The 117,564-nt window shown below is 42.1% G+C and overlaps 4 protein-coding genes and 1 pseudogene across 6 annotated transcripts; 3 read left to right on the top strand and 2 right to left on the bottom strand.

Moving 5' to 3' along the window:
• Positions 1-20,897: 20,897 nt before the first annotated feature.
• Positions 20,898-70,998, top strand: GALM (galactose mutarotase; the record flags this gene model as incomplete). Its single annotated transcript, XM_079720851.1, has 7 exons — positions 20,898-21,087; positions 28,205-28,359; positions 31,780-31,986; positions 36,858-36,939; positions 68,491-68,632; positions 70,133-70,307; positions 70,889-70,998. 7 exons carry the CDS (start codon positions 20,898-20,900, stop codon positions 70,964-70,966), a joined length of 1,029 nt encoding a protein of 342 aa, XP_079576977.1. The 3' UTR covers positions 70,967-70,998.
• Positions 47,168-47,661, bottom strand: LOC307064808 (small ribosomal subunit protein uS19-like). The gene has a single exon (XM_079721507.1). It carries the CDS (start codon positions 47,646-47,648, stop codon positions 47,211-47,213), a length of 438 nt encoding a protein of 145 aa, XP_079577633.1. The 5' UTR covers positions 47,649-47,661; the 3' UTR covers positions 47,168-47,210.
• A 12,286-nt stretch (positions 70,999-83,284) lies between the features above and the next one.
• Positions 83,285-88,696, bottom strand: SRSF7 (serine and arginine rich splicing factor 7). 2 transcript variants are annotated; one of them, XM_079721079.1, is made up of 8 exons: positions 88,586-88,696; positions 87,374-87,554; positions 86,937-87,113; positions 85,995-86,069; positions 85,793-85,903; positions 84,523-84,576; positions 83,963-83,998; positions 83,285-83,585 (listed from the first exon to the last, which is right to left on the bottom strand). In XM_079721079.1, exons 1-8 carry the CDS (start codon positions 88,611-88,613, stop codon positions 83,531-83,533), a joined length of 717 nt encoding a protein of 238 aa, XP_079577205.1. In that variant the 5' UTR covers positions 88,614-88,696; the 3' UTR covers positions 83,285-83,530. The 2 variants fall into 2 exon arrangements, with proteins under 2 accessions (XP_079577205.1, XP_079577206.1); XM_079721080.1 differs by having other exon boundaries at positions 85,802-85,903.
• Positions 88,697-102,425: 13,729 nt separating this feature from the next.
• LOC307064229 (tetratricopeptide repeat protein 39B-like) lies at positions 102,426-104,231 on the top strand (annotated as a pseudogene). Its single transcript has one exon. The product of its transcript is annotated as a tetratricopeptide repeat protein 39B-like (transcript).
• Positions 104,232-111,938: 7,707 nt separating this feature from the next.
• Positions 111,939-115,923, top strand: GEMIN6 (gem nuclear organelle associated protein 6; the record flags this gene model as incomplete). Its single annotated transcript, XM_079720848.1, has 2 exons — positions 111,939-112,063; positions 115,155-115,923. 2 exons carry the CDS (start codon positions 111,939-111,941, stop codon positions 115,528-115,530), a joined length of 501 nt encoding a protein of 166 aa, XP_079576974.1. The 3' UTR covers positions 115,531-115,923.
• Between the last annotated feature and the right edge of the window lie 1,641 nt (positions 115,924-117,564).

Raw genomic sequence — 117,564 nt, 5'->3', positions numbered from 1 at the left:
TTACATATATTTGTGTATATGTTTGTATACAGGTATATAGATTTTTAAAAGTGGAAAACATGTCTGAATTAGAAATAGATTTTTAAATAGAAGATGCTCATTTTTTTGTAATGAACAGTTTTGCATGCACAAGGTTTTTATAATTGCAACACTCACATGTTTTGTAAGGAGAAAGCTTGGGAGGAAACAGTGAGCTCTGTTTGGGATAAGATAAGTGTACGGTAGTGGCAGCACATCCAAGTTTCTACTTAGAATATTTGCTAGGCAGATGGAGAGATCTGATGCCTGGGAGATCAGACTGGAGTTGTAGATTTGGGAGTCATCATTCAAAAGGTGATCTTTTTAATTGATAAAAATGGATAAGCACTTGTAGGGAAAACATGGGGGGAAAAAAGAAGCACACTCTGACCTAGCATGTCACTACCATTTCTAGGTACAAATATTAAAGAAGCCCTCACATGACGATACGTACACAAATGCACGTAGCAAAATTGTAATTCCAAAAATTTGAAAACAAATTAAATTTCCCTCAACAGGAAAAGGGATAGAGATGAATTGTAAATACAATTCATGCTAAACTGCGCAGCACTAGTGAAAATGAATAACTTGAACTTCATGTAAAAACATGAACTAATCTCACAAATATAAAGTTAAGCAAAAAATCAGATTGAAGAAGACTATTTAAAGCATATAGTATAATATATAAAGTATAAAAAGTAATAGAGTATAAAGTATAATAGAAGGGTGGGATGAATTGGGAGATTGGGATTGACATATATACACTAATATGTATAAAATAGATAACTAATAAGAACCTGCTGTATAAAAAAATAAAATTCAAAAATTCAAAATAAAATAAAATAAAGTATAATAGAGGTGTACCAAATACACATTTTGGCATAAGGCCAGTAAGTTGAAATCAATATTTAGTTGAGGACAAAGGTAAATATCAACATCAAAGAATGACTTCTGGGAGACAGGAAAAAATCTGAATTATACTTCAGGTATTTCTCGCTATTTAATTATTTACTTTTGTAATTACATTGTAATTGCATCATAATACATTAACAATCATTTCTTTAGCGCTGTCAGATGCTATTTCGCTCCTGCAGTCACTGATCTACCTATGTGTGATACTAAATAGACACTCATTTTTAACTGAGGTCAGTAGAAAAGCAAGGTATTTGGGAATTATCTAATTTTTCTCCAATACTTTTTTCTTTTCTTCATATACTTTATATTTTTATTATGTCTGAACCAAAAATGATTTATTATAGATGTTGTACATGATTTTGCAGTTTTCCCCTCTTGGTGAAACTTTGAGTTGGCAAAATTGACATTCTTCTTTAAATTTATCTTCATAAAAAGAAGAAATTTCCCAAATGACACTGTTTCTTGAACAATTCATGATCTAAACAGAATTTTAAAACTAAACAGTAGAGTTATTAAAGATTATTTTATTTAATGTTTTGTACCAGTATACAAATAATTGCACAATTATTAAAATTATGATATAATCTTTATTATTCTGACTTGTATTATTATTTTCATAAGGATTTACATTTATTGACTCGATATAAATCTATTGTTCTTCCTACAACAATCTAGCAAATGCACTCTTAATAGTTGTATTAAATGTCCATCTATTTCCCTATTTATTTAACTATTGAAAAGTTCTTAATAATTTTCATATAAAATTAACATCTTTCGGGCTTCCCTGGTGGCACAGTGGTTGAGAGTCCGCCTGCCGATGCAGGGGACACGGGTTCGTGCCCCGGTCCGGGAGGATCCCACATGCCGCGGAGCGGCTGGGCCCGTGAGCCATGGCCGCTGAGCCTGCGCGTCCGGAGCCTGTGCTCCGCAACGGGAGAGGCCACAGGAGTGAGAGGCCCGCGTACCGCAAAAAAAAAAAAAAAAAAAAAAAATTAACATCTTTCATAATCATCATTAATTATTCTGGCATATTCCTCTTGCAATAATAAATACATATTTTTACTTCAGAGACTGATAGAATTTCAACATACAAAAGCATACAAAGAGATTTTTCACTCCAACTTATATCGAGAAAGCTAAATTATATTTGAAAAGGAATTTCCAGATATTAACAATAAATCCAAATTACACGTCTTGTTCAAGCAATTTGTTATAGCTGCACTGATTAGCTATAAAGTTAACTACAAGATCATGTGATCATTGGTCATGCCTTGATCCCTGAACTGGGTGCCAGAGATGATCTTGAAACAGGATTCAGCTATTTGGCCTTCCCAAAGCCAAAGCTGCTGCCAGAAATGTAGTGCTTCCTTCACTCCGAAAAGTTTAAAATATGCAGAAAACCTGATTTTGTTTAAGGATGTTAGAGAACAAAATTCAACTGAATAAATTTTAAAGATATTATTGGCTGTATTCAATGATTCATGAATCAGGCAGCATCCAATCTAGCAGACAGAAAGGAGCTCCAAGGAGTGGTACAAAATGAATGGCTTTTATAGGTAGAAGAGAGCAGGTACAAGGAAGTTGTACCTGGCAAAAAGGCAGATTGGTTATTGCAAGGTTATTTTCCTTTAGGAGATGACAGAGGTCTGTCAGGCAGATTAGCTAATTAGTGCTGATCAGGGGATTCCTAATTGTTTAAGATTTCATTTCTGGGAGAGCCAAACTGTAGTTAAGTCTCAGTTGAGAGACTGAGGGCTTAGCTTAAGTGACTCCATTTTGGGCCTATTGTCTTGTTTTTAACAAGGATTACATGGATATGTATCACAATTATAAAGGCATGTCTGAGAGTAAAAACCAAATTCAGGTATGAATTTTCTTCTTTTGTGGGAAAAGTGAGGAATGCATTAGGTGAAGAATACACAGAAGGGCCAATTGTATTTGCAATGTTTTATTTCTTAAGCAAGATTTGAAACTTGACTGTTTATTATATTTTTCTCTATTTTTTTGCATGCTTCAAAAATTTAAGCAGAGAAAACTGTGCTTATGAAGGAATCATACTGTTCTAGAAACCAGAAATATTACTTTCCCATTTATGAACTTTTTTTTTTTTTTTGGCTGTGCCATGTGGCATGCGGGATCTTAGTTCCCCAACCAGGGATCAAACCCATGCCCCCTGCAGTGGAAGTGCGGAGTCTTAACAACTGGACCACCAGGGAGGTCCTATGAACTTTATAAATTGGAAAAAGATTTTAAAATAGGGATTTATCTTTTCTTCAGAGGTGAAATTATTGGTTATTAAAGCATCCACACAGCTGTTGATTTATTTAAATCTCAAAAAGATAAGATAAAAATAAACAGAAAGCTAACTTAACTGTACACCATTTTTAATGGCAAACTGGTACAAAATGTCTTCCTGCTATAGTGATAGTAATTAAAGGCAAAGGAAAAATGTAGCTAAGAGGAAAAGAAACTTGATAGTTTGATTGTGTCTGAAACCAAATGAACAACATTCAAATCTGCAGTCTTCAGGGGTAAGATCTCTACCTTAAGTGGAACGTAACCCAATATCAAAATCTGTCTCATTGAAATGTTACCTCACTTCTGTTTGGGCATGGTTTTTCTTTTCTCAATATTATCTGGCACAAATTTTCTGTTTCCAAAGTTCCTCAGACCTCTGGTCAGAAAGCCTTGGTTCTAGACCTCTCTGGTGATAGTTGTTTGCTCAGTACCTGCCTCATTTCCTGTTTTCTCTCTCATCTAGATACAACAGGTATGAAGTAGAGCAGGACATGACAGAGGGAATGCTGCAAACAGTAATGAAAGCAATTACTCTGAGTCTTAGGCCCATTTGCTCATTTTCATTTCAGTAGATAAATGATATTCTCTCCTGCAAATAACACAAAGAGGTACAGGGGCTGTACCCGTACCAGGGGAGAAAGAAAGTCACCTGTCTCAGTTATCACTTTCAATCAGCAAATGTTTGGCCCCTTCAGGCCTTAGGGTTTTTTTTTTTTCTTTTCTTTTTTTTAATTAAAGTCTTCCCACTAATGAGATTTTGCATTTGAATTTTGAGTTTTGTAACTTTATATCTAATTTATGTCTTTATAAATCTCACTTACTTTTAAGAAAGGCTGAAATATGAGACAAGATTTAGAAAACAGCATGAGTCTATAGGACAAAATGAGGAAAGAGATGAGGTGCTTAAAAGTTCTGCTTTCATTGGGTGCAGTACTGCATCATCAGTTCCTTCACACACACACACACACACACACACACACACACACACACAAAACTCTACTACAGCAGATGAATTGCCTTCCATGATATATTTACATCAAATTACCTACCCCCAAATCTCATTTTTATAGTGCTTCCTACTGACTTTCCAGCAAAAAATCACTCTTTTAAAAATGTGTGCTCAAAGTAAATTAGTGGTTGCCTAGGCTTGTGGGACTAGGGGTGGGGATAAGAGTGACTGCTACTGGGTAGGGGGTTATTTTCTAGGATAATAAAAAGGTTCTGAACTTAGATTTGGATGGTGGTTGCACAACTCTGTGAATATACTAACACCATTGAATTGTACACTTTAAATGGATGAATTTTATAGTTTGCAGATTATTTCAATAAAGATTTTTTTAAAATCTGTTCTCCAGGAGGAATCTGAAAGAGAGAAGAGTGCCGTAAAGAGAAGTCTCTTGGATTTGAGTAATCTCTTTGCTAAAGCTTTAAGGCCAGGAAACAAAGGTCAGACCTGAGGTTTTTGATTCAATATATCCTAATATTCCACCATTTTCTCTCCCCACCTTCCATCAAGATCCTTCTTTATAATTTATCACATGAATAATATAACCCAGTGGAGCCCTGTGATAGACTTCAGGGATTGGCAACCCAAAAGCCATTCACAATGTCCTCTTCTCCCGCCCTTTTCCACTATAGGGGCTAGAGAGCAAAATACAGTTGGCCCTCTGTATTTATCCATGGATTTAGCATTCATGGATTCAACCAACCTCAGATTGAAAATATTCAAAGCAAAAAAAGAGTCTAGAAAGTTCCAAAAAGCAAAACTTGAATTTGCCACATGCTGGCAACTACTTACATAGCATTTACATTGTATGTACAACTATTAGCATAGCATTTGCATTTATTAGGTATTATAAGTAATCTAGAGAGGATTTAAAGTATAAGGGAGCATATGAGTAGGTTATGTGTAAATACTACACCATTTTGTATAAGGGATTTGAGCATCCACAGTTTGGTATCCAAAGGGGTCCTGGAACCAATCCCCCAACGACTATATTTCTTTTTCCATTTTTGCTGCTGGAAGCAGCTGTATGACTTCATTCTGGTCAATAGAATATAAGCAGAACTCTCTCAGATGAGATTTCCAGGGAAGTTTTATTTACAGATTAAAAGGGGTAATTACAACTGGCAGAGCCCTTTTGTTCCTTTGTCTCTTCCTCCTTCTTCCTGCCTAGAAAGCAGGCATGAGGCCTGGAGATGCAACAGCCAGTTGGTGACATGAGAGGACAAGCATGAGTATAAAAGCCCATAAGCTAAGGAAGGTGGAGCAGAAAGACTTGGTCCTTGTCAGCATTTCTCAGCAGCTGTACCAGTGCTGGACTGCTCAGCTCTGGATTTCTCATTATGTGAGAAAAAGAAAACTTTTTTGTTAACCTACTATGACTTGCTGTTGCAAACAAGTATCCTGTTACTTGCAACCACAAGCACTTTTAACAAGCCAATTATGAGACTTTTATATTTAAAAATTATCTAAATATGTCAATGTCAAAGTGGGTTTACTTTAATGTCCAGGGGCTGCTTGTTTTACACAGAAAAGACCACTTATAGTTAACCTGGGTTTAAATTGTTATATAATTCATCGAAGACACAAATTATCCGTAAGCCTTTAAGTTTAGTTTAAAATATTTTATCTTCCTTAAAGATCTAATAAGTGCCATACTAGAGATCTACGCAAAGATGAAGAAAAAGAAAACGTTGTTTCACAGAAACACATTTGAGCTAGGCCTTAAAGAATGTAGAGAAAAGAAAATTCCAGACAGAAGAATACATAAACTCAGAAGCATGAAAGGGCAGGATGTGTTAAGTGGGCACGGGAGGCCGGAGAAGGGGAGATGAGGCTGGAAAGCAAATTGAAGTCAAATTGTCCAGTCTTATATACCAGACTAAGCACACTAAAGTTTAAACTTTATCCTACAGCAAACTGGAAGCTCTTAGAAGTTTTGAAGGAAGGGAGTGACATGATTATGTGGGTGTTTCAGAAAGAAAAAGAGATTGGAGGAGGCCATAGAGGCTATGTGGAGAATATTGCAGTTGAACTAATGAGAGAGGATAAAGGTCATTAAGAAAACCCCACTGCAGAAGCTGCAGGGGACCCCCAGGGCAGGAGGCCAGTGGAGGATGAAGCAGAGGCTCACAGTCAGAGGGAACTGAGTAGAGGCCAGGTCTGCAAGGGAGGGGGGCGGTCAGCATTCCTAGGAAGCATTGCCAAAGCTGTTAAGAGCCACGTGTTAACTGCAGCAGGCTGCAGCTTTGGAAACCAGTGAGGCCCATAGCAAACAAGTGAACATGGGGGCAGAGGAGGCAAGGGAGCCCCAGCCGAGGACCCTGGCTCTTCCTGCTGTGACATGTACTCATAAGCCATACCCCTCCCTCTTCTCAACACCTGCTCAACAAGTTAGAAAAAGAAGCAGAGACAGGGGCGGTTATCTGAGAGTCTGGATTTTTTTGTCGTTGCTTTTTTAGGGGGAGGGGGGGTTTGTTTTCTGTGTTTTTAATGCAAGAGAAACTGAACATACCTGTTAAATTAATTCAACAAGGAGGCCATTAAACTGAGGTGGCTCTAATGCCATGGGGACCTATGTAAGCAAACCAAAATCTAAGCCTGTCAATGCCTCAAGTTTAGGAAATTGAAACCTAAGGACAACGAGTCACAAATAGCCAACTGGGCTTTAAGATACAGCCAATCAGGAACCCCCTGGCAGTCCAGTGGTTAGGGCTCCTCACTGTCACTGTCAAGGGCCTGGGTTTGATTCCTGGTTGGGGAACTAAGATACCACAAGCTGCACAGCACAGCCAAAAAAAAAAAAAATATATATATATATATATATCCATCCAATCAATAATTTCCTTACTTTGCTTCCACTTTCTTTCTATAAAAGTGTCTCTCCAGGCTCCTGTTAGGAGAGAGCTCCTGACCACTTCCAGTTTGGTGGTGCCCTATGCCAATCCATTTTTGCTCAAACAAACTCTTAAAAGTTTTAAATGCCTCACTTTATCTTTTAACATACTTAAAGGGCTCATTTCAATTATCAGCATTACCATGCTTTAAACCAGTTGGGACGTTTGGCTAATCATCACCGCCACAAACAACTAACCAGTAGGTGGGAGCTCAAGAGAAGACCACATCAGTTATGGACAAAATAATAGGAAAATCCATTTTCTCTGCACAACAAAGTTGAATTATGCACTCTGAATCAGAAGCACACAGAAAAAGCCAAGTCGAAAATACAAACATTGGCTGGTTATATGCCGCACCCCCCATGGGAGGCACTGAATCCGTGGGGCATCAGCAATCCAGTCAGCAGAGACAACTCCCACTTACGAGCAAGTACGTTTTGGGGGGCCTAGCCCTGGCCCAAACTCTCCAGCTTTCTTCTCCAATCCATGCTTATCAAATGGTCCTTGATTATTAACTCATCATCACTAGTTCTTCAATACTAGAGGCTGGCAGTGGAAAAGGATAACCTCCCTTTAAGGAAATAGAATGGGCTTTTATTTTATACATCAGTCTCATTAGAGTGTAGCTGGTATTAGTCGCCCTAAGCAGGACTCATCCTGGGGCTCTAACAAGACGGCGTTTCCTTAACACAGCATCATAATTCAACTGTACTTCAATAGGGAGTTCCCTGGTGGCCTACTGGTTAGGATTCCAGGCTTTCACTGCCGCGGCCTGGGTTCAATCCCTGGCTAGGGAACAGAGATCCCGCAAGCCGTGTGGCGCAGCCAAAAAACCCCCAAAACCTATACTTCATTGAAAAAGTAAATTAAAAAAAAAAGGACTGAGTTTCTTGCCTGAAAGGCTGAGGACTAGACCCTGGACTCATGGGTGAATCCAAACCCTGGTAATCACTTGGCCAGTTTCTCCTGGTGACACCACTATTTCCCTGTCCTGCCCCTTCTATCAATGTCATGTCACACTGTGGACTCCAATTGAGACGGAGAAGAACCTACATGGAAGCAGAACAGAATCTGGCCAGATCCACATATTTCTTCTAAGGTCCTGTGCCTGCCCCGTGACACACTCCAGGTGTGGTGGCCTAGCTGTCCACTCAGGGACTCATCCCCGAACCTCTTCCCATCACCTGGTCCACTTCCTTCTGACCAACTAAAAAATTCTGGCTGCTGAATTTTATATTCCTTCTCCTACTTATCTCCCCACTGCTTCCATTGGATTTGACCTTGGCTAACTCAAAAAGCCTTGGGTGACACCTTTCCTCTTTCAGCCTGTCTCCTTCTACCCCAACCATGAACTCAAGGGCTACTCTCCCACTAGGCCTGCCCTGGCCTTGCTGACAGGACTTAGATGCACATCCCCTATAACTGGCCCTATGCATCTGTAGGGGAGCAAAATTTGCCATCCCAAAATATCTCTTGACATGCAGATTATTCTGAACTGAAAACTATCAAGGCCCAAAAGACTTAGGAAGAACTTTTGACCTTCCCCCTAACTGCCTAAAGAATGTAGGTAGAGGCCGTGTTCTAGGGAGGGAGCTATCACCATACATAACTATAGTATGAACTAGGTATGATTGGCAGGGAGGAACCTAGCAAAGTCTGTTTGTTAAAATTCCTCTCTGTGTCCCATTGTCTCTGCATGGCCCAGCAAACATTTGTTTACCAGCAAACATTTGCTTTTCCACCTCATGTTAATTGCCTTCCTCCCCTTTAGAGTCCCAAACCACTACCCGCAGCATCCTCTTTTGTCTCTAACTGAAGGTGGTGTTTAAGGTGAGGGTTCTGGCCATTTTGGTGAGTTACTCAGTTTTCCTAGGTCTCTCCCATGTATACATGTTATTAAATTTTTGTTTGATTTTCTCCTGTTAATCTTTCTCATGTCAATTTAATTCTTAGACCAACCAGAAGAACCTAGAAGGGTGAGGGAAATTTTTTTCTTCTCTGACACATCTCTTCCTTTTGTTTGTTCCTGAGTTATATCCTTTATAAGGAACTGGTAGACGTAAGTAAAGTGTTTTTCCTGAGTTTTGTGAGTTATTCTAGAATATTATCAAACCTGAGGGGATGGACACCAAGGGGGGAAAGTGGCGGGGGGGGTGGTGGTGGGATGAATTGAGAGATTGGGATTGACATGTATACACTAATATGTATAAGACAGATAACTAATAAGAACCTGCTGTATAAAAAAATACATAAATAAAATTCCAAAAAAAAAAAAACCTGAGGGGAGCTCGTGGGAACTCCCAAATTTGTAGTTAGCCAGGCAGAAGAGTGGGTAGCCTGCGTACCCCATTTGCAGCTGGTCTGAAGTAGGGGCCGTCATGTGGGAGTGAGCCCCTTAACTCATGGGATCTTACCCTAATTCTAGGTAGATAGTGTCAGAATTGAATTGAATTGTTGGGCACCCAATTAGTGTCATATAATTGGTTGGTATGTGGAAAAACAACACACATTTCATTATCAGAAGTGGTGTCAGAATAAAAACACTACACAGGGGCCTGTCACATTCTGTCTCCTCTGGACTTCACCTGGCCCTTGTATAACCACACTTCTTTATAGAATGTAGTTGAGCCCAGAAGAAACAGCCAATTCCGCTGCAATTCTCTGACTTAAATTCAGTGTTGACCTTTTGAAGAGGACTAGAAGTAGGGCTAAAATTTTCCCTGTTCAAGCCTACCCAAAAGGAGGGCAGAATTTGCCTATAGGCTTCTGACTTGCTGACTGTAATCCATAGCACACCCAGAAGACAGTCTCCAACAAACCAGGGAGCAAAAGGCCTGCTTTACAGTAGGGTACGAGCTCATTTACTGGAGTCATCTATGGACTAGCTGACCGCCTTGACTCTGGCTGGACCCTGCCTGAGCTGCCCCGTAACCTTTTGAGCCTGGTCATTAGTGTTTGCCAGGCCCCTTCCCTCTAGCTAGATTCTCTGCCTCTGTTCCTCTTGGCTATTTATCAGTGCCCCAAAGTTGCTGCAATAAACTCACTTAGCAATTTCCACTGGAATGTGCCCCAGGAGTCCAGGTAAAGTCTTTTCTGATAAGCCTTCCTATCCTGGCCTCACATCTGATAGGCCTCCTTTGCCCCCAGTGTTTGCTGTTAAAATGCTATCCCCTCACTTCCTTGCCTTCTCTGCTCTCTCTCTCTTCCTAGAGAAACCACATAGTTTCATCAATCAATGCCACACATCTTGGTATATCTGCTGACATACCTGGAACCATTCTAAGGGCCTCATTCTTAGTCTTTTTTTTTTTTTTTTTTTTTGCGGTATGCGGGCCTCTCACTGTTGTGGCCTCTCCCGTTGCGGAGCACAGGCTCCGGACGCGCAGGCTCAGCGGCCATGGCTCACGGGCCATTCCCGGACCAGGGCACAAACCCATGTCCCCTGCATCGGCAGGCGGACTCTCAACCACTGCGCCACCAGGGAAGCCCTTTTTAAAAAATTTAATATGTGATAATTTTTGACAAGGATTTCTTCTGCCAGAACCCTGCTCAGGACAAAGTTAACCTGGTCAATAATTGTCTTACCCACCTGCAGGGAGAGAGACACAATCGATTTGGTAAGAGATGGTACAAAATCAAGGGATATGACTAAGGCAATGTGCTGAAGTCCAAGTAGATTGAACTGGCCAAATGCTTCTACTTTGAGCAGAGGCTCAAGTCTTCCATGAAGGAGAAGCTTCCCTGGGACTAGAAGGCCAGAGCCACCACTAACTAGTAGAGAACACCTGCCAGCTGCAAGGTCATCCCAGGGACCTCAGCTGGGGACTACTTAGGATAGTGCCCCAAGTAACTCCCAGTCAGTTGGCCTTGGGAAATTCCTTACTGTGACTATACTGGGTCAACACTGACTCTTGGAAATCCCTCCCTCCAACTGTGGTTCTGTCTCCTCTTCCATGACAGAAATAGCCCTTGTCCTGGGCTGACTGACTTGGAGTTCTCCACATCTTTTACAGGATCCACTTATGTGAGGGTTGGGGGGAAATCCTGTGTGGCTTGGGCTCTTTAAAATGGTTCCCAAGCTGCACCACCCACCTTCTGGGCATAATAAACTTCTCCAAGTAGAGCTCTTCCAGACCTTGCAACTTTGATCCTTGGAGTCTCTAGCACCATACTCACAAACACACCATTTTACAGAGAGTAAGATCTCTGTCTTTTTCCAGATCCTTGGAAGTCATATGATTCCTTTGTGTTCTCACTTTGGGCAGTGCCTGTAGAGTATCTGATACCTGTAGTCCCATCCCAAGTGTGTACTCATAGATATCTGGCTGCGACCAGTATCCACCCAAGCCATAGGCTCAGATTCTCATTATGTACAAAGAATGGGAGTAACAAAGTGGTGATTAGCAACCCTCTAAGGTCCCTGGAAAGTATTTATTTAAATACCACCAACTTTTAGTAAAGAATGTGGCAGAGTGCCACTTATTCTCCAATGTCTTCTCCTTTATACTACATTAATAGAATACCTAGAATAAAGATTATACATTTCCCAACATACCCTGAACTTTGATATGATTATGTGAATACACTCTGGCCAATGGGAGATGAAGGGAAGTGAAGTATAGAACTTCCAGGATGTGTTCTTAAAGGGAGGGGGGCTGCCCTTTCTCCAACAGTTCTTCTCCCTGTCTCCTCTCCTCCACCCTGTTCCTCTAATTGTGGACATGGTAGCATATCTCCTTGGCCAAGTGGACTTTAGGCCACACCCTACAGATGATGAAGCAGCAAGTTAGAGGGAGCCTAGGTCCCAGATGACCATATTGAGCAGAGCTGCCATCCCAACCTTGGACCACCTGTTGAAACAAGCAGTGGTGAGCCTGAGCATCCCTGAACATCCCTTTTGGGTGTGCCAGCAATGCAAGACCTTGACTGCTTTTAGCCAACCATTTCTCAGAGTTCAGTTTGCAATCAACAGGCTCAAGAGATAATGTAACGTCTTCTCCCAGACAAAGAGCAGGCTTGCTTACCAGCCACTGTAAAAGTAGTAGATTTCAGTTGAAATGCAAACCCACTATATGTAGAGTGTCCATCTTGGTCCCTCCATGCTGCCTCCATGTTTTTTTTTGGCTGCACCATGCAGCATGTGGGATCTTAGCTCTCCGACCAGGGATTGAACCCGTGCCCCCTGCACTGGGAGATTGGAGTTTTAACCACTGGACCGTCAGGGAAGTACCCCTCCGTGAGTTTTGAAAGGCATGAGGAACCAGCACCAACATGATGCCCATGATGCTTGGATGCAGTGAGTAATAAAATCTTTTGTCTCAGACCTAGGAATCTTGTATCTTTAGGCAGCATCTGTGAAACAGCAATTTATTAGCTTGCAAGTAAAGTAAAACCCCAGAACTTCAAATACCTACCACTGGACTGTTTTTAGAAAAGAAATCAACTTGTATCTCTTTTAAGCCACTATTATTTTGGATGTCTGTTACAGACAGCCAAATATAATTCTAACTAATCAAAGAGTAATTTTTTGAAGTTCTGATTTGGCAAAAAAAAAAAAATTGCTTATTACATCTTGTCAGAAATTTATCATTCAAGCTGAGCCAAATATGATCCATTCAAAAGCAGGAAATTATAAAAGTCTTGGGACCTCTTGAACAAGTGACATAGCATATAGGAATTAAGGAATTAAGATCACACTATGACTGGTTCCCATGGTTAGCAGATATGGCACGGACTGAATCAAAGCTTACTGAATCAGGCAGGCAAAATCATGAGAGTGAATTCTCCACATTTATTTGAGTAAGATATCTTAAAAAAAAATTTTTTTTTTTTGTTCGCACAGTGCAGCGTCTTAATTCCCCTATCAGGGATTGGGCCTGTGCCTCCTGCAGTGGAAGGGTGGAGTCTTAACCACTGGACCACCAGGGAAGTCCCTTAAAATGTTTTTTGAATGCTATTTTATGCCAAGAATTATATTCACCCATGATTTTTGATATGTTTCCATATTATGAGGGATGGAGTTCAGATAAACTTGGAGAGAAATTCCTTGATCCACCTTGTCTTCAGACAAGGCAAAGATTAATGTGCTTCAGACTAGACTGGATCTAATCTAACATTCTTTCTAGAATGTTGGTGGCTCTTGTCCTTTGAAAAACCGAAGGGTAATTGAAAATGTTGAGAAAGGTTCGAGCAAGTTTGCGTCAGTACCACATTAGTCAAGAGACCAAGGCAAAAGTAAAACTAGAATAGATGTGAGGATGTGGCAACACCTGCTACTGAAAGCACTGACAAAATGTTGAAAGCTCTTCATGAGACACAGGTATTCTGATGTGTCAAAATATTCTAAATGCTTGAACTCTCTACAAGAATTTCCTGTGTAGTTATTTTTTTAATTAATTTTTATTGGAGTATGGTTGCTTTACAATGTTGTGTTAGCCTCCACTGCACAGCAAAATGAATCAGCCATACACATACAGATATCCCCTCCCTTTTGGACTTCCCTCCCGTTTAGGTTACTTCAGTGCACTAGGTGAGTTCCCTGTGCTATACAGCATGTTCCCATCAGTTGTCCATTTTATACATAGTATCAATAATGTATATGTGTCAATCCCAGTCTCCCAATTCCTCCCACCCCACCCCTTTCCACCTTGGTATCCATACATTTGTTCTCTACGTCTGCGTCTCTATTTCTGCTTTGCAACTAAGGTCATCTGTACCATTTTCCTAGATTCCACATATGTGCGTTATTATACGATATTTGCTTTTCTCTTTCTGACTTACTTCACTCTGTATGACACTCTCCAAGTCAATCCACGTCTCTGCAAATGACCCAATTACATTCCTTTTATGGCTGAGTAATATTCCATCGTATATATGTACCACATCTTCTTTATCCATTCCTCTGTCAATGGGCATTTAGGTTGCTTCCATGTCCTGGCTATTGTAAATAATGCTGCTATGAACACTGGGGTGCATGTCCTTTTTTTTGAATTATGGTTTTCTCTGGGTATATGCCCAGTAGTGGGATTGCTGGGTCATATGGTAGTTCTATTTTTAGTTTTTTAAGGAACCTCCATACTGTTTTCCATAAGGGCTGTATCAATTTACATTCTTCCCTGTGTAGTTATTTTTTATTTCCAACTTCTAACACTCTAATTACATTACTCTTTTTGGTGGACACACATTGTTTTTGCCTGATCAGCATCCATTTTCTCTTTGGGAATAGCATTCAGATTTTTCCTTGGGGAATTACCTTCCCCCTCCCACCCCCGGACTTTCCTAGTCCATATTGTTGGGTCAGCCTGACTCCACCTTACCAAGCAGCAGGTAATTGGTTCAGAAGAGCACATGACCAAGTGAGATTCAGTACTGGGACTTTTATTGATATTATTGGGAATGTGAAGTTTGATTTATTTTAAGATTGCTATCATAGGATAATATAAGCCTGGGGAGGCTAGAAATCATATATAGAAAAAGCAGTCCTGAAAATAGGGCCAACGCAGTGGAAACAGAACCAAGAGGAAGAGAAATACCAAGTCCTACTGACATAGTTTTAATCCAGATCCAGCCATGCCTGAACATGCCTGAACATCTCTAGACTTTTCGCTATCTTTAGCCAATAAATTCCCTTTTTTGCCTAAGCCAGGCTTGAGGTGGTTTATACCTTCCAGAAATAAAAGAGTTTTGACTCTTGAAAGTATTGCTGTCACAAAAGATACCTAGAAGTGGCTATCTAGTCTGTATAAAAGCAAAGAATGTCCTCAGGCTAGCTGTGGTTCCAGAATTTATATAAATAGGTGCTACAATCAAGCCAGAGGTAATGGATGAGGGACTTGTTCTAAAGCTGCTTTACATAATTTTCCTTAAACATCTGTTACTCATATCAAAGAATGAGGAGAAGAAAATACCTCACCTCGCCCTCCAGGCCAGTCACTTGGCACCACAACTGACTCAAGCTAAGAAAAGATCAGTCAATAAGGTTTCCAGAGCTCTATGAAGGTCTAATCCATATCTGCCTCTCAGTGTTTACCAGAAGCATTTTGATATAATGGAAAGTGCTCTGGGTTCAGATCCTAGCTGTACAACTTACCAAGCTAAATGACCCTGGACTAATGGCTCAAATTCTGGGAGATCTAGTTTATTTTACAAATTTTTGTATTTGATATAAATGATATATCTGCATCCTTCTGCCAGTGATTTATTTCTCCCTTAACATCATAATTATGAAATTCATGCTTGAGGTCCTGTGGAGCCCTAGTGCATTCATTTTCCTGTTATGTTATATTCCATTACATAGATCTACCACAATATATATTTTTTAATATTTATTTATTTATTTGGGCTGCGTCAGGTCTTAGTTGCAGCATGCGGGCTGTCAGTTGTGGTGCGCGGGCTTCTCTCTAGTTGTGGCTCACAGGCTCCAGAGCACGTGGGCTCAGTAGTTGCGGCGAGCGAGGGCTTAGCTGCCCTGGGGCATGTGGGATCTTAGTTCCCTGACCAGGGATCGAACCAGTGTCCCCTGCATTGCAAGACCTATTCTTAACCACTGGACGACCAGGGAAGTCCCCTACCACAATATTTTTACTCATTTTTCAACTGATGGACCTTAGGTTGTTTCCAAATTTTCATTCTTTTTTTTTAACCAAATTTTCATTCTTATGCATACTACTGCCATAAATATTCTTATGCCTATATGCAAAAGATCATCTAGGGTATATTCGAAGGAATATAATTGCTTGGTTATGGACCATTGCTGAGTTATATGCACTTTGACTTTATTAAATATTGACAAGCTGTCCTCCAGAGTTTTATCACTTGAGACTTTCACCAGCTTTGTAAAAGAGATGCTTCACATCCTTTCTAGCACTCAAACATTCATTCAACAAATATTTTTTTAGTCATCTACTAATCTTTTCTAGGTACTGGGATGCAGCAGTGAAATTTCCAGCTCTCTTGGAGCTTCATTTTCTTGGCAGGAGACATAATAACAAATAAAAAATGAATATATAATATGTCCAGAGGTGACAAGTGCCTTGTTTCCAGAGTCTTTGGGTGCCAAGGACTAGTTCTTTTCCTTGGGTCCTTCTTTACCTACAGTAAGTGAATAAAATGCCCTCTTGAACCCAATGTGACCTAATTCCAGAAACTGATTTTTTAAAACTTGCAATTACCATAAAATTAGAAGATGAGTATTTTACATTAGTGTGATGTTTTAAAATTCAGTTAGTGCTTTGGAATCCATGTTCTCAGTTGACCACAATTCTAGGCAGCATATAAGGAAGTGGTTAAATGCTCCTATCTCTTCAGTCAAGCAGCCCGGGATCAAATCTTGGTTTCCTGACTTACCAACCATGTGATCTTGAACAAGTACTTAATCTCTCTAAGTCTCAACTTCTGTATAAGGTAATAGTGTCTGACTCATAGGGGTGCTTATCACAGTTCTCAGTAAATTTTTAGTACTTAATATTTACTAGTGATCAATTAACAATTGGATGGGTCAATCATGTGATATTATTCCCATTTCATAGATGAGGAAACTGAGGTCCAAAGTGGTTGAACAAATTGCCCAGACAGTAAGTTCTGTTGCCTCATGAACCTGGGTTTTCTGGCACCAGAACCAATTCTCCACTAGAAAATTGTATATATAAATGTATGATGTATTTGTTGAATAATTATTTATTGAGCATCTAAAATTGCCTGTCACTGTTCTTGGTGCTAGGGAATTCTAAAATATTCCCAATATGGCTGATCATCTTTGGGCAAGCCTGAAATTATATCTATCTTGAGGCCAGTCCCAGTACTTTGTTTCATCTAACATTGACTATGAATTGAATTTTGAAGATTTTACTGAAGTTTTTATGGCGGATAGAGATGAACATTATATCACTTTAGACTGTAAACATCTTGAAGGCAAAGATCATGTTTTACCTACCAGTGTACAACCAGCACTTAGCACAGTGCCTGGCATATACTTATTGACTATTTGATAAATGAACATGTCATACAGCAAAACTTAATCTATCTTCCTCAGCAAACTCTCACCTGTCCCCATAATACCTTCCCCAGCAGCTCCTTCAAAATTGTTGATGAAATGGAGATGAATTGAACTGTGAAGAATCCTACCTCTCATGAACTTGATTGCATTCTCCCAAGTATGCCTGGCTTCCAGATACAAGTAGTTTTCATCTGAAACCAAATATAGTGTTGTTTGGGTTATAAAAAATATATGTCAAAAAATTGAGTCAGGGAGCCAATAGTTGAATAAACAATAACAACAACAGGGCTTCCCTGGTGGTGCAATGGTTCAGAGTCCGCCTGCCGATGCAGGGGACACGGGTTCATCCCCCGGTCCGGGAAGATCCCACATGCCACGGAGCGGCTGGGCCCGTGAGCCATGGCCGCTGAGCCTGCACGTCCGGATCCTGTGCTCTGCAACGGGAGAGGCCAGAACAGTGAGAGGCCCGCGTACCGCAAAAACAAAACAAAAAAACAATAACAACAACAAAATGTATTCATGGAAAGATAAGGGATGATCTAAGACAGTGCATACTGAGCACCTGATGAAGAGAACTGACAGTAAACATTACTGGAGTTCTGGGCAAGGAGAAAGGAAACAGGAGGATGGTAATGTATCAGCCTAACTGAAGAGAATCTATTCTAGGTCTCTTTATTGACAAACTGTGAGGTATTGCGAGTTGGTTTTATTATTATAGCACAGAGTTTCCTCTGCATAGCAGCCTGTCAATAGCTTAAGGTTTTGGAGACATCTTTATGGGCTTAGAGTCTAATGGGTCCTAGGAACAGCCCACCTGCAGTTTCTATGTAGAAAGAGGAGGTGGGGCCCAGGGAGCAAGGGCCTTGATTCCTCATTCCTGACTCTCCTAGCATTCAGCTTTGGGGACTAACCTCCAGCTGAGAAGAAAAACAGACCTTATTCTTGACCTGTCCACCCTGATACCTCACTCTCTGGTTGAAAGAAAAGGTATCCACTTTAAGTAACTCCTCTTTGACGTAAATGTCACAGTTCCCACTCCCTTTGCCTCATAACCTCACCCTCAGCCCCTATCCCCCAAATAAAAGTAAATACACCCTAAAATTTGACAATGCTTCATTCTCATCATTCTCAAGATTACTACCTTGCTTTTAACCCAATCCAACATTTGGGATGGAGAATATTTCCTTAGATTTCAGCTTCTCCTCCTCCTCCTCCTCCTCCTTCCTCTTCTGCTTCTTCTTCTTCTTTTTTTTTTTTTTTTTGCGGTACGCGGGCCTCTCACTGTTGTGGCCTCTCCCGTTGCGGAGCACAGGCTCCGGACGAGCAGGCTCAGGGGCCATGGCTCACGGGCCCAGCCGCTCCACGGCATGTGGGATCTTCCCGGACCGGGGGACGAGCCCGTGTCCCCTGCATCGGCAGGCAGACTCTCAACCCAGTGGTTGAGACCAGGGAAGCCCCTTCTCCTTTTTAAGTGCACAGATATTCCTTTAAATTATCACTGTGAGGTTAAGAAAATAAGATATTTTGGTAAGAAAAATCAAGATTTGTGCCTGACATCTGACTTAGCACAAAGTAATCCTATTGGGGACAATATGTTAAACCCTTCAAAGCTAAAGGAAAATGAAACCAAGAAGTGTAGCTCTTAGAGAGACATCATGGTATGTTTCATTTTCCAACAAGCCAAGCTACAAGACACCCACTGGTGACACTTGGCTTTGGCCATCCAGATGCATTTATTTATTTCTGTGACAACATGAGCTTGGCAGAACATTGAGAGCTGGTGGCTGAGAAAAGAAAATTCGGTCTTCCTGCTCACAGAAGAGATTCTAAGACATCCTTGCTAATACGGCATTGCAGAAAGGGCTTGTGTATGAATCAGCATACACATAAATGTTAAGTGGGCTGATGAGGGTGGCAGAGTTTATGGGAATTTCTGATGAAGCAGCACCAAGAGTGCCTATCCGTTATTGTATGAGTGCAGTGCAGTCTATAATTTGACTTGTTTGGGTCTTTTTGTTATTATATGTTATGCTTCACTGAAGCCTGCTGCAAGCTCTCTTTTTCCTTTGCTATCAGAATTCCCCTGATTCATGAATGAGAATTGAGGCTTTGTGGCAAGAATGTTAAATATTCCTTCAAACTACACAGACAGGGCTGAGAGACTGTTATGTTTTATTAGCATCTGATTCCGGGAATGGGATCCCAATTCTCCTAATTTCCTAGTCATAGATGCATTTTGGCGTTCACCACAGTCTAGTTGGATCCCCTCTGAAGTATCTAGGAACCAAATCAAAAGCAGTGTCAAGCAAAGATGAGTTGAGTATACAGATGATCAAGTAAAACATGTCGTCAGGCTTCCAGAATCCTCCCCCTTCCTAGGCCCAGTACTGTCTGGACAGATTTAGCAAAGAAATAACCCAGGCCCCTGTATTTTATCTGACAATCCTATTAAGGCTTTTGGTAGCTCTGTCTTAGTCCTCTGCCATCAGAGGGAAAAAAAATCTGAGATTAACCACCAAAACCTGGAGCAATATTTCTCAAAGTCTGGTCCCAGATAAACTGCAGAAGAATAACTTGAGGAACCTGTGAAAAAAGCAGATTCCTGAGTTTCACCCTAGACTCACAGAATCCGTAATTCCAGGTATGGGCCTGGGAATATGCATTTTAAAAAATCTCTGTAGATAATTCTGAGGCACATCAAAGCATAACTATTATTTATGACCTCTGTGTCTTTTCTAGCAGTGCATACTTAAAACCTTTTTTTTTTTTTTTTTTTTGGCCACACCCCACAGCATGCAGGATCTTAGTTCCCTGACCAGGGATCAAACCCACATCCCCTGCATTGGAAGCGCAGAGTCTTAGCCACTGGACTGCCAGGGAAGTCCCACTTAAAGCCTTTTTCTGCTTATGGAAAGTAGATAATAAAAGTACAGTATATGACATTAATGAGGACCTTAATAAATATTTATCCTTAATCCCTTCTTAAAGGAACTTTGGATTTCAGGCACAAGAAGGGGTATATACCCAAGGTCCTTTCCCGGTTCCCTGAAGAAAAGAAAGTCAGAGATTGCTTCCATATAAACTAGGCCCTAATCCATCTACACGTGACCCTGTCCAGGCTGTTGGCTCCAGCAGAAACATGTTCAGAGTTGTTTGTGTGGGACAAACAGAATGGATCTTCAGTCAGTGTGCAGAGAAACCTGCAATTATTTACCCCTTCTCTAAATTACCTCTGTACTTCTTTCTGGTCTGGATCAAAGATTTAACTTAAAAACCAAAATTTCCCCCCAACATTTCCTTCCCTCACTATTCCTAATTCTGATCTCTTCATTTTTCAGCGTTTTATCTGAAAGTTAGCCACCATTAATGAACAGATCACTGCATATTGAGAACCTCGTGTCAGAGAAAGCAGTAGAACCCTGCAGATTCAGGATTTGGGTTTAGAAAGACTACAGGCCCCAACATGCAATTTCACCTTCCAAAGACTACCATTCCCAACATGCAATGCAGTCAGCGTTAGTAAAGGAAAGGAACTGGCTGGAAATTGCTAGCCTGGCTGGAAACTTTGCCTGCGTGCCACCCTCAGGCAAAGGAATGATTAGAAAGCTCCCAGAGGATATTTTTTGCAGGAGCGGTTACTCCCTAAATCCAGGCAAGAAAAGGGAGGAGTCTGAGCCATGTCCCGCCCCTTCTCCAGTAAACTTCTGCCGCTCCAGGTTTGGCGGCGGGAGTTCGAAGGACCTGGAGGAGCTGCACACCCCTGGCTTTCCCCATGGTTTCGGTGACCAGAGCCGTTTTTGGAGACCTGCCCTTGGGGGCAGGGACGGTGGAGAAGTTCCAGCTGCAGTCAGACCAGCTGAGAGTAGACATCATCTCCTGGGGCTGCACCATCACGGCCCTGGAGGTTAAAGACAGGCAGGGCAGAGCCTCAGACTTGGTGCTCGGCTTTGCTGAATTGGAAGGTGGGTTGAATTCCGCCCCGGGCTGCGGACGGGCCCCAGTTCCACCTGGCACACTGCCCCACACAGCTTGCCCGCGATGCAGGGATGCAGGTGAAGTACGGAGCTTGTGACCATCAGGAGTACTTGGATCCGGCTAACTCACTGTGTTTCCATCCAGTGTTTAGAAGAAGACAAAATGAATAGAAACTGCCGTAGGACTTGGCCTCTGGTTATACATTCAGGCTTTGTCTTAATTAAAAAGTCAGTTGAGGGTAAGATAAAACTCCAGCAACACTGGGGCGATCTTTGCCGGATCTTTGTAAGGCGGGGAGAGGAAAGTGCAGGCCAGAGGGGGTGTGGCCCCCTGCTCTTCCTCCTGCCCTTTCTGAAGAAGGAAAATGATCAAAGACGTGCGTCTTCTACTTCTTTTCTCCTTGATCAGATTCTCTTTGAGGTCTGGTTGTTTCAGAAATGCTCCATAAGGTAAGCTTAGTGGGTGCAGAAGCTTATCCGCTTTGGTCTGTGATCACCCCCTGGCTGATCAATAACTATGTGCTGAAAGAATGAGGAAGACCAACTTACTGTCGAGAAACGAGTCTCCTTATAGCTAGGGTGGACTTTGTTCTGTGGGAATCCGTAGACAATTAAGAACATGTATTAATTCCTGCATTCAAATACTGTTGATCCAACTGCCTCATTCAGTGAGACAGGTCCCTATCCTCATGCAGCTTGCAGTATAGATGTGGAGATAGACCTTAGCCAAATAATTGCATAAATAAATAACTCACAGTGCAGTTTGGGGCAAAAGAAAATGTACATAGTGCTTGCTGTCTCTTGGCACACCCGAGTAGCTAGACAGAAAATGAGGTCGAAATAAAGTTAGCAGAGGGCAACTGCTTGAGAATTAATTCTCTCTGCTCAGTGGTAGGGGCATGGACAAAATCTGTTAAGACGAGGCTTGAGATTTTCCTTTAGGTATCTGTTTCTCTGTCTGTTTGGTTCTTTAGATATGTAACATAGCTCATTGTTGGAGGTCAAGAAACCTGAGAGTATTGGTTTTCCCTTAGGAGGATAAAACTGGCTCCTCATTTCCTTAGCAAAATATATTATAAAAATATTTCTGAGGATCCTATTCCTTGCCCTCTGGTTGGTTGTCTTTAGCTCCTTTGGAGCCTCCACAGCTTGGCTCGGAGAAGGAGGTAGGTAACCTTCAGCAGAATTTCTTTGGTGATTTCAGCAAGTCTCTTATAGGAGACTCACTGGTGAGAAGGTTCAGGGGCTGGGGGAAATCAGCTCCACTTACCCTTACTCTCCACGCCCCCTTCTACTTCTGGGGGTGGTGTTCCTATCTTCTGTCTTCAGAGTCAGAAAGCAAGAGAGTTGACAAGTGACAAAAGAGGATTCTTTGGAATCACTTTTGCTGAGTCACCTCTCTCTGTTAGTAGCATAACAATTTGCTAGGCTGAACCGGAATCACAAAGAGATAACTTGACTGGTGCAAAATTGCCCAATGGAGTCCAAGGAGAATTGGATAGATGAGCTAGAATTTCGGAGCCAGTAAAGCACTGGAGTTGATAAGAAGTGATCATCTGCTTTTATCACCCCATTTCCATCTCTTCTTTATCACCATTCGGGAGGTAACTACCCTCCCCCTACCCTCCTCCCACTCACACACACACTCACTTCTTACTAATTTTAGTTCTCATATAAGAGTCACATGGACCTTAAAGCACAAGGCATCTTTGTGGAATTCATATGAAACGCGTGCCATGATGATGTGGCACCTGGGAAGCACCAGTTTCTTAGCAGGCATAGAAGTGCCTATTTTGTGAGGGCAATAATACAGTCGTCTCTCTGAGTCTATGAATCTTGTGGGAGTCTAGGTGGAAGAAAGTATTATCCCCAAATGTTCTTAAAAGGGAGAAAAAAAATAGACCCCCCTCAGATTACAATGATCTAGCTTGTATTGACTTTATTGTTCCCCATATTATTAACATCTTTTGAGAAAGTTAAATAGCATTCTCTTATCAGGATGTGTCACAGGCACCACAAGATGCCAGGTCGAATCAAAACATCTAAAGTATTCTAGGCTGGGAATTCCCTGGTGGTCCAGTGGTTAGGACTCCAAGCTTCCACTGCAGGGAGCACAGGTTCCATCCCTGGTCGTGGAACTAAGATCCGGCAAGCCGCGTAGTAGCATGACCAAAAAAAAAAAAAAAAGTAAAGTATTCTAGGTGCTAGATCAAGATAGACATTTTCAATCCTATGCTGTAATTTAGATAATTTAATTATTTATTTAAAAAGGAGAGCAGGCTATTTTCAAAAGATAAAGAAGCATTTAGAATATCAAGTAAGGCTTTCTGATATGTTTAGCCATCTTCGAGGTTGAACTTCATATATGTCATTACAGGAGGCATAACTGCCTCAATCAGAATAGTGTGAAATGGCGGTCTGCTACTATTTTGATCAATTCTAGTGTATTAAAACCCATGTTAAGAAATTGGCGACAGAGGATGTCTTTAAGAAGGGACTCTGGGTAGCTGGGGTACAGAGACAGGAAGGAGGCTAGATTTTCACTGTACAGTCTTTTAGAACGTCTGAGTATGTAAGTATTATATAAACAAACTGAGGCAAATAATTTAAAGCAATAAGATGTGACAGAGTGAGTAAGGGGTTATCTTCACATTACCGTGTTCCAAAAATGTGTTGAGCCAAGGTGAAGAGCTAAGCATGGATAATTCCATGAGACGTGGTCCTTTTGTAATTGCCAGGTTAGATGTGAACTACCTCTAATTTCCCAGATAGATTTTATAAACTACTTGGCTGATGGCCATGACTGGAGGTCAGAATAGTTCAAATTCTCCCTAGGAAAATGAGATCTTTCTTCTGTAGAATTCTAAAGAGGTAAATCATATGATCTTTTAGTTATAGGCTAGAAAAATCAGTAATGCCTCCTGTGAAGTATTTTTTCTGCCATTTTTTGTATTAAAAATATTTTTTAATGTTTTTCATCTGCAGGTCCCACCTGCAGTCATTATGACTTCTTTCAAAACCCGTGATGAGGATATTTGCTTATAAGCCAGAGGTGTAAATAACCTACCCATGCAATCAATGCGATTCCTTCCCCTTCATCTTCCGCCCAGTCGCCACCAACACCCAGCTATTACTGCCATGAGAGCCATTATGGAAAGCTTAGAAAAAAATAAACTTAGTGCTCTTAGAAAACCTGAGTTTATAAGAGGGGGTGGGAGGAAAAGAGACCAGTTTAGGAGTTGCAGTTTAATATTACAGATGCCCAAGAGTGTCCTTGTAGGAGCTTTGAGGATTCCTAGTTTAAAATCTCTGCTTTGTCCCTTAAAGCTGTGTTGACCTTGGGCAAGTTATTTAACCTCTCTAGATCTGTTTCCTCACTTTAACCAAATGGATTAAAATGCTATTGGCTGTGATCATGTCTGACTATAGTGAACAATTAATCATTTTAATCTCCTCTCCTTCCTTTGCCCCCAAATATCTTCCCTCTTACTCCTTGAACTTTTTTATTTCACTTTGTTAACTGTGCACAAAATGGCATGGAGATTCCTCTGGGACAACCAGCAGCCATCTAAAAATATATAAAATATTTGGGATGTTTAAAGTGCTTGTCAATTAAACTAGTGTTTATTTTCCTTAGAAAGCCGAAAGAAAGTCACTCAGGTGTGGAGTTTTTGACTGAGAATCCTGAGTGATTTTATTTGAGATTTGGGGCACTCGTGCTAAAGTTTGGGCTGTCTGAGGTGGGTGTCATAGCTGGGATCCTTGGGGTATTTGAGGAGTGGACAGGGCCATAACCCATGGTTAAGCATTTATTAATATATTCTGGCCAGTCCCTTGCCCAGAAAAAGGGACAAACTTTTTCTCTACCCTTTATCCTACATCAGCAACTGACTTGACTGAATCAGCCTTCATGTCTTGACCTAGAAACGTTGCCCTTTTTCATGGAAGACAGTATTTTCTGCATTTCAAAAACAAGCTTTTTAGTCCTAATCAGAATTTGGGGACTGTCACGTTTTGTAATTCTGACTTGATTTAAAAGCTTAGTAACATGTGAAAATAGTATAAAATCCATGTGTTCTGAAGATTTTCTCAGGGACAGTTGAGAGCAGTGGTTTCTGCTGTCCTTATGGTTTAATCCTTAAAAACTCTTCATCTAAACCAAGGGCTTCTTACCTCCATGGGCTTAGTAATTGTTGCCAGAAAGTGGTCCCTTCCTAGGGAATTCTTGCAAGCCCATGAGGCCGCAACCTTGCTGTTGAATTCGTCCTTGTCTCTGATGCCAAGCATGGGGCTGGCAGAGAGTAGGGGCTTGGTGTACACTTGTTGAATGGATCAATGTAGGAGTCAAAAAGAGATATAGCCAAACAATTTTTTTTTTTTTAAAGAAGATGTTGGGGGTAGGAGTTTATTAATTAATTAATTTATCTTTGCTGTGTTGGGTCTTCGTTTCTGTGCGAGGGCTTTCTCTAGTTGTGGCAAGTGGGGGCCACTCTTCATCGCAGTGCGCGGGCCTCTCACTATCGCGGCCTCTCTTGTTGCGGAGCACAGGCTCCAGACGCGCAGGCTCAGTAGTCGTGGCTCATGGGCCTAGTTGCTCCGCGGCATGTGGGATCCTCCCAGCCCAGGGCTCGAACCCGTGTCCCCTGCATTAGCAGGCAGATTCCCAACCACTGCGCCACCAGGGAAGCCCTAGCCAAACAATTTTTGAACAAAAATTCTGCTTTTCTTCACATTTTTGAGCTCCCGATTAGCAAATGAAATTATATGTCATCAGGGAAATGCAAATGAAAACAACATTGAGACTTATTATTATTATTATTATTATTATTATTTTGGCCATGCTGCGCGGCTTGTGGGATCTTAGTTCCCTGACCAGGGATGGAACACGTGCCCTCAGCGGGAAAAGCGTGGAGTCCTAGACACTGGACCACCAGGGAAGTCCTAAAGACTCCTTTTTGTTACTCAATGTAAGGGGTTTTAAAGCTACAGCTTCAGAGAAGAAGGTGAGGAGAGAGGTGGAAGCTGGTGGAAACTCAGCCTTGCCTGTGCTGAGAGATGGTGGTAAGGTCAATTAACCAGAAAGCCTTGTGCTCTCCAAGTAATGTGATGCTTAAGAACGTACTCAGGAGCCAGACTGCCTGGGTTCAAAACCTCATTCTGCCACTAACTAGCTGTGTGTTTTGAGCCAGTTACTTAACCTTCTGTCGTCAATTTCCATGCCTGTAAAATGAGAGTAATAATGCTGCCTACCTTAGAGCAGTATTCTGAGGATGAAATGATTTAAATGGAGAGCACTTAGAAAGCGGCTGAGACTTAGGAAGCGGTCAGTAACTGTTAGCTCTTGTGAGAGTCTATGGGCAGGACCCTGAGGACCTGCAGATTGGCAAGGAAGTGAACCAGGGAAGACCTGGAAGAGAGTGATTAATGTTTCACTTATGCCCAACCAGTTGAGTCATGGGAACGTGTGACCTATAACTGGCCCAGTAGGTTCAGGGCCCGTATCCTGAGAGCCCCTCCAGCCATGGTAAAAAGAGTTCATGCACTTGAATCACATAACTCTTCTGACCCACAGTAGGTGTGATGGATACAGAGTACCACATGAAGGGGGCTTGGAATTCCAAGGACAACTGAGTGAAAAATAGAGCAGAAAGTAATCTTAGCAATAATACAAAAAAATGAACTACCTCCAAACCTTAATCTCTGCCATGATGATCTAAGCTAAAAGATTATAGCATAGAGGAGCTTAAAGACAAGGAAGTTACTGTAATATGCCCACGCATACCGTTGTAAGTACAAGGACACTGTACTTACTTACTTATGTCCCCGCCCTGCACCCCTGCCCAGAAAAGCCCAACAACAGTTTATGCTCATCCGCATGCCATATAGCCATCAAAAGGGATATGGTAGATGGATATGGAGTCACATGGAATGATCTTAAGACATTTGATAAATGAAAAGTTGCAAAACAATATGTGTAGTTTGTCTCTTTATGTAGAATATGTGTGTGTTCGTGTATTTGTTTGTGCTTATATGTAGTTAATTTAAAAAACAAAAACAAGCAATTGGAAGTGTATATCCCAGACTGTTAGCAGTGATTATCAGCGGGAAGGAGAGGACTTGAGAAGTGAAAGATGGTTTTCATGTTTTACTCTTTATTAAGCTTGCCAGATTTAACAAATAAAAATGTAGGACACCCACCTAAATTTGAGTTTCAGATAAACAATAAATATGTTTTATGTGAATGTCCCATGTATTCTAATAATATGGACATACTTACACTAAAAAGTTATTCACTGTTTATCTAAATTCAGATTTAACAGGTGTCCTGTGTTTCCTCCAGCAAGGCTACTCTATATACTTGGGTATTTAATGCTCATTAAAGGAAATTTTCATGTACTAATTGTATGATTTTTTTTTTTTTTTTTTTTTTTTTTGCGGTACGTGGGCCTCTCACTGCTGTGGCCTCTCCCGTTGCGGAGCACAGGCTCCGGACGCGCCGGCTCAGCAGCTATGGCTCACAGGCCCAGCCGCTCTGTGGTATGTGGGATCTTCCCGGACCGGGGCACGAACCCGTGTCCCCTGCATTGGCAGGCGGACTCTCAACCACTGCGCCACCAGGGAAGCCCCTAATTGTATGATTTTTAAAAAAGAAAAAGAAGCATAAGATAGTTTCTTTTCAAGACTACACAAAAATATAATTTTTAGTTAAGAAAATTGGCCTAGAAGCAAATTACAGAGCAGCATGTATATGAAGACCTCAGTTTTATAAGAAGAAAAGCATATGCACACATATACTAAAAGATGGAAAGGTATACATACATAGATATACGTAAGAATACTAACAGTTCTCTCTAGTGTTGAGATCAGGATGATTTAAGTTTCTTCTTTGTGCTTTAGAAAGCTCTTTTAAAATGTTTGGAAAGAACATGAATTGCTTTTGGAAAGGGAAAAGGTCGTGTGTAAAGAACACCATCTTTCCTTGCTTCCCTGTGGACGCAGATATGCCCAAGTTGCAGCTGCCCTCAGAAGGAAGTGGTGGGCAGCGGTGTGAGCCTTGTCTTTGGTTTAAAGTTATAAAAAACTCCATCATCCCATACCCTTGCAGGGTACCTCCAAAAGCAGCCCTACTTTGGAGCAGTGGTTGGCAGGGTGGCCAACCGAATTGCCAAAGGAACATTCATGTTGGACGGGAAGGAGTATCAACTGGCCATTAACAATGGGCCCAACAGCCTGCATGGAGGAGTCAGAGGGTTTGATAAGGTGAGTTGGGGGCATCGGAGAGAGTCCTCACCTGGCACACTTCACTGAGTACCTTCAAGCATACCTTCTATTTGCCAGGCACAATCCTAGGCCCTAGAGCAAATGCATGGTAAGGTGATACAGGAAAGAGGCCGCTCCCATGGTTTGGGGGAGCAGCTGTGCCGGCTGTGTTCCAGGAGCCACCCTTCACTAGCTCATCTGACTCTAATAGGCAGGAGAGCCCTGAGTGAAAGGATGACAGCCCTTAGGAAAGACAAGGAGCACCTTTCTCACAGTTTTGGCATCAGAGTTGGTTGACTTTAGGCACAACAGAAAAGTGGATTAAAAATAATACCCATCACTTCTTGCACATGGCATTTGCATATATCATCTCCCACCCTCACTAGAACCCTATACTGTCACCAAATGAGAAATCTGAGGCCCTGAAAGGCCACACAGCTCCTAAGTTGGGCTGCCTGACCCAAAGCCCTCATTCCTATACTACAACTGCTGGTGTCCGCCACGGCTGCTGTGGGTGCCCCCAACCCAACACACCCCATGTATCTGCCTGTGAGCCCCCTCCCTATGCACTGTGGTGCCACATCCAGGCTGCCCTTCCAATGAAGTGCCTCATGCCTCAAAATGACCTCGATTCTCCCCAGTTCCCCCTTTCCACGTTAAAACTCCCATTCCCTAAGTGAATCCCTGGAAAACCAGGTTAAGAAAACAAATTGATCAAACAGCTTCTCCCTGAGGTCGGAATGCCTGCCCTCCTGTTTCCTAGCGGCGTGGGAGCCTGCAGGTGAGCCCCAGTGATTCTGTTACTAGTCTAATTTCAGAGAGGTAATTTTGGTAGTTAGCTTTCCTTTAAATTATACCACCCAGGTTACTTCCTAGAAAAAAGCCAGAGAAGACAGGAACATGTATGGCAGTTAAGAATCACAGTTTTTTCTTTTCTACCTCTTACCGCCACCCATGCTGTTGAAGGAAGTTGGTCACTCTCTGTTTCCCCTGTCCTACCAGCTTCCTGTCTGTGGTTTAGAGCCGGACTGCCCCATCACTTCCCCTTTCCTCCATGATGGAACTCCTCACGCCAGGGAGACATGAAGGCAGAGGGTATCCTCTGTCCTGGCAATATTAGGGCAGAGGGTCTCTGGAATATGCCAGGTGCATGGGCAAACCCCAACCAGAGGAAGTTAGGCCCAGCTCTGTTTGGCCAGGGATCTTTAGGGGAGCCTCAGCACCTTGTTCTAGCTTGTTCCTGCTCACTCTGTTCCACATGGAATTTTTTGTGATGTTGTGTAATGGGGCATGCCCTGTATGAACAAACGCAGAAGGGTAGTATTCGTGTCCTTCTATGCAGTGTGTCAACTGAGCCCCTTCTGTGAACCAGGGAGATGGGGATTCCTGAGACTCCAGTATAGTGAGGGACTCTTACATAACTGTTGCAGGCAACAAGCCCCATAATACCCAAGCCCCAGTGGTGTGCTACAGGAACTGGGTATGGACAAATTAATGGCAACTAGGGAGGTTGGATTTGAACTGTTCTTGAAGAAAAGATAGTATGTCATTTAATAAGTGGATATTGGAGAGTGGCTGTGCAACAGCCCACAGAGGGGTGGGGAAAGACTTGGAATGTAATCTTGGAGCCATTGAAAGTTTTAGGCCACTAGGTTTTCATGTAGCAACATGAGCAGTATCACATGGACTTTGTTTTAAGCTGCATTTGGTTTCAACAATTACTGAATAATTGTTGGTTTGCAGGTATGTGTTTTTCTACTTATACCAACACATTTTTTTAAAGATGAAATTTGAATAACCTGACAGGATTAGAAATGGTGTAAGCAGGCCTAGAGATGCAAATGCGGAAATTTTCAGGAAATTTGGAAACCACAGGGTCAGGGAAATCCTCCCGTGAATAGGAATTATACTTTCCACTTTATCTGATAATATTGCTTTACACAAAAATCTTTCCATTGTGTCCTTTCACTAAAGGAAAAAAAATAGGTAGCAAGTTAAGATGATTTTATTTCAAATATTTTATTCCTAAAATTTTCTGCTTGGGGGATTCCTTTTTCTTTTTTTAATCACACATATACCAGGCAACATTTCCGGGAGATAATTAGGATGTAAAATTAATTTTTTACTAAGGTCAGCGAATTTGTTTCAAATACCAGCTGCTTTCACTGTACGTGAAGGCAGAGACCTCCATTCCCATTGGGCTCTTCTTCCTGGTAAATGCAGTGTCAGTGAGAGAGATCCAGGCCATGCCAGGAGTAGGTGGCAGAGCCTGGGCTCATGGGCCATTCCTGTGACCCTCAGAAGTTATTATCTTCCAACTCTATTTGCAATGACAGTGTTTGGCCTCAACTCTGCTGTTGGAAACGAAGATTGGAACAAAACATTGACTGAAAGTAAGATGTGGAATGGTGTAGACTGTCAAGCTAAGTTTGAATCCTAGCTCTGTCACTAATTACATGTATGACTTTAAACAAGATATTTCTCCCCTTTAAACAATTGCATGAATTATGACAGGGTCCTACTCCATCCCCTGGAATGTGGGAGGTGGAAGTGGGCGAGTTAACTCGTTACCCTGAACTCAATTTGCTCATCTATAAAATGGGGGTAATAATATTAGTTGGAGCCATGTGCAATTGCCAGTGCTCAACTGTTTTGACCTATAAAGATGGTAATTTCGGTTGGTTCAACTAAATCCTTACCTTATAAAATGGTTTATGTAAAGCACCAGGTCAGTTGCTGGCTGGTGAGCACCCAACAAATGGAAGTCTCATGTCTGCAAAGGGCCCCTTTCTTAGTGACTCCAGAGCTCCCCAAAGGGACTGGGGGGTCTCTGGCTACCTTGTCCTCTGATGGTGTAGAATAAGGAAGCAGGCTCAGGATTAGACTACTTGATTCAAATCCACTGTCTTATTAGCAGTGTGGCCTGGGACAAGCAGTTTATCCTTTCTGAGCCTCCATTCTCTCATCTTTAAATGAGGATAATGGCACCTACTTTACGTCAGCCCTGAGATAGTGTCTGCGAAGTTTCTAGCAAAGAGCCTAGGCTCGTAATGGGCACTCAATAAGGCACATAAGATTACATATACATTTCAGGTGTACAACATAGTGATTCACAATTTTTAAAGATTATATTCCATTCAAATTTATTAAAAAATATTGGTTATATTCCCCATGCTGTACAATATATCCTTGTAGCTTATTTATTTTATACGTAGTAGTTTGTACCTTTAATCCCCTACCCCTATGGTAACCCCATTGGTAACCACTACTTTTTTCTCTGTATCTGTGAGTCTGTTTCTGTTTTGTTATATTCACTAGTCTGTTTTATTTTTTAGATTCCAAGCTGTCTTTAAATATTGAAATGTGGCATTTAGCTTGGGATTGGAGTGACTAAACGGCTTCAAAAACACTTTCTTCCAGGTCCTCTGGACCCCTCAGGTGCTGTCAAATGGAGTCGAGTTCTCACGGGTCAGTCCAGATGGTGAGGAAGGCTACCCTGGAGAGTTAAAAGTCTGGGTGACATACACACTGGATGGCGGGGAGCTCGTGATCCACTACCGAGCACAGGCCAGTCAGACCACTCCGGTCAATCTGACCAACCATTCTTACTTCAACCTGGCAGGCCAGGTAGGTGAACTTGCCTTTGATCACCTGCTGTAGTGTGAAGTGTCACTTGCCTCTTCTCTCCGGCATTGTGCTTTGTGGAATGACCTGGGGGAGTGACTGGAGAGACTAACCCAGTATGGAATTACCGTGGCGATGGGGTCACCCCTGGGATGAGGAAAAGTGCCCAGCAAAGCATCTGACTCATAGTAGGTGGTCCACAAATGGAAGTTATAGGGAAATGAGTACATTGTGCTGTCCCACACGCTCAGACAGGTAACAAGCTATTTAAAGAACTCCCTCCTGTCATCTAATTATAACAAGTGCTTACATTTGCTTCCCCAGTTTCACTCCTACCACCCCGCCCCCCCCCAACAAAATTACTTCCAATTAAGGCATTTTCCATCACTGGATCCTTGAAGATGTGCTTAGCCCAGCCCCTTTAGATAAATGCTGCCAATGTCTGTGTGCTCCCGCTGTACGGCCCACCCTAGGAGTGGTGTGGAGACACTGACAGCCCCCCTTAGGTAATTCCCTCTAAACTACCTCATTCCCTCCTAATGATAATATTTTAGCTTGCTGAGGAGGCTATTACATGAGACAGAATAAAAGGCTTAGCTAAAATCTGTAGATTCTATCTGTGACTTTCTCTTCATCTAAGAAGCTCATCATTGTATACTAGACTTGAATCGCTTTGGCATGATTTCCTACCACAAGATGATGTTCACAGCCAGCTAGTAATATCTTGCATTTTTACACTTTTTAGGAGTTTGTTGATGATATGCTGATTTTTTTTCTAGAATCTTTTCAAATAGCATGAGTTAATTGGTTCTTACATAATTCGAAAATAAGAAAGACGGTTCTTCACTTGCTTGTTCCTTATCTTCAGGAACTTCCACCATCCTTCTTGAGATCTTAAAGACAAACCAAAAAATAAACACGCACAAGCCGTAAGAGACACTGCAATCATGAGCATAAAGACCCCACTTTTTAGAATAAGTTCAGAAAGAAACTTGACAGAAATAGAACAAAATATTAATGGTTTTATGTGGGTAGTAGATCATGGTAATTTTTCACTATTTTCCACATTTTTGTAACTAAGGGGGTGATCTAAAGGAATAGATTCAGAAATAGAAAAAGAAATTAGGTGTGAAGTATTACTCTGCCAGTGTGTTCCAATGAAAGATGCAAAATGGGAACCTAAGGTTCACTAAGGCTCTTTCTGCTTACGTGAGAGGAGGACCCTCCTGACCAGAATTTTCTACCCTTCCAATCCTACAAGGACTTGGAGTGACTCCTAAAATTTTCTAAATTTTTTTCCAGAGGCTGAATAGTTTCCCAGATCACAGACCCCACACAGAAGGGTGGTCAGGGTCAACTCCCTGCTGTGTGCTGTCTTAGTAAGTACAGCTCACATCCACAGCCTCTAGCTTTAGGGGTGGGGTGGGTGAGGGCCACCAGCCTTTTGGAGCATCAGGTAAGGGTTGGTAGGCAGTTACCCAGCCTGGGGTCAAGGGGTCTCTCTGCATTTTCAGAACATCTCTTGCCCTACCCGGAAAAGCATTATTGTGTGTCTTAAACCCTCCCCAGGTAAATAGCTCGAAACTTGATATTTTCAATAGTCAGCTCATCTTACCTATTTTCTTTTGGTTTGTTTTTTAAATTTAATAAGCAGTATTTTTGTCCTACTTGGGGGTCAGACTTTGACTCATCACTTCTAAGTTTGAGGGTTGGAGGCCTAGGGGGAGGAGAGCAGTGTGTTTTTCAAAGAATGGAAAAGGTATGTAGGTTACAGGTTGGTTGATTTTTTTGTGTGTGTGTGTGGCTGTTCCTTTCTTATCTAACAAACACAAAACTAGGAGAACTTTTTTTTTTTAACTGAAACTTTATCTAAAGAGCTATGAAAGCAGGCCTGGGGCAATTTGAGATGAAAAGCAATAGTTCTGGTTTTGGTATGACTGTGTAGGTATGTCATCAAGGACCCAAATTCTTCCATCGTTCCATTCTGCTTCTTCAGTGCTATGGTTTTTGTCTTCAAGCTTATCCCTTCATGGTCACAAGATGGTTGCCACAGCTCCATGAATCACCTCTTCGTATAGTCACATCCAGAGATTAAAAAAAGGAACTATTCTTTTTTTCATATCTCTAATGTTCCATTTTTAAGAACAAGCAAAACTTTTTCTAGAAGCTCCTCAGTAGACTTTCCTCACGTTTTGTTGGCCAGAAGTGTGTCTTATGCTCTGCTTAACCCAGTCACCAGCAAGGGAATTAGACTACCATGGTTGGCTTAGACAAATCAAAGTTTGCCCTCTGGGGCCTGGGTGGGGGTCCTTTCCCTGAATATATCCTCACATAGGATAAATCAACAAGTCAGTGTTCTGCCAGGGGAAAGGGAGGGTGCTGATAATGGAGTTGAGATAGCTTTTGGGTAGTAACCAATAGTGTGTTATATCCTGCTAGAAGTAATAAGAGCTGAAGTAAGGAAGTGGTAGTGGCAATGCACAAAAAGGTCTTTAAAGCCCCATCCAAGCCGCAGTGAGCTCTATAAATGGTTAATGTTACAAATAGTAGCAGCCAAAGTTAACCAAAGCAAACACTGAACTCAGAGATGGGCCTCAGTTCTGTTTGTGAATCAGCATTCCTTGCCAAGTTTTCATCAGCCTGAAAAGGAAAAGAATCCAACAGTAATATTCCACCAGAGCAGACATTGCATTATTCCAGGTCAGAAGAGTCATAAAATGAAAAGCATGCTTCCTTTACTGAAGGAATGTTACTGCTGTTTAATGACCCAACAATTCAGAGAGTGGGTGCCTAGTCAGTGTTCCTTTCCTTCTCCTCCCAGGCTTCTCCCCAACATCTTGGACTCAATTTAGTGGTGTGTGATTTTCACACTGAATCATTTTCTTCCTGCCCTAGTGCTAAAAAACAAACAGAACAAGGAAATTCCTAAGAAGCTCTATTCATAATAATAAAAAAAACTCAAAACAACCCAAAAGCCTATCAATAGGAGAACAGATAAGTTGTGATATATTTATACAATGGAATACTACTCAACCTTGAACTGAGCATTGAACAATTAGAGCCAAAGGAAGAGTCCCAAATTCTCATTCCCTCACAGCTGCTGCCCTCAGTCCCAGGGGCCTCTTTGGTACTGGCAGTAGCCTGAGGCCTGAGGTGACAGTAGGGAGAGCCACACAGGAGAGAGACCCCTCTAGGCTGGAACAGCTCTAGGCAGGGGTGCAGGCCACTCCCATCTTGGACCTGCCTTCCCAGGTCAGATCAGGGACCAAACAAGTGGCTCAGATAGTGTGGGCAGAAGCCTCTGCCCCAGCCTTGTCTCCCACCCACTCCTACCCTTGACCGCTGGGACAGTACAAGAGAATCATAGTTCGTTAGAAACAGAGCCTCCTGGTAGTGTAAATAAACCAATTTCTGTCATGTTTAGACATCGATTCTCGCAGCCTCTGAAATCTTGGCCTTTGTCCTCTGGACGACTCCATTTGATTGTATGGCTGAGGCCTTCTGACAGTAGAATATGTTTTCAGTTAACCCAGAGCACTCTGCCTCTCTCTGCTCACTTCTCAGGAACCCCTCGGAGGCTTCAATTTAGCTGAGCTCAGGGTTTCTCAGCCTCGGCACTGTTGACATTTGGGGCCAGATGACTCCTTGTTGCCGGGGTGCGGAGGCTGTCCTGAGCATGGTAAGCTGTTTGGCAGAATCCCTGGCCTCTTCACACGACTGCTTCCCCAGTAGCATTACCACCCCCAGCCGTGACAATCAAAAATGTCTCGAGACACCTGTGGGGCAAAATCATCCCTAGCTGAAAACTACTGGTTTCGTTTATTTTTGAGCATTCACTCAGCAAAAGCCCTCACTTGGTTTCCTTTCCACATCTTTTGCTGTGAAGCTTTAAAATAGTGCTATTAAAATATAATCCTGGGCTTCCCTGGTGGCGCAGTGGTTGAGAGTCTGCCTGCCGATGCAGGGGACATGGGTTTGTGCCCCAATCCGGGAAGATCCCACATGCCGCGGAGCGGCTGGGCCCGTGAGCCATGGCCGCTGAGCCTGTGTGTCCGGAGCCTGTGCTCCGCAGCGGGAGAGGCCACAGCAGTGAGAGGCCCGCGTACCGCAAAAAAAAAAAAAAGGTAATCCTTTTTATTAGAAACATATGTGTGTATTTTCCAGTTTGTAAGCAACACAACGCATCCTTACTGAACTGTTCCCCAAGAACCCTGGTATAAATCAGCCCGATTTTATACTGAAGGAAATAAGTCCAGAACTAGACCCCGGGACTTTCTGACCACTGACCAGTGCTTCAGGGACCAGCCTTTGACTCTGCCAGGAGGTCAGGCTGCATCTTTACGGGGGAGATGGGACCCCAGTTCTGACTTCCAGGCTTCTGCCATGGAGAAAGGAGTGGGTCCTCTGAGTGGGAACTAGGCCAGAGAAGGGGTGACGTGGCCCAGGCCTAGTGAGCCGAGAGGTGATGCCTTGGCTGTCCAGCACCTGTGTGTTACAGGTCACTGACCCTTGCTCTTTTGTTTGCCTGGCATGTGAGGACAGTAGAAGAAAACCCTCTGCTAATAAGTCAAAATCCAAAAGGCTTTCAAACCACTGTTGTTTCTCTGACTTTTCCCTTTCATAATTCCATTCAGAAAAGAACGTGCATGCTGGGGTCACACTCGAAAGTTTCTTCCAAATGTATCGGCTGCTATTTTTGAGCCCCTATCTACCTAACTTAAATGAACGAATTAATCATCATCATAGGTCAAATGGGATTTCTAAAGTTTTCGTCAATACTTGAAAACATTTCTGCAAGAGAAGTTATAAAGCAAATATATAAAATAAGACTGAGCACTAAACCTTCTTTTCTTTCTCTACTTTTTCTCTCCCAGGGTTCCCCGAATATATATGACCATGAAGTCACTATAGAAGCTGATGCTTTTTTGCCTGTGGATGAAACCCTGATTCCTACAGGTTGGTGAATTTAAACCTTTTATGGGAATGCAGAGCTGGGGTGCAATGTGAGAAACATTAAAACTTCATTTCCCTAAATATATTTCCCTTGTTGGCCTGACACAATGCCCATAATTACCATGATTAGTCATTTATTTTGGTTATGGTTGGGTGACCATATACTTAAACACCCAAACCAGGACACTCTTGAGAAAGGGGGGAAAGGGGATGCTATTAATAATTTTGCCAGGTCAACGGGCATAAACTGAGATAATCCCAAAAAACTGGGTCAGATGGTCATCCTAGCTGAGCCATAGACTCCAGAAGTTCTCCATTAAAATGTAAATCTGTTACTCCTTAGCATCTTAGCAGAGATAAATTTACCTAAGCATTACCTCACAAATGCAGGACGCTGATAGAACATGTCATGGTTTTTGACAAAAAAGGAAAGGGTTGGATGGGTTGTACCCTGAGGAGGACAAATACAGATACATCACCTCCGAGACACAGTTAGGGGGATGGGGGAGGAGTTCTGCGTACCAAAAGGGAAGGCGAGGTGTTAGCAGAGTCAAATTTCATGTGTGTGTGTGTGTGTGTGTGTGTGTGTCTCCTAGGTTTACTGGATTGAGATCATTTTGGTTATTATTGGATCAAAAGTACCTTGGTTCAATAGGCAAATCCATAGAGATAGAGAGTAGATTAGTGAGTTGCCAGGTGCTGGGGACAGAGGAGAATGGGGAGTGACAATGGGTACTAGATTTCTTTTTGGGGTGAAAGATTCTGGAATTAGACAGTGGTGATGGTTGCACAACCTTGTAAATATACTAAACATTGATGAATTGTGCACTTTAAAAGGGTATGTGAATTATATCTCAATTTAAAAAAGGAAAGAAAGAACCTTGGTTCATGTGTATCTCCAGGATTGAGGGGTACAGTTTTGTACTAGATGGTACGTGTACCCCCATCTGGCTCCAGGGGACAGATAGATGACAACAAGATGAACGGCAGGGGTGCTGTTATTTGTGGCAGTTTATAGAAATTAACTTGTAATAATTATCCCCAAAGCAGTAGATACATATTCTTATTGGGATTTTGTTAAAATCAGAGATCAGCTGAATGTAGAAGGCATCGTCAAAGAAAACTAAAGTAAACAAAAGTAGAGGATGAAGGGAAGGAAGAACAGAAATCTAGAAAGACACACTTTCTGTATCAGTTCCCCTTCTGGAGGAAGGGCAACCTTCGTGCTGCCCTTGCCTGATCTAGGTCTCTTACCTGTGTCTGACAGTGACTTGACTTCTCGGATGTGTTACCTCATAGCTCCTTTATCAGATGGCTTATGTCCTGTGGTCTGCTCTCTCAGGCTTCTGTTTAGGGCGCCAGCCCTCCAGAAGCCCGTTGCTATGGTAGCTACGTGTGAAAGGTCAGGAAGACCTGTCCCTTCTGTTCCCACCCTGTGTAAGGGTACTAGTACCTTAGTTGTCACCTCTGCTCCAATAAAGAGCTTAGATGACAGAATATGAGCAATTAGAAGCCAAGGGCACCATCTTTGTTAGTTACTTGGTTTACATCACAAGTAAGAAGACTATTGACATTACATCCCCCTCATATGATGCACTGAAAAAAGCACAACACTTGTGTGGTTTTCTGTCAAAAATGCAGAACCTCAGTCCATTCAGGAGAAGACATGACATGAACCCAATTGAGGGATCGTCTATAAAATAAGTGACCAGTACTCTTCAAAGATAGCAAGATCATGAAGGACAAAAAAAGACTGAGGAGCAGGGCTTCCCTGGTGGCGCAGTGGTTGAGAGTCCGCCTGCCGATGCAGGGGACATGGGTTCGTGCCCCGGTCCGGGAGGATCCCACGTGCCGCGGAGCGGCTGGGCCTGTGAGCCATGGCCGCTGGGCTTGTGCGTCCGGAGCCTGTGCTCCGCAACGGGAGAGGCCACAGCAGTGAGAGGCCCGCGTGCCGGAAAAAAAAAAAAAAAAAAAAAGACTGAGGAGCAGTCACAGAGGAGACTAAGGAGATACAATAATTAAACACAGCATGGGATCCTAGACTGGATCATGAGGCAGAAAAAGGGCAGAGAAAGGTGGGTGAAGGGTACACATAGATGTATTATTTTTGCAACATTTTTGTAAGTCTAAAATTATTTCAAATTTTCAAAATTGGAAAAAAGAAAGACCCAAGGATCCAAGTAAGATACTAAAGTTTACTGGGCACCTGCCTTACTTTAGGTAAGGGCTTTTGTTTGGGCATCTTTATTTCGGCATCTTTAAAACAATAGGGCTGGGTTTATGGCTGCTAGTTCAGAATTCTTAAGGGGAAAAAGAATGTGAGCCTGCATACTGAACAGCAACTTCAGTTAACAGCAGGAATTAGAAACTCCCATAAACAAGGTGACTACAAAACTAATTAGAATAATAATGAGGAATCAAGATACATGGATTAAAAATTTTGGGCATCACAGTGTTGAATGTTTTTCTGGCTCTAGGGCTTTTATGTTTGTCTTGGTAATGTGTTATCTTCTGATATTGACATGGCTCAATAGATGGATTTGAATAAGCTGGCCCATCTTGTCCTAGATGCAGAATTATTGCATTAGAACTATGTGATGTGAACTGCAAGGGAAAAATGGTGGCAACTCCTGTTTTGTGACTGATAAGGAAGAAAATGAACTAAGTAGCTTATAAATGGAGGTGATGAAGTAAGGGCATATTTATTTCTGTATATTTATAAAATTTTATGCTATCCTGCTGAGTTTTGATCAGATGAAAATCACAAAAATTCATAACTCATACCAGGTAAAGATTATTTGTCATGATTGTAAGAGATAATTGTGGCAAAGCAAAGTACAGCTTAACATGCAATCTAATTGACTGCATAAAACTCATGTTCATCTCAGTTCTGCACTGTAAGTGGCTTTAGGATCAAATTCTACACTCTACTAATATTGAACACCTGTGAAGTTGAGTCGGCTGTGAGACCTCTGGACTTTCAGGGAGGCAAGAGCCCAGGTTCTAGTCTTGGCTTTGCTATTGACTAGCTAGGGGACCTTGGGTGCATGTATAATGCTTTAACATTTAACCTCTATAGACTCTTATTTCCTTTTCTGCAAATAGGAGGTTGAACTCAATCAGGGTTCATAAAGTTTCATAAATCAGCCCCATAAATTTTATTTAAAAAACAGTTTCGGAAACTTATCTGGGGTTGCCCAACTTTTCATTTTGCCAAGCTAGAAAGCTATTACAAATACAGGGCTATTAAAATTAATTGGGAATATATGCATATTATATTTCAATTAAAAAATTTAACCAATTGGGATAATAATAAGGAACAGAGATAAATAGGCTACATTAAAAAAAAAGCTGAAACTACCATTCATAATCACCATTTTTCATAAAAGAAAGAATATATTAACACCACAAAAGTGGGGAAAATTTAATCTCAGAATAGAAAATGACCCTTTAAATTGAATTTTTCTTACTTTTTTTTTTTTTAATTTATTTTTATTTTTGGCTGTGTTGGGTCTTTGTTGCTGCGCACGGGCTTTCTCTAGTTGCAGCGAGCGGGGGCTACTCTTCATTGTGGTGCGCGGACTTCTCATTGCGGTGGCTTGTCTTGTTGCGGAGCACTGGGCTCTAGGCGCGTAGGCTTCAGTAGTTATGGCACATGGGCTCAGTAGTTGTGGCTCGCAGGCTCTAGAGTGGAGGCTCAGTAGTTGTGGCACATGGGCTTAGTTGCTCCGCGGCATGTGGGATCTTCATGGACCAGGGCTCGAACCCGTGTCTCCCGCATTGGCAGGCGGATTCTTAACCACTGCGCCACCAGGGAAGCCCAGTTTTTCTTACTTTTTAAAGAAATGTGACAGCTGATTATCCAAATCTGTCTCAGTTTTCTGTGGACCAGTGAAAATTTTATTATGCACTCATGATTAAGAACCAATAATTGGTCTGCAAGGTCATTTGTAACTCTTACATTCTGTGATTCTACAAGGCTCTTAGTATAACATTTTACGGCTATCTCCAGCACCCTTCAAATTCATTAGAACTCTATTACAGAAGTAAATAAGTTGCAACAACTTCAGAGCTCATGAAAAATTTGTAATTATCTTTTACATATCCATACATTAGCTGGTCCCTCATAGATTATATCTGTTTGCCCAATGACACAAACTGAAATTATAGGGTTTTTTTTCTTCCTCCTTTCTCAGAAATGCTTAAGAAACAAATAATTATATTATTCCTTTGTAACTTCCTCAAAAAGGGCAGTAACTTCTACTGTACCCTTCAGTGATGTAAGAATTCACATGTCTGGCCCACTTTCAGCAGAGAGGAAATCTCTAGGAGCTCAGATTTCATCTGACTCTTAACATTGACCAAAAGCCCACGAGCAAGTGGCTTAACTGAGATGAGTCCAAAGTCATTTGGTCATTCAGAAATGCCTCCCCAGTGTAGCTGGGCTTGCCAGGAGTTGACAGTCTAGTGGAGGAATCAGCCAGAATATTATCCACTGACCTGGAAAATCATGTCAAAGTAGATGTAACTAAGAGACTTGGTACAGAAGGAAAGCACTGCCTGGGGGCTCCCAGGTAGAGGAGATGAGAATGAAATAAAACTTGGAAGGGCAAGTAGCGTTTTGCCAGGCAGTGAGGAGGAGAAATGTGTTTTCGACGGAGATGAACAAGAATGGACAGTGCAGGAAACAGCAGGACGGTCCCCAGGGAAGTGCTGGGCTTCTGAAGCATTCAGGGCATGCTTTTGGTGGCAGAAAATGGATGGGCCAATAAGCAGTTGGCTGGGGCCAGGTCGTATCTGCACCAGGCTCTGATATGGCTGCAATCCCTGGGGTGGCCCTGGATGACCCTAGGCTGGCCTAGAGTTCAAGGCCAATCCACACAGGGCAGACTCACAGGTGTACCAGATATTCAGCCAGAACTGGACTGGACTGAACCCCAAGCCCACTTCCGTGAGACGTGCTGCAAGAAACCTGTTAGACCGGCCACACTTGTTAAGGGTTCTGGGAATTGATATGCAGTATCTTAGAGACTGAGGTTGTGTTGAATTGAGAAAAAGGAAGATACTGTTTATCTGTGAGATGAGGTGAGGGTTTATGATAATAATAGCTGGTATTTCAGAGATACTTTATAAATAATCCACACCACAACCCTATAAGGTAGGTTCTGATCATTTTTCTTACTTAACGGATGTGGAAACTGTAGCACAAGGAGTTTAAGTAACTTGCTGAGGACCGAACTCAGTTAAAGAGTAGTGGAAAGCTGGAATTCAAACCTAGGTAGTCTGGTATTAAAACTCAAGCTCTTAACTAGACCTGGTTAGATGGGGGAGGAGGAAAGGAAGAAAAGAGAGAAAAAAAGAAAATTAAATGAATTTCTTTTTTTTTTTAATTTTATTTATTTTTGGTTGTGTTGGGTCTTTGTTGCTGCACGGGGGCTTTCTCTAGTTGCGGTGAGTAGGAGTTACTCTTCGTTGCGGTGCGCAGGCTGCTCATTGTGGTGGCTTCTCTTGCTGCAGAGCACAGGCTCTAGGCGCATGGGCTTCAGTAGTTGCAGCATGCAGGCTCAGTAGTGGTGGCGCACGGGCTTATTTGCTCCACCGCATGTGGGATCTTCCTGGACTAGGGCTCGAACCCATGTCCCTTGTATTGGCAGGCGGATTCTTAACCACTGCACCACCAGGGAAGCCCAAATGAATTTCTTGACTATATAGATAGCCAAGATCACCATATAGCCAAGAAACAGGGAGCCAGAAACTAACTAAATAAATAAAGCTTTGGACAGTTGTCAGTTCTCATTCTTTTGCCACCTTTTATACAGATGGCCTCCCAGCTTCTCTCACTGTTTTCCTTCCCATTTCTCCTTCTTCTCAATTTATTTCTGCTTTTTTTTTCTGCAAAGAAAACAGCAAACAAGTTTGATCAAATTATATTTAAAAAGAGAAAAAGAAAGACAGAGGTCATGTCTCCATTTTTTGTGGCTGTTAATTTATACTTATATTTGTTTTTCAACTCCTTTTTGTTTGCCCTTCATGAAAGCTGTGACCTGAGTTCTTAAGGGAAATGGGGTGTTTTTACCTTGGTTACAGACCCTCAGCAAGTAATTTTTCAGGTGATGGGAAAACCCATTGTATGAGAAAGTAGCACCTCTTATCTTACAGTAGTTGTAATACTGTGGCCGAGGTACTCAGTGAAAAGGGACCTTTTCCCCATGTATGTTTGCGGGGAGAGGTGAAGTCCTGTCCTCCATTTTGTTTATCACAGGCTTACTGACTGGGCATTATTACATAGAGAGGAAAGGGATACCTTGACATAGAGTTTCAGGGAACCAAAGCAAGCACAATATGATGAGATCCCTTCGTCTTAAACTTATAGCTGCATTTAGACCTCTACCCAAGGCAGGGCCACAGACCTCCAGCAGCCTTGGGCACCTGTTTCACTCCTGCCTTTCTTCCTCTTGACACTTTTGGGGGGAGCATATAAAATGTCGTCAGCCCTGTCCGCCAAAAAAGCCTGGAAGACAACAGCCTGTACTCTGTGGCTTCTTCATTCTTCCCCTTTCTCTGCTCTGGTAAAAGGCTGTCCTTTTCCCAAAGCCCACTGGAAATGCCTCAGCAAATGTGAGCCATGGTCCTTGCTCACAGGCACCTCTCTCCTGTACCAATAGAAGGTCTCTGCAAGGCTGAGAGCTCATTTCACCTGTAGACCAGGGGCAGAGTTGCAACTAAGCTGTCAAAACTAGGTTTGCATGTCAGCAGTTAGTGTAGCTTTGGTTTTTCCGAGCAGTTGTTTTTCTCAACTTAAAAAAATGTGCAGCCCTTATAGCATTTGCTACTACTTAGGATGGGCACATACTCTGTTATTGGGGCATCTTCAAGTCACCTTGAGTATGTTTTTTATGTTGTTGTCAGGGCTCTCCCTGTAGTTTCCCAGAGGTGGAACTCCTGGAAGCCGTTTACCAGGAAGGACAGGTGGACGTCCACAGAGAGAGAACACTCCAGTGCCAGGTCTCTGTGCTGACATGTCAGATATTTAGCTTCGAGGCCTGAGTCTACTGTCCTGCCCTGTGGCAACAGGAGGAAACCGGTCCCTGGCACCCTGCTCAGGTACTAAGCCAGCTGAATGTGAGCAGGTGAGAAACAGAAAATCCCTGTTTCTCCAGGGATTAATTCATTCCCAAGGTTGTAAATATTACATTTCATCCTTTCGCCTTACAGAACTGTGAGGCTTGGAGGCGATCTGGGCCACCAGCCCAGCCAGACTTTATGATGTGTACAGCACGGTGCAAAACTAAGCATGTGTCTTTATAGGCATTTGCAGCATGTAGCTTTTTTTTTCCTTTTAATTGTGCTATTCTTTACTCGTAGTAGATAAGTAATTAAGACAGCAAAAATGAATGATTTGATTGGGTCTTTTGTCTCTTAAAGTAACATTAGTAAAATCCTGTCTTATTCTCTTCCTTGAGATGACATACCTTTTATTTTTATAAAAATTTACCCAATCCACTTTGTCCCCCAGCCCATCTCTGTTCACTTGTGGAGAGCAGTTCTTGCTGCTCTCCATTTTTGAAAGGTCCTACTAAAATTACATGAAAGCAACCCCATTTTGACAAAATTAGAATTCTGGTAGGAAAGGCTTACCACGAGGCTGCGGAGAGAAGCTCAGCAAGACATTTGTATTTTATTTCAACCTGTCTGGGTTCAACCTACAATTCAGTTGCTTTTATAATTACTTCCCTAGGGCAGGTCTAAGTCTCTGACCTGGAGAAATAACAAATTCTAAAGTAGTCTCCACAGTTCAAAGATGGTGCAGATGAAGACTGTTTTGATCTACGTGTTTTAACCTTTGCAGAGCTTCTTACAGAAAACTCCTTTAGACTTTATATAATTCTAAAATAGTGGATATAATATTAGTTTCAACCCTCCATTAATATGCTTCCTCTTTCCTTTTCATCCCACCTCCCCACCCTACTCAATATCATCGTCAGGTCCTGCTGATTTTTTGTAATAAGACAATGTTTTTTAGAGAAGTTTTAGGTTCAGAGAAAAACTGAGCAGAAGGTACAGAGATTTTCCATAACCCCCATTCCCACACATGATGGCCTCCCCCTTATCAACACCCACCACCGGGGGTGGTGCATTTGTTATAATTGATAAACGTACACTGAGGGGCTTCCCTGGTGGTGCAGTGGTTAAGAATACGCCTGCCAATGCAGGGGACATCGGTTCGATCCCTGGTCCGGGAAGATCCCACATGCTGCAGGGCAACTAGGCCCACGAGCCACAACTACTGAGTCCACGTGTCACAACTACTGAGCCCGTGCTCCGCAACAAGAGAAGCCACCGCAATGAGAAGCCCGCGCACCTCAACGAACAGTAGCCCCCGCTCGCTGCAACTAGAGAAAGCCCACGCGCAGCAACGAAGACGCAACGCAGCCAAAAATAAATAAATAAAATAAATAAATTTATTAAAAACAAAAAACCCAACATTGACATGTCTTTATCACCCAAAGTTCATAATTTTCATTAGGCTTCACTCTTTTTTGGGGGGGCCGCGCTGCACAGCTTGAAGGATCTTAGGTCCCCGACCAGGGACCCAACCCACACCCCGTGCAGTGGAAGCGCAGAATCCTAACCACTGGACCGCCAGGGAAGTCCCTAGGGTTCACTCTTGGTGTGGTATATTCTATGAGTTTGGACAAATGTATAATGACATGTATCCATCATTATGGTATCATACAGAGTATGCCCTAAAAATCCTCTGGATTTGTTTCAACCATCCATCAATATGCTTCCTCTTTCCTTTTCAGTCCCTCCCCACACCCATCCCCATATTGTTAGTCATTAGCTCCTGATAATTTTTTTTTTTTTTTTTTTTTTGGCTGCATTGGATCTTTGTTGCTGCACACTGGCTTTCTCTGGTTGCAGCGAGCAGGGCCACTCTTCGTTGTGGTGCGCGGGCCTCTCATGGCGGTGACCTCTCTTGCTGCGGAGCACGGGCTCTAGGCGCACAGGCTTCAGTAGTTATGGCACGGAGGCTCTAGAGCGCAGGCTCAGTAGTTGTGGCACACAGGCCTAGCTGCTCCGCGGCATGTGGGATCCTCCTGGACCAGGGCTCGAACCCGTGTCCCCTGCATTGGCAGGCGGACTCCCAACCACTGCGCCACCAGGGAAGTCCTCCTGATGGTTTCTAACAACTAATATTTCTTGAATCTGTCTCTTCAATATGTATCATTGATTATATGGCTCCATCTCCATCGTCACTGTCCCAGTGTAGGTTGTCTTTTCTTCTCTAGATCAGCGCCAGGTTTATATTACGAGCTTCATAATTTGGGATCAGTGAATGAACAAATGAATCTGGACAACAGCTCTCTAACTAGGGGAAAAAAATCTCTTTAGCTCTATCCTCCATCTGGTTACTAAAGATATCTAACTAAAATGCAAATCTTACTTTGATACTCTCCAGTTTAAAAGAACTTTTAGATGGCTCCCAGGCCAGACACCAGCTGCCTCCCCGACCCATCCCCCAGCGTGCCTCACTCACACCTCACCCTGTTTCAGCATCTCCCTCCCACCCATAGGGACCACTCGATACCCCTTCCTTGCTGCATATACCCCTAATCTCTTCAAGGCTCATACTTTCTCCTTAGAAATGTTTCCCCCGCTTCCTGGAAACAGTGGATTCTTTGTTGCTCTGGGGTTTTCATAAGGACATAATCTGTTTTAGGTGTGCCCAGGCTCCCTTATCTTCCTCTCCATTAAGTCTACCTCAGGTGTTCTATCAGGACTTACTAGTTACAGATCCAAAGTAGGAAGCTAGAAGGGAGCTTCAGGCCTGGTCTCTTTGGCTTGAAGCTAGAAAACTAATCTATGATAAACAGAAAAGTGAAACCAAGTAGCAGCCAGTCTGCACATGCTATGAACAACTACTCCTTCCTTTCCCCCTCCACCCCTTGTCAGTCTTTTTCCACTCTTCTCTCTTCTTTACATTTGTTTTAAACATAGTGTATTAAAGCAATACCGTGTGATAACTGGAATTCAGCAAACCTGGATGCAGGTCTCAGTTCTGCTACCCACCATCTTTGCTCTCAAGTCAGCCCTGAAAACCCTTTGGTCCTCATAACCTAATCTGTAAAATCTCATTAGATGACGGTTACATTAGTTGAACTCTGAAGTCCTGTTAGTTTCTAACAATGATTCGAAGACCACATGGAACTTCTAACCCAGATATTCATTTTTTTTTTTAAGACAAGTCTCTACCTTTATTGGCCAGCAGGCTACTTAAGGGGGATGAAGCGGGAGGAGTGGGTGGCCCCAATGCCGGGCCGGCCGTGCTTCACAGGCTTGTAGGTGATGGAGAGCTCGCCTAGGTAGTGGCCGATCATCTCAGGCTTGATTTCCACCTGGTTGAAAGTCTTGCCATTGTAGACGCCCATCATGCTGCCCACCATCTCGGGTAGGATGATCATGTCGCGCAGGTGCGTCTTCACCACCTCGGGCTTCTCCATGGGCGGCGCCTCCTTCTTGGCCTTGCGCAGCCGCTTCAGCAGCGAGTGCTGCTTCCTCCGGAGGCCGCGGTTCAGCCGCCGCCGCTGCCGCGCGCTGTACAGCTGCGTCAGCTGCTCATAGGACATGTCCAGAAGCTGGTCGAGGTCCACGCCGCAGCAGGTGAACTTGCGGAAGGTCTGCTTCTTCTTCTGCTCCACTTCCGCCATCTGGTCGGCTCTTCAGAAAGGCTAACCCAGATATTCTTAACCAGGGTCCATACTTGTATGTCTAGGAGGATGATGAAAGAACTTCAAGGGATTCATGAGCCCCTGAAATTCTTTTTTTTTTTTAAGACTTTTTTGATGTGGACCATTTTTTTAAAGTCTTTATTGAATTTGTTACAATATTGCTTCTGTTTTATGTTTTGGTTTCTTGGCCAGGAGGCATGTGGGATCTTAGCTCCCGACCAGGGATTGAACCCACACCCCCTGCACTGGAAGGCAAAGTCTTAACCACTGGACTGCCAGGGAAGTCCCCAGCCCCTGAAATTCTGTGTCAAACTCTGTGTGAGTTGGTCACATCATCTTGGTCCACAGAGGGATTTTCTGGTCTTTTTTTCCCCTCTTGAGGTAATGATAAATTATGGTTGCCCCATTATGTATTATTATACATAAAGATAGTCATCTTTTTTTGGTTTTGTTTTATTTTTTAATTGTTATATTGGAGTATAGTTGATTAACTGTTGTATTAGTTTCAGGTGTACAGCAGAGTGATTCAGTTATACATATACATGTATCTGTTCTTTTTCAAATTCTTTTCCCATTTAGGTTATTACAGAGTATTGAGCAGAGTTCCCTGTGCTATACAGTAGGTCCTTGTTGGGTATCTATTTTAAATAGATCAGTGTGTACATGTCAATCCCAAACTCCCAACCTATCCCTCCCCCTCCCTCTTCCCCCTGGTAACCATAAGTTCTTTCTCTAAGTCTGTGAGTCTGTTTCTATTTTGTAGATAAGTTCGTTTGTATCATTTTTTTAAGATTCCACATATAAGCAATATCATATGATATTTGTCTTTCTCTGTCTGACTTACTTCACTTAGTATGATAATCTCCAGGTCCATCCATGTTGCTGCAAATGGCATTATTTCATTCTTTTTAATGGCTGAGTAATATTCCATTCTATATATGTACCACCTCTTCTTTATCCATTCATCTGTCGATGGGCATTTAGGTTGCTTCCATGTCTTGGCTCTTGTAAACAGCGCTGCAATGAACATTGGGGTGCATGTATCCTTTCGAACCATGTTTTCCTCTGGATGTATGCCCAGGAGTGGGATTGCTAGATCATTTTAATTTCTTAAGGAACCTCCATACTGTTCTCCATAGCGACTATACTAATTTACATTCCCACCAACAGTGTAGAAGGGTTCCCTTTTCTCCACACCCTCTCCAGCATTTACTGTTTGTAGATTTTTTGATGACGGCCATTCTAACCAGTGTGAGGTGATACTTCCTTGTAGTTTTGATTTGCATTTCTCTAATAAATTAGCAATGTTGAACATCTGTTCATGTGCCTCTTAGCCCTGTCTTCTTTGGAGAAATGTCTATTTAGGTCTTCTGCCCATGTTTTTAAATTTTATTTATTTATTTTTGCTGTTTTCGGTCTTCGTTTCTGTGCGAGGGCTTTCTCTAGTTGTGGCAAGCGGGGGCCACTCTTCATCGCGGTGCGCAAGCCTCTCACTATCGCGGTCTCTCTTGTTGCGGAGCACAGGCTCCAGACGCGCAGGCTCAGTAGTTGTGGCTCACGGGCCTAGTTGCTCCGTGGCATGTGGGATCCTCCCAGACCAGGGCTCAAACCCATATCCCCTGAATTAGCAGGCAGATTCTCAACCACTGTGCCACCAGGGAAGCCCCCTGCCCATCTTTTGATTGGGTTGTTTGTATTTTTTATATTGAGCCACATGAGCTGTTTATAAATTTTGGATATTAATCCCTTGTCGGTTGCATCGTTTGCAAGATAGTCATCTTTTTTGAGACTAGCAATCGTGTATTTCCCTCTTTGTAATCTTCAGGGTGGTTTAAAAATAAATTTTTTAAAAATTCATCACCATTAAATTCCCTAAAGGGAGCTAGAAGGCTAGCTAGAGGAGGAAGATGGCACACCAGGAAGAAGAGCAACTTCCCCAAGGTCCTCCCCAGAGGAGCTACAGCAGCCAACACTCTGGGTTGGATGGCCAGAGTTTGTTTCTGCTTGATCAGATGAATGAAATTGTCTTCCAATACTCACCAGCCCTTGTACAGTCAGGATTCCAGGCCTGGTCACCAGTCTGTGGAGTGTGGGACCAGGCAGACATGCTGGGGCCTCGCTGTAAGTGGATAGCCAGAGCATGGTGTTGTGTTTGTTACCCTCAGCTCTGCAGTTCTGGAGACTAGACCCTCCAGGTCCAAGTCTATCCCCCAAGTTTCTTCTCCCATGCTCCATCACCTGCTGAGAACAAGTGCCTACTATGCACCAGGTACTGTGCAGCCCTGGGGAAGCAATGCTGAGCAAAATAGGTACACCCAGGCGGCATGGAGAACATACAGCCACGTACATAGCACAGGTCCTGTCCTCAAAGAAATAAGGTTACAGTTAAGAAAATACTTGAATGACACTAAAGGAGTAAAACTGGTGGTATTGGATCTCATAGACTGTTATTTACCCTAGAGCTGTTTCTTCTATGACAGGTCCCTCCTAGACAGTGTCTAAGAAAGTTCAATACAGAAACTCCAAGGAACTCTCCTGGTAGCAATGATACCCTCCAAGGGGATGCGTTACCGAATCCCACCTTATAAAACGGCCCCAAGAACAGCTTTATGAGACTCCAGAATACTCGCAAAGCTACTCGTGTTCCCTCCTAGAAAATATCACTGCTACGAGATTGGCAAACATGAGCCAGCACGGTGAAAATTTGGCAGGAAGAAAGCTCAGAAATTAGCACTTGGCCAGACATTGCATAATGCCTATGAAAATTTCAGAGTAACAGCAAGTAAATTTGTCAGAAGGGGAGTTATTTGCTAGAACTTTGACTACCACCCTTTAAGAGCTTATGTCTTACCAACTCCCCTCCCCAACCCTAGGTCTGGACAGGGGCCTGGCTCTAGTTCATACCTGGTGCATAACAATCCTTAGAGGTCACCCCATTCTGAAAGGGATGGGGGGTAACTGTGGGCTTTGTGCCATGGGCCTGAGGCTAACTCAAGCAAGTTCTCAGAGCAGACTTGCGTTCAGTTCAGCTAACATTTGTGGAATGCCTAGTGATTGCTACATGCTCCCTGGGGCACTGGCCATAGGAACACCACCTGTGCCCTCAAGAGGCTCACAGGGAGTGAAGAATCTAATGTAGTCAGGGCAGTGGTGGAGGTGATGCCCGTGGGACTAAGGGAGCATGGAGGCGAGGGCAGGAAGAGGCCTTCTCGATATCACCCTGAGCTTCGAGAAGCTTCTTGGTGTCTGCGAGGATCTAGCAACAAGGAGAGTAAGAGTACTAATAAGCACGGAATGTGGGTGTGAGGGTAGGCTGTTAAGTCAAAAGCTACAGAGACAGTTGGGCAGGGTGGAGGCTGGGGTGAGGCAAGAGAGGTGCAGCACCTAGCGTGCAAAATGTAAGGCAGCACTCGCTTTCAGGGTCATGCAGGCGCAGGGTCAGCACCTGAGAGTGAGTGTCTCCTTATATTTTGCACCCTGGGTCCTAGATTGCCTCATCCTGGTCCCAGCCTTGTAGCTGAGTGTAGTCTTCATGGGCATTCTGGGCCATAGTAAAGAGCTAGGATTTTATCTTTAAATCATGTAAGACTTGGAAGGATTTTAAGTCAGGGGGATTGACCTAGCAAGACTGGCATTTTACAAATACCACCCCAGCAAGTGTTTCTCTCAGCAGCTGGAGTCAGAAGCAGAGAAGGTGGATTGTGGGATGATCCCTAGTTGGGTTTTATCTGGAAGGAGGAGAGGACAGGGTGTAAAGCAGGTCAGTAAGGGTGTTACTAACCAAGCGGCTCAGGTCACAGACAGTGGGCCCGGGGAAGGTAACAAAGGATGGGAGGGCCCTCGTGCACACCTGGAAGTCCAGGGGAACGTGGCGGCACTCAGGAGGAGGCCAGGTCTAGCGGGAAGGCTAGGAGGCTGCAGACAGTTGGGTGAATTTTACACTGGCGGCAAATCCCCAGATACCATCTTGATGAGAGTCTAGGATGGAAAAATTCCCCGCATGAAAATGCCTCACGTGGGCCCAACTGTGAAATGTAAAATTGTCTTCTCACCTGAAAACATCATGCAACAGTGTTTAGCATTTTATGCTTCCGATGGCATGTAATATCCAGAGGTAACGCCCTCCCCCACTGCAAGTCAAAACCAAAAAGTGCTCAGTGGGAAAAAATAAATAAATACATAAAAACCAGCAGTAGAATAAAGCCGCAAAATTGAAGCATCGGCAGAGGAAGGGGAAAAAACTGCGGCAGAGGCAAGCTTTGAGGTCGTGTGATCTACGAAAATTTATAGAACTGTTACCTTAAAAAAAAAATCCCAAGGTACTTAACTTGCCAACCACTGAATGAAGTCAAAATTCCCACCCAGGGTGTTACTTTTAATTATCATTCTCTTTATGTTGTTTCCTAAAATAATAACAGGCATTCTAGAGATGATTTACCAAGATGGCTTAATTAGGTGTCAGATGAGTACCTGTGCCCACGAGCCCCATTACCGCTGGTTTCCTTATGCAAATTTGACTTACTGTTCTGAACCTGACTAAAGAAACAGACATAACTGGAGCAGATAGGCTGGAAGCATAGCTGGGGCGTCCCCATAGAGACCAGACTCTTCCTCATGCCCCAGCATTCCTCACCTCCCCTGCCTCCTTTTTTTTTTTTTTGAGATGAAAGTACAGCACACTTGAGCCTAGGTCTCCCTTAGATGGTCTCCACATCACTGCCTTTCACCTTTAAAGTGCACACAAGTCACCTGGGGGACTTGTTGATGGGCAGATTCTGACTCGGTGTGGGGTGGAGCCTGTTTCTAACAGGCACCAGGTGATGCCTGTACTGATGGTCCTGTCCGTGCTTTGAGCAGCTATTGAAAAGGCTCTAAAGAGCTCTGTGTAACCTCTAGTAACTTTTGTTGCTTCCCTCCCTTTTGACACCTATTTCTGCCCATTTGCTCCTCCCCCCAACAGCCCTGGGTCCTCCTGCTGCCCCTTAGCTACCTTTATTCCCTTTTCCGCTCCAACACTTCACGCTCTGACTCAGCCTCTCTTATCAAAAGCCATTCTTTACAGCTCATTCTGCAAAGAGCTGCTCTCAGCCAATGGCTTCCTTAGGTAAGACAAGCCAAAATTTTTATTTAAAAAAGAGAGAGAATTAACCAAATATCACAGTGTGCCCCCGAAGGGAACAACTTGCTTCACTGTGTTGGTCACATGGGCCATTGGACCTATAGTCCTGGAATGTCACAGTTGGAAAGGACCTTATCTTTTCCAACCACCACCCACCAGTCGAGTATTTGAATCTCAGAACCATGGGCTTTGCCGACACTCAGCTGCCTTCTGGACGGGATGCTCACTGCCCATTCTGGGCCAGCACGTAGGAAAGGCCTTCCTGATATTGAGCTGAAATTCATCTACCTAGAGCCGACCCCCACTTGGCTTAGTTCTGGGCCTCAGGTCCCTAAAGAGCAGGCTTATGACCTTAGAAGGCAGCTGTCATGTCGCCCCCAAGTCATTTCTTCTTGAGGCAGAACATCCTCAGGTCATCCTGTGATGCCTGTGCTGCAGACAGTAACCAAGAGCTGTCAACACCTCATTACAGTCTTTATGTGACTTCCATCGAACTTACTGCCAACCACATCCTTAAAGTCATTTTCATACAAGCTGTGGCTCAGCTACATCTCTCCCTAGTCGGTAATAATTGTAGAAACTAGAGTTAACATTTATGAGAGTAAATGTAACATGACGGTTAAGAACAAAGGCTCTGGAACCAGACCGCCTGTGTGTGAAGCAGTGTACGGAGAGCCATCACATCACTGTGCTGGGTACTTCCCCTGTATCAACTGTCCTTAATCTTCATGACAACTTAAGGAGGGAGGGGCTATAGTGTCCCAATTTCACAAGTAAGGAAATAGAACCTCAGAAGATTGTCTTGTACCTGGGGTTAGGGTTACAATCTAAACCTAGCTGGTGTCCTTTGGTTTGGGGTTTTTTGGGGTTTTTTTCAGACACAGGTGCAGGACCCTATCTGTTCCTGTTATCCATAAGTTTCATCTTGTAACCAGTGCTTTACCCCTGCTTTATACTTTCTTTTGGATTCCTGATTCTGTTATCCCAAGCGTATCTGCCTCCCAGCTTCATGCTCTCATAGTCTGAGGAGAATACCTTCTGTATCTTCATCTAGATTAACCACAGATCAGAGGCCATTTGATCACTCCCTGCAGAGCCTGCTCACTGAAGCCCGGATGCTTCATCTCCCCAAGCTCCGTGAGCCACCAGCCTTGTGACCCAGTCTGAGAAGCCTAGGGGGTGGCCAGGAATGGTTTGTATTTGAATGCATCTGTGTTTGGTTCCTGGGGAGCAGGCTTCCTCCTTCCTTTTCCGTCTCCATTCCAGAATTCTTCCCAGGACAGAGAACTGCTCCTAAATTTGTAGCATGTAAAGTTGTTCTTGTGGGCAGCGCCAGATGCGAGGAGCAAATAGAACTCCAGGTCTGCAGCGCACACATTCCCAGGGAGGACAACGGCCACGTCCTGCACGTTAGTGAGAGCGGGGAGGCCGGCCCCACCTTTCCAGGCCGCCTGCCCTCCAGCTCCACTAGTACAAACACACAGCTTCCGTGTCCAGACTAAACCAGAGGAGGCTGAGCAGCTGTGATGGGACCACCATTTCTGTGTCGGAGGGCTTGGGGCAGCAGTCTCAGTATAAGGGTGTCCGGGGTATGCCTTGAAACTTAGGTGGTGGTATGTTGGTTTGGGGTGATTTGTGAGAAGTGGGAGCACTGATGGAGATCAGAGGGGCTGAATTTCCCATGTAAAGCCATTTCTTGACACTGCCACTGTGTCAACTGACCAGAAAGGCTGGACTGATTTCTCCCCTCTCTCCTTTACTGGTTCTGTTCTCTGACCCTAGGCCATTAACATAATTTGACTATCCGTGTTCAACTACTATCTTTTTCATGGTGTCAGGATATCAGCCGACCTGTCCCTGATGCTCTTCTTGGCTTCCTGTGAACCGTCACTGTGGGAGCCTTGTGACTCCTGGGGAAGAGTGGAGGCCAGGGGTCTCCTATGAGCCTCCATTGTCGCTGGAGTCTGCTCGAGCTGCTCTGAAGCAGCATGTGGGAAAATTCCTCTGCCCCAACGCGTTCCCCTTTTGAAATCATCAAGCAAACCCCGAACACTGGCAGAAGGGCTGCCCCTCTCACACGAGAGCAGTTAACAGCCATTGGCAGACCGAGTCCAGTGGATCCAGGGGGATTTGGGAAGGAGGTCTTGGTTCTCATAGATCAACATCCGGCCCCAGCAATGCACTGCTCCTGGGCAGTGGGTCCCCCCAGGGTGCCATGGAAACTGATGGGGGCAGGCAAGCGAGTCCTGGCCAGAGAAGTGGGAAGCACCTCTGACCTTAGTGAAGTGGATCCTTGGTATGACCTTGAATGGCTGTTTAAAAGGGCTGATTCTGACACATCATCATCAGGAAAACACAGTAGTTAAGGGCACGGACTCAAACCCTGACTGCTTAGGTTTAAATCCTCACCAGCTCTGTGATTTTGGACAACTTATTCTACCTCTGCGGGCCTCATGTGTAGAGTGGAGAGTGTAGATGGTAACTGGACCTACCTCATTAGTTGTGAAGATTAAATGAGATAATACGTGTAAAGTGCTTAGAACACTTCCTGGCATTTAGTTAAGAGCTTTGTAAGTATTAACTATTATTGTGACCATCATCATTATCATCATTGCCACCATTTACTGAGTGTTTAATATGTACCAGACACTGAGCTAAGCATATACATGCATTAGCTCATTGAACTACCCTTTGAAATAGGTGTTACGCTTCAGTTAAGCCTCATTTGAAGAAACGGGCATTTGGAGAGGTCAGGTAACCTGCACAAAGTTAAACGGGTAAGTCACTGGTAGAGTCAAGATTTGGAGCCAGTCTCCCCAGCTCCAAAGTCTATGCTGTTATTGCCCTCAGCTATTGTCCATAATACAGCTGTATTACTAAGTACTTCCTATGTGCTGGGTAGGAGCACTTTGCATGCCTTATCTCACTTAATTTCCATAATCCTATGAGTAGACACTCTTGTTATCCCCATTTTATAGATGAGGAAGTCAAGATTCAGAGAAGCTCAATGACCTCCACAATTTTTTACAGCAAAGAAAGTCAGGATTTAAATCCAGGCCTGCCTGACCCTAAAATCCATTCTAATGTCTATTGAGTTTAACTGCCCCCCAAGTGAGCAGGATGCTCCTGAAGCTGATAACAGTAATTGGTGATGATGACTGCTGATATGTCCTGCAACCAGGGAACAGTTTGCCTAATCAGCTGCATTTTCTGAGCTGTCATTGGGGCAATTTCCACTTTCTCTGATACTTCATTTTCCTGCGGTTTCTTTGAGCCGTTGAATTGCTCAGACTAAGACAAGCTTCTGTGTCCTTTCACATGTTAGTTTGTTGTCCATGCTGGAAGAATATGGAGGAATCATAAACCATCCAGAAGGAGGCCCTGATGTATTATGCAAAGCCTTTGCCACATTGCTACAGGAGGAATCTGCCAGGAAACTCCCAGTCGGCATTTCTTGCCCAGACACCTCAGGTTATGTGACTGCAACATTCCAAATGTGCATTTCAGTATCAGGTCATGAGAGGGCAACTTGTTTTGTGACAAGTAGTGGTATAGGCAGAAAATACTTACCAGTCTATAGATCAGAGATTCTTAACCAGGCACGCATCACTGGACTTCAGAGGTTCTGGGAACATTGTGTGTGTGTGTGTGTGTGTGTGCATTTTCTTGGAGAGAGAGCCCATAACTTTTATAACATTCTCAAAGGAGTCCATGATTCAGAAAATACTTTAAAAACCATTGCTCTAGATTTAAAAATCACTAAGAGAAAGTTTCAAAAAATAAAAACAAAATTTTAAAAATCCTTCGTAATGAAAAAGTCAATTCCCCCTGGAGGCAGGAATGCACTTTCCTTTAGTATTAATGACTTAAACTATAATGAATAATTGTTTTCTCTGTTCTCTGTATTTCTGGAGTGTTTGTGTGTGTGTGTGTGTGTGTGTGTGTGTGTGTGTGTGTAACAGAGTGAGCATATAGTTAGCTATGTGCCAGGTGCTGGTCTAGAGATACGACCTCCTTCATAGCATTCTCTCAATTAAACATCACAGTATCTGTATTAGGTAGATACCAATATTAGCTCCATTTTATAAGTGGGGAAATTGAATCTTACAGAGGCATAGAAACTTACCAAGGTCAGTTAGCAAGTCTGTCGAAATCCTAAAACATCTTACATAGATTTGTAATCAACATATAGGACAAATCATAGAAAATAATTTTCAAATAGCATACTTAATATTTTAAAAAACATTTGCTTTTTAAAAAATTAATTAATTATTTTTTTATGGCTGCGTTGGGTCTTCATTGCTGTGCATGGGCTTTCTCTAGTTGCGGTGAGCGGGGGCTACTCTTCTCTTCATTGCGGTGCGCAGGCTTCTCATTGCGGGGGCCTCTCTTGTTGTGAAGCACGGGCTCTAGGCGTGTGGGCTTCAGTTGTTAATTGTGGCACTTGGGCTTTGTTGCTCCTGCGGCATGTGGGATCTTCCCAGTCCAGGGCTCGAACCTGTGTCCCCTGCATTGGCAGGCGGATTCTTAACCACTGTGCCACCAGGGAAGTCCCCGAAACGTTTCTTTTTTAAGGGAGAAAAAATTATTGGAGAGAATTTCTTCCCTCCACCAAACTTTTCTACAAAGTCTGTGCCAGATTTTCTTTTGCTTTCTTTTCTCTTTTCTCAAAGTGATTTTTAATTGTAATTATAAACAGGAGTTACCGGTGCTGAGGACTGTCTGGAGGGACTCTGGTTTTCTTCCAATAACACTGTACTTGTGTTATTGGGTTGTGTGAAGATGAGCTAGAAAGGGGACCTGCCAGGAAAGAAGGGGCTAAAAAATGAATAAACATGAAGATTCAGTGACTCTTGCAGTTACCATCTGTTCATCTTCTCAGAGAGTCAGGCACTAGGGCCACCAGGTAGGGAAAAGAGCTATTTCAGATGATACGAAATTAAAAGCACTGAATTAAAATTCACCCCAGGTGAATTTTCTCAGTCAGATACTGAGAGGAGTGTTCATGTCCAGATGTTACACAGAAAACCATTTCAGTAGTCAGTGTTTGATCAGGAGTTCATAAGGACTAATTTACCTTCTACTCTGTTTCTTAAGTCTTTTGCCCAAAAAATCAAGTCAGAGCTAGGAGCCCATAGGACAAGTGTAATATAACTGTCTTGCCTTCACCCCAAATATGGACAACAAGAGTCCATTCCTGTGACAGATTTAATGCCTTGTGACAGAGATCAGGAATGTTAGAGAATCTTGGTTCCAATAATCAGGTCTACATCATCTTCTTGCAAGAGTGAGGCAGCTGTAGTTGCCAGAGTGATATTCACATGACCACTCTTGTCATTCACGGATGACAGTAGTCCTACGCCTTGTCCAGTTAGCCAATCCTGACTTACCTTTCAAGGTTAGCCTCCTGTCACCACCTCTGGAAAACCTTTCCTGACCCTCCTGGCTGCAATAGATGCTGCTGCTCCCTGCTCCATCAGAGCCCTTTGAATGCCATTCTCGTTGCATTTGTCATACTCACCTGTAAATTTTTATTTTTTTGTCTGTCTCTTTCATCAGATTCTAAGTTCCCTGGGGTCAGTTTAATGCCTGGTGCATAAAAGCTACTCAAAAATGGGTGAACTAGCAAATTTATATTTGTTTTTCCCCCATCCAAAAGTAATTGCAAGGATTAGTGTTCTTAAGGTAGAATCATCTAAAGGGACTTCTGTCAAAATTTGTCACTTCCTGTCTTGTCAAATCAAGTGCCAAGAAGCGAAAACATCCCAAGGCAGTATACTAGTTATCTATTGCTATGTGATAAGTTACTCCCACTTTATTATCTCTTAACTGCTTCTGTGGTCAGGAATTTAGACAGGGCATATCTTGTCTCTATGTATGATGTCTAGGGCCTCTGTTGGAAGGTTAGAGCAGGGGCTGGAATCATCAGAAGGCTCATTCACTTGCCTGTCTGACAGTTGATGCTGGCTCTTGGCTGGGTGCTGTCAGCCAGAAAACCTCACGCATGGCCTTTCGATGTGACTTGAGCTTCCTTACAACATGGAGGCCAGAACCAAGAGCAAATGTCCTGAGGCAGAGAGGGCCAGGCCAAAGCCACTTTGTATTTATAACCTGGCCTCAGAAATCACATAGCATCACTTGTACCACATTCTATTGGTTGAGGCAGTTACAAAGGTCCATCCAGGCTTAAGGGAGGGAAAAAAGACTTCACCTCTCACTGAAGGAGTGTCACCATCACATTGTAAGTAGAGCCTGTGGGATGAATATATCCTGGTGTGGCCATCTTTGAAAAATGCAGTATGCCACAAGCAGTCATGGGGAAAAGGTCGAGCACCTGTAAGACTCCTTCATGTGAGATAAGAGATATGGATCAAAGCAGATGGATTTCATGAAGGCAGTGAGTTTTTCCTGTACTTCCAGAGGGCAGGTAATTATAACTGTCAGGAATGAGGAGCTAGAGGAGGATTTAAGGCCTTGTGACAGGCATCTGGAATGTTAGAGTCCTGTTTCCACTGCTCAGGTCGACATCATCTTCTTGCAAGAATGAGTCAGCTGTAGTTGCCAGGGTGACACTCACGTGAGCTCTCTTTGTTGAGGTCCTCTGTAGACTTGACCGTATTCCTGGCTCACTGTCACTCCAACATTACTCTTATCATAATTCTACATTATTTCATTCTCCATATTGATGATACCCTGACCTTTTAGCTTCTTGACGTCCTCTCCCAATGATCTCGTCCTCCAAGGTTTTCAGCTAATCACTCCTATGATCTTTGAGTCATACCCTTGACTTTATCACTACCTCTTATTGCAGCCTTTTATGATCACTATTTAAGATGTCTGTTTCAGCTTCAATAATTCTTCAATGCCACAAGAACCTATAGTCACTTGATCCTACCACCCTTTCACTGTTCACCTCCTCCCCTACTAAGATCAAAAGTCCATCATTAGAATCACCCCTTTTCATATGCTCTCCAGTCCCTTGCCCTCTCCTTTTTCTTTGTATTCTCCTAAGAAAGCCCAACCCTGACTAATCCTACCCCCCCATTCCCTCTACAGCTGCCACCATACAGCTACTGGTCTCATTCAAAATTCATGACAGTAACCTCAGGTGGGTCCTTAGTGGGGCCTGCACTCAGACTTTCCCTGAAATGGGGAAGCAGAAGTACTGCCTCAGGCCACTCCCCCAGAGCTGTAACCCCACACCTTTGGGTCAGAGCCCACCATCTGCCAGGCATTGCTGCTCAGACCTAAACACACACCCAGCCAACCTTATTCAGGACAATAAGAAATCCTCAGCTGAAGACGGCCTCTCTGCTGACACCACAGCTTTCTGGTGGCTTCAAAACCAAAGTCTGGTGATGTGACATCCTCTCTGAAGGCACCCTTTCCATTTCGGCTTCATTTTCTGTACACTCAGCGTTGCTGAGACAGCTATTCTGACATCGCCTTCTATTCTTAGCACCAAAGCACAAACTCACATATGCACATATGCATAAACCGAAATTGAAAGAACTGCACATTCATTCTCCAAAGTCTTAGAAAAATCAAGAGTACTTGAGGGCTGGGGGTGGGAGGGGCTGTACCCAAGTTACTCCAGGGTGAGGTGGAGAGTGCCTGAGTAGGGGCCTGGAGGCTGTGACACTATGCAGGGACCTTGGGCAAGTCCCTTTAGCCATCTGGGTTCCAACCTCATCTGCAAAGCGAGGGTACTAGATGAGATAATTCCTAAGGTCCTTTCTAGATCTTTCATTCTGACTTTGTCACAGGATGCTACAACATTCACAGTTGCCCTTTTTTTTTCCCCTTTACTTCATTCATTCATCAGGTTTTCAGTCAAGTAAAGGCTCTGTTTAATGCTCAGAGGGTCAAAAATCAGTAGGACACAATCCCTGCCCTCTAGGGGCTCACATTCCTTATGGATATAAAGCTTGATATAATCTTATAGCTATGCCTCAATGGGATGAATGTCTTGGGGAAAGTATGTGCAAAGTGGGATGAACAAAGTAGAAAAGGGGATTAGTTCTAGCTGTGGAGGATACAGTCCCTCACAGAGGAAATAGCATTAGAGAATAAGCATTCTTTCTTTCTTTCTTTCTTTCTTTCTTTAATTTTGGCTGTGTTGGGTCTTCGTTGATATGCGCAGGCTTTCTCTAGTTGCAGCGAGCGGGGACTACTCTTCGTTGCGGTGTGCGGGCTTCTCATTGCAGTGGCTTCTCTTGTTGTGGAGCACGGGCTCTAGGTGCGCGGGCCTCAGCAGTTGTGGCTCTCGGGCTCTAGAGCACAGGCTCAGTAGTTGTGGCACACAGGCTTAGTTGCTCTGCAGCATGTGGGATCTTCCCGGACCAGGGATCGAACCTGTGTCCCCTGCATTGGCAGGCAGATTCCCATCCACTGCGCCACCAGGGAAGCCTGAGAATAAGCATTCTTAAATGACCTGGTGGGCTTTGCTGGAGTGGGGTAGGGGAGCCCAGAAATGTCATTCCAGTTACAAGAAAGGGTCCAAAGACATAGTGAATCTGGGAGACACATTCTAAGTTTCCCATATGCCTGACCAGTAAGTGCATGAGGGAGTGTGTCAGGGCATGAGGCTGGAAAAGACAGATTGGAACCTTCTCTTTTTCTTCTCATTCAGCAAAAATCTCTTTTTACAATTATCCCAAGTGTCTAAATTTTAGGTCAGGGCTTCTCTGCCGTTCTTGAAGTCTTACCCTCTCTAAGCTCTGCTTTGTGTTATACATGTATTTCCTGAAATTTAGCCCTTTTATTTATGCCATCCTCCTGAAAATGTTCAAACATATCATTTATCAAATATTTCCATGTAATGTATGGGGTGGCAAATAATAGCAGCTTTGTTTTACAGAGAGAAAAGCTAAAGTAAACATTGATTGCTCAATATCATAGATTGCTCAGTATCAGGCTAATAGACATGAAATACGCCCTGGGTCCTTCCTTCATGAAAATTCCATGACTTTCTTATTTCTTTAAAGTCAAGAAAAGTAAGTAATTGATTGACTGATCCGGGCAATCACATTGGGACTATTTTAAGGGTTCGGTTTTGAGTCAAATATGGCTTTAAGAAAGAACTAAATATTGTGAGCACCATTTAAAGTTAGGGAAGAAAGCATAACATAAATTACCACTGGGAATATGGGTTGGTAAGATTAAAATCTTCTTGAGCCCATGTTAACAGCTGCTTCTTTTTCCCAGTCTAATTGTTTCATAAGGAAACACTGTTGTCTTTTTTTTTTTTTTTTTTTTTTTTTTTTTTTGCGGTACGCGGGCCTCTCACTGTTGCGGCCTCTCCCGTTGCGGAGCACAGGCTCCGGACGCGCAGGCTCAGCGGCCATGGCTCACGGGCCCAGCCGCTCCGCGGCATATGGGATCCTCCCAGACCGGGACACGAACCCGTATCCCCTGCATCGGCAGGCGGACTCTCAACCACTGCGCCACCAGGGAGGCCCCACTGTTGTCTTTTTTAAAGTCAGTGTGGGAGACAGTTGGTCACCCAGACTTCACAGGACAGTAGCGCCCTGGTGGGTCACTATCATCCAGGATTTGGCCTTCGAGATCCAAAAAGTTCAGCCATCCTCCAGAACTGCTCAGGGTTTAGAGGACTGACTGAACTCAGACAAGGTGTATGTTTATAAAGCAAGCTCTTTATATTGTGTCTCTAGCACCATCTACTGGGAAACAAAAGTGCCTTTATTAGAATCACATTAGAATGTGTCAGAAACCCAACTGGGAGCAAAGAGGAGAAAAGGGGAGGAAGATGTTCAGAAGATTCTAAGAAACAGAGAATTAAGTATATTATATTGAAGTGACTTGTATATAGATGTAACCACTAAAACAAAAACACAAACTTTCTAAATTATCAGGAACATACACACAAACACAGACCATATTGTAAAAGATTTTTTTTAAAAGCAACTAGAATTCATAAACACAGAAAGCATACCATAAAATATAATGACAAACTAAGAACAATTAGAATATACTTGTCATCTTAATGCCATAAAACGCCCCTGTTAAACAGTCTCTCAGATTAAATCACAAAGCAAAACCCAGCAGAATGCTGTGTACAAACCAAGTGACTCAGAAAGGTTAAAAATACAAGAATTCAAAAGCAAACCAAGCAAGTGAAAGCCAAAGTAGCAGGGGATCTCAATCTGAACATCAGAAAAGGCTGATTTCAGGACAGAAAACATTCTGTTTTCTAAAGGATGAACTTCACAACGGATGCAATTCACAATGGAAGTTCACCAAAAAATGACCATATCTAAGACCATGAAGAAAACCTCAGGCAGTTTTACAAAATACAACACAGCCAATATTGACATAGAAATGTTTTAACTCTCTCTTAATAATTCTTGGATCAAAAGGGAAGTCAAACCCCAAAACTAAGGATATTTAGAAAATAAATAATATAATTATTTATGTATAATGGAAATATATACATAATATATAGGAATATATAGTAAGCAAATATTATATTACAATTATCTATAATGGAAACTCCTACATGTGATATAGTTAAAGTAATACTCAGAAAATTTTAGCACTACTTATATGAATCAAAAATTGTGAAGTTAAATGAATTAGGCATCTAATGCAGATATTTGAAAAAGAATAATAAAATAAACCCAAGAGAACAAAAGAAAAATTAACAAAGGTAAAAGAAATTATAATTTTGAAAAGAATCAGAAAAGGTAGTACTCATAAATCCAAGAGCTGCTTCATTGGAGGGAAACCCCCCCCAATAAAATAGATATAGCATTAGCTAATCTATTCAGTCCACAGAATTAGATATGAGCATAGGCAAATAACCACAGACAGATGAAACTGAAAGGATCATAAATTATTTCTTTCCTCAACTCTTTGCAAATAAACATGAGAGTAATATAGATGAAATGGATAATTTTCTAGGAAAATATATAAATTTGCAACTGTGACCTCAAAAAGAAATTTTAAATAGATTATCATAGAAATAATAGAGAAAAGTATGAGTGCATATGGAGTTGTCTAATGAAATACCTAGGAATAAATTTAGCAACAACCTCCAAGATAAACTGAGTGAAAAGATCAAGGTGGAAACAGGCTGTGAGTTTGTGGATGTGCATGGACGGGCACTTAAATGCTTGGATATCCTTGTAGTATCTCTGGAAGGTGCATGAGAAACAAGTGACAATGGTTGCTTCTGCTGAAGCAAACTGGATCTGTAGGGAACAAAGATGAGAGAAATTCTTTTCACTGTAGAGTACGACTTTGTAACTTTTACATTTGATATCTTTTAAATCGATTACATGTGTAAATATTACCTACTCAAGAATTCTTTTTTGGAAAAGTAGAACCAAGACAAAGGAAATAGATGCTTTTAAAGGATGTTTCAAAAAGAATACCACTTAACTTTTCCTAAAGCTGACTCTGGTAAGAGAAGGATCCTCTTGGTTGAACAGTGGACACCAGACACTAGGATGGTCTTAGCCAGGCCTCCGTGTCTTCCTCAGGAGCTCTGGAACCCAGGCACCCTCGCGGCTCTGTGTGAACTCAAAGACCCCAGTCCTCACGTGCCAAAAAGACTACAGTTCTGAGCAGAAGTTCTGAGTTAAGAAAAGGATACCCTCTTTTCACCCAAAGACAGGACATTCATGTTTCTTAGTATTTAGGAACTCAAAGAAGCAGAACCAAATGCTTTAAATGGCTAAAAGTCAGTTCTCTTTTTCCTATTTAATTTTTTAATGGTAAGGTACAAGTTCCTCATTTTTCTTAGCCTCCTAAGATTCCAGCCCCACTTTGCATGCTATATCTTTCCTCTAAAAATAGCAGGAACCAAGTTCCTAAAACATTATCCATCTGACCGCATGAAAGGAAAAATAACTCTCACCCTGAAAGAGTATGTTAAACACCTAATGTCTGTACTTACCTTCAAAATATATGATTCAGTTCTGGGACAGTACAAAAACTTTTAAATGTACCAAACTGTATCATTGTGTAGGGCTCTGAAACAGAGTCCCTTTCCCTTTCCCCCTCAAGGAAGACTGGCCAGATTGCCTGGCCTGCTGCAGAGGAACCTGGGATTCTTTGTATTTGGGGAAGATCCTAGGACCAGGGGCTTCTCACTCCTAAGTGGGTCATACTTCTAGGGGGTGGGATGGGGTGCACCTCTGCTGTCATCTGTTCCTAGGGTTTTCTAGGTGAGCTGCTCAGAGCTTGTACTGGCTTCACTCTGGCTTTTATATATATGTTTTTTATGTTGTATACAGTTGACCCTTGAACAGTGCGGAGGTTGGGGCACTAACCCTCCATGCAGTCGAAAGTCTACCTATAACTTTACAGTTGGCCCTCCAAATCTGCAGATTCAACCAATCAAGGACAGTGTAGGGACTTCCCTGGTGGTGCAGTGGTTAAGAATCCGCCTGCCAATGCAGGGGACATGGGTTCGATCCCTGGTCCAGGAAGATCCCACATGCCGCAGAGCAACTAAGCCTGTGCGCCACAACTACCGAGTCTGCACGTCTAGAGCCCGTGAGCCACAACAAGAGAAGCCACCGCAATGAGAAGCCTGCGCACTGCAACGAAGAGTAGCTCCCGCTCTCCACACTAGACAAAAGCCCATGTGCAGCAATGCAGCCAAAAAAAATAAAATTAAGAATTAAAAAAAAAAAAGGACAGTGTAGTACTGTAGTATGTATTACTGAAAAAATTCCATGTATAAGTGGACCCGTGCATTTCAAAACCATGTTGTTCAAGGGTCAACGGTATATGTGTATTTATTTTATGTGTGTGTGTGTGCACACTTGTATTTATTGAGCTTCCCTCTGAAATAACAAATTCTGCAGGAATGGGGTAGGGGGTGAAAGTCAGTGATTTAGTCCAGCTTATTTGTTGTACTGATGAAAAACCCCAGGCTCAGAGAAGTGATTTCATCTAACTTTACTTAATCTCTTTCCTCATCTGAGGCATTCTACCCTACAACTGCTACTACTACTGCTGCTGCTACTACTATTACAATACACACACACACACACACACACACACTACCACCTTGTACTTCAGCTGTTTCCTCCACATCGATTATTCTTCAACCTTCTTCACCCATTCAACCTACCATGACCTCACCTCAAGTCTCAGCTCAACTAATAAACTTTTATCCATGAAATCTCCCCAGTCCACCACATCTAAGCCAACCCAGTCTTACTGCCTGTCTTCTTTCTTACAGCTGTGCCTCTATGGGAGCACTCTTCACACTCTGTGGTTATGAGAGGCTTATATGTCCTCTCCCTCCTTCAGACTGGAAGCAGCTTAAAAAGGCAGGTCATGTCTCATCTATGTATCAGCTCTGCCCAGCAGAGTGCCTGGCATACAGTAGGTGTTTAATGTGTTCATCGATCAGAAGAGTGACTGTGAATAGGCTCCTAGCCCATTGCTCTGGCTCTGTCATATTCCAGGAACATGCCTATGAGGAGGAATTCTTCCGCACATTCCCTGGGCTTTCTTAACTGAGCTAAATTCAAAATATTTGTGTACGTTGTTTCAGATGGCTCAGCCTAGCATATAGGGAAGAACAGATCTGAAAGTTGGGAAGAGAATGAAAGGTGATAAAGCAAAATGGCACAATATTCAGAAGAATGTAAAACCCATGTTATGGCCTTTTGGCAAACATGTCTAGAGGACTGTCTGCTGAGAAGTTTGCTCTCTCCCTTGGATCTCCAGAGAAATTACTCACAAGATAACGCTGATTCCTCTTTTTCACCCACAAAGCCCTGATTTTTTTTTTTTTTTTTTTTGGCTGCACCACGTGGCTTGCAGGATTTTAGTTCCCCAACCAGAGGTCAAAATCCGGGCCCTTGGCAATGATAGTGCGGAGCCCTAACCACTGGACCGCCAGGGAACTTCCTCAAAGCCCTGATTTCTTGTTCAGTGGTTTTAGTAGAGCAGAAGATGTGGCAAATTATTTTCACATATTTTATCAACTCTAAGATGCCATCAGTTGTAAAGTTCACCATTATTTTACATTCCATGAAGGAAAAAAAACACCCTGCCAGTTAAACCATGACATGACATGATTTCAGAGATTTTAAAATATGAAAATGAGGGAATTCCCTGGCAGTCCAGTGGACTCTGCGCTTTCACTGTCAGGGCCCAAGTTCGATCCCGTGGGGAGAACTAAGATTCTGCAAGCCGAGCGGAATTATAATATATATATATATATATATATATATATATATATATTTTATATAGCCTATAATATATATGAGAAAATGAGTGTCTTAAATTGAGGAAATATGGTATATCAATATCACAGTTGTTGTTTGATTATATCAAGTTGTGTGGATCTCAGTCTCATCTGTTACATGAGCAGTTTGGACCAGATGAGCTCTGAGAACCCTTCTGGTCCCAACACCCTTGAGTTCTGTAACACCACGAAGGGATAGTCTTGACTGGGCATCATTTGTTGTGTAATAACCACCAAGATGGGGCTCCCATCCAGATTCTTTCTGTGCTTTGCCCTTTAAGAGTTGAGGGTCTTCACACTGCAGTGTCCTCCCTCAGGACTGGTCACCCACCCACATCATTGAAAAGAGGCTTCAGAATGTCCCACCTTGATAAGAACAAATATACTTATTAGAGGTTGAGGAATCTGGCTTACACATAGGAAGGGGGTGGTGCTTGCCTACTATAACTCCTCCAAGAAGCACTCCTAGAGACACAAAGCTTTCATTCAAAGGATTGACTCTGGGCTTCCCTGGTGGCGCAGTGGTTAAGAATCCACTTGCCAATGCAGGGGGCATGGGTTTGAGCCCTGGTCCGGGAAGATCCCACGTGCTGCGGAGCAACAAAGCCTGTGTGCCACAACTACTGAGCCTGCGCTCTAGAGCCCATGAGCCACAACTACTGAGCCCATGTGCCGCAACTACTGAAACCTGCGAGCCTAGAGCCTGTGCTCCACAACAAGAGAGGCCACCGCAATGAGAAGACTGCACATTGCAACGAAGAGTAGCCCCTGCTCGCCGCAACTAGAGAAAGCCCGCATACAGCAATGAAGACCCAATGCAGCCTAAATAAATAAATAAACAAACAAACAAAGGAGTGACTCTAAAAGTGGCTAATAGTAGAGTGGCCATACATCCTAGTTTCCCCCCAACTGTCTCGGTTAACTCATTTGTCCCAGTGTTGTTATTAACAGTTCCCTCTATGTTTCAAGTCTACTGACTGATCAGGGAAGTGATTGGGGAAGAGTGGCTACCAGTGTCACTTTGGCTAATAATGGCCCCAAATGGTTCAAAAATCACTAATCTCAGGGACACTGTTAGCATCTGGTTAGCCAGTACCAGGTATTAATGCTCAGTTATGAGCCCTGGGATATTTCAGCATTAAAGCAAGAAATGTCAACAAGGTGATTGACTCAGTGATTAGGACAACCATTACCCTTTATCCAACTTATTCCTTAACGGAAATTATGTGTTTCCTTGACTTTTGTACTTTTTTAACGCTTGAATGATTCTGAGTGTTATAGCTACTGCATCTTGCAGTCAGTGACATTTTACAATTAAGGAGCCCCAATAATTTATTATTCTTAGGATCTGGACTGCTACCTCCTTTACAACTTGAAATGAAGGCTGGGAGCGTAGAACCAGTGGGTCTTTAGGATATAAAGATTTTATTTAGGCATTTGTCACTCTTTTTTCTGCCTCTTCCCACCAGGAGAAGTTGCTCCAGTGCAGGGAACTGCATTTGACCTGAGGAAGCCAGTGGAGCTTGGAAAACACCTGCAGGAGTTCCACATGAATGGCTTTGACCACAATTTCTGTCTGAAGGGATCTAAAGAAAAGCGTTTTGGTGCACGGTAGGCACTTTTCATTTGCTGCCTGTACGTTTCATTTGCCTTTCATTTGTTGGGAAGAAAAGATACCAACTCCTATTTGAGGAGCTTTTCCTCTGCCGTATTAATGCCATTTACTATGCTACAGGGGACCGACTACCACATCCTATGTGCCTTTTCCAAGCTCCTATTCCACAGGGGAATACATCTCCCCCCTCCCCCATCATAGCATTTTCCCTGGGCCCCTACCTGGCATCCTGTCTCTTTGCTTCCCCTCTTCCCATCTCTGCCTGTTCTCTAAGGCCCTTTTTTTGTTAGACGCCCCAACTCCTCCTGACTGAAGTCACCTCTGCTTTCCATGAACTTCCAGAGCCCTTAGTCCTTTCTTGACTTTTGATGTATGATTTGCCTACTTCCATGACAAGCTGGAGGTTGCATCTCCCTTATAGCACTCACCACCTCCAGCCTTGTCTGACAGGCATCTGTGTCCACACTCTCCTTCTCACTAAATTCCAAGTACCTCGTGCCATCTTACCTTTGTGAATCTCTACCTTTACCCTAACACCCTAATACCATGCTCGGCACTAGCAAATAATCAATAAATGTTTGCAGAATGAATGGGTCTTAAATAAAGCAGAGAAAATAATTTAGGCTCTAACAGAAACAGAAAGAACTTCAAAAGCCTTCTCTTTTTCAGAGCCCCAGCACCAAGACCCCAGCTGTGTTCTTCTAGCTCAAGCCTGCTTTTCTCCTCTGTCCCTCCTATTCACATTTCTCTTTCCACGGCCCCCACGTGAGGAGACCCTCCGACCTCCCCGCCACTATTCAAATCCTGGCCTTTCTCTTTCCAAACATCTTTCCCCGAACCTCTTGGTTGACTACACGTTGTGGGGATGTCTTACCTCGGTAAGTCTGTAAGACCCAGCCTTTCTTTATCTATATATCCCTTTGACCCCAAGTATAGGACCAGGTAGGTACTCTTCCATCTGTAGAGGCCTGGTTTTTTTAAAAAAGGAAACAATTTGGCAGAAACCCAGAACAGATCTATTCTAGGGGGATCTGGCTAAAGAGCCCTGCCTGCTCTAGCCCCAAGGGTGGCGGGCAGTTTAATTTGGAGAAGCATCTATTCTCTTTCAGAAGACATAGCTGGTTGTCTTGCCAGACCAAGCAGAGAGCTCCACCTCTTTATGAGAAAGTATCCCAGCCTAACTACCTGTCTCCAACCTGGCCGCCCCCGACACACACAAACATATCTGACTGGGGTGAGTCCCTTTTGCCCTTCCCCAGAGAAGCCAAGCTCAGAGTGAGAAGTTGCTATTGGGGATCCTCAAAACCAGCTACTCATGCCTCACCTAAGAGGCTGCCAGAAGTTCCCGCCATGCTCTTCTTACCTTTGTCTCCTCCATATATGTTGTCCCTGCTCTGTGACTGGGTCTAATTCCTGTCTCAGAGCTGCTTCCCAGCTTTTCCCTGTCTGCTTTTCCACCCTGGACCTATATATATGTGGTCTGGCTTTATCCCTAGGGTCCATCATGCTGGGAGCGGGCGGGTACTGGAAGTGTACACCACCCAGCCAGGGGTCCAGTTTTATACGGGCAACTTCCTGGATGGCACACTGAAGGGCAAGAGTGGAGCAGTCTATCCCAAACACTCTGGTTTCTGCCTTGAGACCCAGAACTGGCCTGATGCAGTCAATCAGGTAAGTCTACAAGCCAGCTTGTTAGAGTGGTGGTGTGTCCAAGGTCACACTGGATGACAGAGGTCATAACACTCAAGTCAGACTTGGTCTGTATGATTCAAAAGTCTGTGTGTGTTCTCTTCTCCAAGTCATGAACAACGCAGGAAACTCTTAACCACATTACTAAAATGGCACTTACATTTAAAAAAAAAATCTATTATTTTCTGCAACCACAGTGTTAAGATGATCCTCCAAATCTTTTCATCCTGTTTACTTCCTCATAACTTTCTTTTCTAGCTATTGCATAGAGTAATACTCCTCAAAGCTCCAGCCCATAATAAGATGCTTGCAGCCTGCACCAGAATGTAAATCAACCCTGCTTCCTTAAGAAAGTCTTGCTGTGATAAAGTGTGTTTAGTGATGTGATTGATTTTCATTCTGGTTCAAGTTCTTTATCTCATTGCAAACCAATAATAAACAGTTCTTACACTGGCAACTGGTTCACAGAACTGGTCTAGAGACCAGTCCAGAAGCCATCCTGAATGGTTAAGGGTGCAACCTGGGCTGGCAAGGTGTAACCTGTATTGTTTTCCCCTTCACAGCCCCACTTCCCTCCTGTGTTGCTGAAGCCTGGTGAGGAGTATGACCACACCACTTGGTTCAAGTTTTCTGTGGCTTAAGGAAGTGTAAAGATATGACCTGCTCCAGGGCCAGGTTTGGGAGCCCCTTCAGGAGCCTGTCACCTAGGCAGAGATGAAGATTTAGAGGCTTTAAAAGTGATCCTGTGAATTAAAATCATACAAATGGTAGCTGTCATGATAGTCAGTCTGAATAAATTTCCTTCCCAAAGACTGGCTCCAGGCCAGGTCTAATGATCAGCTCTATTCTCCGTGCAGTGAAGAGGACCCAGCCATCAATATCATCATCTAAGCCTTGACTGTAGCCCAGAAGTGGTAACTGAGCTCCTTGTGTTGGCTCCATCTCTCCATTCTGCCTCTTTCTTTTCTACCTTTCACCCTTTCTTTCTTTGATCCTACTCTCATTCCTTTTCTTTTTTCCTCCTTCTCTACCTCACACCACCTTGCTTTGGACTTTGGAGTTTTCAGAGGCCACTTAGCTCATTCAACCTGCTGGCAGAGGGACCTCTCTGCCCCGATACGGCAACAGATGATGGAGAAGTGAGCCAACTGAGGCTTAGAGGGGATAAATGACCCACCTAAAGGCACAGAGCTAGGAAAAATTTTAGCCAGGGCTCGAGGTCAGGTCATGTAAATTCAAGTCCCCTTCTTTGCCTCCACTTGTTTTCCAGAGCATTCCGAGCATCACTGATGGGCAAAGAGGGATCTGACCCTTACTCTGTTAGAGCCATCCTTTCTTCCCAGATTCACTTTTATAAGAAGCTTTAGTCTGTCTCTGAGCCTTACAGATGGTGTGACTTAAAGTGCAAGATCAAAATGTCCACAAAGAATCTGTAAATTAGATTCTCTGCCTTTGGGGTTGACTGAGAAAGCCCAGCCCAGCCAAGGCATGGGAAGGAAGCCATTGGAGACAGGAGCTGTGTTAGTGTGAGGAGGGCCTTGACTGAGGATTGCACATTGCACCGAGAACAGATGTTATGTAGATGAGCCTGGGCTTCCCTCCTTTCCTGAATAACTGAATCATCAGTGATGGGTTTGGGTTGGTGGTTTTTAAAGAAATGTATCTTATACTATTATACACTAATAATCGGTTGAAATAAAATCAAAATCTGCATCTTCAGAAAACTCCCAGTTTCTTCACTTATCTTTAGATCTGTCAGGCATGGACCTTTGGGAAATGGACCAAATATAATGGTGTTCTGGATTCTACCATACTCTCCAATACAGCCCCAGCATCTTCCTAGAGGAACACTACTTAAATGGCAGCCTATGGAAATTCCTATACTTCCCCTCTCTCTTAGCAACAAAAATAAACCAGAGTTTATTTTTTAATTCATTTCAGCATGGATTTTCTGAGTACCTATTGTGTACACAGTTCTCTCCTGGGTTTAAGGGGCTCAAGAGGTAATGTCCCAGATATAGTTATGTTCCTTAGAGATATCACAGTCTCTCTGGGGAAAACAAGACTAATAGTAACAACCAGATGATATAGAATTGCAGCACGACAGAGCTGGGAGCCCTGAGCACTACCTTTGCTCCTGGCTTTTACTACATGGGCAATCTAATTTCATTTGGCCTCAGTTTTCTCACCTGTAAAGGCAAAGGGATCTGACTGTAATTATCTGGAAGGTGAGTATATGTCTGCAGGCTGCAACTAAAGCTAGCCACTAGTGCAATTCATGTGAGGTGGTGAAAACAAACACGGTACTCAATATGGAAAACACCGTAACTACAGAATTATTAAAGCCTTGTTGAAAATGCAAAGATGCACTCCAATGCAACCCCCTCCCCCAAGAGTAAGTCTCCAGGTCCCCAGGAGTCCATGCCTTCTTTGTAGAGTCCATACAACCCTCTACCCACAACCAGACTAGTGCTGTATTATTCTGAGTACTGATCTTTCACAGGTGAGCATATTATTGACTTCAGTTTAACGATCTATGGATTCCTTGTTTCAAATTCATATGACACAAGTTCTTATTATTAACTATGAGATTTTCATTTTTCCAGTTCCCACTCATTTTGCCTAACAAGGTAAGATGCGATCCAGTGGTTAAGACACACTTCCAGTGCAGTGGGTGCAGGTTCAATCCCTGGTCGGGGAACTGAGATCCCACATGTGGCCAAAAAAAAAAAAGAACTTGAAAAAATACAGAACTACCAGCAGAAGAAAGGAGGGAAGCACAGCATGTACCCTCTTCCCTAGCTAGTTCCCATTATCAGTTATAACCATTTTAAACAACTGGATCACAAGTTTGCAATGGGCTTTTTGGATATTTTTGACAGGACTGCAGTCCTTTTCCAATCGAGGAATTTGTCTTCCTTTAAGTTCCAACTTCTCCAATTACTCAAATCATAATTAAACTCTCAGATGGTCTGGGTAGCACTGCCAGCTATAGCTGGCAGTGTAAGCAAGTCAGCAAATCCTCTCTTCAAATGTAGAAGGAAATTGATAAAACAGTTCCAGTGCTCTGGGAACTGACCCAAAACATACAACCCAAGACACGTTTATGTTTGAAAAACTGCTGAACTTTTGAGTAGGAACAGTGGAAGGCTGTGGCATCCTTGCCTGGGGCTGCTCCCATTCCCTTTATTCCCCCAGCTCAGTCACTGTGGAGCTTCTGCCAGAGCAAAACAGAACACGAAGACCAGGAGATTGCTATGGTCAGAAGGTGGGGGAGGTTCTCATTTTGGAGTGGTAGGTGATATCCATGCTCAGCTGCTTTGTCAATAAAAATAATGACTTTTGTGCTACGAGAGCAGAGAGGGTTGATAGTTCTACTAGCCTGAGTTTGCAATTATGGTTGGAGCAAGCAGATTTCTGGGTGATCAAGAGGCTACACACATACATAGCCGAGACCAGAGAGGGCCAAGCTATTCATACACTCCTAGCCAACCCTGAGGCCGCATGCATGTGCAGAGGAAATTAAAAGGGACTTAGCAAAAAGCTAAAACAGACTTGAAAACAGCCTGAACACTGAATCAACTCCCTACCTTCACACAGATCCATCAGCAGACGGCAGAAATATGGTTGAGGTGTCTGAGCACAACTATCCAGTTGCTGACCACTAAGCAAGCTATGCAGACACAGGGCAACCCCTACAAACCTGAGCTTAAAAATAAACACAGGGACTTCCCTGGTGGTCCAGTGGTTAAGACTCTGCACTTCCACTGCAGGGGGCATGGGTTCGATCCCTGGTCAGGGAACTAAGATCCCGCATGCCGCTTGGCACGGCTAAAAGAAAAACTCTGAGGAGTCCTATTGGACAGGGGTCCCCAACCCCTGGGCTGCACAGCAGGAGGTGAGCGGTGGGCGAGCCAGCGAAGCTTCATCTGCTGCTCCCCATTGCTTGCATTCCCGCCTGAACCATCCCCCACCCGCCCCCACCCCAGGTCCATGGAAAAGTTGTCTTCCACAAAACTGGTCTCTGGTGCCAAAAATGTTGGGGACCACTGCTGTAGGAAATAAAATTTGTTTTTAAAGAAAAAGAAACTATTAAAAATAAACACAAGAATGTTTTCAGAAATAACAAAAAACACTGCATAGAAATTACAAAAGAACCAAGCAAAATTCTGAGGTTGAAATGTACACTAACAAATGACAATTCGAACTAGGGAGGCTCAGAAGCAGATTAAAGATGGCAGGGAAAAAAAAGTGAACTTGAAGACAGATCAATAGCAATTATTCAATCTGAAAAACAGAGGAAAAAAAGACTGAAGAAAATGGAAGAGAACCTCAGAGATCTGTGGCACAACAATAAGCACATCAACATATGTGTAATGGAGGTCCCAAAAGTAAAGGGACAGAAAAATATTTCAAAAATTAAGGGCAAAAAACTCCCCAAATTTGATGAAAACCATTAATCTATACATCCAAAAAGTTCAATAACTCCAAGAAGGATAAATACAAAGAGATCCCCACCTAGATCATATTTATTTATTTGTGGGGGGGCGTGTTGGGTCTTCATTGCTGCACGCGGGCTTTCTCTAGTTGTGGTGAGCAGGGGCTACTCTTCGTTGTGGTGTGCGGGCTTCTCATTGCAGTGGATCTTGTTGCGGAGCATGCGCTCTAGGCGCAAGGGCTTCAGTAGTTGTGGCGCGCAGGCTCAGTAGTTGTGGTGCACAGGCTTAGTTGCTCCGTGGCACGTGGGATCTTCCCAGACCAGGGATCGAACCCACGTCCCCTGCATTGGCAGCTGGATTCTTAACCACTGAGCCACCAGGGAAGTCCCAGATACGTCACATTTAAACTGTTAAATGACAAAAAGCAAATTTGAAAGCAAAAGAAAGAAGTCTTGTCACTACAGAAGACCACCAGTACAATTAACATCTGACTTCTCATCTGAAACAATGGAGTCCAGGAGGCAGTAGAATGACATAGTCAATGTGCTTAAAAACCAAGGATTCCGCATCACCCAAAACTACCCTTCAAATGCAAAAGTGAAATAAAAACACTCCCAGATAGGGACTTCCCTGGTGGTCCAGTGGTTGAGACTTCGTCTTCCAATGCAGGTGGTGTGGGTTCGATCCCTGGTTGGGGAGGCTAAGATCCCATGTGCCTCAGGGCCAAAAAACCAAAACATAAAACAGAAGCAATACTGTAACAAATTCAATAAAGACTTTAAAAAAAATGGTCCACATCAAAAAAAAATCTTAAAAAAAAAAAGAAAAAAAATCCCAGATAAACAATTAGAAAACTCATTGCTAGCAGAGCTGTCTTACAAGAAATACTAGAGGAAGTCTTTCATGCTGAAATGAAATTAAGACAATAACTTGAATCCATGGAAAGAAATGAAGAATATCAGAAACAGTAAATCTTCTCATCCTTTCTTTAAAAGACATAAGGCTGTATAAGGCAATAATTAAACACTGTATCATTGAGTTTATAATATACAGTATAGCACAGGGAGAGAAGTTCAAGAAAAGAAAATATACTGGAGCAAAATTTCTATATTTTACCAGAATATTAATCTGAAGTAGGAACTTCCCTGGTGGCGCAGTCGTTAAGCGTCCACCTGCCAATGCAGGGGACATGGGTTAGATCCCTGCTCCAGGAAGATCCCACATGCCGCAGAGCAACTAAGCCTGTGTGCCGCAACTACTGAGCCTGTGCCCTAGAGCCCGAGAGCTGCAACTACTGAAGCCCGCAAGCCCATGCTCCGCAACGAGAAGCCACCTCAATGAGAAGCCCGCACACTGCAACGAAGAGTAGCCCCTGCTCGCCACAACCAGAGAAAGCCAGCGAGCAGCAATGAAGACCCAACACAGCCAATCAATCAATCAATCAATCAATAATCTGAAGTAAATTATGATAAATTAAGAGCCAACCACTAAGGAAATAACTCAAAAATACAGTAAAAAAAAAAAGGAATTTAAATAGTACACTAAAAAAATGTTTAATACAGGGCTTCCCTGGTGGCACAGTGGTTGAGAGTCCGCCTGCCAATGCAGGCGACACGGGTTTGTGCCCCAGTCCGGGAGGATCCCACACGCCGCGGAGCGGCTGGGCCCGTGAGCCATGGCCGCTGAGCCTGCGCGTCCAGAGCCTGTGCTCCGCAACGGGAGAGGTCACAACAGTGAGAGGCCCGCGTACCGAAAAGGAGAAAAAAAAAAAAAGTTTAATACAAAAGAAAGCCATAAAAGGAGAAAGAGAAAAAGACAGGAGACATACAGAAAACAAAATGGCAATTATAAATCCAACCATATCAATATTCTATATGTAGATGGTCTAAACAAACCAAAAGGGGGGTTGTCAGACTGAATTAAAAAGCAAGATCAAGCAACTAACTATAGTTGATCCTTGAAGTACCCCACCACCATGACCACCAAGTCAAAAACCTACATATAACTACAGTCAGCCATCTGCATCTGTGGACCACGTAGGTATGTAGAGTCTATTGAAAAAATATCCGCGTGTAAGTGGACCAGGTTGGTCAAACCCACGCTGTTCAAGGGTCAACTGTATACGCACCAATAAGACGAAAGTAAATGGAAGGAAAAAATATACCACACAAACATTAATCATAAAACAGGTAGAATGGGGCTTCCCTGGTGGCGCAGTGGTTGAGAGTCCGCCTGCCAATGCAGGGGACACGGGTTTGTGCCCCGGTCCGGGAGGATGCCACATGCCACTGAGCGGCTGGGCCCATGGGCCATGGCCGCTGGACCTGCACATCTGGAGCCTGTGCTCCGCGGCGGGAGAGGCCACAGCAGTGAGAGGCCCGCGTACCACAAACAAACAGGTAGAGTGGCTATATTAATACCAGAAAAAAGACTTAAAATCAAGAAATAGTACGAGAGATATTTTATAGGATAAAAACATCAATATATCAGGAAGATATAACAATTATAAATGTACGCATGCAATAGAGCCTTAGATGCTTTGAAGCAATTGTGACGAGAGGCCATGCCTGGAGTTGACTTAGTGTTGGATATAACCCAACAGTTCTGATAAATACTCCTTCAAATCTCTTGAACAGAATGTTAACTTTTTAAAAAATGAGTATTTCTTTGAGCACAGTGACCTCTACTGGTACTAATATAAACCCCTTTTTCATAGAAAGGTTCCATTCCCGCATAGGGTCATTTGGTTAGAGAAAGGATCAGAGAATCCTAGAGGATGTATTGTAGAATCCTCCTTTGAATCATATGTGAGTGCTGCTAACTTTCTAATACCAATAAGCTAGGCCAGTCTGTCTAATAACAACTAGTGAAGCTGGAGCTGGTTAGCACTAGTTTTTAAGCAGCAGTTTTCAATTTTGGTTGTATATTAGAATCACCAAGGGAGATTTTTAGAGTATTAATGCCCAAGCTTCATCCTCAGCAACTGATTTCATTAGAATGTTTTTAAAGCTCCCTGGGTGATCCTAATTTGTAACCAGCCCTGAGAACCACTGCCCTAGTGTAAATGCTTTCCTCATTATTGCCTCATAACATTCACCAGTATTTTAAGCGCATTAGTGTGTTTAGCTAGAATTTGCTCTCTAGCTTCAGGAAGTACTTCCTCAAGAATGAGTCACAGAGAAACAATCTTCCCACATCAAAAGTATGTCTTGGTAAGGCCCTGGCAACCCTACCAATAATCCTGGTACTCAAGATCTTCAGAGCTAATTATTTTGAAGATTGTGACAGTTAAAGAGAAACGTGGGAATTCCCTGGTGGTCCAGGGGTTAGGACTCCAGGCTTTGACTGATGAGGGTGTGGGTACAACCCCTGGTCGGGGAACTAAGATCCTGAGAGCCATGCAGCGTGCCCCCCCCCCCAAAAAAAAGAGAAAAGAGAAATGTCTAAACCAGGTGTTGGCAAACATTTTCTTTAAAGGTCAAGAGAGTAAATATTTTAAGCTTTGTGCCACTTACAGTCTGCAATTACTCAACTCAGCCACTGTAACACAAAAAGTCACAGGGTACCCATTCTTAGGCAAAGGAATTCTTGTTATAGGGGCCCAGGAACTCTGGTGATAGTTCAACAATGTCAGTGACCAAGATAAACAGACCCATCTACCTTTACCTCTGCCACGAAGATTATTTCTTTACAGCCAGATTTTTTATCCTTGGCAGCGAAAGGATTCATTTTCTAGAATCCAGATTTCTTAAAGACATATTATAAACCGAGATAAAAACAGGGTCTTTGTATAGAATCACATCCAGCCATCTTCAAGCTTGTCACTAAGAACCCAGGGAATCTAGAGAGGTGGATAGGACATAACCTTAGGCACCTGACAGTCGTAAGAAATGGATGACTTGATGATCTTCCTTATGTAGGTTAGGCTGACTCACCTAGGCTCACCAGTTCTTGGGGTGTTAGTAAGTTTGTACCCTTTCTGCAGAGAACTTTCTGCACAGAAATTTCCCACACCCTTTCTGAGCAGAACTCTCAGCGTTAACCTAGATGAGGGGATAAAAACCTTGCACTAGAGTTGCAGAGTAGAGCTGGGCACTGTAAATAGCAGCCTAAGGATTTAAATCCCCTGCAGGCAGATTCAGACAGGAGTCAGTCTTACAGGTAGCTAAACTGAAAATATGGACTTTTAATTGAAATGGTGATTAATTATAAAGGTCTCACAGAAGAGAGGAGGTTCCAATTTTCTGTTTGGTTTAACAGATTAGAATTCATTCATTCATCCATGAATTCACTTTTCATTCATCAGATATTTAAGTGTTAATAAGCACTAGGCAATGAAGAAACAGAACAAGGCCCGGTACCTGCTGTCACAACTTGTCTTGTGGTAGAATAGCGACGGAGAAGTAAACAGGCAATTACAGTCTCCTACTATAGACAGTGTGTTGAGAGCAAGCAAACCTAAACCAGACTTGAACACACGGCAATTTAGAGTGGGGGGAAAACATGTATTTTACCGCAATTAAAACAAGCTATGCTGAGACACCATTTTTCAACACAAGACTGGTAAAAATCAACAAGGTTGACAGCCCACCATGTGGTTACACCATGTGTACCAAATGGGCAATGTCAGAGAGAAATAGGCACTCCTATCCATTTCCACCAGGGCAAATAGTACCTAGCAAAAATATAAATGCACCGGAGCTTTTGACGCAGGAATTCAACTTCTAGGAATTATCCTAGATACAGGGTCACATGTGCAATGTATTGTACAAGGTTATTTACTGCAGCATTATAATAGTAATTAGAAACAACCCTCATATCCATTCATAGGGAACTGACTCAATTCCTGTCACTCTTTGCTCAAAAACTCTCCAAGGAAAACAGCGAGCCCCTCCCAAAGGACACAAAGTCCTACGTGATCTATATCCTACATCCTCTCCCTTCCTACGCCATCTCTTCCCACTCTCCCCTCTGTTCACTTCCTACTGGCTTCCTTACCCTCCAACAGCTCAGACTACTTTAGGGCCTTTGCATGAACTGTGCCCTCAGAAGCTGGTGTAACTTTCTCTCTAGCCCCAATGTTGTTGCTATCAGAGACCTCCTTAGACCACCCTTTACACAACAGCAACCAATCCCCTATCCTTTGTTTCATCATTCTCCCTATCAGTTATTACCCACCTGATATTTGTTCATTTTGTCTCTCCAGAACTCCAGCTCCATGAAGACAGACTTTGTTCACTTCTATATTCCAAAGCTAGTAGTACCTGGCACATTGAAGGGGCACAAAAGTTTAATGCATAAATTATGCACCATCCAAGCAACTAAATAGTATGCAACTTAAAAAAAAGTGCCATTTTTACTTATATGAAAGATCTCCAAGATATTAAGTGAGAAAAACAAGGTGTATGTATTTTGTGTTAAAAGAAAAAAGGAAAATGGGAATTCCCTGGCGGTCCAGTGGTTAGGACTCGGAGCTTTCACTGCTGGGGTCCAGGTTCAATCCCTGGTCAGGGAACTAATATCCCACAAACCATGTGGTGTGGCTAAAAAAAAAAAAGAGAAAATATCTATGTGTACTCAGGCTATATAACTGACAACAATGGTTGCCTTTGGGGAGGTAACTGGGCAGCTGAGAGTCAGGGGTTGGGAGCCTTCTCACTGTATACACATCGAGTATATTACCAAATCAAAAAAAGGAAAATAGGTTGGGCCAGCAGCCTGTGGGAAAAGTAAAAAGCATTAGGTTTGAGAAGTAGCCTTGAGGGCTGTGCTCTAGAATTACCCTTCTATCTAGCATCTTTCCCCCATTAAGTCTGGAAAGAAAACAGCTTGTTAACTAGGGCCAAGAGTTATTTTGTTCTTTTACTTCCTGACTTTTCCATAATGTGGTCTTGTTTTAAGGGAGCAGTAAGGTGCTTTATTAAAAAAGTTAGGGCTTTGAAACCATTAAGTAGGAATCAAACTTTTCCTACCTTTTTAGCTGGTTAATAGTACAGTATTGTTACCAATCTCCCTGAGCCCATTTCCTCTTGTATGAGATGGGGTTTTTGACAGTATTAATTTGTTGTGAGGATTAAGTGACAATGTCCTTTGACATTTTTTACTAGAATGGTATCCGTAAACCTATTAAGTTGTGAAAAAAATTAACAGGCTTTGAAACCACCTAAAGGTGCTTTTCTTCCCCACCTTTTAGATCTGGATATAACAGCTTTAATACTACCATACCTTAAACCTAGGCACCTTTGTCTCATTTCTTTGGCTTGTCACCAGTTCTCACCACCCTCCGAACACTCCAATACCAGCCAGGCCCCGAGTATTTCTTGCTACTTTGACATTCTTTGCCTTCGTGTCTTCCCAGCTATAAAATTATGCATACATCTTTTAGGCTATACCATACAGCCCTCCCCGGCAAAGGTCTCCAAGCAATTGTTGCTCACTCAGAGCCAGATCTAATGAGTTCTTTGCTCCTGTCCTTCACTGATAACTCACTGCCAACATGTCAGTTTCAGAGCTTTCAATTCCTACGTAAGCTTAATATATCCTGGAAATCACTGTGTTCCTTTAGACTTTGAGATAGGCTACACAAAGACAAAAACCACAGTCCCACACTACCATTCATTTAACCCAAAGTCACAAATTGATGGTATTTCAAGACCCCCTCAAATTTTATTCTTTGTCCTCAGGAGAGAGGACATGGTAAAATGGTAGGACCACACTTTAACTTGATACTTAGCTTAATTCAAAGCCCAAAGGATAACTACCAAAGTGAAGTCATGAGTTATGCTTTACCTACCTCTATACCTAGCAGAGAGAACCAAGGTAAGGTTCACTGCCCAAAGCATCAACGTCTGATGTGTTCAATTAGCTACCAATCAATGCCAGGTTAATAATTTAGAAGCAATGAGTTTAGACCAGCACTTTTCAAGTCAATCACAATCAATTTAGCAGTCCCAACCTTTAAACAAAAAAAAGGTGCACTAAACATATGTATCATTTTAAGATGTATACTAAACACAGGGGTACGGAGTTGCAGTCAAGGGTACAGAAGGTGTTGGTCTATACACCCAGTATTCTCTTTCCTATAAGAGTAAACAGAATTTTCTGTGCTTGTTTCTTAAAATCATTTTTGCCCCTAACCCCTCCTCCATATCATTTTTACCCTTTCACACTAATCTCTAGGATGCTGCTAGTAATCCATCCCAAAGCTACAGGATGTTTCCTACTCTTGGCTCAGAACTCCCACTTCCAAAAATTGAATATCAGGACTGTTTATTCTCTGCAGATTTATTGTTGAGTAATCTTATCTTTATATAATACAGAACAATTAAAGCTGACCAAGTGCAACAAATAAGCCTGCTGATTACACACATAGCTTTATACCAACCATATAACGCAGCCAGTTGTCAAAATTCCAAAAACAGAACATCCAAACTTCCAACATACTAATGATCATTCAGACCAGTGAATAAATTTGAGGCAGATCAGTATTCCCAAATCGTAAAGTTATCCAATAACTTTGTTTAAAAGCATAAGAAACAAGGGCAGACAGCTGTGCTACCAGCACTAAATTTTTTTTGCACCAGAAGCTTGCCCAGAAAACTCAAAATTTTTACTGCCCTACGATACTTAAGATATTTAAAGTCCAAATAAAGAATCTACTGGCTCTAACATTCTAAAGTTTACCAGATGCTACCAAAAAATAACTACATGAGGTGTTGCTAAATATAGGTTGGATTTACAAAACTACTTTAGTTTTTAACATTTCTGATTGACATCTTTAATTACTTTGCACCAGCCTGGCAAAATAAGATAAAGTATGTTGGTGTTCGTGAACTGAAAAACCTAACTTGGGAATTAACAGATCTCTGCTCAGAATAAGGCAATCCATTTGAAGAGACAGAGGAGAATATCTGGGCTGGAAAATTTTGCAAAGCTGGTTTACATGAAGATGTTTTGTCCCAAATTCAGACAATTCTTCTAACATGCAAAAATTTTGGCATAAAATTGGTTAATGTTTGAAAACAAAGAAACAAAAGAACATTGAGTATAACTTCCTAGAATGGAGAACTCTAATTTGACACCACCCTATCTAATAGGCTGAAAACCTCAATTAGTTACTATACTTAAATAGGCTTCAGAAAATTCAGTTTCTCCAGCATTAAGTCCAGCTACTCTTGCTCAGTTCCTGTTGTGCTCACTTTATAGCAAGTCAGTGGTCCCTACAGCCTGACAAGAGATCATTAGCCTGATAACATCTAAAAACGCAAACTCCAATAGACTTAGGGACTTGTCATGATGCATTCATGCTAAGGGGGACTCACTCGAGTTCTTACCATCTTACCCAAAACTCTAAGGGTAGAAAGGAATCTTCCAAGTGTATATATACTATTCAGTGATGTTCAAGACTTAAATAACACCATTAAACTTTGAATGTAGGTCTGTATGAATATGGTTAATATCAAGGTTGACTCCTGAAGCCTACCAAATTGAGGAGCGTTAATACTGAACACAAATCAAAAATCTAATTAGAAACATTTTATTTTAAATGTGCCAAATAAAAACCCACATTTTCAGACCATAGGATGTTAATACATTCAACAAAAATTTATATTACCTTACTGCTGTGAATTTACAGAGTAATAGTCCAGATCCGTTTTGATTAGATGGTTGAATTACCCTTCCCTAAGTTACACTTTACAGACATCACAAATCCCTTATAATAATGTAAACAAAATAACTTTTCCCTAAAAGGTGAACTCGAGAACTTCAGTCCACTCTTTCAGGACTTGCACTTCTTCGCGGACTTCCTGATGGGGAACGACTAAAAAGAAAAACATTAGGTTTGGAACCAATTAGTGTCTACTGAAACTCTTCTTGCATATATGTCAGGGCAAAACTCAAGTTTCAATAAATTCAAAAGTGGCCAAAAGTAGTAAATTTCTACAGCAGAAGTCTAAAAAATTATGTAAGGCTTAATAGCTTCTTCACTAATATTACAAAATTTAGCTAAAGAGAACAACTACTTGAATTTTGGGGATTTTTTTTTTTTTGGATCACCTAAGAAACTCTGCATCTAGTATTTTAATATATAGCATCAATTCTCCAAAGAGCTCAAAGCCCAGAAAGCAGGCAGTAAGCAAACAAATTCTGCAGAGGCCACACTTGAGTTAAGATCTGGCAACAAATTATTTAGCTTACCTTCTTTTTGGAGATGGAGATCTGGACTTCGATCGGCTGTCAAAACATGAGAAATTCTATTAAGAAAAAGTACTATCCAACCCCTTAAGTCACAATACCACGAAATGAACCCCCAAACTGTCTTGACCTTAAATTGTCCTGCAGTTAAACTGAAAACGAACCTACCAATTTCTCACTAACAAAAGCTAATCTTATAACACCTGTTCTTCATAAAATAAGTGACCTGCTTTATTTTATCACAAATAATCTTTTACACTCTACTTTAAGCACAATGAACTCAGAATGCTTCTCCATGCATCTATCAATTCTAACACAGGCCTTACTATAACCCCAAATTCACCAACTTCTTTTTCACTGTAGCTTGACACACCCTTGTCCAGGAAGTCAGCCAGAAGAGGCCATGTATAAATGAAATTCTGAAGTTTGGTTTATTAATAAGGTATTGTGTTCCTACTCAACACCTAAGCTTACAGCTAACACTTGAAATTTCAGCAATTCAAAAACACTTTGGATATTGGTGCCATGTAACTACAAGAGCATCAATGAGATTTTTACCCTACCTGCTTCTTGGTCGTGAAAGAGACCTGGATCTTGATCTCGACCTGGACCGGGATCTTAATAAAAAACAGAAATACAATCATACCAATTAGTCCATAGGAGTAATTTCCTTCAACACCTACTGAGTACCTTATTAGGTAGGCTAGGAATAAAGTGGGTAAAACAGAGCAAGATGCCATGTATCAGTCCAAGACTGGACAAGTAATTGCTTTCAGTAAGTTGTTACCAAATAAAGAACCACCTTTTCAATGATCTATCATGAGTTGGGTTGTCACAGTTCCTGTACAAAGGTATATTCTTAAACAGTGTACAGTATCCAAAAGAAATATATGGTGTTCGTTTGAGAAAACTGGTATTTTATCTTAAAAGAATCAAAGCAACCCCCTGAACTGAAACCAGTGGTGGTAAAAGCCATGACTGGGTAAGGCTTTGTTCTTGGATCATCAACAAACTGTCATGGTTCAGGGGCCATCCATTTGTCACACAAACCAAATCAGGCCGACATACACATCTTGAGGTCCTGCAACCAAGTTAAATGCATTTATCTAGAGTCCAGAGATTTTTCAATTGGACCACAGGTTTCTGAATCCCTGAATTTATAAAGACTGTGCTATTACTGAATAGTAGTCATTCCCAGTAGCATTCCCTACCACTGACACATGAGTAGCACTATCAACTCATTATCTAGAATTTTATCCATTTCCATCACCTTTTAAGGTCTTCTACAAAGGAAGTAAAAAATGCGGAGGTGCCTAATTTGATTTTTAACTTTCTAAATTTCAGTGTCTAACCCAAGTATCTGGTTAAACAGACCATGTTCATCCATATGTATGTTACCCTAAACCAACTTTCCATGGTCTCAAACTCACCCCCACCATTCCAAAGAGAAACTTTGTTTTAACTTGCTTCTAACTCTAAATAAATCTCCTCCTGGTTCTAAAGGGTTTCTTACCAGGTATCTGGCAACTATCATCTTCTAGTGCTATTATCATTTACGTATACAACAGATATAAGCCGACTCCAGAAAAATTTCGAACATGTTTACCCAGAGTGTTCACTGGAATGATTTGAGGATTTGTGCTTTGGACCCTCCTCTATCACCTCTGTAACAGCCCTTAAAATCTTTAGTTGGGCTTTTCTTCATCTGGACGTGTACACATTCAACGTTTTCCTGAAGCATTCCATGTCAATTAGGTCCTTAAGATACTCCACTGCTGTCATTAAGACGTGACAATCCAAATACAAATAAGGGGAAAAAAAGGTGCTACATACTGGAAATACCTCGATCCTTTTATAGAACCAGACCTAGATCGTCTGAGTGAAGCTGATCTTGATCTACGAAGAGACACAGATCTTGATCGCCGAGGAGATGCTGATCTTGACCTAAAAATTAAATCAAAGTTGTTTAAGTCCACTTCCAATTAAAATTTTTTTCTATCTCTTGTTAAAGCTTGAATTAAGCAACATCTCTCACCTCCTTCCCCTGCTCCTGCTGCGAGAGCGAGAGTATCGCCTACCTCTGGATCTTGAATGTGATCTAGACCGTGACCTATTTTTCAAGTCAGAAAAAAGCAAAATGTTAGATGGCAACTCCTTTTTAGAGTTCGTGTGCCTCTGCTGAAATCAAATCTCAAAACTATTTAAACTTAGTGTCTCATTTGGAAATAAACTCTGGGCCTATTAGTTGTCTTTTTTTTTTTTTAACTACCTAAAAAAAGATTTGTTAAAAGCTCAATTACATCTTAGAATTACATAATATAAAACACTGTAAGGTGTATTTAAAATAAACCTTGCAAGTTTGCAGGTCGACCCTCTTTGGCCCATGGTCTAGTAGATCTAGACGATCTAGAAGTATCTATAGCCGATCGCTGCATCTAGATGTTTTCTTCAATCTAACGACGATCAAACTGACAGCCAAATGAGCCAGGTGAGGCTTGATTGACGCAAGAAGATTTTTCTAGTTGGGAATGTGGTCAATCTGGTGTTCCTCTTTCTAAACCGGAGGGGGCCCCAATTGTAAGCCAAATTTACTGTTACGGCGATCACCGTCTCAAATTTTCTGCCCTTTAAAGAATAAGGTGAAGCTAGGTGTAGATGACTCGAGGGGATCTGGCCTCTTATGCTGATCACCTCAAGGTCTAGGAGGATCTTAATTGTCGGATTTGCAAGGCGCCTCAGCATGATATCATAAGGCTCGTGACATTCTGAATCAAGGCGACTGACTCAAACGAAGAAACCTGAAAGGTTTTGACCAGGTTGATTATTAATACATTAACATTTAATTAAACAAAAACTGTAAAATACACCTGTACAATTAACATTCAAGTTTATAGAAAAATACTAGTTTCTGCCTTGCTAATAAGAAAATTAACTTGATTAACCAGTACACCAACCACTCCTTTATTAAAATAAATACCTGCTTCTTCTTCGGCGGCTATAGCGGTGACAATCATAAGCATAATGTCCCTTTTCGCCACACTCATAGCATCTATCATTGGGATCAAAGGGACGTCGGGCAGGTGGTCTATCAAAACGAGATCTCCGAGGCATGCCTGTTGATAGTTCAACTCTCACTCGGGAACCACAAATCACTCTATAAAAGAAAAACAACGAAATTCTAATGCTTAAAAAAAAAAAAAAAGTGACTCCTATATTTAGAACTTTCCAACCACTCTTTCTTTGCCCTCACAAGCTTCAGCTATACCTTTAGAAGCCTTTCAAACTCCACCTTTGCTCCCCAGTTCCTGTCTTCATAAAATGACTATTTAAAATCTCCTCCAGACAACAGAATCCAAGCTTAGCACAGGAATATTCTCACAAACACTTAAGTTTCATAACAGACATGTTACTTACTTCCCATCCAGGCCTCGCACTGCATCTTCTGCATCTCTAGGATCTTCAAATTCCACAAAGGCAAATCCCGGAGGATTTCTGGCAATCCACACAGTTCTTAAGGGACCATAATAACTGAAAGCCCTTTCTAACTCTCCTTTGCCAGCACCAGTTCCCAGGTTACCAACATACACCTTGGTTTCTGTTTAAAAACGCAAATAGAAGAATGTATGTTATGAAAAAACTGACTTAAGTTTGAATTCTTTGCCTTAAGAGTCCATCCTTAAGACTGCAAAGCATGTTTAACGCTCTCTCAAGGATTGACTTTAGCCTTAAAACCAACAAGTCCGTACATTTCTGAAAAGCTAAGCGTACAACAAAATTCTTAACGTTCAAATGGGGGTGGTGGTGGAGGAGAACCTCCAAAAAACACAAGCACAGCCGCGTGGTAGGACACACCGAGGCGTGGGGCGGGATCCGTCCCGGTCCCGCCCCCGAGGCCCGGCAGGCCCAGGCGCGCTAGGAGCGCGCGCGGGCCGGCGGCAGCAGCGGCGTCGGCGGCGAGCTGGCCCCGGCGGAAGCCGGACCGGGAGAGCGCGGCTGCGCCGGCTCTCATCGTCCGCGGCAACCGCCCCAGGCGCAGGCTCGCCCACGACTCCAGGTCCCCCGCCCCAGAGCATAAATCGCGCTTGAAAGAGCTACAAGAGAAAAAGACACCAGCCGCCAGACCTAAATATCGTGTTATGTCTCCATTCCCACTCAGCAGTCCGACCGACTGACGAGAACGCGCAGCTCGAAACTGCCACAGTTTTGTTCAGTTTTAAATTCACTCCTTTTACGGCTGCGACCACATCTGTCCGCCAAAGTGGCGGGAAAGCGCCAAGGAAATGCGCCACCATGGTCGTCAATGTGCGCAAAATGGCAGCCGAGGGCGGGGGGGCGTGGGGGACGGGCGGGCGGCTCGAAGAAGGGCAACAACGAAACAGGGATCGAGGGCTGGGCGGGGAGACGAAAATGCCCAAGAATTGATATCAACCCCGGCATAGACCTACCCCAGCCACCTCCTGTCCTCCTTCGATACCCCGCCCCTGCCGTCTCCGGCTTCGTATGGTGTACGCCGAAGCCGCCATTACGCACGAGGAATAACAGTCTCTCAGCCGCCGCGCCAACCTCACGGCTCTAAAGACTCACTACACCCACATCAACGTCCCTCACTGGCCCCTATCCTCTTACCTCCTCCGTACCGCCCGTAACGCGACATGATGACTGGCCTGCGAGCTCGGCTCTTTCAGCTCGCAGCGCCCAGAGATCGATTACTACAAAACCTACTACGCAGACACACTCGCCAACGGTCCCGGCGGCACTACGAGGAAAAGCCTGGGTTCGCGCTTATATATGCGGCGGCTGGGTTTCTTTGCGCATGCGTCATCTCGACGTTCTGCGCGGCACAAAGGAGCTGGGAGGAAACAGCCGAGAAGCGGCGCGGAGGGAACCGAAAAGGCTAAGACGCGAATCACTGGCGGAGGGATACGTTCCCATGGCAACACCAAGGGCTCGCCTGTATACCCGCCCCCTTCCCTTGCCCTGTGCCCTCCTCATTTTCCTCCCTTCTCCGTCCACGCTTTCGTTTTCCCCAATCTAGGAGCCCTCAGCCCTGGTAATTTTACTACAGGTGCACGAGACCGGGTTTATGAAAGGCTGTAAAATTTAACCGCTGATGTTGCAGCCGTCGCTGCCTTTCTGCGGGGGGACCTGGCCTAGACTGCTACTCATTGATCTTCGGGGCTCGTCAGAGGTAATCGGGAGTTTGGCCAGGTGAGAACTCCATGAACCCCGCCGTTGTGAGTAGTGGTCTCTGCACCACAGGCCTCAAAAGGGGTGACGCCCTCAGGGGACCGCCCGCCCTGCACCGACCATCCAGCCACTTCAGAAGCAGCCACCAGTGTTCAGCAACACGGCCCGAGTTCTTGGAGTCAGGAGGACAAAGGAATAGAGGGTGTTTTTTCCCCCTGTTATATTTCCCTAAAACCTTAAATCATTTTGGTAGTGGCAATTCTGAAGTTATTTGCATTTGAAGCACAGGGTATTTGTGCTTCCTTTCTAGTGCTTTCTGCTTTGTATTGTAGTACCACATCTCATCCACTAATACTCAGATCCTGAGGACGAGGACTTTGTCGTCTCTGAGTAGCAGCCTTGCTGCTCAGCCACTCTATATATTCAATAAATGAAAATCTTTTCTTTGTTAGAATCGCTTAAAAATCCAGTTTCAACTTTATACAGTGTATTTGCCAGATACCAACTCTATAAATACAGATTTAACGTCTTTTTTTACCATCCATTAAAAAAAATTACACTATAAATAGTTGGAATACACGAGTTGGAAATATTCTACAAAACAAGAGGAAATTCTTAGGTATTTGTATTTTTGTTTTTTTCATCTGCTGTAACTTCACTTGGTAGGTATAGGTGTGGGATACAGAGTATAGGAGAAAGGGGGCTTAGTTAAATAAGCGTGTATTCAGGTAAAGTATGAATTCTCTCAGAGTAATGCTGCGAATTTATTTTTTTTCCATAATTTTTCAAATTATGGAAGATATTTGTCTATTTCAAGAAAACCTCTAGTAAGAAAATAGAAGTTTGGGCTTCCCTGGTAGCGCAGTGGTTAAGAGTTTGCCTGTCAATGCAGGGAACACGGGTTCGTGCCTCGGTTCGGGAAGATCCCACATGCCGCGAAGTGGCTGGGCCCGTGAGCCATGGCTGCTGAGCCTGCGCGTCCGGAGCCTGTGCTCTGCAACGGGAGAGACCACAACAGTGAGAGGCCCGCATACCGCAAAAAAAAAAAAGAAAAAAAGAAAATAGAAGTTTATAGCCTGTTATATTTGTTCTCCCTTATTTATTTTTTGTTATCTGCTTAACAGCGTTTTTCTTAAAAGGATTAAAGAATAAAGATCTTCTTTATACTCCTTTATATATTCTTTATATAGAAAGAGCATAGGTACAAAGTGTAGGTAACTTATTAAAAGGTAGTGCTTATTATACCGCATACCTCCTTATAGGCCTCAATAAATATTTTTTGGCTCTGAATACAAAGTCTATTGTACAAAAGAGAATTTTTAAGCAAATAATAGTGTAAACAATAAGAAGAGCAATTGTCCAACTTACAACAAACTGATTTCAACACATTAAGGGAAAAAGGGTTAAACCTCAACTGGTTTGCCTGCCTCTGTACCTAAGTATTATTTCTCTCTCATGAAAGGAGGGCCAGTTCTAGGCTGGGCTTTACTAACCTTGTTGCCATGAAAAAATAATAGTACTATATACTACTTTCGTACACTGTTATACTGAAAACCCTTTCTCTAAGAACATGTAACCAGTTCTTTTCACTAAATGTCAATCCAATCGGAGATTTTTTTGAACAGAGTTCCTGTATTCCTGCTGATTCTTTTGAAATCAGTTTCAAAATTTTGGGTTAAATTAATGTCACATTTCCAGATTCAGTTTGAATGTGAAAGTTACTTAATTCAATTCAACAAATATCCTAATATTTCCTAATATCCATTGAATAATTCTTAAGTTTCTGTTGTTAAATATTGATAATATTATTAGTTTATGAAGGGAGGGGTAATTCTTTTGAAAGCTGCAGCTTTCAGATTTTATCTGCATTTCCTAGATTCACTATTTCCAGAGAAGCATTAAAGAAATATTCACGTTTTATCTTACTTTATTTTTAGTTTCACTTTTAAGTCATTGTCTCCATTTTAGCTTGGATGTGAAAACTTTAAAACAAGAAAAACAAGTTTAGACCTTTTGCACATGTATTACTTTTTAGTATAAAAAATAGTCTTTATATTAGAATAGTATTACCAACAGTAGTTTTGTTTTGTTTTTTTGCCTCAAGGCTTCCAGGATCTTAGTTCCCCAACCAGGGATTGAACCTGGGCCCTCAGCAGTGAAAGTGTGGCGTCCTAACCACTGGACTACCCGGGAATCCCCTCAACACTAGTCTTTTAATATGTATTTATGTATGTTCTGTGTATGTTTGTACTGTAGGTCAATCCAAACAACTATGTTCAACCACAACTTTCTTTTCTTGTTTCAACATTTCATACTCTTCTATTCCCTCTAGAATACTTTTAAATTCTGGGAAGGAAAAATTATTAGAGGCATCTTTATAAGGCTTTCATATTGTGTAAAGAAATTAACTTCTCATTAGCCAAGTACTGGACTGCAATCAGTACTGAAGTATATAGGAGGAAGAGGGGAGCAACAGTTAAAGAGCACCAGTGCTTTGACCAACTGCAAGGAGTAAACTAGGAAAAATTGTGATGCAAGAGTGATCCACTGATACAAATATTACCTAAATGGATGGTTTAGGCATGTAAAGCAATCCGGGAAGAGGGAGGCTCTCTGAGGAATGCCTCATTGTATTAAAAAGTGAGAAACTGTACCGTTAAAAAGCCCTAAAACAATCACTTGTGTTGTTCCTTCTCTAAAGGAAGAGTATTAATGAAAGGGAATTGGTCAGCTTGGTGTCTTAATTAGAGAGAGCTAGACTACCTTAGACTTTGAGTTTAGCACTTAGCACCATCTTGGAAGGAGCGAACCTATGTTATTGACCACCTCTCAGCTGTACTTAGAGAAATACCGTGCAAGACCATTGACTCGACTTTGTTTGATGTTTTGATAGTGAGCTACTAGTCCCTGGAAATGAATATCTTCTATTGTAAATTAATAAAAATAATTTTAGTTCATAAACCCTTTTCTTAGGAGAAATGGTATAGTCTAATGATGAAGAGCATAAGCTTATGGAGTGTGGCAGAGTTGGGTTTGACGGTTAAATAGCTGCCTACCCTTGACCAAGTTTTGTTTTGTTTTGTTTTGTTTTTTGCGGTACGCGGGCCTCTCACTGTTGTGGCCTCTCCCGTTGCGGAGCACAGGCTCCGGACGCGCAGGCCCAGCGGCCATGGATCACGGGCCAAGCCGCTCCGTGGCATGTGGGATCTTCCCGGACCGGGGCACGAATCCGTGTCCCCTGCATCGGCAGGCGGACTCTCAACTACTGCGCCACCAGGGAAGCCCTATAATTTTTCTTTTTAAAGTGAGAGGCTTGGAGACAGAAGAATTCCAAGTTTGAACTGAGAATCACTGTTTAGTAGTGTTAATTCGAACATGTGACTATACTTGTCATTCTAGGCTCAAGATTTTGCAGAAGAAAATGGAGGTTTTAAGGATGTTATCTGTGGGTGGGTGGTATTATGAATGTAGTTTACGTGAGTTTTGGTTATTTTAAGATTTTTTTCTCTTATGACCTGTATTACTTATAATAAAAAATTAAATGTAACCTTAAATATAAATAAATAAATAAATATAAATATCTTAAGTGGAAGTAGTAATGGGGAAATTAAACAGGATAGTTAATATGGGAAGAATCTAGCATTAATATGTATACTCCCAAACTGTTAACTGTGGTTGCCTCTGGGAAGTGGAATTTGGTTGAAGACAGAAAGGAGCCTTCATTGTTTAACTGTACAGTGTAGTCTTCTGTATTGTTTGAAGATTTTGTGTTTTTTTAAGCAAATATAGTACTTTTGTAATAGTGCTTCAACATTATAATATGCTCTTCTCCTGCATTCTCTATACAGTTTACTCACCTTTATTTTCTTTCATAGCTCTTCTCACCTCTGACCTCTTCATTTATTCTATGAGAGTCTCTCACAATGTGAGATCCACAAGGGCAGGGACTTTGTTTTACTCACTGATACATTCCTACTGTCTGGCACTGTGCATGGCCTATGGAGTACTAGTTTCTCAGTAATATTTGTAGCATTAATGAATTCTACTAAGAAACTATTTCACATGGTTGTTGATCAATTAATATTTACAAATGATTTTCCCAAGGTTATACAGCTATTTAGGTCCAAATCTGAACCTCTGATTCTCTCAGTCCATAGAGCTTTCTTTTGAGCCACACTGCCCCCCTAAAAGTAACTTGTTTTGGCTTTTTATCAACTCTGAGAGTTGCAGTGAAACATTTGTTTTATGTTATAAAAATGTGCCTGTGAAACCTGCAGATGTACTACCATTTTTCTGTAGGACACCGTTGGTATTTAAAGCAACAACAACAAAAACTCTACTTTATCCTAGAATTTTTAAAATTATTTTTTAATTGAAGTATAGTTGATGTGCAATATTATATAAGGTACAGATTACAATATAGTGATTCACAATTTTTAAAGGTTAAACTTCACTTATAGTTAATGTAAAACTGTATTGTATATTCCCTATGTTGTACAGTATATCCTTGTAGTTTATTTTATACCTCCCCCCTTTTCTCTCCCCACTAGTAACCACTAGTTTGTTCTCTGTGTCTGTGAATCTGCTTCTTTTTTGTTATATTCACTAGTTTGTTGTTATTTTTTAGATTCCACATAAAAGTGATAGCATACAGTATTTGTCTTTCTCTGTCTGACATTTCACTTAGCATAATGCCCTCCAACTCCATCCATGTTGCTGCAAATGGCAACATTTCATTCTTTTTTGGCTGAGTAGTATTCCATTGTGTGTGTGTGTGTGTGTGTGTGTGTGTGTGTGTGTGTGTGTATCACATCACATCTTTATCCATTCATCTGTTGATGGACACTTAGGTTGCTTCCATATCTTGGCAATTGTAAATCCTGCTGCTATAAATATTGGGGTGCATGTATCTTTTGAATTAGTGTTTTTGTTTTTTTCAAATACATAGCCAGGAGTGGAATTGCTGGGTCATATGGTAGTTCTGTTTTTAGTTTTCTGAGAAACCGCCATACTGTTTTCCATAGTGGCTGCACCAATTTACATTCGCACCAATGATGTACCAGGCTTCCCTTTTCTCCTCATCCTTGCCAACATTTCTTATTTGTGTTCTTTTTGATGATGGTCATTCTGACATATATGAAGTGATATCTCATTGTGATTTTGATTTGCATTTCCCCAGTGACTAGCAATGTTGAGCATCTTTTCATGTGACTGCTGGCCATCTGCATTTCCTCTTTGGAAAAATGTCTATTCAGGTCTTCTGCCCATTTTTTAAATTGGGTTGTTTGGTTTTTTTGTTGTTGAGTTGTATGAGTTGTTAATATATGTTGGATATTAACCCCTTATCAGTCATATCACTTGCAGATATTTTCTCCCATTCAGTAGGTTGTCTTTTAGTTTTATCAGTGGTTTCCTTTGCTGTGCAAAAGCTTTTAAGTTTAATTAGGTCCCATTTGTTTATTTTTGCTTTTATTTCCTTTACTCCAGGAGGTGGCTCCAAAAAAATACTGCTGCGATTTATGTCAAAGAGTGTTCTGCCTGTTTTTTTTCTTTTTTTCGTGTGTGTGTGTGTCATCACTTCTTGTTTTTTTATTTTTTTTAATTTGGGTATAGTTGTTTTACAATATTGTGTTAGTTTCCACTGTACAGTGAAGTGAATCAGCCATATGTATACATATATCCCCTCTTTGTTGGATTTCCTTCTCATTTAGGTCACCACAGAGCACTAAGTAGCGTTCCCTGTGCTATACAGCAGGTTCTCATTAGTTATCTATTTTATACATATTAGTGTATATATGTCAATCCCAATCTCCCAGTTCATCCCAGCCCCCTTCCTCTCCTTGGTGTCCATACATCTGTTCTCTATGTCTGTGTTTCTATTTCTGCCTTGCAAACAGGTTCATCTGTACCATTTTTCTAGATTTGCCTATGTTTTCCTCTAGCAGTTTTATGGTATCTGGTCTTACATTTAGGTCTTTAATCCATTTTGAGTTTATTTTTTGTATATGATGTTAGAGAATGTTCTAATTTCACACTTTTACATGTAGCTGTCCTGTTTTCCCAGCACCACTTATTGAAGAGACTGCTTTTTCTCCATTGTATAGTCTTCCTCCTTTGTCGTAGATTAATTGACAATAAATGCATGGGATTATTTCTGGGTTCTCTATTCTGTTCCACTGATCTATATGTTTGTTTTTGTGCCAGTACCATACTGGGGTTTTTTGAGGGGTTTTTTTGTTTGTTTATTTATTTTTGGCTGCATTGAGTCTTTGTTGCTGCGTGTGGGCTTTCTCTAGTTGCAGCGAGTGGGGGCTACTCTTCATTGCGGTGCGTGGGCTTCTCATTGCAGTGGCTTCTCTTGTTGCAGAACAGGGGCTCTAGGCGCGTGGGCTTCAGTAGTTGTGGCACGTGGGCTCAGTAGTTGTGGCTCATGGGCTCTAGAGTGCAGGCTCAGTAGTTGTGGCACATGGGCTTAGTTGCTCCGCGGCATGTGGGATCTTCCCAGACCAGGGCTTGAACTCGTGTCCTCTGCATTGGCAGACAGATTCTCAACCACTGCACCACCAGGGAAGTCCCTGGGTTTTTTTTTTTTTATTATTAGTTAATTAATTAATTAAGTTAGTTTGTTATTTGGCTGTGTTGGGTCGTCATTGCTGCATGTGGGCTTTCTCTAGTTGCAGTGAGCAGGGGCTAGTCTTTGTTGTGGTGCATGGGCTTCTCATTTTGGTGGCTTCTCTTGTTGCGGAGCACAGGCTCTAGGTGCATGGGCTTCAGTAGTTGTGGCTCACGGGCTCCAGAACGCAGGCTCAGTAGTTGTGACTCACAGGCTTAGTTGCTCCGTGGCATGTGGGATCTTCCCAGACCAGGCCTCGAACCTGTGTCTCCTGCATTGGCAGGCGGATTCTTAACCACTGCACCACCAGGGAAGTCCCAGTACCATACTGTTTTGATGACTGTATCTTTATAGTATAATCTGAAGTCAGGGAGTGTGATTCTTCCAGCTCTGTTCTTTTTTCTCAAGATTGTTTTGGCTGTTTGGGTCTTTTATGTTTCCATACAAATTTTAAAATTATTTGTTCCAGTTCTGTGAAAAATGCCACTGGTATTTTGATAAGGATAGTATTGAATCTGTAGATCGCCTTGGGTAGTATGGTCATTTTTTTTTTTTTTTTTTTTGCTGTACGCGGGCCTCTCACTGTTGTGGCCTCTCCCATTGCGGAACACAGGCTCCGGATGCGCAGGCTCAATGGCCATGGCTCACGGGCCCAGCCACTCCGCCGCACGTGGGATCCTCCTGGACCAGGGCACGAACCCGCGTCCCCTGCATCAGCAGGCGAACTCTCAACCACTGCGCCACCAGGGAAGCCCATTTTTAACAATATTAATTCTTCCAATCCAAGAACATAGTATATCTTACAATCAGTTTGCGTCGTCTTCAATTTACTTCATCAGTGTCTTCTAGTTTTCTGAGTACAGGTCTTTTACCTCCTTAGGTAGGTTTATTCCTAGATATTTTATTCTTCTTGATGCAATGGTAAATGGGATTGTTTTCTTAATTTCTCTTTCTGATAGTTCATTGTTACTGTTTAGAAATGCAGCAGGTTTCTGTATATTAATTTTACATACTGCAACTTTACTGAATTCATTGATGAGATTTAGTAGTTTTCTGGTGGCATCTTTAGGACTTTCTATGTGTAGTATTATGTCATCTGCAAGCAGTGACAGTTTTACTTCTTCCTTTCCAATTTGGATTACTTTTATTTCTTTTTCTTCTCTGATTGCTGTGGCTAGGACTTCCAAAACTATGTTGAATAAAAGTGGCAAGAGTGGGCATCCTTGTCTTGTTCCTGATCTTAGAGGAAGTGCTTTCAGCTTTTCACCATTGAGTATGATGCTTGCTGTGGGTTTGTCATATATGGCCTTTATATGTTTACTATGCTGCCAGATATTTGGTATTGGTTTTGTTCTCTGGAGAACCCTGACTAATATGGTATATTATACCATAAACAATTTTCCAAGTCATTAAATATTCTACAACCTTATAATATTTGCATAGTATTCCATTGTATGGATATCCTTTGTTGTAAGAAATTTAGATTGTTTTCATTTTTTTATATTATAAATAATGCTGAAGTGTATACAACTTGTATAAATGCATATCCCTGATTATTTCTTTAGAATAATTCCATAAGTGAAATTACTGGGTCAAAGAGTATAAAAAAATATAAAAGCTTTAAAACATGTTGCCAAGTAGCTCTCCAAAAGGGTTATAGCCATTTATACACCCACCAAGTAACACACCAGGATATTTGGTTCTCTGCACCTTCATTAATATTGGATGTTATAAATTTTTTATCTGCCAAGTTTGATTTTTTAATGGATTTTTTTTCATTTGTATTTTGTTGATTTACAGTGAGATTGAACATTATGCTCACTGGCATTTTGTTTATGTCGCTTGCTGATTTTTCTGTTAGAGTGTTTCTTCTATCTTACTGATTCATAGGAACTCTTACCATATTAAGGACTTCAGTTATTTGTGTTCACTGTTAAATTTTCCAGACTCTTATAGTTTTTTTCAGAAGCTTACATTTTTAATTGATATGTAATTGACATATAACATTTTATAAGTTTAAGATTTATAAGTTGATTTGATATATTTACATATTGCAGTGTGATTACCACTGTAGTGTTAGCTAACATGTCTATCATGTCACATAATTATCATTCCTATTTTGTGGTGAGAACAATTAAGATCTAGTCTCTCAGACACCTTGAAGTTTATAATACAATATTGTTGACTCTCATCATTATGCTGTGCATTAGATCTCCAGGATTTATTTATCTACCAGTTGCAAGTTTATACTCTTAAACAACATTTCTCCAATTCCCCTACCTCCCATCCTCTGGTAACCACCATTCTACCCTCTGTTGCTACAAGTTTAGCTTTTTCTTTCTTTTTTTCAAATTTTTTTAAATTGAAGTATAGTTGATTTACAATATTGTGTTAATTTCTGCTGTACAGCCGAGTGATTCAGTTATACATATATATAAATATATACATTCTTTTTTATATTATTTTCCATTATGGTTTATCTCAGGATATTCAACATAGTTCCCTGTGCTAAACAGTAGGACCTTGTTGTTTATCCATTCTATATGTAGTTGTATCTGCTAATCCCAAACTCCCAATCAATTCCTCCCCCACCCCACCTCCCCCTTGGCATCCACAAGCCTCTTCTCTATGTCTGTGCAGACTCTTACAGTTTTAACAGTTGATTGATTACTCCATCCTGAATTTATCTTAGTATATGTGAATTGAAAACTGTTATAGCCATTTGATAAATATTCATTTAGGTTAATGACTAAGTGCCAGTCATTGTACTCTGTGATGAAGACAGATATAAAAGATGCAGTCAGAAGACAGACACTTGAAAAAATATATATATCAAGTGCTGTGATAGAGGTAAGCCCAGGGCATCATAGGAACACACAGGATGTTCACTTATCTTAGACTGAAAGAAGAAATCAAGAGACCCTCACATCTTCTACATCTCTGCTCAAATTTCACCTTATCAGGGAGACCTTTCCTGACTCCCCACCATATACTAGCAAGTACCTCACACCTCATCCATCTCTAAATTCTTTATTCTGTCTTAACCTGTTTTATTCTTCTTCTAGCATATGTCAACAGCTGACATGCTATTTATTCATTTATTTATTGCTTTTCTCCCCCATCACGATGTCCCTCCCTCTTGTCTCTTCCCTAAGAAAATTAATTCCATGACAGCAGGGTGTTTGTTTTTTTGTTTTTGTTTTTTTTAATAAATTTATTTATTTTTGGCTGTGTCACACCTTCATTGCTGTGAGTGGGCTTTCTCTAGTTGTGTGAGCAGGGGCTACTCTTCGTTGCAGTGCACAGGCTTCTCATTGCTCTTGTTGCGGAGCACGGGCTCTAGGCACACGGGCTTCAGTAAGTGTGGCACGTGGGCTCAGTAGTTGTGGTGCACAGGCTTAGCTGCTCCGTGGCATGTGGAGCCTTCCTGGACCAGGGCTTGAACCTGCATTGGCAGGCGGATTCTTAACCACATCGCCACCAGGGAAGCCCAACAGCAGGGTCTTTGTTTTGTCCGCTGCTGTACCCACAGCACCAAGAATAGTGCTTAGCATGTGGAAAGAGCTCAGTTAAGTATGTACTCAACGAATGACTGGAAGGAAGACTCTTCTGTGTTAGTGGAAGAGATTTTTCTTATCTTATCCTCCCTTCAGCTGTGCTCTGTGCATCCCCCACTACCTCCTTTTTATTGAATTGTTCCTTTCTGTATCTTCAGCCTTTCCTTCTCTACCTTACTCGAGCTCCCTAGCTGTCTGATCTTCCTGGCTCAGCATTAGCCTTTCCTAATCACTAGAGTGATCCTTCCAAACACAGACAAGCAGATAGAAGTAAAGAAGACATTTCAGATAGCGCATTTTAAGCAAAAGAATGATAGGAGTATGACTCTGCCTCTATCACCAAAAGCTTTGGGACTCCCAAACATAGCAGTCTGCATCCTAAATCCCATTTAAAAAATTCAGTAAGCACCTACGATATTCCAGGCTATGGGGGGATGGGTATAGAATAATATATTGAGTATTTACTATATGTGCCAGATATTATCCTGACTGCTTTTCAAGTGTTAATTCACCTAATTCTCCCAACCACTTTTTGGTAGAAGTACTATTATTCCCTATTTGCAGATGAGAAAACAGAGGCCAAGCAAGTGCGAGAATCAGTATTCACGCCTTAGCAGCCTAACTTCACAGTCTTTGCATTTTACCATCTTCTAACCTTAGGGATAAGCCATGTTAAAGAAGTATGCCCAGGGTGATTTGGAGGACAAGAGAGAGGCACCTCATTCAGCAAAGTAAAATTGCCAGAGTTTGGTCACTGATGGATATGGGAAGAGGAAAAAAAGAGTCTATGGTGAATGATGGCATCAACCATCTAGATAGGAAATACAAGAGAAGGAGGAGAAGGAGATGGTTTTGGGAGTCAGGAAATAACATCCCTTTTCCTCCCCTGAGTTCAGAACCAATGAGATGCAGATGCAAGAGTGAGGCAGAAGGAAATCAAAACATGACCTTTTTGACCAAGTTGATAGTTACTGTGACTTCAGATGTGCTGCCACGCGGGCTAACTTATGCGGCCACCCCTTAATTAAACAAATTTACCCACCTGGTCCCACATGTAGCTGGAGAGCAGAAAACAAACTCTTCCTGTTTTTTGGTTTCAGACTTTGCACAGGCTGTTTCCAAACGAAGGAATTCAGAAGGCACAGAGGGACACTTCCCTGGTTCCCTCTATCAACCCCCAGCCAGGAGGCCCACCAGCCAGGAGTATTTCTCCACAGAAAAGTCTCCTTATGGGAACATTAAGAATAGGGAATAAGGGGGGTGAGGGAAATAGGGAGAGGTTGGTAAAAGAGTACAAACTTTCAGTTATAAGATGAATAAGGTCTGAAGCTCTAATGCGTAACATGGTGACTCTGGGAGTAGCAAACCTAGCAATCACGTAGCAGAAAGATAAGTTCACAGCTCGCTTTCAAGAAATTCCTAGAAAGATGTGTGGGCACCCGAATCCATTTAGCAACCATTTATTAATGCCTACTTTGTTCAAGGGATCGTACTAGAACTGGGATATAATGCTGAATAAAATAAAAATCATGCCTTGAAGCTCCCAGGCCAGTGGTCAAAGCAGGTGTGTAAATAATTACAGTGCAGTGAGATAAATACTAATAAAGATATATACAGCATGCCACCAGAGTGATTATGCTGACAGACTTAGGTAAGGTTTCAGAAAAAGTAAAATTTGAGCTGTCTTCGCTGGGGAATAGGGATTCTAGGGAATATAATTTGAAAGCATTAGGCCAGAGGAAAGGAAACTTTGTCCTTGAGTTAAATATGGCCCTCATCTAGGTTTCTCCAGCCAACCTTAATCTAGCCACTACTGCAGTCCCAAGAATAATTTTCCTCTTAATGGGCTTCAGAGCTTTTCCACTCAGAGCTGAGGGTTTTAGTTAAATGTGTAATTAACTTAGCTTTTCAACGAATAGTGATTACAGTTGCTAATACTGAAACATAACTAAACCTTAAGGTGTAAAAACAAGCAATTTTATTAAAATAATATCTTCGAGGCTGTCCTCCCCCATTAATTTTTTCTCATATATAACTTATTTTCCCTCTGTGTAAAAACCTGCATCTCTTCTGCTTTTCTCTCTCTTTTCCTTTGAATGTTCTCCTCTGTTTTACTTTCCCCTCCTGTCTTTTAACGTATAAAAATACAGAATTAAAGTACATTTTAAACTGTATTTGTAATTATTGTTAAACATTGTGAAATTTACTATTGAAGTATTTTGTCTGTGGTTTCTTTTTTTTGCGGTTTCTATTTTTACAAATAGATTAATTGAACCTATTGTATTATTATGAATATATTAAGTAGCTTGCAAGTTGGAATTGGTTTTCCATTGTGCCCACCCTCACCCCACCTTCCTACCAAGATGCTATAGTAACGCTGTGATCAAAACTATTACATTTGAGTTCTTTTCCTAATTGCAGCAATGTGAGGAAATCTTTCAAGTTTACACAGCACTGTCCATGTCCAGAGTCCTATACAACTAACCATAATATTTTATCAAAACCTAGTTTTCTATGAAAATATATACAAGCACCAGCAGTGGTACTAAGAATAGCATGGGGTGGATTTTTAATTCCCATCATCTTTAGTCTTTGGTCTGGACAACTTACCCCTTCCTCTAGTCTTAACTAGAGACCTATGCAAATACATTCTTCTTTCCCGCCCGATTCTTGCCCCCAAGGTCTTCCTGTAGAGAATTCACTTTCTTTGTACAGCTGTCATAGTACAGTTCTACAACACAAATACACAAAAGAATGATCTTATGAAAATGATAGTCTGGAGGGATGGTTAACAAAAGAGGTCTTCGGTTTACCAAGGATTTGCTTCCCAGGGTTCTAAAAGAGCATGTTTTCTTTAGTACATTCCAGATGATTTGAACTTTTCAGAAATTCTAGTTAAATAAAATTGTCTTTTTTTCCCCTTTGTCCGACAGAGATGAGAATATCCCAGTGCTGCACCTCACAACTATTAGTTTGTTTGCCTCTGTTATAACAGCAACACTTCAGGCTGTGGAAGAAGTGACCCCAGTCAGGAGAGCAGGAGCTACCCTCATTGCAGCCACATCACTGCACTTCAGATATTTCTCATTTCTAAAGGGGGGAAACAAATATGTCACCTCCTCTGAATAAAAGAGAAAATAATGAGGATGGCCTTACATCATTTAGTAAGGGAGAAAATGATAAGGAGGACAAGTTCGAAGATGCCTATGAAAGTATCCCCGCAGCAACAACAATGGATCTAATATCTTCCCTGGAGGAATGCACAACTGGATTCTCACAACAGATTCTCAGATGCCATACATCTCATTTATCCATGGTTGAAAAACAGCATGTACCATGCCCTAATTTATGGTATCCTTATGGTTGTCAAGGCCTTCTTGACTTTTGATCCACAGGAGATAGAAATTGGGATGACTGCCACAAAGGAAGCTTTGAGAACCTGTAATAGTTTCCGAAGAAAATCTAGGATGATGAGTTTTTCTCGTCTAGTGAATAAGCAGGGAATAAATGCTATCAAAGAAGAGGAATTGCATGCAGAAGTCTGCTATGCTGAGTGTTTGATCTTGAAATCCACTGTAACGTTTATACAGGATGACAGTGTGCTTTGTTTTCTTAAAAGCGGGATCAACGTTGGGTTAAGTAACCAAATATACAAAGACTGTCAGCGAGTATTAACACAGATACCTAATTACCAAAGTAAAACTTACAGACACCTGGTTGGAGGCATAAAATTTGGACTTGGAGTATTCAATTTGATATCACTTGTGCCACAAAAGACACTTAAACTACTCAGTGTTGTTGGATATTCTGGCAATAGAGAGGTAGGCTTGACTTTGCTTCATGAGAGTGCATCTGAATCCCATATAAATAATATCTTAAGTGTTTTGACTCTATTCTTTTATTACAATTATATCTCCGTAGCTTTTGGTGTTGAAAAGAGCCACAATTCTGCTGCAGAGAATCTCTCCCTAATCTACCTCCAGAAATTTCCAAACTGTGTCATACTTAAATTTTTTCATGCACGTTTTAGTATGTTGAAAGGATATTTTAAACATGCCCAATTAACATTAGAGGAGTGCCTTTTTATTCAGAACGAATGGAAGCAGGTTCATCACCTCTGTTACTGGGAACTCATGTGGTGCCACATTTTTCTGCTGGATTGGAAGCAGGTTTACCACTATGCTGAGCTACTGTTTCAACACAGCAGGTGGTCCAAGGCAATATATTCGTTCGCTAAAGCTTCCCTACTGGCCGTGCTTCCTTCTGATTTTGTGAAATCGGTAAGTGAGGACATGAGCTCTCTCTTCTTAAACGTGGATAACCTGAGAATCAGAATTTTAGGAACTTCTGTGCCAATAGAAAAGTTTGTTGCTGAGAAGGGTCAGCGCTATGCGACCACTGCAGGCTAGTTTACAGCACAGTCTCATGTATGCCTGGAGTGGTTTCCAAGTCATGAGCAAAAAACTAGAGCTTATTTCAACCTGGCTATCAATAATTGACAAAGGAGGAGAACTTTTACGAGAAAATCCAAGTAAAGAGTATGGCACAGCTGACATAAGTTTGTTAAATTTACTGAAATCTGTGCCTGAAATACTTAGGCAAATATTCGATGGCCGAGCACTACTTTAATCATGTCATTCAAAAGGAGAAATTGTTAAAACATGACCACTATTTGGTGCCGTATTCATACCATGAACTGGGAATTCTATACTATCTAAAAGGAGATTATGCCAGTGCAATAAAAAACCTAGAAAACATAAAAAACGACAAAGACTATTCCATGGAAGCCCGATTACAGTTTAGGGCTCACATAGCCCTTGAACAAATAGCTAAAGAAAAGGGATATAGACACAAAGTGTGTTTTTGTTTTTTAATGGGTGAAGTATCTACAGTCAGCAAGGTAATTAACAGGTAGAAAAATAATTTCTTTGTGGAAGAAATCCAAGAAGAGGCAGCTGCTAAGAATCTGACCAGTAACCAGGAAGAAATGAATTGGCCATTACTTTTCCCTCTTTCCTTCTGCATACCTATAAAATGGAATGTCTTAGACTGGCAAATGGAGTGACGTGCATTTCTGAAAAAGAGAAGGCAAATGATACGCATTATAAAATGTACTGGCTCTCTTATATGTTATGAACTTATCGATTAAGTTAGACAACATTTTTAAAAACAAAAAATATGTTTTAACATCTCACTAGATAATGTATACAGCTCACAAATAAAATAGGGAAAGTAGCTATACTAGGAATCCCAGTGCCCTATGACCGTTTTTATTTAATTATTAAAGAAAGAAGAAAGACTTTAAGGTCTTACATTTCAAAACGATGCACTGAATAGCATAGACTCTGAATGGTTTTCCCATGTACACAATGCTTTTCATTGGCTTTTTATACCAGAGAAGATATCTTGCCCTGTGTGATCAGTGGTATACTTCACCCTTTTTCATTAGGAAGCTCAAATATGGGCCTATAGTTTGCCACAGAATAGAGGAGAAAGAGGCCTCCCTTCCACACACACATAAGCCTTTTGAAGATAATTGGAGGACAAGAGAACAGATTCACTGGGTAGAAAAAAAGAAAAGATTAGGTTGTAGGCAGGAGAGTTTAGTTACCGCATAGTGCTCTCTTTAGTTGCCCTTCGTAAGGTGTAATTCCTCTTAAGATCAGCTCTTCCACATCATTGAACTGCTTGCATCTACCCTGTTGCCATTGTTCACGGGCTAAACTGAGAGTAAACAGCAGCTGTAGGAATGGGACTTTGTATGGCTTTACCTGCTTTAGGGATAAAATCAGTCCCTAATTTCCAGACCATTAATTCTGGCTGTGTGTACCCTCCTTGCAGTCACGCTTGGAGGTAGAAGTTGCTGGGAGAGTTTGCTTTGCCAGAACACATGGGTGAAACACATTAACTTAATGCTTTGGGTGTCCAGACAACCAACTGGAGCACAATGAAGAGCTGGTATTTCGGATTTAGAAACTCTTACTTTGGAAAAACGCGTTCCTCACTAATTAAAAATAGACTTTTAGGTGAACAACTATACTTGAGTTATCCCGCATTATTTAATTAGTACGGTATAGTGGTTAAGAGCGCAGGCTTTGGCCTGATTGCCTGGGTTTGTATCCTAGCTCTGTCACTAACTAGCTATGTGGCGTTGGACTTCTGTGCCTCAGTTTCCTTAGCTGTAAAATAAGGGTAATAACAGTTCTGATCTCAGGGCTTTTCTATGTTCATTAAGGTTGAGTTAATATGCATTTATTATTACTACTACTACTAGTAAGGATAGGAATACATTGTAATCTTCAGTGCAGAGGATTTAAATTACTTTCTTGAAAAAAGCAAAGGTCCCTTTGTTACCTGCTTTGCCAATCTAAAATCTGACCTGTCAATTTGCTTATCCTGTTCTTAGTTTATCTTGGTCACTTATGAAATAAGTTAACTCTCTGCTTAAATTATGGTTTTCTGTTTGTCCCAGCTTGTCCCCAAAAATAGCAAATTTATTAATTGGCTAAACAAATCTATGTTGACTGCCTACTGTATGCAGTTATTGAACAGGGTATGAGGATATAAAGATAAAGCATGGTCTCTCTCCTGAGGACTTTATTAGGGAGATAAATTAGAAAAGGATTTTGTTGGGGTGGAAACACTTGAAACAGTTGCTTAAACAGAGAGGAGTTTATTTGTCCCAAACAAAATAAATACAAAGGTAGGCAGTTCAGGTCTGCTGTGGCTCTTTCTCTTTTATTTTTCCTTGTGGCATACAGGCCTTCTCATGCATCTCTCCTTGTGGTGGAAAGAGGCTACCTCACCTCCAGGCAGGCTGGAGGAGAAATGGTTAAAGGACCAAAAAGGCTTTCTCCTTCTTAGGAGACTTTGCCTTTTTATTTCAGAAGGGACAGCCTTCTTAGGGACGTCCATGTATATCTCACTGGCCAGAAGCATTCATATGGTCACTTCTACCAGCAAGGGAAGCTGGAGATTAAGTTTTAGCTTTCAAGCCTCATTAGGAGGTTGTGGGAAAGGACTGTTAAATGAACCAACCTACAGTAACTGCCACAGCACACATGTGAATAACAATAAGCTACAAAATGGTATCAGAGGGGCACAGTTGAAAAGGGGGCAAGGTGACAATGAGATCAAGAAATCAGCTGGAGAAGTCTGTATGGAGATCTAACAGGAAATCCTGCAACTGGCATTTCCTTGAAGTTGCTACCCACTGCCCAGGTTCTGGCCTTTAACTGGCCCAAGAATTGACTAGACACATTGAGGCTGATTCTCACCAAACTCACCAGAAATTAAGGTATAATTTACTCTGCTAATTTATTCATTTGTAGTAGGGACTATTCTAGAGTTGAAAACTCAATTTCCTGTAGGAATCAGGCAGGTAATATAAACATATGAATCAGCCAAGTGTAAAACAATAAAAGTGGTGGAAAATAGTTGTGAAGAAGAGAGAGAAAACCTATTTAAAGGCTTTCAAACTGAAAGACAAAATTAAACACTGTGCAGATATTAAACCTATCTGCACTTCCTGATAAGACTTTTTGGCCCTAGTTTGTGACTTCAGGTCTATTCCTTTCTATTGACTAGAAAGTGTTCACGTTTCTGTCTCGAGAACCATCTCTCCTGATAAACTGTGTACCTAGAAAACCAGTAGAGAAGTCACAAGGCAGTCTGGTGGGCATGGAATCTGAGTATAAGGAGGCAGATAGTTTTAGAAACATCTGTTCCAGGCCAGGGTGAGACTTCATGAATCATCCATTCCCCACAATATGCATACATCTCTGGAAAGCCCCTGCCTTCCAGATTCAGGGTCTCTAAGAAATACCTCCCAGCGTTTTGCTTGCTGACGTTCCTTCTTCTATGCCTTCTGCCAACCCTGGGTTACTCAGTCCAAGTAGGATACAATATAACTGTTTCCATTTGCTAAAATATAGTCCCATTCCAGTCCTGCTTCCAGAGGGTACAACAAACTCACTTAGTTTGGAATTTTGTCATTTCCACATTCTTGGTTACCCAGATAATAGACGGTCTCCTTGTGCAAATGTATCACATCTAATCACACCCATTTTATTTAATGTTGAGGGTTAGTTTATAAGAGCTTGGAGGAGGTACCTCACTGTTGCCTTCCTGTGTCATAAACACAGATATAGGCCTATTGAAGCATTTTTAATTTAATGAGGAAATTTTCTTATCTAATTTAGTAGGTAACTATTTGGAGGCCTGAGGTACTTGAAAAATAAAAAGGAAGAGGAAGTTATGAATGAATAAAAGAACAAAGAGAATTTCTGTTAAAGGCCTAGTGTCAAAGTTCTCAACATGTCCTTGCCCCCAAACAGTCACTAAATCCTTTGATTTCTCCTTTGAAATATTTGTTGAAGCTATTCTTTTTTTTTCTCTCTTTTTCATTTCCACTGCTATCAACTTACGCTAGGACTTTATTATTTCCTGTCTGGACTACTGCAGTAGTTCTTAGGAACTCAGTACTGAACATCCTTTTTTGTTCCAAGGCAATTCCAGGGAAAAATTAAAATGGTTAACTCCACTTCTTTTTTCAAATAAAAATAAAATCTCGGGACTTCCCAGGTGGTCCAGTGGTTAAGACTCTGCACTTCCACTGCAGGGGGCGCGGGCTGGATCCCTGGTCGGGGAATGAAGATCCCACATGCTGTGCAGTGCAGCCAAAAAATAATAAAAATTTTTTAAAAATCTGTGTAAAACATGTACATCTTACCACTTAGATTGATTACTTGGTTAAATGAGAGGAACTCGATGGAAAAAAAAAGGCACTGATTTTTAGCCATAAAGTTATTATCTGGGCATATTTGAGATACAACAGTACAGAAGCAGTTTTGTAAACTTTTATGCCTTACATTTGTTTAGTTCTTTAGAGTCCCCAGAGTCTGTTCAAATCATTTTTATCCTAGGAAAATTTTCTATCTTCACTCTACTGCTAGGAAAACAGATCTGCCCTCTTTGTGGTAGACAGGGCTGGGTAGGGCTATGCTGGGCTGGGCTAGTCAGATAATTAATCAATTTGGAGACACTGCCTCCCAAAAACTGACTTTCCATTTGGAAAGTGGTTCTGGAATTTTTTCCGCCTAGTACCACTGCTTTGTTTTAGTAGAAAGGCTACATTTTACATAAAGTTGTATGCTGTATATGCTCTATACCTCCCTATTTTCCCCACATCCAATTTCTCTGCATCCTTTTTAATACACCAATTTAACCATATCATTCCATTACTCACATATCTTCCATTGTCTTTGGTCTGTTTATTCACTCATAAAAATGAGTTAATATTTGAAAGTTCTTAGAATAGTGCACGGCACATATTAGGTGCTATATAACTTAATAAAATATAATTTTTATTAAGAAATAAAAATTCAATTCAAATTGAGCATCTTACTATATACCAAGCAATCTGCTAGAGGTGGTGTATATGGCAGTGAATAAAACAGACGTGGCCCCTGCCCTCAGAGTTTACAGGGCTTTCCTAAGTGACTGTGTGTGTCTCAGTCATGAAAATTTAGCGCTGACAGGATCTTGGATCATTCCATGTTTTCATTTATGGATGAGGAAACTGAAATTTAAGAAGGCAAATGACTTCCAAAATCATACAGCTGGTAGGAGCACAGCCAGGACACTACAGGATTTAACCAAATTGAAACCAGTGTTGCTAAAACGCCCTGTCCACTGTTCTTCAATCCAACCCACACCTCCCTTGATCAGGTTCGGTATCCCATAGACACAGAATTTTTTGTGGGTGTTTCTCATTGCCTATAAATCAAGTTCAAGGGGTACGTGTTTAAAAAGCTTTTCTAAGAATGCCTTCCCCACCCCTTCACATTTATTACCACCTCCAGGTAGAAAGCTAGCTTACTTGGTTACAAGTACAAGAAGACATTATCAACTCCCCAAAGGCAAAACATTCTTACAATTAGTTTATTAATTCCTAGTTCTCAACAGAAAGCGTAGCATGTATATGTACACAATATATGCTTGATGAATAAACAGAGATAAAGAATGGATATTTCTAATGGGTTCTATTTATTGAATGAATGAAAAAGCAAGAACATTAAAAAAATCTTGGGCCAAAATGACCAGGGTTATTTTCTTCTGACCTTACCTTTCATGAAATATACTCAGTAAATTACCACTCCCACCCCCACTTCATTTTTTACCTACTTTTAAGACTCAACACTGTGAACTGAAATTTGTGATAGTTTAGCCAGGGCAGGGCAGGTTTATCTTTGCACTATGATAAAGTAAACAGCATAAGACTATTGACAATGTTTTTAACTTCTGATTTTCCTCAGGGAATTTAAGAAAAGTTTCTTTAGAATGTCTTTCTTACTAAACTAAATGTGCTCCAAAATCTAAAATAAGCAGTTTTGGTCTTGGCAGAGGAAAGGGTTAAATGTGAAGGTTTGAGAGAGAGGTAGATCTTAGGAAGGAGATGGATGGAGTGGGTGGGGAAAGAGAGGGAGAAGAGTAGAGAATGTGAGAGAAGGGACATCAACTGGAGATGAGGGAGGCTCCAGGGGACAAAGAGCAGTTGACCAGGGAAAGGAAGTGCCACACTCTCTGAACTCAGTGAGGACAGGCTGCAGGAGAGGGTCTTTCTGAGAACTTGTGTAAGGTAATGCTCTGGACTCATTACGTTAGAAGTCAGTGATTTGTACCAGTGGATACTGGGAATGAGACTTTAGTTTACTTAGGAGCCTCCTAAAGGGAGAGGGGAGAGAAGGGAGGGAAATGGCCCTGTCTCACTCATACCTACCTTTACAGGGGGGTAACTTTAAGCTTGAGGCTAGCTTTTACCTGTAGAAAACAAAGGCCAAAATCTTTCATTCTGCAGTATAGATAGTAGGCTTAAAATGCAAATGACCAATTGTCACAAATTGGTTGTACCTCTTTTAGACTGAATTTTTATGAGTTCAAATATTTTACTTCACAGTACCATAACAATAATAACTGCTATTTATATTAGCTCTTTGTAGATCTATAGAGGACTTTAACTGGTAAGTTAGATTTTGTAGATTAGATGGCAAAATCCAATCTATGAAAGTGACATTAATATCATAAGCCAATCATTCAATGAGTGAAGGTTTGGGGAAGGATTATTTGAAATGATGACATTAAGAAACAAAAACTTCAAGGATTTTATGCAACTCAAATCCCAAGTAGCGAGGGGAAAGCGGATTAACTGTCGGTGTTTTCTGTACCGTGGTTTGACAGTCCTCTAACTCAGTTTTTGTATATCTCCCTTGGTGTTCACATTTGCAGGAATTCAATCAACATTTACCACCTTGTACCATTTTTCAGGATCATAGTCCGGAAAAAATTCTGGACCATGCCATTAGCCAACGAAGTACTCCAGTGACCAGAAATCTGTGGTGGAAGCGAGTCTCTTGCACTTTTCCTCTCCCGGGTTTATTCAACCCAATCCTACGCTTTTCTTTCCAGCTCCTGCACACCCTCAGGACTGTACCAAAGGCACATCCCAAAAGAGCAGGCATCTTAATTGCCTTATACAGGCCAAAGAAGAAATACATTGGTTCTGTGGCTCTTCTCCAAGGCACTGTCACCTCACACTTCTAGAGCTTTAGGATTTACTTGGAGGGTTCATGACAAAAGTGGAATTCCACTTCCACTCCCAAGGAAGAGGTGGCACGAGCCTTTCCTCTTAAATTTTTTATCTTGAAATGTCCATCGTGGCGGTGAAAGGCGGACCCTAGCGAACAAGAAATATTATTATTATTATTATTATTACAAAAGGATCTTAGCCCTTCTCCACACCCTGCACCCCGCTTTCATCACCCCACGCCTCGGGACTCTGAGACCTCGAGGTGTTACCAAGGCCACGGACTACAAAACAGAGAATTCTGGGGGAAGGAAGTGACGACACGGCGCAAAGCACGCTGGACTCCGGCAGGCTCGGCTCAAGAGACTCCTTCCTTCCCACGCGGTTGCTGAGGACTTGGCGGTGCTAGGAGTTTTAACTGGTATTTTTCTCATTTGTCAGGATTACACGTTAAGTATCACCTGGCTTGAGTACAGCTCTAAGTATCATGCGGCTTCGGGTTACGCCAGGGCATCAGCTCTAGAGCCTTAGCTGCTGCCCCTTCGTTTACGCATCCTCCAAACAAATTTTAAGATGAAAAGTGTCACAGATCCGGGGGCCTCTCCCTGGCGGGATCCAACGGAGACACACACAGAGCCAGAGAGGGAATGGGTGGATATCAGAGGAGTTTTCTTTTTCATTTTTGCCTAAGAGTCGTGTGGCGTGAGCTCCTTTGATGGAAGGAGAGCAGAGTTCAAGGATTTGAGCATCTGCAGACTGGAGATCAAAGCCAGCGTGAAGGCGATCTGGAATGGGATTGGGAGGTGAAATAGAAGTGTGCCAGATAAGTTACCCCAGACTGGGCCCAGCGGCAACTCGATGTCCCCGTGGCTTTCAGACTGAATAGTAAAATTTAACTGTCTTTCTGATATGGAACTTGAGGCAAATTGCAGGTGTTCTCTACCTCTAGAATGGAGATTGGGGTAAGACATTTGCCTGGGTGGAACATATATATTAATCCGAACTGGTGGTTGTTTTAGATCTAGCCAGCTGGCAACCATGAGTGAATGGATGAAGAAAGGCCCCTTAGAATGGCAAGATTACACTTACAAAGAAGTCAGAGTGGCAGCCAGTGAGAAGGAGTATAAAGGATGGGTTTTAACCATAGACCCAGTCTCTGCCAAGTGAGTATGGGTCCTGCTTCCCAGAAATCACCCCTTTGCACTGTTACATCCATACTAAGAAAGCAGATAAATGAAAGGCTAATTATTCCCACATAAGAATTTAATTTCCTTTGAATCTAAGTACTGTTCTAATTATAGATTTCTGTCAGACCAACCAAGTTCGTAGAAATGGGACACTCCTTTTTTATTACATTTTATTGGAAAATTTCAAATATACACAAATGTGAAGAGAGTAGTATAATGAACACTAATCTTATTCCCCCTTCCAAATATTTTAAAGCCAACTACAGACACAATTTTGTTCATAAATCCTTCAATATATCTCTTAGCAGATTCGGACTCTCTAATAAATGTAACCACAATACCATTATAAAACCTAGCAAAAGTAATAATAACTTTAATATTAGCTAATTCCTAGTTTGAGTTCAGATTTTCCTGATTGTCTCCAATGTATCTTTTTAAGCATATCAATTTGTTGATATGTCTCTGAAGAATCTTAATCTATAACTGTACTTTCTCTCTCTTTGGTTTTCCATGTCATTTATTTATTGAAGAAATGGAATCATTTGTCTATAGAATTCAACACACTCTGGATTTAGCTCATTGCATTTATCATGGCATAGTTTAACATGTTCTTTTATCCTTCGTATTTCCTATAAACTGGTATTCATAACTAGAGGTTTGATTAGGATCAGATTTATTTTTTGCAAGGCAACTTTAAAGGTGGTGATCCACACACTTTATTTTGGAATGATTTTAGATTTACAGAAAAATTGCAAAGAAAGTACAGAGAGTACCTATATACCCAGCTCCCCCTGTTAACAGTTTACACAACTGTCAAATATTTGTCGGAATTAAAAATTTACACTCACTAAACTACAATCATTTGGATTTTATCAGTTTTTCCACTAATGGCCTTTTTCTGTTCTGGAATCCAGTCCAAGGTCCTACATTACATTTAGGCATCCTGTCTCCTTAGTCTTCTCTGATATGTGACAGTTTTTCAGTCTTTACTTGTTTTTCATGACCTTGACACTTTTGAAGTGTTCTGGTGAGGTATTTTATAGAATGTCTCTCAATTTGGGTTTGTGTGATGATTTCTTTTTTTTTTTTTGGCTGCGTCGTATGGCTTGCGGGATCTTAGTTCCCTAACAAGGGAATGAATGCGGGCCCTCGGCAGTGAAAGTGCAGAGTCCTAACCACTGGCCTGCCAGGAAATTCCCTGTGTTGTTTTCTCATAGACTGGGGTTATAGGTTTTTGGAAAAAGTACCACAGAAATGAAATTCATATCATGTCACATTGCATCACATCATGTCATACACCATATCATATCATATTTTAGTTAGGATTTTTCCATTTGTATTCATGAGTGAGATTAGCTTATAGTTTTATTTTTTAATCCTGTTCTTCTCTGCTTTTGGTCTCAAGGTTATATTAGCCTCATTAAATGAGTTAAGGCATAGTCTCCCTTTTATAGTCCATAGGAGAATTTGATTGGATTAGAAATGTTTGGTCCTTGAAAATTTTATAGAACTTCCTGGTAAAATTGTCCGGGCTTTTTTTAACTCCTCCATGGGAAGATTTTAAACTGGTTATTTCAGGTTTTTTAAAAAAGATTATAGGACTGGGGCTTCCCTGGTGGTGCAGTGGTTGAGAGTCCGCCTGCCGATGCAGGGGACACGGGTTCGTGCCCCGGTTCGGGAAGATCCCACATGCCGCGGAGCAGCTGGGCCCGTGAGCCATGGCCGCTGAGCCTGCGCGTCCGGAGCCTGTGCTCCACAACAGGAGAGGCCACAACAGTGAGAGGCCCGCGTACCGCAAAAAAAAAAAAAAAAAAAAAAAGATTATAGGACTATTGACATTCTCTCTCTCTTTTTTTTTTTGAGTCAGTAGTAGAAATTTATATTTTCTAGGAGGTTTTCTGTTTTCAGTTTCAAAATTATTGGCCTAAATTTGTTCTTAATATTTTATACTATTAATTTTTGCTACCTTATTCCTAATATTACTTATATGTGCCTTCTTTCTCTTTTTATTAATCTTGCCTGAGTTTTGTGAAATTTATATATCCTTTTCAAAGAATCAGCTTTTGGCTTTGATGATCCTCTTATTGACTCTTTTTTTAATTGAAGTATAGTTGATTTACAATATTGTGTCAATCTCTGCTGTACAACAAGGTGACTTGGTTATACACATATATACATTCTTTTTTATATTCTTTTTCATTATGGTTTATCACAGGATACTGAATACAGTTCCCTGTGCTATACCTTAGGACCTTGTTGTTTATCCATTCTAAATGTAATAGTTTGCATCTACCAACCCCAAACTCCCAGTCCATCCCTCTCCCTCTCCCCCGCCACCTTGGCAACCACAAGTCTGTTCTTTATGGCTATGAGTCTGTTTCTGTGTTTGTTTGTTTTCCTGTTTTTTTTGTTTTTTTTGTTTGGCCATGCCAGGTGGCTTTCGGATCTTAGTTCCCCAACCAGGGATTGAACCCGTGTGCTCGGCAGTGAAAGCACAGAGTCCTAACCACTGGACCACCAGGGAATTCCCTGTTTCTGTGTTGTAGATAGGTTCATTTGTGCCATATTTTAGATTCCACATAAAAGTGATATCATATGGTATTTGTCTTTCTCTTTCTGACTTACTTCACTTAGTATGACAGTCTCTAGTTGCATACTCTTTTGTTTTCTCATTTTGTGCTGTGTTATTTTCTTTGGTCTGCTCTGAAGGAGAGTTATTCAGTTGCTTTTTAACTCTAAAAGTTAAATCTGTACCCTATCTTCTTTCCTAATACACATTTAAAGCATTCATAACTCTTTAAGTAATGCTTTAATGACATCCCACAATGATTAGCTTTAGGCTGGACAAAAGGCTTAGATGTTTAGGACTGTCAGAGAATTCGTATTGAACAAGTGAAAACATTTGGTGGTGAGAGGATTAATTTAAAACGGGGAAGAGCGTTCCTTATTGTTCTAGTGACCTGTTGGGGGTTGGTGCTGACTCTCATTTCACTGCTTCTTCCATAGTTTTATGGGCCTTTTGGTTTTTCTTTTGCAACTGTGCTCTGAACTTACTTTTCCTCCAAAGTATTGTCCTTGTGAACTTCCTTGAAGATGGCAGCATGTCTGTGACCGGAATTATGGGACATGCTGTGCAGACTGTTGAAATTGTGAATGAAGGGGACCATAGCGTGAGAGAGAAGCTGATGCATTTGTTCATGTCTGGAGACTGTAAGGCATACAGCCCTGAGGATCTGGAAAAGAGAAAGAACAGCCTGAAGAAATGGCTGGAGAAGAACCACATCCCCATCACTGAAGAGGGAGATTCACGAAGGACTCTGTGTGTGGCTGGGGTCTTGACTATAGATCCACCATATGGTCCAGAAAATTGCAACAGTTCTAATGAGATTATTTTGTCCCGTGTTCAGGATCTTATTCAAGGACACCTTGCAGCTTCCCAGTGAGAGGCCAAGAGCTATGGATGCACTGATTGAAATAAGACTTCAGTTTTTGAAAATTCTTTGTTGTTTTTGGTAAAATCAAAGATGGGGACTATCAGTGCTAATAAGTGAACTGGGCAAGGATGACATCACAAACAAATAAAATTAACATAGGGACATCAGAATTATAAGAGCCTTTCCTTTTGATGGGGATACACCTCCATTTCTGTTAGGTGAGAAATGTATGTGAAAAAGATGCAACATGTTAGATTCAATATAAAATGCTAAGGTAAAATCACAGTCTTGTTACATCCCTTGCACTAACTAGATGTGTCTGTTTTAAAATGTTTAAAAAATTTTTTGGTGTAATGATGTAATAGCTTTTGAATCAGAATATATGCTTTTTTTTGGTTGAAACTTGAACGTTTTGGTAAAATCTTAACACATAAACCTTATAAACTCTCAAAGCCTTAAAAAATGAGCACTGGCTGATATCTCTGAGGAAAAAGGTAAGTGTGACAGGTGTTCTGCTGCTGAGCTCAACCCAGTTCTTTTGCCTGATGGGTTCAGCCCAGGCTTCTGGGTCACAGTGCTTTCTTCCTACAGTCTCTACTCCCCTTGTCAGGCTTCACTGAGGGGAGACAATGCAGGAAGTACACTTCACTACATCTGATTCTACCCCTTGGAAGCCAGTCAGGGAGGTTTCTGGCCTACCAAAGCACCTCAGATTGTTCGTTTGGGGGTTGTATGGTCAGGCCACTCAAGATGGCTGTTCTCTTGCTCTTGGCGTGACCAGTCCCTGCTGCGCCTACGCCCTGCTCACGTGAATGTGCTCGCCCCCTGCCCCAGCCAGTGATTGTTCTAATCCTTAGGCCAGAACAGCTCCACCTGCTAGTTTATTAAAGGGAAACACCTGCCCCCATGATGGTAGTTAACCTGAGGGGCTGAAAGGGTTGGTTCTCCGCTGCTGGTTTCCCTGGTAACTAATGAGCCAACCTGACGTCAGTTCCCCCTGTAAATGGTAGCCTCCTGCTCCCCACCGGTAGCGAAGGCTGCTGCTGCGTCTCGCTTGCCGTGTACCCCGCACGGTGCAGGTGTTTCTCCAGGACCTTGCTTCGGACGTGTAAGATGCCCTGTCCAATAAGCTGGCGCTGTCACTGGGCTCTTTTTTCGGTCTCGAGGCTGGTCATCCACAAGGCTTCCAGACCTGCGAGGTGCAGCCCAACAATTCACAAGCCAGCCAGGAGGCCTAGGGAACTTCCGTGAGTGCCGAGATGTGGGGAAGGAAGGACGGGGACGGAAAGTTGCAGGAGGCAGTGGGGAGTCGGGGGGAGATCCCAGGGTGGCCGGCCACTAACATGTGGAGCCCTGTGGCAGCTGACTACCATGAAAGGTGTTTTTTCTCTTCCATTGTATTGATGATATCCTGTTAAACTCAGTCTCTTTTGAGTTTAAAAGTAGCAGCCCTGGGCTTCCCTGGTGGCGCAGTGGTTGAGAGTCCGCCTGCTGATGCAGGGGACGCGGGTTCGTGCCCCGGTCTGGGAGGATCCCACATGCCACGGAGCGGCTGGGCCCGTGAGCCATGGCCGCTGAGCCTGCGCGTCCGGAGCCTGTGCTCCGCAACGGGAGAGGCCACAGCAGTGAGAGGCCCGCGTACCGCAAAAAAAAAAAAAAAAAAAAAAAGCAGCCCTATGCTTGTGGCTCATCTGACTGCACGGGGATGGCTGGTGAATACAGACAAAACGTCAGGTCCTGAATTATCCACAAAGGGCAAGTACACCCCCAACCGACCACCGTTAAACAACTACAGACAGGCTTTAGGGGTATTAACTTAGGGACAGGTTTGTGAATTGGGCATGGCCAGTTACCTGGAAGGGTTTGGTTCAGGCCTATGGCAACGGCAAAATAATAAGAGTACCCTTGGGCTTCTGTTCCCAGTTATGGAAGGGGGCAAAGCAGTGTGATGGAACAGCAGCTATACGCAGTCTACAAAGAGTTATAACAGGTGGAAGACATTATTAAAGGCCTACTCGAGTCCTGGAGCAATGCAAAAACCAC

This window comes from Hyperoodon ampullatus, assembly GCF_949752795.1.
Source record: "Hyperoodon ampullatus genome assembly, chromosome: 15".
Taxonomy (NCBI): Eukaryota; Metazoa; Chordata; class Mammalia; order Artiodactyla; family Ziphiidae; genus Hyperoodon; species Hyperoodon ampullatus.
This window is presented reverse-complemented; position numbering and strand designations above follow the sequence as displayed.

Coding starts and splice junctions, on each gene's coding strand:
- LOC307064808 (XM_079721507.1), bottom strand. CDS start 47,648: ATGGCGGAAGTGGAGCAGAAGAAGAAGCAGACCTTCCGCAAGTTCACC.
- SRSF7 (XM_079721079.1), bottom strand. CDS start 88,613: ATGTCGCGTTACGGGCGGTACGGAGGAG. Junction 87,555..88,585: donor TTACGGGCGGTACGGAGGAG/GTAAGAGGATAG, acceptor GTTTTTAAACAG/AAACCAAGGTGTATGTTGGT. Junction 85,904..85,994: donor AGCAGGAGCAGGGGAAGGAG/GTGAGAGATGTT, acceptor TTTAATTTTTAG/GTCAAGATCAGCATCTCCTC.